Here is a 121896-nt window from a genome sequence, read left to right as displayed (position 1 = left end):
GGAACAATAGCTGGAGGATGAATATCTCAGTCAGCATATTCTTGCTGGAGGGAGTTCAAATGAGGGCCTGTAACAGGTTGAGACTTCTGTCAGCTGTATGGTCACATTGATGAGAACAGTGGCTCCCACAACGCTCCATCAAGGGCCTGACAGGCTCTTAAGGTGATTTCTGGTTGATTAGCATTACAGTAATCACAAGATGATTCCTGATATGGCAGTGATTGTTTCACCACACTTAATGACCTCGACAGAAGCAAGGCAAGTGAGCGAGATGAGGCTGGGCAGATGAGGAAACCTCTGACCGTGTTCAGCTCACGCAGGAACATTGAAGCACTGTCATAAAGCATTTTGTAGTCTGTCCCGCAGTCCACAACCTGCTGAATTATTGATCCTGGCTAATTTGCTCTTACTATTTTTATGTGCAGGGAGTGAATCTTTGAAGCTATTGAACATCACTGATGTTTCACCTAAGAAATTCTGCCTGTGCAAACAGGCATCTAGTGTGGCACTAGTGACAATGTTAATATGCTGAATTTCAGGAAGCAATGTTGACCATGTTCATCATCTGTGATAACATGCTGAGATTTGGTAATACACTAAACACACAAAACGCTGGTCGCAATGTCAAGAGGTTTGAAGGTATTTGGTTGGAAACCATGTACCGGACACACTGAAATTTTGACCTGATGATGGTGCTGGAATTATCACAAAGGGAAGGGGATCACAACAGTTACAAATAATCTTGAGGAGGATATGAATGTCTATCCAAATCGCATGGCAAAATGGAATAGCAAACACATATGCTAATCTCCTTGCTGATTTTTCTGTAGAAATGGTGGAATTCTGGTAAGCTGCACTTTGAAGACAGCCAGGAGCCAGTGGTTTCACATTTTCCATTCATGTGAAAGCAAAGGGGGGCTCGAGGGAGGATAGCGTGATGGTTGAATCTTACAGGGGCATTTGCTTGGAATTTCCCAGAAATCACATACAGAAAAAGAGGGAAGAAAGGCAGCAGAGGCTCGGGAGTAGGCATTGGTCGTGATGCACCACTGTATGTGTGAAGTGATCAAAAAAAAAAGGAAAGGTGAGGATCAGTAAGAGGAATTATAAGTGCTCCTCGCAACGCTTTCCGCAGTGAGCCTGAGGTTTTACATAGCTGTGCAATTTTTATACTTGTCAAAATTTTTACCGATGCATGACATGTAAATTGAACTGGCAATAAAACACAGTCACTGTGCAACTAAGGCAAACTGTGCAACTAAGGCAACCGAGGTCTGAAGTTACCCCAAAATATCTAAAAGTATTACAGAGATTAGATTTTGAATGAGTGTGCCATTGTGGGGGGTACTTATCTAACATTGCCAGTGGCAGTCAAAAAAAAAAAAATCAATGAGTTCAAAATAAGACTGCTGTTCCACCAAAACCTCTATGATTAGTCCCACATCACCAATAACTTCTGCAGACATTGTCCTTAGCCACCCTGACTCAGATAATCTGATTTAAATTCCAAAGTGACCCACAACCGAACACGCAGTCCTTGCGGAGACAGGAAGGAGATGAGTCCACTCTGGAAAATATTGTTATCTACAGTAAATCTATCACATATCAATTTCTCCTCCAATTCCTTGATAACATGCTGTCATACCAACTGAATAAATGTACTGTTAATCCAGCCATTCATAGCTGAGTGTTCTCTGGCTGATTTGTGGCTTTTTAAAGTAGGGTTCTGGGGCAAAGCAATGATTTGGCCTGAACTTGAGCTGTTTCAGTTACACCACATTGTGCAGGATTGAGGCAGGTGTGGTTTTCATCATGCATATGAGAGCTGACAAAAACTTTAAAGTAGAATTCAGTGGGAGGATTTCCGCTGGCAGAGAGGAGGCAGCAGTTCAAACAATGCAGAAAAAAAACACAACTCTATCGTCTACAAAAAAAAACACCTAAAAGGTAGATTACAAGTGTTTTTTCAGGGCATTATTTTGTGACAGGTAATTTATCCTTCCTGTGCCCACGTTCTCTCAACCTACCTCCTGTGATGTTTATTTTATACAATATACATCCCAGAGTGACTTCCAACATACCCAGAGAAGACACCTGAACTTTCATTCAATCCGTGTGTTTGAAAAGAGCTGTAGCAAAATAGTAAAAGTAAAAAAGCGTGAAATTTTCAGGTCACAAAAAGGTCAGCTTCACCCATTACTCAAAAACCTCTCTTTCATCTAATGGATTTCTTTTGATATGATTGCTGAAAATGGAGGCAACAAAGTACTTCAAGAAGGAAGCTCTTGATATCTGAGTCTCCGGTTCACACAACAAAACCACCCGATGTTTACATTTAGTTTTGCACAGCTGAGGTTTTTTATTCTATTAGAATCAAATGTAGCTACACTAAAATATCTTAGTGACATCACATGGTGTATTGTTGACCAGTTATCCACAACCAGACAAAAAGACTGGACGGTTAATACGAGGTAAAACATTTTAAACAGTGTTACAGTTAATGGATTCTTAGATGGATTTTCCCTTTAAACAAATCAAATATACTATTGAACACAGTAAAACACACTTGATTAATGGGAATTGATTGTTGACACTGCTCCATTTGTTATTGAAATATTCTTTGTTTGACAAATCCTCTCAGAAATCAGTTTTTCACACACTTGTGAAATCTAAATGCTGAACGCCGTATCTGATTTCAGGAGTTCCTTCTGCATTCACGCAGCCCCCCCCCCCCCTTCTTTTTCTTTTTTTTCTTTTTTCTAATTTTCAGTATAGAGAGCATATTAGCGTGATTAGCAGGTGGCCCCAAATGTTGATTAATGTGATTTGATACAGGGAGATAATTCTGCCTCATGCCTAATATTTAGCTGATCCAAAAGACAATGGGCATTAATTATCATTGTTACTAATGCTTCTGGCATGAAATGTTCTCATTACCTATTCCCATCTAATCTCACTTCAGGAGATGCAGAGTGAGAAAGAGAGACAGAGAGACAAAGAGAGAGGGAAACAGATTTAGCATGCAATAGATAGATAGATAGATAGATAGATAGATAGATAGATAGATAGATAGATAGATAGATAGATAGATAGATAGATAGATAGATAGATAGATAGATAGATAGATAGATAGATAGATAGATAGATAGATAGATAGATAGATAGATAGATAGATAGATAGATAGATAGATAGATAGATAGGTAGGTAGGTAGGTAGGTAGATAGAACATATGCTCCAAGTTTGACTGAGGTTCCTAGTTACTGTTGCCAAGCTCACTGCTTGGAGGTGGGGTTTAGAAAACTGTCAATTAACACAACCTGGGTATTTTGTTGCTGCTAAAGAGAACTTATGGTTAAATTAATTTAAATTTGAGGAAACATTTTCAACCTTTAATAAAAAATACATTTTGTTCTGTTGAAGTGAGATAACCGATCCTTGGACAGAGCTCAGAAACTGCCTCTCCTTGAAATGATAGAAGACCTGTGCAATGCCTCCCTATCCAGCATTCAATGGGAAAACAATAAACAAGCCTAAGGGGGAGACGGAGAGATTGATAGGCATACAGTTCTGATCACTCAACCAACAGAAGCTCACTTTACCGGTTCTGTGCTTTATGCACATTTGTGTTTATAAAATTGCAATCGATTGTTTCAATTACATGCGCGGCTGGACCATAACGTTGTCACAATTGATGTGCTACTCCGAGTCAACCGTTGTAAAAATCATTCAAGTTGTGAGTTGCGTAAAAAAACAAAACAAAAAAAAGCCTCTTTTCCAGACAATTTATTCCATCGTATTCCACTGCAGGTTGAAGTCATGCAGGCTATGAGTGAGAATGTGATGGCAAATATAAAGACGTTTCCAGACAACAAAGCTGTAGTCTTTGACCCGACCCTCATCTGTGTACACAAGTTTTGGGAAGTGACCATAAGAAATAGATCATGGATAGAGGCAGTTGAAATTAGGTTTCTCTGTCGGCGCAATGCTCTTTCCCCATGACAGCGTAAGAACTCCAGTGATCTGAAAGGACCTTGGAGTCAAACCACTATTTCTCCAAACTGAAATGAGCCACCTACTGTTATGAAGCTGGAGCATCTGGTAAAAAAAAACAAAAAAACTTTGTGGTTGACCGGCTCCTTTAAGGGCTTTAAGAGCAGAATCATGTCTCGTTGGAGAGACTTTATTTTCATAGAAAGCTCTTGATTCTGCTAAGAACATGAACAAACACTGAATCCTGAAGCTGAATCATCAGTTGTCGACTGAATAAGTCGAGGAGCTTACTTCACTGGTGATTAACAGCAGAACTGCTGGCTAATCCATACAGTATGCTACCTACTGGTTAAAAGCTTGGAAAAGAACACAAAAGCCTCTAAAACAAACATGATGTAATAATTCTGTTGCACGTAGGTGGTTGCTTTTGATATTCCCCAACAAACAGTTCAAAGCAGCATTGGATTGGGCTTACTTCCTGTAAAGTCTGAAACTAAGGTCAAGACCATCCAAAAGAGCTTTTTAAAATCACAGTGTGATTGTGGGGGTGCTATTAGATGTGCATGTGACCACCTTGGCATCTCTAGGAATGATGTCCATATTGGACAAACTTGCTGTGCACAATTTACATCCAACAACAACATTCAGTGTCAGTGCAGGATTTTGTGTGCTGTTTATGCCAAAGAATGGTTGCAACCATGATACTTTCCTATCTTAAGTGTTTTAGTTGCCGGGCCTTATTCAAATCATCATTTTCCGTTGATGGATAGTGTTGAAATAAGTGATTTAGAAATGTTGTTGAGATGGGGTTTGTTTTTGAGAGCGATGTGATTCCATTGATACAAATAACTGAATTATTGACAACAAATCTTTGAACTATAAACTAGAAGAAACCACATACACAAAGTGACTTATATTTTGTGCTTCTACTTGGTTGAAACTACTTAATTACAGAGAAAAGGCCATCTTGGCTTCACTGCTCTATTATTACTACAAGCCTGGCTGGGGTGAGCACCAAAAATATGGATGGGTGGCTTTCCTCGGCTGTGGATGATTTAGATCAAGTGTACTATGCATAATACATTTAGAGTCCCCTTGATGAGTGCATTCCCAAATGCTGTTATTGTCATGTTATTGCTCTCCACAGAGTGGCTGATGTGGTTTGGGTAAAGCAGTGCCATCCTTCCTGAAATTAAGGGTGAATAACATAGCTGGAAGAGACAAATGTTTAGTGTTGTCTCTCCCCACTGTGCTAAAATAAGTGCTGCTGCTTTTTGTGTGATTGCGCTGTTAAATGCAATCATTGCACCCGGCAAACAGACCACACAACATCATACAGTACAAAGAGACAAAGGCAAAGAGAAAACTATTTATACATTATTAAATCATATATTTTGTGGTTTATCAAGTAGCCCGCTGTTAATTACTGCTACTGCACCTGTGTTTGATTACTGTCCACAGTAGATGATTTCTGGGTTCACAGACATGTCAGCAGAGCCTGTCAAAATGGCTCCTCATAATTAATTACTCTGCACCTAAATGAAACAATGTAGTGCATGTGGAATGCAATATTTGCACCCAGCAACAAGAGTTTTGAAGGGCAACAAGGCTAAAAACGCCAATGTCAGTGAGTCCATCTCACTGTCCTCTTACCAAAACTACAGAATAGATCTGTTACCAATGAATCCAAAAACTATATTAATGAGCCTTTTCAGAGACCATCAACATGCCCTGGTAACTAAATGACAGAAGACGTAATTTGCCAAAACAACATTAACGCTGGGAAGTACCAGCGAAAGGCATAATGAACATTAATCACCATAGCAACAATAATAAACACATGATTGACGTTGTGCACTGGTCACAGTTTGGTTAGGTTTATTCACCAAAAATATTTGGTTAAGTTTTGGAAAAGATCATGGTTTGGTTTATATGATGTAAGTTACATTACATAAGATGTTATAGGTTAAATCTACTACGAATATTGAAACAACACAACTCTGACTTTTGATTTCGCACAGAACATGAACCATGTTCTCTTGGATGAGAGTCCTGTGGTTGATCCATTCAACTACCCCTGACCTTCCCCTACATGGACTGTCACTTTTTATACTCCGTCCTACCTATACAACTTTTTCCTTTGCTCCTGTCATAATTATTATAGCCACTGAAGGCCCCCATAATAAACATTGGTCATTTTAACCCTGTTAAACAATCAACCAGTCTTGTTGTTTTTGGGGCTGCTCTGTCTGTTGTCCACAGTTAAGAGCAAGAAATCTGGACAGATTGTCATGAACTTTCACAGTCCTTCACGGCAAGGGCTAAAGTGAGTAATTGCTTGCTTTACATGACATTTTCTTTTCATGGTCCACAGAGGATCAATCGCTGTGCAACCCCATTGGGCTAAAAATTAATCATCAGACCAAGGTTTTCAAATAAAGGTCAAATTTCTACTATTGCCATGTCCAAGTTTGAATGAAAACCTTTCACGGAAGATGGCTCATATTCTAATTGTCAGATTATCTTGAAATTTGCAACGCAAATAATTTCAGGACAAACATTAAATGTTTTGCCCCACTATTGGTAAAACACACAAGTGATAGAATGAAGTAATACAAAATCCAATCATACATAATATGACCTTGCTGTTTTTCTTGTCCAAATAAAATTGACCCAACTCCACCAAAATGCTTAAACTTCCTGTTAAGTTTGTAAATGTAGTTTAAGTTAATGTAATGGTGTGACAAATGATGTGCTTATAAAGTAAACAATCATGTTTGTTCCATCAGCTCTCAATTTGGTGTTTCAGTGATGAGATTGATGATTGAAACAGTTTGTGTTCATGCATCATGCCAACCATCAAAAAAATGCATTAATTAATCTTATTATAGCTTTTGAGTGTTTTCTGTATGTTTCTATTGTTTAAAAAAATAATAATTATAAAATACATTCTTCATTATTTAGGCTCTGCTGAGACATTTGAGATTGCACCTGTGATTAAGAGTAACAAATGAACTTCATTTAAAGGCCCCCATGGGCCACCTTAATGTTCAGCATACGGTGATGTATCCCTTGTTGTCTTGTTTCTTTACATAGTTATACTGAAAAAAATCTGAAACATCAGGTGCACCCCATGAGTAAAATAATATAAAACCCCCATTGTCAACTCATTTACCCTTTCCCGGAGCATACAACTCTTCTCTTTCACCCAAAGTTTCTCAATTTACTGAGGTAGCACTAAGGTGTTGATTGAAATTTCATTGACTGTACATAAATCCCTGGCCTCTAATCCCCATAATTCCATCATATCGTATTGTCATTAGCCACTCACTGGCTGGTAAATACAAATCCTTTCACTTTTCACTTTGTAGTCCATAGAAAATTGCTGTATCCTCTCCTCAGAAGCATTTCCATGGGGAGAGCCAAGCAGCACACAAGAAACAGGAGCAGTTGGGCTTGACAATGTAATACGGAGCTACAGTATACTGGAGATCACTTGGCAGTGGAAGGAATGGCCTTGTACAGGTCTGCCATCACTGACAGAGCACACACAGTAGCTAATTAGACCTTTGCAACCTCCCAGTGGTGAAACACTTAAATGCTGGTCTTTTAGTTGAAGCTCCCATCTTTAAGGCTGCTCCCTGGTGGAGCCTGAGCTTGGTAGTTTGTGGTTTATTTAACAAACTGGAAGATGCTTATTTATAGGTCTTTTACTCTGACAGTAGAGAAGTGGAAATATTGTATTTAATTAGGACAGTAAAATGTATGTTTGAGAGCGTGACAAATGTTTAAAAAAACCCACATCACTACATGGTGTACAGCCTTCTCGGTTGTCAATAGCAATAAACCGGTAGCTATGGCACTTCAAAGGATATTAAATGCAAAAGGAAAGAGCTATTGGACTTCATAAAACTACATGGACTACGTAGCAACTTAAATAATATTTATTCTCTTGTCAGGTCACGACCCCTTATTGATTATGCAAGTGAAAGAGGAGCACTCAGTTGCACAATTTCCCACAGGGCCTTCAAAGGATGTCACCATGAACAATACAGGTTAATTAATTCCCAAGAGACTTGTACTGGTTCATGACAACTATGTTTAGAGAGATTTTCTTAACAACAGAGCCATTAAAAAAAAAAAAAAAAAAAAAAAGCTGATGAGGGCCAGTTCTGCAGCAGGAGCATCAGTGGAAGCTCTTTCCTATACAAAGTAAAAAATTATCCTGAATGCCAAATCAGGTCATTCAGTAAAAGTTCTGTTGATATCAGTATTATTAATTTGTAACTGCTATTACTATGAGTCTACATAAGATGTTCAGTGAGTTATTCAACAGAGACTCAACAATTTTTAGCGGTCCTACTTTCTTTCTTCATCAAAGAAACTTAAGTCAAAATTTTCATCGCAAATATGCTGATTTACTCTTCATAAAGTCAACCTTATTCACAGAGCTAATCATTATTATTATTATAAAAAAAATACAAGTCAGAACTTTCATTTTAAATCTACTGATTTTATCCTTCTGTCTTAATAATGTTAAGACATTATTTTGTTATTTAAAAAAAAAAAAATCATTGCAGAACTCCCACAGGAAAACTGCTATTTCACTAGCTGGGACCCCGCCTCGGCCGAGGGCGAACCTTCATTGATTGGGGGAGATTAAGCAAGGGTGAGAGTTTCGCGGTTTGGGGAAGGCTTAGTCGAGGATCCACTGCGGCTCCCAGGCCTTGCAGATCCCTGAGATCTCCATGTGGGACGGAAGGATAAAGGCTATGAAACATGATAACAATAAGTGAAACGGTTTAACAAGAGGGAGGGAGGGTGGGATGCGGAAAACATGAACAGGCCGAGGTTTAGAGTGGGTGGATATTTATAGGAGTGTGGCTGGAAGTGGGGGAGTGGTTGAGGCGTGGTCCTGCTCCTGAAATTCAGCTAAAACTTTATCTCCAATTAAATTTGCACGGATATAGTTTTTTTTTCTGTTCACAGATTTAAGTCAGAAAGTTTACTGGAACTGATGAAGCTTATTCAACTCCTGTGTCTGTCTTCTGATTAGGAGTGTGCATGTCCATATTTATCATGCAGACACATCTTTAATTCGCTGCTCTTTCAACAGAGACTTTAGTTGTGGTTGGAAAAAACAAAGCGGTTCATTAGTGCCACCATCGTGTCACCAGTGTCTCCGGATGGCCAATCTTTGGTTCTTGCTCTTGTTCCTGGCAAGTAAAACTCAATTATGTCTCCACAGACTAGGATTAGTAAAAGCCATGAAAAGATAAACATAACTGTGTGGGAGAAATGTGTTTTTCTCCTGTCAATCATCTTGCAACTGCATAGATTTATATTTTAAACCCTTTTGGGAGTCCCAAAACCAAGGTTAGGAACTACTGCAATAGCCTGCAGGAAAGCAGACCTACAGATCATAAAACATTAATGAATGGCTTATCAATTAATGATTGTTCAAATATTTGCACATTATCCCATGACAGGTAAAGTGAATAACAGTGATTATCTCATTAAAATGGCACCTGTCACAGATTGGAATATATTAAACAGAATGTGAACAGTCAGTTCTTGAAGTCGATGTTTTGGAATCTGGAAAAAAAGGGGCAAGCATGAGGATCTGAGGTACTTTGACAAGGGCTAAATTGTAATGGCTGAATGGGTGGATCAGAACATCTCCAAAATGGTAGCTCTTGGATTGCAGTGGTTAGTACCTACCAAAAGTGGTCCTAAGAAAGACAACCGGTGAATGGGAAAAAGGGTCATGGGTGCCCAGGGCTCACTGATGTGTATTGGGGGCAAAGGAAGAGATACTGTGGCACACTCTGCTGAAATCCTTGATATTGACTATGATAGAAAGGTGTCAGAAAACACACAACTTCACAGTCTGATGCATATGGGGCTGCGTAGCCGAGGACTGGTCCGAGTAGCCATGGTGACCTCTGTCCATAGACAAAAGCACATACAGTGGGCAAATTAGCATCAGAACTGGACCATGGAGCAATGAAAGGTGAGCTTGTGGACTGATGAATTACATTTTCTTTTACATCATCTGGACAGCCAATTGTGTCTGTGTTGTTAGATGGCAGCAGGATGGACTAAGGAAAGAAGACAACCCAGCAGAGGTGGTGTGATACTCTGGTTAATGTTCTGCTGGGAAACCTTGGGTCCTGGCATTCATATTAATGTTACTTTGACATGCACCTCCTACCGAGACATTGTTGCAACCACGTACATCCCTTCATGGCAACTGTATTTACTGATGCCAGTGGTCTCTGTCAACAGGATACTGCATTCTGCCACACTGCTCAGGAATAGTTTGATGAATATGACTAAGAGGTCAAGGTGTTGACTTCGCCCTCAAATTCCCCAGATCTCAGTGCAATCGAGCATCTGTGGCATATGCTGGAAAAACAAGTCCAGTCCATGATGGTCCCACCTCATAACTTCCAGGACTTAAAGGATCTGCTGCTATTGGTACCTGATATTGAAGTCGAGACTTGAAATCCATGCCTCCACAGGTCAGAGCTGCTTCGGTGGCATCAAGAGGACGTATACACAAAATAAGTCAAGTGGTAATAATGTTCTGGCTGCTCAGTTATATACTGTAAAGCAGTGATAGTTTCTGCGTGTCCTTTACCAAAATCACTGCAGTTATGTAATAGATATAAATTGCATTTCAGCCCCTCCATTAAGCACAATCAACGTCAACCGTAACCTCACTGATATGTGAAAAACTATTTGACAAAAGCGCTTTTGATGTTTTCAGCTCCGCACAGATAACATCGCATGCAGTGATCCACCTGATATAGAGTGATTGAGACTGACTCCTGTAACTCAATATATGCAAATGTCAGCCAGGCAAGGTTCACTTGTAGCGATTATCCATGTACAAGATCTTTGATTAAGCCAGCACGGTGCAGTGTACATTGATTGAAAGAGCACATTTCGAAATGACCCCCGTCGCTCATTACAGTTTTTTTTTTTTTTTTTTTTTTCCTTAACCCACTCAGTGATTACTAGTAGGTGCACTTAATGTATACTGTCATAATCAGCCAGGCATTAAATAGATGTTTTATACCGCAACAAGAGCATGCTTTGTAATCATCAACTTTTAAATATCTAATACATTTTTATGAATGATGTCTTGGTGGTAAATGTGACACAAAGTGCCATATTTCTAGACCTATCATCAGAATCTCAAACTCACTACACCTTCATGATTTTATCATCGTGGTATCCCTGAGGTCTCTTTAATCCTCTTTGGAAAATTGGTGTCATATCACTTAAAATATTAATATAATCGGAAGGGAAGAGACAGCACATTTTTTTTTAAACTTTTTAAAATTTTTGTATATTAACCACCCTGGTCTGTAGATGATACAATTTTGAACTAATTTAGCTTTTTTTTGCAACATTTTTAATTGAACACAATATGGTGTCTTCAAGTTTCACAATGTGGGCTGCATAATAAAACTGTTTTAATGCTTACGTTTTTTTTTTTAAGTACAACAAAAAAATAAATGAATGAAAAATAAGATGTTACTTTCTGTTTGCTGATATGAATTTTTAGAAAAAAAAAGAAAAAAAAAGGGTATAGATTGTATGTTTTAGACCTTGATGTGTTGGTCAAAGCTCCTTGTGAAGCAATCACGCCTTAGCGTGTTTCTTGACTCAAGTGTGACAAGAGGAACCTGCCCAACATGAAACTGTGAATGACATGCTGCTGGTTGGTATGTGCTTCACTTCAAACTCATCTGCTGCTACAATGATGGACAGCACACACACACATTCATCTCCACAGGGAGAGATGTTGCAAGCATGGGCCATACAAGACATAAATGATCCAAGGTGTCCAAGGAATATGTTACAGTGGGTTCATTCATTCATGTTGTCAGAAATCTATCTGTGCTATTCTCTCTCTTCAAAAGAAAGACTTCAGCCCCCCTGCTGCCTTTCAGCTTCTGCAAGCATGCCACAGTTTTACCACACATTATTTTTAAATTCCTTATCATACATAACACAAAGTAAAATCCCTGACTCACATCAACAAATACCATGATGTGAGTTTATCTGAGAAGATTAATAAACATGTTTTCATAATTTAGGAAAGGTAGTACAACAGCAATGTAATCGCTCAAGACTCCAGCAGAGACATTAATGCAGGAGAGCATGTGCACTTTGTAACATAATTAAAAGTTGTCCAGGGGTAGGGGACTGCTCCAGGGTGCAATTACTCATAACTGCCAATGTGATAACATGAAAGTCTGCAGATCACTGTATTGTGCACAAATTCAAACACGTTTCAAATTGGTGAGACATTTTTTTTTTCACAGTTTGCCTGAGTCAGATTAGGATTTAGATTTGCACAGCGTGCACACACACACACACACGCACGCACGCACGCACGCACACACCCACCCACACACACACACACACACACACACACACACGCCTGTTTGACATGATTGCCAATGCCAAACTGTTACAATAAACAAGCAAACGGCAGTTGACATCAGATGCAGCAAATCTGATGGACTCTCTGGCCACATGAGAACATGCCGCACAGGAAACACTGTTCACTCTTGTCTCAAAATATGTGACAAGCCTATGTCTGTCACATGTGACATTAATGCTAAATCAATGAAAACTGCTGATTGTCAGAGCTTGCATGACCTCAAACTCCTGTACTTTCATGATACCTATTTTATGTAGCTGCAGATTTTTTAACAGGCCATTGATTTGGCAGACGCAAACGAAAACAAGGTGCAAATGCATTCCAAACCATTTATAATGCAGTTTTGAAGCCACTAAGCTTGTCTGGGTTGGATGCTGCATATAATTAATGTCTCATTGTTTGTGTTAGACAGGGTCATTGAGGTTAATTGAGTCTTACTTCAAAATTCTGGCTGGGAGCCACACGTGCAGTCTTTACTGTATATTCATTTTAATTAATATAAAAGGAGTAGGCAGCCAGCCTTGCCAAGCCTAATGATGGGCAAATGCTGTGTAAACAACAACAAAGGCTGGCCCTGTTCAGCTGCCTGCGAAATATTAACAGACATAGCGTCTAATCGTACAGAGGCTGTCACCGCTGCTCCCTTTCCGTTACTGATAGATAGGCTACTCGAGTGAACTGAGTATAGTGTGCAGATAACCTCCCAAACAAAGCCTTATGGGTATTCGCTGCTGGAGCATTTGCAACGCATGTCATGATACCAGGCTCTTACTCTGCCTCACTTTGAAGCACTCTCTTGAGATAGTAAACACACATTAAGGGTGCTATGCTGATGGCCTTTCTGTAGCTCTAAATTAAAAACCCCATAATTAGCCATATGTTTTTAAGCATATACTAAACTTCTAAAGCTGATACAGTGCAGTAAGATCAGCACAGTTACCAGTCCACCTCTCAGCAACAAAAATCAGTGATTATGGTGAAGCAGGAAAGTGTTACAGTCATACCCCACTCATGTCCAATACATTTTTACATTACAGCAAAGACCGGCATCAGCTGAAATGACCAGTCACTTGAATAATTTTGACCTTCGTTGAGTCAATTAATCTATTTTTAATGAAAATTTTAATAAAGGAAACAACTTTTTCTTTTGGAATTTAGTACCAATATTACCAGCTATAAATTCTAAAGAAATTAAAGTGTACTTTCACATTGCCATGTGTCAAATATGACTCAAAATCAGACTTAAATATCTTCAGAAAAAAAAAAAAAAAGAAAAGTGTAATTTAATCAACTGTTCTGCCCCAATGTGTACTTTAATGATGCTTGTAATGTTCTCTTTTTGACACTGTCATACACATGTTAATCAAACTTTATGGTTCACACATTGAGGTCATGGTTAATGGTGGTGTAGTATTGGACTGCATTATATTGAGAGATAGAAAGGACAAAAAATTAGAACCAACTCTCAATAGAATTCAGTACAACAACACTACCTTTAACTATGATCTCAGTAATAAACATCATTGAATTTAGACACATATGACAACATCTACAAAAACGGAACGTGACCGTTTTTGAAAAAGCAGACTTTATAGTAGAACTGTGTGACTGAGCTGAATACACTGTGCAGCTTGAGTCGATACAGTGATTGTGTTTAGTTTGAAGTGCCCTATGAGTACATTGCAATCAGGTAGACAGAAATATGGTGTAGAAATATTGCATAGTTTCTGAGAGCATGTAAATATCATGTTAAACAGCCGCATGCTGCTGTCGGGTGAAACACTGAAAAAAAAAAATCGAAGCAACCATTATTTACAAAACATGACTATGCAAATGATATGACCTCAGCATGGGACAAAACAACATCCTGATGCGAAACTGCATTCTGATGACAGCCTGAGTGTAGGTCAGGACCATTGATGCATACAGAGCACAGAGGGCCAAGTATAATCACAAGGGGTTCTGTGAAAAATTAATCAGTCCTTGATTGCACTCTATAGGTTCTCCAACAGAAGAGCTCAAGTATGATTTTAATTCCCAAGTTTGCCTCGTTGACCTTAAAGGCCTCCTTGAACATCAAGCACCATTCACGTCAAAACTGAGCAACTCTGGGTTATGTTGTTGGAAGAGAATTATTTTTTCTTCATTTTGATGCGACAGTCTCACATAATGACCACCTTTGTAACTATGACATTTATCATATTTTTACTGAAGGATCTATTCACCTAAATATAGAGGTGTTGATTTAAAGGTCATGGAGCTCTGAGTTTTTTTCTATACACATGTGTACAAACTGCTTTGCCGTTTTAAGTTGGCATTCAGTATTTATTGAAGATAGATGATGGGGATGATAAGGATGATAACACTAATAATTCAATTGATAAATCAGGTTGGTCAGGAATCTATTATTACTTTGTGCCTTTCTCATCTATAACCAGTGGCTGAATCCCGCTGGCAGTCATTTCCCATCTCACAGACTGTCTGGATGACTGATCAGGGTTGTGATTGTCTCCCCTCTCCCCAACACACCACCGCCACATACGTCAGCAGCAGCACATACATCTTGAGCAGTCTCTAACTCCAAGCCAGAGCATTCTAGAGCCCCAGTAAACGTTGCAATCAACGGCAGAATTGTGCCAATTCCTCATAACCTTGTCTGCACATGGCACATTGCCTTGAATCATAGGAGCGTGAGGCTGTGGCAAGTGTTCAGACTGTCAGCGGAGCAGCTATATTGCCCCAGAACAGTTGAGGAGGGTAAATCAACCTTTAATTATCTGGTTCTGCCCACAAAAGCTGTATGGGCATTGTAGACCTGATGTAATGGGGCTGCCACAAACCCTGTCATCATAGCAACACAAACATGCAGCAGTTCTACGACATTGCAGCCTCTTTCATGAGGCTGTTCTGAGCTGTGGCAGACAGCGGGTACTTTGAACTAAGCTTTTTGAAATGTTTTAATTCTACATAGATACAGGCCTTTACAAAAGGAAGAAGTAAACTACACAAGTGTACTTTCCGCACACAATGAAAACCTGAATATGGAATATTCATTCCCAAACATCAAGCTTTTATGCCTTCAAACGTATTTTTGATTTGTCATGATCATTTCTTCAAATATCAATAAAACTCCTTCATAGTTTGAAAAGTTGTGTGGTCTTTTGATGAAACAATCATCTATGCTTTTAACAAAGCAGAATCTTCACCTTGAAAATAGTGAATCCCATCAAAAAAACTTCTAAAAGGCATCTAATTTCTAACAATATTAGACTTAGAGATGAGTTCCCATTGACCATTGTTGAGGGGAGATGTTCGATCCTCTCCATTATATTCAGTCTGGTGGCAGAGTTCTTTATGTTTCTCCTGAGGAGAAAAGCAAAATCAATAGTGAAAATGTTTCACCATGATTCATTTGTAAGACTCAATCGAAGTAGCAGCATTTTTTCCAAATAATTATGAACAATCTAACATCTTGGATTGCACATGTTCTCCAGCCAATCACAGGCGTACGAGCAGAGCAGTGAAAGGCGCTGTAGAAATTGATTGTCTTTTCTCCTCTCTCAAAATCTTTTTAAAATAATTGTTACATAAATAAACAGAATGTGCTGATCAATGTAGTCACATAAGTACACCTCTTGTCAGTGTCTCCAGTTTTACAATGGAGACTCGATGTTTCTTGAGCCATTAGTTATGACCAACTTGTCAGACGAGGCATTGATCGTTGGCCGGTTGTAAATGCAACAGCAATCATTTCACAAAGAAAAAATGGAGCTGACTGTGCTGTTGTATGTGGATGTGTGACCTGCTTAAAAAGTGTCACCTTACGACTTTCAAATTTATGCTACTCAAAGTAGAGACTGCAGTTATTTTAACAGTGGTTGTTATATCAGACCTCAGAGTTCTTCAGTGTCACTTTTACACTTTCTTTCTTTTGCTTCAGTGGCCTTTAACAGCCACATCAGATATCATATAAGCAAGGAAACGTTACAACCCTGAACAAAATGTTTTTCTTTTGTTTTTGTTGTCATTATAAATCTCAAAGGCACATCTATTCAAACAAAGAGTATGAAACTGTTTGCCCAAGTGTGCAGGCGTCTTTGTGCAGACTCAGTGATGGGGCACTGCAGTTTTCTGAACTGTATTTTAATAAATGTTGTCATGCTGGAATGAAAGACAGCTTAAAATTGGAGGATCAGTGTGAATACATTTGAGTATAAAAATGTTGTATTTTTGCTTTGTACTTCATCAGTGGTAGAAAGTAACTAAGTACATTTACTTGAGAAGTGTATTGTACTTACAAAGATCTGAAGTTGCTTTACCTATAAGCATGGCTATAAATTGCTGGATTACTCTTCTGTTGTTACCAACTACTTTTCAAAGAAAACAATCATACTAATCTACTCAACTACACTGTATCTATCTGACATACATGCTATTTATGGATAAGCTTAAATAAATACAATGCACTGTATGTGCCGTTTATTAAACTATGTGTTTCCAACCTTCAGTAAAGTTCCTTTTAATTTACATGGGGAATTCAATGGGCTGTTATCAGGTCCAATGAAGAGACAAGCTGAACTTGATAAGTATATTTCGTAATTCTTGGAGTAATAGAGTATTTTTACATAGGTACTTTAGTTAGATAAAGGGTCAGACTACTTTTTTAACCACTACCCCCCGTGCAACGTGGGAGACACCAACACTGCTCTGGCCTTTCCTAATAATCCTCCTGGCTTTATTACCTTTTCACTAACTGTCAGCGTGTATTTCTAATATTTCTCATGATGGTAGGCATTGTAACATATGGCACTTCTTACATTGATGGGGTGACAAAACTGATGGCTGTATGAAGATTTAATACCAGCTGCTGTGAGAAACAGAAACGATCCAAATCCACTTTGCTTCAACAACTATTTTAAATTTAGGAAATTTACTGAGACACTCCATTTTATGTTTCACACTTCCTCTCTGTCACAGTAGGGCTCTCTGCTGCTCCTGGGCCTGACTCCCTCCAGTTATCAGCCCAGGTGATTGAGAGCACAGACCGCCATCTCTCTATAGAGGGCACCCACAGACCCAGAATGTCTTGTTTGCGAGAGCTGTGTACATTTTGTATTTGAAAGAGCAGCAAGTCAATGAATCTCGATAATGCGAGAGCCGGGCCACATAACTCACGTTGATAGTCCTTACATTGTGCCAAGAGGCGATAAATCTGCTCTGGGAGACATGAATATGCAGTGGCAGTCAGTCTGGCTTGTTCTTGCTTGCATGCCCCCTGATGCACAGTTTATTCATCTCCCCCATTCCAAACAGAAAAATAAAACCAATGAGCCGCGGCACTATCTCATCAACAGCATTGTATTAAGCACAAAAAAATGTGGTAGTGCATTTTTCAAAATATGTTTAATAACTGCAAATCTTTCATGTAAAAAAACAAAACAAAAAAAAAAAACACCCAATTTGTGGTTTTATCTTATTAGAATTTAAGATCTAAAAAAAAAAAAAAAAAAAAAAAAAATCGACTTTATGTCAAATGTGATTATATTTTCCCAGGAAATAAAACATTTATTCATCTATGTGTGTATATTTCTAGATCTAAAATATGATTAATGATCCAGGGAACATTAAAAAAAAAATCTAAATAAAATTGCATCTTCACCTGTCTACCGTTATCTTTCTAAACTTAATTCCAGTTGCCTGTTATAGACAAAATATATAATACAGTTACTGACATCTGCAGCACAATTCCACACATTGAAGTCGACTTTGCTTCCTCCAGTTGTGAGACAGCCATGAGTAACACTCTCTCTATGTGATTGTATATGTAACCTGCAGCTTATGTTTGACGGCTCTTTGTAAGGAATGAAAAATGGGCAGCCAGATAGACACCAAGCAGTTACAGGGGATTAATGTACTCTGACATAGACAGAATGTCCCAAATAGCAGCGATAAGAAGGCGGCTTTGTCAATGGCCCAACCCTCAGCTGACACTTATTTCCCTCATGCAAATAATTCATCCCATTTACAGTACTGAAGACAATTGGAGAGAGAGAGAGAGGGGGGGGGGGGGGGTCCTTCTTTTTTGCTCGAAGCAAAGGAATATAATGCAATTTCTATGTCGGTTCCAGAAAATAATGAAAACAGCATCCCTGACATTCCCAATAACACAATAAAACAAACTCCAAATCTCATGATAAAACTGTGAATAAATGAATTGCTCATAATGCAAGTGTATAGAACATTTGGAAAAGTAGAGAACCGGGTGGTTATTCGGATCCCTCTCACCTCCATAAAACACTTCTTGGACACAGTTGACAACTATGCGTAACGACGCGTGCCTCTAGTGGCACCGTGGAAGGAGGGTCGTCAGACGCACGCATATGCACAGCTCTCTGCACTACCTTTCCATCCAGCTCAACCTGGGAGATTTGTAAAATGAACACTGTGTAACAGAGATCCTTTGGAGCGGATTCGGACTTTCCTAAATAACCAGCCTCGTGGAATCACCACCGTGCGCAACTGGAGGAGCGTCGCGGAGCGCGTTTTTCTTCACTGGGTTCAGAGCTGTGATCAAAAGTGGAATGAAGGACTGGAGTGATTAAACTGCAATAAGCATTTCTGAATCTCTGAAGTGTGTTGTAATTCCACAGCACTGATCGTGTAACGTTTTTTCTTTGTTCGTCTCTCGGACGACAGAATTGTTCGAGGCGACCCAAAGTTCCGCAGGCGCAGTTCTCCTTTTCAACAGCGGTGCAGGAGTCCGGCTCGGCTGTTGCCGCGGTACTTGCCAGTAGACAGATAGCATCGTCGGCAGGAGGGGATACAAAGACTCCTGCAGGCTAATTGTAGCAGCCTGCGTTCGCAGGTGTTTCACTGATCCGCCTGTGAGGGACTGAGGGGCTTCATCCCGATTGAGTCGCTCTCAGACTTGTGAGAAACAGAAAAAAAGAAACCCTGGGAAAATGTTGCACCAAGTACAATGAGCGCAGATTTGTTGCAGACATCAAAATCCATATATGCTCCGTCGAATTCAGTTTTGATGAGCAATTCTAAATCGTCTTTGGAATTTTAAAAAGTGGATCCCGCGACTTTACAACCATGCGAAATACTTGGCAGTCTCCCCGGAATGCGATTTGGGAATACTGGACATCGCTGATTGTATGTCTCTTTTGGATTCAATACACTTACGGGATGCCTCATGTTATTCGAATAGGTAAGTTGTCCACATTTACATCTACACACACACACACACACGTTTGTATTGTAACCTTGAAAGTTGCTCCCTATTCAGCGCGAGTCTTCATCTGTGTTTTTACGGCGGCAGCACTTTTGTTGTGGGGTAATGGGCAGTCTCTTTCATTACCGTTCGTTTCAGTCGTGTCTGGTGTGAATTTTCGTTTTTATTTAAACCAGGGGTTTCCAGTGAGCAACAGGAGAATGGTGCATTATAGCACGCCATTACATAAAACTGAGGATGCCTTCTCCACTTAGAGACCATGCAATGGAATAATGTGGGTTAGTGTGACCTCTATGGACTCTGCTTTGTCTGTTTCATTTTCTACAGGCACTATGTTGAGTCACCAGCGAAATTCAGGCTCCTTGCCCTGCCTTCTGGGAGTAGTTTTTAAGCATAGTGTGTTAAATTAAAAAAAACAAAAAAAACAACAACAACACAGATTTGAAGCCAGAAAGCAGCTCCATCCAAAGTTTAAAAATGTTTTAATTTACACAAGGGGGATAAGTAAAGTTTTAATTTATCAGACAAGATAATCCCAGTTTACAAAAACAGCTCAGTTGGTCAGACTTTCCCTGTGCAGTTAGACCTTTGTTACTTTTGTATGTATGCTGTGAGAGAGCCAAAGAGAAGAAGCCAGTTTTGTGCTGCCTTTGTCTTTTTCTAATCACTCACAGAGGAACAATGTGGGAATTGTCATTTGGAGGCTGGCGAGGCGATGAAACATTTTGCACGGCCAAGAGACAGGATCAGAATGAAGATCAATACGTTTTTTTTGTCACGAGGCAAATCGTTTTTGACATTTGGCGGAGTGCCATGCAGGACAATTACTCAAAATGGCATTGGCCCACATTTACATACCACTACAACAGCCGGAGTAAAGGCAGAGAGTGAAAGCATCTTAATAGCATGGAGCTTTTTGTCTTCCCGATGTAAATGATGAGTGAAAGTGGGACGAATGTTACAAAATTGCATATTTCATATCCTGTACTCTAACAGCTGCAAATGGCCTGTCCAAATCAGTTGCTTCTTTGTATGACATATCTGCAAATCAACATCCCACTCTGAGTTTGTAATTCATAATTCCTGGCAAGGTATGTGGGTGGTCCCAGAAAATCTACATTCATTTGAATTAAACTTATTAGACTCTAACAAGATGAAGTGTGGCTACATTTTACTGCACAGTAACCTTGAGTGACCGCTGTTGACTTCCTCTGTATTTAATAAAAGCATATAATTTAAGCCAATAAAAACACAAAGCATAAATTGTAAAATGTATGGAATAATGTTTACTACTGAGCGTCATATGCAGCCATCAGGCAGGCCCAGCATGTATCAATGATTGACTGCTGCTCTCTGAAGAGCTATGACTTTTGACATCGCTGTATATAGGCTTCGGTGGTCTTAAAAACTGCATAAATTCTAAAGCTCGCTGTCGACTGATCTCAACTGAAATTGTTTGGTCAAAGGGCCATTTTTTCCCTTATAATGGTTTTTTTTTTTTTACTGTTGCAGCAACTCAAATAAAGACCTGAAATAGACTTGACAGGCTTTGTTTTTAAAAATGTCAAAGTGCTGAGACAAATTTACCCTGAAATGTGCTGCACTCGCACTGTTGCTTTTTATAGAATCTATCATTGCTCGCGGTTCAGGAGCAGTTTTTTTTTTTTTGTGTTCCCGAGATTGTATTTTGACAAGCCGAGATGAGGGACATGTAAGCGAAGGTTGCTGAATTTACCTCAACGCCAAAAGAACAAACAATTCAAAAGGCCCACGTCTTCATATGAAACTAAGTGTTTGCGTATAACGGCCATGTGTTTATTCATTTTATTTTGTCCACCTTTTTAAAAAAAATCTGCCTGTGTGACAATAACATAATACACATACTAATATTCGATGAAATAGCCTTTACATTATTTCATTGAGGGTGTGTAGGAAATATACAACGTGTGTAAATTATTGCAAACACACTGTAGTTTTCTGGTCGTACTCACAGTCTGCTGATTCGTTCAAGGGGTGAGTGCTTTTTGGAGTGGGTGTGTATTTGGACCTTCACCGTTTCGTGTTTTTTCGTATTTGGTGTGGAAGTCTGTGCCGGTGCTCTGTGTTACAGCCCCCCTGCTAAAACCAACAGAGGGCTCTCTTGTAGTCAGTGCATGGTGGCTAATGTCGCTCTTCAGCACTGGTTACCAACACAAGTGAACCAGTGAAATTCATCGAGGTGGGCGGTAGTATTTGCGCGGTGCTCTCTGTCTGTGCTGTGTCTGCGCTTGGTTAGGTGGCCTGCAGTTCTCCAAGTACACCATCTGGGTAATGGTGGGTATCCAAGGTAGAGTTGTTGCCATTGATTTTAGTGCTTTTACAGTGCATTGCTCTAAGTTGAGGCCAGATGGTGGCTCCGTCTCATTCAGCAGCTTCTATTTGTTGGAGGGAATAACAGACTACACCTCCTGTATTTGTCCTCTTACATGCTGTGCATCACTTTCGTCTCCCTCTGCCTGCCTTTCATAATTATTTTCTCTTTTCCTGACATGTTTTGCAACCTCTCATCTCAAAGGAACCATTTCTGTTGATATAATGTTTTTTTTTTTTTTTTTCATAAAATAGACAAAAGTGCTCAAGAATGTGATTTTTTTTTCTCTCTCAAGATGTCTGTATGTAATTTTTATTTTTGCCAATGTGGAAAAAAGACACACATTAAAGGAGTACACCAATGATTTCATGAAATATAATGGTTGCTTTTTCTGCTTTATTCTGTAACACCAGTGAGCGGCGTACTGTCTGCAATTTATTATTGCATTTTATACTTTATATATTATTGTAATTTATACATTGCTTTCTTCTCCACACGGGTTGCCCATGTTGGAGATTTGTTCAGATGAAAATATATTCATAGCATACCTGTATAATAATAAATGTATCATCAAAGCCTGAAGTAATGACAGATTATTATAGGTTGTTTAATTCATCTGTGTATTGATGAAACTAATTTATCATTTGTTGTCTCTTTTCTCTCTCAGTGAGGTTATTCACTGCCTGACAGGGATTTATTGAATACTCAATTACTTTATCTACCTAATACTTAAAGCACTTAATCAGTGCCAGTTAATCAATCTCCCTCATGATTTAATGTTGATTTCATTTCCTCAGCTACTCGCTTTGCCTGTACACACCTGGTCACATGCATTTTTCATTTAGCTTCCCTGAAAATTCTTCAGGCAGGCAGCACTTCAGATTTAATTATTGTGTGTAAAACAGAACCAACATTAAATGTAAGCTGACAAATGTTGGGCCCTTGAAGCTGTATGCTATTTGACCACTCACAAGTTCCAGTGGGATAAATCAGGTTTGTGGTCAGCGCTGTTGGTTGAAGCCTCCAAACACAAAGACACATCAGTGGCTTGTCCTCATCCCCCCACCAGCAGCGAAGAGAGACTGAGAAGTTTTCATGTGATTAACTCTTCTGGCGAGCAATAGAGAGTGCACTCTCCACTTGCATGCTCCCTGAGATCCTGCTCACCGGGGTTTGAGCAAATGTCTCATCTGAAAAGACTCAGAGATATTTCAAGAGACCGCAAAAAGCTGTAATGGTGCTTTGCAATTCTACTTTTAACAAAGTCAAATCCGAAGGGGCGCGTGTATTGAGAATTACCCAAAGGGAGGATGGTATGGTTGAGTGAGAAGAGTGGGAAGGGGAAGGCATTAAAAAAAGTGTTTGTTGATGGAAAAGAACAATGAGGAGACATCGCATCAAAAGTTCTATCAGATTAAGATGGCCATCAGTTGCTGAGTGGAAATGAATATTTCATTGTCATCTAAATTTAATGTCTCCCTAGACAGAAAGAGAGAGAGAGAGAGGAAGCAGGGAGAAGGCTGCTGGCGGAGGCTTGGGGCCGGGGAGTTGTTGTGGTGAATATGAACAAAGGCTTGTAGAGGTCACAGAAGAATTGGATACAGAGAGAAGCTTCTTTGATGTGTAATTCCATTATCTGTTAGTGAAAGCAGGGATTGAAATGGGAGGAATACAACGGTTGTTTTACCTGCGCTAACATACTCCCCTTCATCCACTTGCATAAACATGGCTGGATAAATGAACTGCAAAAGAAATAGCAGAGGCCTATTTTCTGCCTCTTCAACTCGCAAGCATCTGTATCTTAGCTCTTTCAGTCTCTCAGACACACACACACACACACACACACACACACACACACACACACACACACACACACACACACACACACACACACACACACACACACACACACACACACTGATACTGCATCCACAACGTTTTCTAAAACATATGTCTGGTCTCGCTGGGCCTCTTGTACACAATCCAATTCCATTCTCTCTGTCAACACACTCGTGGCTCATCATTAGCTTCAATCTCACTGATGAGAAACGGCAGATGTTCGTTTTGTTGAGCGGAGGACACGTCTCTGAATGTGCCATCTTCTCTACTCATCTGTGATCCTCTTTAGACGCAGAAGAAAGGAACATTCTATTTCCACAAACAACTACGTGCTCCGGGCGTGCCGTAATCTGTCTTTCCTGAAGCGCAGACCCTGCTCATAAATTAAGTCAGGAGACAGTCAACATGTATTAAACATACAATGTGAGTCCAAGTCGGGATATATTAAATAAAAAGTGTGTGTAAAATCCAAGACACGGCGCCGTAAATGCATCATGCTCCTAATGTGTCCGATAACTAACATTAACAAGACTCACCTGTGTCAAGGAAGTGCAGGTACTTAGCTCTATGTTCAGTCACACATAGTAATGATCATCCAATAATCCAAGCCACTAGGGGCTAATAGAGCGGATCTACCAACCAGTAAAATAATCCTGTGACACAGCAGGGCCCTATCGCGCCCCAACTAGCTTAGCCTAGCCGCTGCTCGCACACCAGATGGTGTTTTCATATCGTACTACAAAGTGGGGGCTCCACAGTGAAAGGTCTGCTGCAAGCATATGCTTTTGCCTATTGATATGAATAAAGTGGTGAGTTCCTTATGGCTATAGATTTCATCGTTTTCATTCAAAAAGTGAGGTAATCACTTTGCTGTTGTTAGATGTTATTTTGCAGACAATATTTCATTTTTTTAAAACTTTGCGGTTGAAACAGATGCTTTAAATGGTCAGTTTAGCCATATTACCCCCCCCAAAAAAACATCATATTTTTCTTCAGTACAATAATGCATGCTGATAGTTTTGGTTTTTACATGCTTGGGTTCTCAGGTATCCACTCTGCAATTTCTGCTTCCCTATGAATCCTTGTGAGTAGAATTTGGACAACAACAACAAAACATTCCACACTTTTCGCATTAAGGATAATCCACACAGCACACTGTCACAGTTTTAAAGTTTCAAGTACAATGTAGTTCAGATGTAATAGTAACATCTATGGATTATGCAGATTAACCATAACATTGCTTCAAGACACATTGCCAGTAAATGTTTCAACAATGTTGCTAAAGAACATCCTGAATCATTATGTGAGCAAATTGCTTCACTGCATTAGATATGAAAACGGGGTAAGATGATAAAGCTGAGAATTTACTGAACACAAACATCAGAACACAAAAAGAAAAGATTAAACTAGGGAATGATAAGGCAGAAGAATATCAATCTAATTGTAATGGTAGCAACTGAAAGCTAGCCTCTAGTTTTTTTGACTGAATTGTAGAGATGGCTTTATGCAACAATCAGAGAGAGCATTTTTTTGTTTTGCCTCATGGCCATGGACTCAATTAAAGACATCATGAAGAATCTTGAAATCAGTTCCAAAAAACAAACAGTACACGGGTCTCAAAGCAATGAAACCACATTAAGTGCCTGAGCAAAAATCAGTTAGGAAATAGCTTAAAACTGTATTTTTTTCCTGGTAATTTGGGTGAAACAACCCTTTAAACATCTTCACATATCTCAACGTAGAGCTGTCCATCAAAAACAACAACCTGATTGATTTGGTCCAATTTGCCTGAGCCCCCACCCGCGGGGTCCTGAGGGACTCAATGTCATTATAGCAGGACGGGTGCTTTTTGGATCTGACAGTAGTTTGAAATTCATGGCATGTCAATGTTGGCCATTTCCCTGTGAATGTTTCTGTACGAAGGCAATGAATCAAATTTCATGCTCTAGCCATTTGTCTTTATTATGTGCCCTTGTCCTTTCCATTTGACTCTCCCATCTCAGCTCTCCTTGGGGCTCTGCAGGAAAAGTCGAATAACATCAAAACAGTTTGAAAAGAAAGCTTGATCACAGGGCATATCACTTTCAGGGTCATGCTAGCAATATAACATAGTTAATTAGAATGATCTTGTTGGAGGTAATTTGGTGATTATTTTTTTACATTTCAGCATGGGGAGCAATTTGTCTTCACTTTTCCAGACACACTGTATATATATGCTGGCAAACCACACACACACACACACACACACACACACACACACACACACACACACACACACACACACACACACACACACACACACACACACACACACACACACACACACACACACACACACACATCATAAGTGCACAAAGTACTGCAGCAAAAAGAGACAGAGAGAAAGAGAGAAAGAACGAGGGTGGTTACATAGATGAAGCTAAGGGACTCTTATTTAGCTGGTTAATTAGCCTGAACCTTTTGATCCCAATTTTAAAACTCGCCACGTTGCAATGCTGGCTCCTTTTGTGTGTTGCCCCAAGCCAGATAAAATTCCCTGTGCCTTTCAAAAGCTATCGCATTCACCGAAGCAGTATTAGCTTGGCTTTCCCTCCATGCGTAAGCGACATCCTTATCTATTCCCATGCGCAATGTGTAAACTTGGTCACCCCTGACCCCTCAGTTACATACAGTTACGTACTTGCATTGCAGTAACAAGACCTTTTCTTCTCGCTGCTTTAAAGCAATCAGAATTTGACAGTGGAGGTATCAGCCGCAGTGCACAGGTTTAAATCCTATTTAACTCGGGCTAAGGACAATGAATGGAGGGTGACACTGTTTCATTCTGCCCTTTTAATCAAGCTCTCATTGTTGTAGGTGCACTGAAAATGTCAGGTCTTGGTTGTGTGATTCCCTCATATTGCTGTTCCATGACTGTAGGGAGATGTGTGTGCACGAATGCCTGTTTAGGAGGGGGAGGTAGTGAGAGAAGGAGGGGAAGTGTGAGTGTGTGCACGACAAGGGGATGTATAAGGGGAGCTGGCATAGAATCCCTGGAGCGTAGGGGTAGAGCAGGAGTTACTAATCAACTGTGAGAGAGCAGGCTAGAGAAGACTCACCCTCTATTCCCCCCCCCCCAGAGAGAAAGAGAAGGAACAGATAAGACAAACCTCTTCAGGCCAAAAACACTACAAATAAATGGCTATCACCAAAAATATCAAGGGGGAAACAGAGATCCTTTTCCTCCACATTCTGCCTCACATCTTTTTTTTGTATCATTCCTTTTCATGCCGGCAGTAACAAATGCAAGGACTACCGCAGGAAGTGCATAAGACTTGGGGGTTACCTCTCTAGCCCCTGTGCTCATCCCTCCACTGATGGATAGCCAGGAGGTGGGAAGCCAATGTCAATTTTGTTAACACAGCCAATACCCAGAAGATACCACTCAGCATTCGCGCAGGCGAGACAGTCTGGGATGGTCTGTCCTCCGCCTCAGCGAGTGTTTTACCAGTTGTGGTTCTTCTGTCCAGGTTGCCCCCGGAGAGCAGTGTGGTTAACCGCAAAATGTTCCCCCGTGACTCATCTGAAGACAGCTTGTCTGCATGTGACCACCTTCAGATATATGGAACAAGACAGAGATTATCATAGACAGGGATGGGAGGTAGAGGAGCAGAGACTGTAGGCGGTTAGAGGCTGGCAGTACATTTTAGTAAAGCCATTAGGGATGCTTGTATGAATTAGAGCCTTTAATGTAAAGCCAGAAAAGCTAGTGACTGGCTGTCCTGCATTTTTTTTATTCACCCTTTCAGATGGGGTTTGTGAAGTACAAATGGCTGTCATAGTAACCATTTAGTTGGTGAACTAGATTGATTAGTGGATATTATAGCTTGTGATTAAGCAGCAGGTTTTTTGTTCAAATCAATTCTCTATCACAGAGAGTTAATGAAGAATTAGGACTCTGATTGTTCCTAAATTATGTTTTCCAGTCTCAAGTGCTTCTGTTTCTAGCCTCAATCATTTTTACTTCCCTTAGTGTTCAGTCTTGAATGCTGTTGCTAGATTTTACATTGTCGCTGCACCTACTGTCAATTTTAATTCAGTTGAATTGGTTTAAACGGTTAATTGTTTTCTTATAATTTGGGAAATGCTCACAGGCCATTATTTTAATGTCTTTAACCATACATTTTAATATTTAGTGTCTTTTTTGTGCTCACAGTTTTACATGTAATGTTTCAATTACAGTTTCCCGACATTGAGAAATGAGATCTGCCACCACCTTTTTTTCTTTCCCTTCTTAGTATTCACTAAGAACATACAGCTCCTTAATGTCCCCTCTTTTTCAAACTCTTCACCTCAGAGTTACATTTTTACTTTTTCAGAAAAATAAAAAAAAGGAGTGAAAGCTGGCTAATTTCTGAACAAAAGCAGGGAAACTGAGCTATGCTCTAAATTGCATTTCACTAAGACTGAACATAATACAGTGAAATTTGCCTGCGCCAAAATATTCTGCAATCAGAAAGTATTATCTAATTTGATGAAAAGGATCAATTAAAGTGATGCTGCAATAATCATATGCAAATTTAATGAGGCATCTGCAGTGTATTAGGATGATTATTTTCATTGTGGAAGCAAACAATGCATGTCGTTTTCACCTGTGGTTGTAGTCTGAAATGCCATAAAACATTAGCTTTTGATATCATCTGGGATGTTTGAAACAAATTTACAGTTTCTGGTTACATTGTTTTTAACATTTAACAACTGCATCGGTAAACTGAAAAACCTCAGAGGTGCGTCCTTGTAACAAATGCTAAATGTAATTTCAGACCACAAGTGGCCAACACACCAAAATGTAAAACAGTCTTTCATGACTCAGAACAAGAAAAAGAATAACCGAGCTCTTTGCTGTGATTACATGTCTAGATTAACAAATCTATTGAAAACATTTAGAGGGTGGCACCATTTAGAAATGTCAATATTATGAATGTTTTGAAAGGTCTATCAGAAATGTCACACATTGTAGGGAAGTAGGAGTGATGGAGGTAAATAAGGACACGTATAGCTACATTTATCTGTCTTATATTCATACACTAAGTATTTCATGCTAATTTTAATTCCTGTCCAATTAGGACCACCCACAAATTCTCTTTTATTTTTGTTGAAAAAAACAAAATGCTCCTCCAGGCTTCTTGAGTTTACTTTCCATTTACACCAGTGAGCTTCGGTTACTTTCATTGTTAGTTGGATAAATTTTGAACTATCCGAACACCGACCACATTAAAAATAATTGGCATCATGCTGGCATCACAGAATTAATGCTCAGTTAATGCCCTGCTCGGCCTCTCTCTGCACTGTTCACATATGGATCGGTCTGCCAGAGTGGTAATTACTTCAAATGTGGTTAGGACCACTGATTCTGTATGGAGAACACAGGCTAACATACACGATATATGCAAAAAAGAAATCTCTTAATGAAGGAATTTAAAGGAAAGGACATGATTGCACGATGCATGATTGAATTGACAAATCAGTCAGAAGAATTTTTTTTAATTTTTTTATGTTGAATACAAATACCACACTGCTGCCACAATTTAGTTTCATAGGTCAGATGATACTATTCATATCATTAACCTTGTTAGTCAATAGACAACTGTTTTGTGCCAGCACAAAGATTTTGAAATGTCTCTTCCTTGTACCCAGCATGGAAGAAAATCTGAGATTTTACAAAAAGGCAATGGTACTTAAAAATGAGAGAAATTTCATCCTTTTTTTCCTTCCTCCATCAGCGGCTCTGGGACCATCAGCAGGCTTTGTGATCTGGATTCCAGTCTGTAATAGTCTAGCTTGAGCAAAGACAGTTCAGAGACCTCACATTCTTTGTCAATATTCTGCCTTCTGAGGACAGTACAAGATGACAGGATGAGCCTGGTGTGTCTGTGTGTGCTTTTCTGAGAGGAACCTATTAATATACGGAGCCTCTCAAGCCACAGTCAAACTTAAAACAGCGGACAGAAGAAGACATTACCTCCAATTATGTGCCTTGGTGAATTTGAGAAGTATAAGCGCTATCAGACTTCTGGCCTGTCAGACATTTTTCCATTTATTAATTCATTTTTGTTTCACATTATGGTGATAGAAAGGGAGCCCCCTATTCCCCTTTTCTTGTCTTCTTCCTCTATTCCCCATCTTCCTGTCCTTTTGAAAAGAAAGAACCATTAAAGTCGTGTTCTGTTAAAAGGGGAAAAGAAAAGCCTTTGTTTAAGTCCCATTCATTGCTCTTCCTCTTTTCTTACCAGACAGAAAATGTGACCCTGCTAACATATGCTCATTGTGTTAATCCCTTGCCAGCAGTAAAATGAGAACTCCCTTCTCTCACCTTTTTGACCCACACACCTTCTGCCTCCTCAACACACTGTATTACAAGACTTGCATTTCAATTTGCAAGCCCAATCACCAGGATCTTATGAGCTGCTGGTTGGAAAGCAATCCAACCCTATTCAATCTGTTCCCCTCATGTTTCCAATCCATTTATGATTATTTAAAGACATTAAATGGCTTGAACAAACGATTTGCAGAACCAGAGTTTTTTTTTTTCTTTCTTTTCTTTCATCTCTCTCTTTTTTAACACTTCACTTGATTGCACCCGCCAGCCACCTTTGCTTCCACCCAGTGCTTCCCTGGTCATCTGTGCCTCTTGATTTGAGAGTCGAAGGTTGGGGGTGGGAATAACAGCACATGGAAATGGGCCGGTGATTGCCTTCCTCCCGGTGTGGTGTTGGAGGGCTTGAGTGATGGCGCCCTTCAAGCCCCTCCTTGGTGGTTGATTAGCTCTGGAGCCCTGGAGCTCCGGAGTGACACACTGGCTCATCAGACCCTGCGCAGCCTGTTAGGGACCCCCTTGATTGCAAGGTGCTTCATAATTGTCCCACTCTGTGCTTTACTGTCCAGTGTGTTAACATCTCATCTTCATGTAGGCCGCATGATTCTTGACTTTTCCTGTTGCTTTTCAGAGTGTACACACTTGAAATGTTTCCACGTGAAAGAGATATGTCATAAAAAATGTATCTGAGTTACTAACAGATGACAACATGGTAATGCTCTTTGAGGCATTCACTGTGCAGATTAAAGTAGAGAACAAACGTGCCATCTCTCTGAGGCCTGATCTCTCAGTCACAACAACCAATGAACGGAAAATAAAAAGGTCCAACATCGATGCTGCTAAAAGGAAGGCTATGTCACAATAGTGCATATTAAATTGTATGGATGGAAGGTTGAATAGAATTGTCAGCTGCAGAAAAGTGGGCCAACACTTATGTCAAGCAGTGCTTCTTCTAGTTCCATGTCACTGTCTGCCAACACCAGCGACTGCAAATGGGCCTGGTGTAATGTCTTTTTTAGTAAGGCAATTGAAAAAGAATTGCCATCGTGGCATTTATAATCATTGAGTTGGTAGACATGATTGAAAGTTAAAGCAGTCAGAACAGAGAGCTCTGAGGGCTCTGACCCGGGTTATTGATTCATATAGCTTATGTGAGTGAACTGCCCGAGGTGTGGGACTCATCAAATCATAGACTGCATTCATTATTTTTATGTCCTGGCATTAGCCTCAGGTGACACTTGAATTTCTTAAAGTTGAGAATTATGCCTACTTCACTGGATTAAGTTGTAAATCCCTGGCCAGAATCAGTTTCAGGCAACTCTTTGGACCCTGCATTGCACAATTATGGGTTGGTACCTAAAATGTGTTTGTGTAATGTTTGAGGGTTCTAAATCACAAACTTGCTACTAGTGTGGATGAAAAATTTAAATGAGGGAATATTTACGGATACAAATTTATCATGAAAAATTAAATGTATATATATATATATATATATATATACATCTAAAAGCACTTGTCAGTTTTAAAGCAAACTAAGCTCCAAAATTGTGTAAAAACTCAAAAGCAAGTATGCAAATATGCAGGGCAGAGGGAAGAAGCTTACTCTTCGTTACACTTGTGGCTACAGAAGGGTTTGCCAGAGTGTAGAAGCAGAAATAGTTTGTTGCTGGGGTGGAGAGGATCCTTTATAATCCCACTAGCTCTGGTTCTGCAGAGTAGAAGGTGTAGATCCAATGGTGCGCTTCGCAAGGCTGAGCAAAACACTCTACACGGTCCTCGGCAGAGCAGTTTCCGCACAGTGATGCCCCCAGTTATGGTGCTTTCTACAGCACCATAGTGGAAGATCTTTAGGTCTCTGTTGTGGACCATTTCAGATTCGCAGTGTGTGGCGGCCCAGGCAGGGGCAGGAGGTGCAAACTTTCTCCAGAAGTGTGTGATTATTTGGGCTGTATGGTTCTTGTGCTACTTGCTCCTAAATTCCACTACCAGCTTCTTGATTTTAGTGGCATACAGTAAGAAGTATTAACGTGTTACTCATCTCTTTCAAACCTACCTAAAAAAAAAAAATTCTGATACTTTGTCAACTTGAAACTGGTATTGGAGTTTATCCTGGCCACAAATTCCTTGTATGTACTAATAATGCAGCAGGGGCAACGACACAATCTATAGATTTCACTGTGAACCTAGACCATCTGAGTTCTCATCAGGAAGCCCACAATCCAGGAATACAGTGAGGTTAGGTTAGGTTAGGTAGTTACTTTATTAATCCCCAAGGGGAAATTTTTCCCCCTGAGGTGTTTAGTCCCAGTACCATCAATGGCCTGTTGACTCATAGCCTATTTTCACTTCTGATCCAAAAGACTGGACTTGTCATTTGTTTCTTGGCTCCACATAACAGAGCAACTTTGCATTGCATGCATCAGACATTTCCGGGACTCCAGTCTTGCTCTTAGATGCCTCATCTTGCCGCTGGTGACAGGCCCAGCAGGACTTCTACGTCCGCATATAACTGTAACGTTTTTACACTCACCAGAGAGCCGGGATGACCTCCAGTCACTCAACCCAGCAGCTGCTTTTCACTCAACCAAGGGACATAAAATGACATGTTTCTGCTGTTTTGGCTCCTAGAAGCTATTGCCCATGTTTAAGACAAACAGCGGCTATGCGGTAAGACTTAAAATGTTTTTGTAGAATAACTGTCCCACTGTTTGTGATGTGTGCAATTGCATTTAAGTGCATGCCAGTTTGTATCTTATTGTCTACCAAAGATGTGGTGACTGTGGCCACAGGCTTATTCATGTCTGGACTTTTTAGCCACCAATAGGCTTTTTTACTGTTGTTAAGCTTTGAGTAAAATCAGTCACTAGCGTTGTTTAGCCTGTTTTCGTCCCTTTATATTCCTTATTTCCCTCATGCAAAAAGTACAACCACGGTCTTCAATGGCTCACTTCTACACTAACTTGTTCTTGCTCTTCTGCCTTTTTGTAATCTTCTATCTGCATTGGCACATTAGCTTTATTCACCCATTACAGTTTCAGTGATTTCACCTGCTGCACATTTACTCAACTTGGAGGATGACACGATTTTATTTTTCCTTGTACTGTTACCGCTCTTTAATGAAATAGCCTTGTATAGGATGATAGATGTTACAGTGGCGGGTGAGACTTGTATTGAAAAGTAAATCCACCATCATATTCAACACAAGCATTTATATAAGAAGCAGAGAGCTGTAAAAGATGAGTGGCTCATCATAACATAACACATTTGTTCAGTTAAAAAAATGAGTCAAGGTGTTTGCCATGCACCAAAGGCCTCAGAGAAAATATCAGCTTTGTCTAGGGTCCCCAAAGAGTACTTTAACTGGAGTAAAAATGACATGTTGGTTTATATCACCTCTACTTGGGCATCTGTCTTTCTAACTGTCTGAGTGTACAACAGAAAGATAATGAAGATACAGTAAGGGATTATATGGCATTTTTGCCCAAAGTGACTGTGGAAGCTGAACATATTCTATTTTTCTTGAAATAGTCTAATAATTTGGGTCATGACAATGATGCATCGGCATCAATTTACCAGTTTTCTTCTGATTTTGTTGCCCTTTTCAAAGCTTCCTTTTAACAATTAATTTGAACGTTTTGTGTGCTATTTAATTCACAGTAAAAGTATCAGAGCACACATTTTGTGAGTTCAGGGTTTCTGATGCTTCTGATGAAAACCTTTTGACAACTAAAACTTTGTAAGTCATGCTGCATAAACTCAGAATCGCTTATACAGCTTCTATTCTGGATTATTCACAGGGCATTGTGAGGATTACTCTACTCATAGAATCAGAAACATGTCAAGGTGTTTGGAGCATGGTGAAGAGGCGAAAGCTGACTTTAAGTGTGTTTACTATTACAGATAAATCAAATTAAGGGTAAACTTTAAGTCCCACACATTGTGATGTGTTGACCAAACCACTCCTATACTTTTGTCTTGGTATCATAGTGGAAGTTTTGTGTTTGCTCAAAAACTGCAGGAAGTGCCTGTTACATGCACCTTAATAAATTAGCTCACTGTGGGTGTTACTGTTTATACCGTTCTTCCGATAATTATCTATTTCATATGTACTGAAAACTGAAAGCAGTATGTGATTAATACTACAATTAGTTGCGACAGGAGGAATTTGCATTAGTATAAACGTAACTGCATCAGACCTCATTATAGCTCGGAGTGGTCAGATTAAAAATAGTGAGTCTGCTTCCTCTTGAAATGTTGCCTCCTTGTTGATGGGTATTAGTATACATTAGGTCTAGATATAACAGAAGGATCACAAAAACTGTATTTATGTCAAATAGTCTTCTTGAAATTGTAAAGTTTTTTGCTTTCAACGGGGTATACTTTCTTCTCAAATATAATCAAATCAAATCCAACAAGACTTCTAACCAATACGATCATGTAAGTTGTTTGTTCACCATCAAATATAATGCACAGAAGTGTTTCCTAAATTAGCCGCCCTGGTTAGGTTTAGGCACAAAAACTGTGGGATGTAATAAGCTGCTTGCATTGGGTTATTTTTTTGGGTGGGATAAAAGTCTCTAAAAATCCAAAATCAGTATAAACTGAAACTGATCAGCACGGTAAGAGGTGTTGCTGAGCTTGCAAGCATTGTTTGGCGCTTTTGATTAATTTGATCACTAAAATCGAATATCCAACCCTGATTCTTAAATGATGTATTTTCAACATGGCCAATAATTATGTGAGCTTTTTCATTTACTGACTGAAGAGGATGAAACATGACTCCTGAGTCAACGCTCAATGTATTCCTTCTTCATGGGCTGAATAATATGTAATAGCTCGCAAAGCTGCACACCTTCCCGGTAATGTGTCACTGCTGTAGACAGATACACACACCTCAGTTCAAAGTACAGCATGTCATTTTGTTGACAAGCTGTAGCTGGGTGCCAGTGAGCATGCTTGGGAATACGTATACTGTAATTCTGTATTCTTTCTCAGCAAAAGCTGTATCTTGACAGAGAGTCTGTCAGTGCTATGTGCTCAGATCACTTAACTGGAGCATCTAGATGTGACCGCAAATTTGAGGTCTAATAATAATAGAGCTGATGCAATGTTTAAAACAAAATGACTGCTTATGTATCCTGATTTTTAAAGAAGCAGGTGAGGGAAAGTGTTGGTGTTTTACGATTAATTAATAAAGATTAACAACACAATGCTTTAAACGGCTTGGTGTCTGAGATACTGTATGCTGGATTTCAGTTTAGAGGTAGACCCAGCAGTTTTCTTGTAAACAAACAGTTATGTACATGTTATTGTTCTTGAAAATGTATATTCACGTTTATATTAACTATAGCAGTCTTGATCATCTTCCCTGCTGTTTACTAGCACTTACCCACTTAGACATACAAGGTTAATTTACAATCACATTAGATTAGCTTTGCCTGGACAGTTTTGGTGTACTAAACCAGCAGTCGTTAAATTTTCTTTTATTCTTGTTTTATGTCTTCTAGTCCTTCTACTTCTTTTTTGGTTTAAACGCACTTTCGGATTATTTCCCCTTCAAGTCGGCACACTTATATTACTAGAAAATGACCAAATTGACTAATTGAAATATTGCTCTATAGCACCACTAGTGATCAAATCCTCCATGGGATATCTTTAATCAATTGTTCCAAAGACTTTCTGACGTGACATTTGTGTTTCTAAACAGTACTTGCCATGCCATTAGAACAAACACACAAAAAAAATGTGTTCTTTTTAAAATCACACAACGGTTCTAGGAAGCATGTGTTAGGTAATTGACTTGCTTATGGGTATTTTGCTGGTAGTTCTTGCGACTTCTTGAGGCTACATCGGTGACCTCCTGGTTGCAAACCCACTTGGCTGACCTCTTCTCCAGGCGTTAGGCCACATGCATGTTGAACAGCCAGCAGCACCTGATGGGGATGATGTGAATTCTGGCCTTGGCCCTTCCAATGCAAAAGATCAACGTTGATGCACATACGGTACTGCCCTACCTAGTGTTTCACCGAACATATTTAAATTTTGTAAACTCCCCAGAGCAACAAGGAATGTGGGAGTCAATACGTTTTGCTGTTGGCATTTGTGATTAACTTGTTCAGAGATGTGAGATAGTGTGTACTGAACATTTGTGCACACTTTAGATGAGGAAAATACGGAAGCCATTTGTTTTGTACACTGAATTTGGTTCAGGAGGAAAAAGTCATTGTTAACTTGTTGGAATTCAACATCTCTAAAAGGAGTCCAACTTCCCAACCCTTGCAGTCTCTTTCAGTTTAGAACCTCTTGATACCTGAGAGTAACTAAGTACACTAAGTACTGTCTTCTGATGTCGCAAAAAGCAGCTTGTTGTCATGTCACATTCAGATGTCCAAGTTATGAACAGCTCTGCCAAACTGTGATTTTCCCCTCTAAACTTCTCACATGGTTCCCTTTCAACAAATGTTCAAATGATCCAATAACTGAAAAAAAAAGCTAACCCTAAAACTAGAGAAAAATTCCAAAAAGTACTACTTCTACCACTGCAGCAATGTGTAGACAATACCACTTCAACATTTGTATCATTAAAGTGCAATTACATGTACTAGTTCACTCTATATATCTCCATCCAACACAATATTTTGTGAAATGACCTTCAATTAAATTTCTGCCAGAGTTATGTCAATGTATCTCCAAATATAATCAGCGCAAAGTTTGCTCAAATAAAAGTGGCACTGCTCCTCTCTCTGCTTTCTTCTTAATTAACAAAGGGGTATGCATTACATTCCCCCTCATATCACCTCATGGTTGTCATGCTCTTTGACAGTGTTTAATTGAAAAAGGGTGTCTGTAAATTTCTTACCAAGTTCATGATCAGCATTGATCACAGAGTGTGTTGATGTGAAGTGAAACTTGTCCAAAAATGACACTGTAAGCCCACTCTACATGAAGTGAAACCATGACGGTTACCCATCCCTTTGTTCGCTCCAGTACTCCCCCCCTCTCTTGCACACGCACACTCAGATAAGACATTTGTGATTTCCAGGCTATATTCTATCACATCAGGCAATGATGAGTATGAGACAAGTCATCCATTAAAATAACTTGATTGGTTATGTAGTGGCACATATCACAGCCCCATTTAATGCCATCACTAGACACACACTCTCACACACAAACACATAGCTACACCTCAGTGCAGCCTGGCCCAACCTCTTTCATAATTTTCTTGTCAAGCATAGCAGACAGCATAATGTGAGAGGGCAAGCACAGAGTAAACAGTGGACAGATTTTAGATGTATCACCATAATGGAGTAATTACCCGTCAGCGCAGGACTGCACAGGGCTGCTTACCAACACTCTGGATCAACAGAATCAAAAGGAATCTTCAAATAAGGTATTAAATTTTAATTACTAGCGTCTTTTGGCAGCTTAGTTCAAGTCAGTCTATTTTTTAACCTTGATGCTAATTCCCACTCCATCCTCAAAGCATCTTTTAAATGAATAGTTTTTAATGCACTGATTGATGGTAGGAGGATATTTGAATGCACTCGCTGACACTACAAGGATAAAAAATGAATTATTAACATAAATGGTTTTGACCAAGGGAATGTTTTGCCAAAGTGGTAAACCACAGAGACTGTGACACCTCTCGTCTTGTTTCAGTTTAATGAGTAGATAATGTCCTAAACAATAGTCAAACTTATCTGATAAAGAGTTAACATCAAATTTCAGCTTTAACATACCCCTTGCAAATTCTGATGCTGTAATCAAACAATACAATTAGGCCAAATCAATTGTCTAAGAAAGTGATTAAAAATAATCTTTTACCTTTTAAATAGTGGTTTTACTGTTCAGTTTAAATATATATTGCATTTTCTGTGTGAAGTAGCTCTTTTGCTCTTTCCCCCTTATGGTATTAACTTGTAGAATGATAACAGAAGTGTTTTTTGTTTCAAGTGAAGCACCTCATACCTCCTCTACGAAACATTTTGAAAACCCTGCAGTTGTGCACTCATACAGTTTTGATTTGTATTGGCCCATAATGTCTTTTCATTGCACATTCATTTCATTGTTGGTTATACTAACTACAATATAAATGAATGCTTTAATAGCTGTTCCTTTAATATCTCGAGCTATCAAACAATTCTGCAAATGAATGAGTTGGACTGCTTTCTGATAGTTTGGTGTAATTTTAGCATCAATGTGATGAAGTACTTTGATTTCATGTATTTGATTTACTGGATCAGAATAAGAGTGACATTCTGGATCATTTTATCTGTTGGTAATTTCTCAATAGATTCTTCAGAATATGTATTGTCCCCGTATATATACATTTAATTAATGTGATATCAAATTACATAGAATTTGACAGATTTGATCTATATCACCTAATCCTATAATTGGGATTATAATGCTGGAAGCCTATTCCAGAGCCACAGGCTCATATAGGCCAAGAAGCAAGTAGCAAAGCCGCTGTCAGGATTTTGGTCAAAATAGATCAGTATGATGGAAATGACAATACAGTGTCCAAGATGCCAACGATGAAGTTAACCCTGTGGGAGATTTTCCTCTCACTGTTTCACTAGGAAGCACACACTGGGCAGCATAAAATCACTCTGATGCTCACAGTTAGGGTTGGCTGCTATTCTAAAAAAGAAAAGAAAAAGAAAGAAAGAAAAAAAAGAGTTATACGATTTAATAGTATGTAAGAGAGAGAAAAGCAATGAATAAATAAGAGGTTATACAGTGGTGCAATTCAAATCAGCCTTGGATTCAATTTGTCGATGGAATGGTAATAGAAAGGCCAGAGAGAAGAGGCAGAGACTGGTATGTGATTTCCTCCACTCGCTTGCATCACACCATGCTAATTTGTGTTTCATGCTCTTCAAATGCAAGCAGGGAACGCAAACCCTACGAACGCAAGGCCTACAATTAGAGTTTTTTTTGTGTGTGTAAATACTTAAAATATTTATTTAGTGATTTTTGTCATAATTGCGAGAGCTGAGCAGCTGTTAAGGAGTCTTTTATTCAAACTACTTTTAGCCCAAGTGGCGGCTCACGTTTTCATAATGTCTGCGTGGCCTTGTGGATCTCTTCTAAGACCACAAAAAAGTGTGAGAACAAGAAAGGCACAGTGTAAATGGCCCTCCTAATGACTCTCAGCAGGACTACTCCTTGTATCTTTTATGAGCCAGGAAGAAAGGCGCGCATCATTATACAGTGACCATCTGAAATCCACCAGCAGCATGATGCTCAACAAAAGAATCCCCTCCTGGCAAATCGGGCGTAATGGGACACATTAGTGTATCGTTAGCCTGTTAGCATGCCTGGAGGTCAGACACTAGCTGCCAAATTCCTGCTGCTGTAGAAAAAGAAGAGCTGCTGCTAGATGTCTTTTCATTCATTTGTGAACAGATAAAACAGTAGGACAAACATGATCTTAAATATTTCTTCTGGATTTAGTCAAAATAGTGATTAATAAAAATGTTCACATCTATTTTTTATCAAGAATACATACTCAAATATTTATAAGTGTCTTTCTGTCAAAGTGCTGATTCCACAGAGTAGCAGCTTAGTTCCTCATACATAAATGTCGGCGATGGAAAATGTTAATAACATCTCCTGTATGCATTGGGAGCAAATACATTTGTTTATGTCTCACTTGAAATAGACTAAACATCAGTTTGAGTCTTTGGTAATAATGTCAGGTCATAATAAATGTACTGGAATCACATATCTTTTTTTTTTTTTTTTAATAAGGAACATTTTTAGCTGCATCTATTCTGGGATTCTCTCTCTCTCATGCACAGATATACTACAGGTGCGCTTAAAATGTCACCATCGAGCTTGAGCTATGAAATGAGTCCACAGAATATGAGAGGCTGTTGATGATTGCATTGCATCGATCAAAGCAAATCATTTATATTGAGTGCTCTCTAATGGAGAGTTCAGTTGCATTTATGTGTTTTGCATCCTCTTAAGTTCATAAGATCCCTGAAAGACTGATAGTACGTTTTAAAGCCACACAAGGGACATATGATGTAGTTTCTACAAAAACGAGGCAGATATTGATTGGAGGATGAAAGGAAACCACAGATGATGGCAGAGAAAATAAGTGATAGATGGTTGTGGTCAGGGAGAGCCTACTAAACGACAGAAAAAAGTGATGAGGGCTGTGACTGGCACTTACCTAATGCCATCTGTTACCCACTTTGCGGTGTTCTGTTGACGGGACTAAAACCCCTAATATCATCTAATTTGACTCACCTTCAAAATGATACACACCATCACTGGTTGATCCAATACATGCCTCTGGGAAAAAGGAATCTCGAATAGTAAAACAAATGGCCTTCTAGATACAGAGCAGAAGATGCTTCGATTTCCAAGACAAGATAAGTGAAATTTCAATGCATCACCGTGCAATCTCGTCAGGGGTGAAAGGTGGCAGAGTGGGGAATTGTAAGGCTATCAAGTGCAGGGGATAGTCAGCAAATAATGGGAAAGTCATCTGTGAAAGATGACTATCAATTAAAGGCACTTAAGGCACTAATGATCAGCAAAGGGTTCCTAATGAGGATATGTGAAGGTGGGATCACATCTTTGGGAGTCAAGTGCAGTGTTAAGATTCCAGCAGTATGCTTAAAGCCATGAATGCACACAGGCCCACTCATCACACTGTCAAGGTCATTAGATGCTGTAATCAACTTAGCTTGCATTGTTTTAAGGGGAAACAAAGTTCCTTCGCTTTAAAAGCAGCAATGGGAGACCATGTGCCGTGGTACAGCAGGTGATTACACTAATTAGTTCCTTCTGTCAGCTAGAAGGCATGCTAATCAGTGAAATCGCCCTGTACAGTGTTTGGTTGGAATGAAAATCTGCACACTCTGGGCCATTCTGTCATATGGTTGCTTATCCCTGTGCTTTAATAGTGAATTGGAGACTCAGAGCTCAGCCACTTCCCTTCACCATCTGCTGATTAAAGATAAAAGGTCAAATAATCTTTCATCTTTATGGTCATATACAATATTCATGGAATACTACCAACCAAAAAAAACCCACAAGAATATTATAAAGTCTGTATTACAAGGCCTGTAAGACAATATGACGTGCACTTTAAGAGGGAAGAAAGCACTGCAATTTTAATTTGCGATGCATTTAAGTGATACATTACTCATTATAACAGCTAGAAATATTTCACTGAACAATGTAGCTTTGTGCTGTGCGTCCTGCCTTTGTTGAAATGGTCAGGTCTAACGCACATCAGTAAATAACAAGTGAAAGAACAGCGGGGATTGAGCTTGCTTTGTCTTTAGGCTTTAGGAAGAAAATATTGTCTGGGCAGGAAAGAGCATGATACCACTGACACCACAGACTATACAACACCTCTGGGTATTTTATTATCTCCGTAGCAGCCTGCTCACTGATGACCCCCATTACCTACACTGGCATCAGGTCAGGCACGTATTGCGTCAAATAAAATGTACTTCCTGACAATCTCACACACAAGGCCACAGAAAAACATGGTAGAGGCTGGAAGAGGGTCCTCGACGACAATGGAACCATCTGTGCAGCTGTGGTTTGAGTCAATCATGAGCTGCACTCATACAAACTGTATTATCCCTCCCTGATGTCTTTGTGGAGCGAAATTATTTATTTATCCTTAATGGCATTGAAAGCTGTAACTATCCTGAACATGGCTTCACTCTGCTCTCCACTTTCTCATATGGTTATACTGCCTCAAAAGTCATTGATGAGATTCTTTTAAGAATTTCCAGCAATAAATATCTTGATCTTAATTGTTATGGAAAAGGATGCGCACATGATTTTGTATAGTAAACGATAAAAACAATACGTTTATAGATGCAATTGTGTGATCTTCTGAGGACCTGATGGCTAAGCTTACCCTCCACAAATAAAGTGATATATCCAAACAAAGACTAATTAAAAATGTGACGGTGCTTTCAGGCCACCCTGGTCAATTCCTCAAGCTATGCTTGTTGCTCTTTGGCAAGATGGCAATGTCAGTGAAGGTGTTATTAACAGATTATCTTTGACTAATAATGCACGAATGGCAAATAGTTTGCGGATGAATGGCAAGTAAGAGTTTTATTTGGTATCTGTAATGCCGGATTAATGCCTTTCAATGGTCCAAATGAGAGTTTAGATTTGATTTGAGGCGTATAACGAAACTAAATTAAACCCAAAAGTGAAAACATTGTTTTACAATGACCTCTTTTTACGTTTATGTGACCTTTAGTGGGCGTAGTAATTATGACTAGAGCAATGAAGAAATCCAGGGGTTAAAGAGTGACTAAGTCCGTGTAGGTTGGATGATCATACACTAGACTTGCTCCTAAGTGACTGCTGCTTGTGTCCCATGTGAAACCAAAAATTAACATCGACATATTTTAAGTTGCGTGAAGTATTTACCTTGTGTCATGTGCGTAACGTAACTTGCGAAACAAACACAGCCATTGTATCCAAACCATGATCTTTTCATAAACCTACACCGGTAATTTTAGTGCCTAAACCTAACCAAGCCGTGTCACAACATTAATCACGTGTTTATTATTGTTACCATGACGATCAAGGTCTGATCTCTAATGGAACTATCCAATAGCAAAATTACTTATTCTGTCATTCAGGTGTGAGGACGTATTAGTCCTATAGAAGGAGCTTTAAACACTAATTTTGGGATTCAATAGATCAAACTATTGTCTTGTTTTGGTATGAGGACTTGTTGACAAAGCCCCACCAATACTCTATTTCTGAGATTGAAACAGACTTTTGAAAATCATCAGGACATTTTACAGCTTAATATAAATGATAATAATAATAAAAAAACAAAAAAAAAATAAAGAATACACTTTTCAGTGTTCTGTTGTTGACAAACTTTAAAATGGTGTTATGGATAGTTATGGTGGATTTCTGGAATGCTTATTTACTTATTTCTCGTTGCTTATTGGCTGTTATCCATTCAGATACCAAAATATTTACAAAGCTAAAATAGGCTAGTATATATCCACCTGGTTGTATTACTGGTTAGACCCTCGTACAGAGAGCTATCTCATTCTCATTCTCTATTACTTTTTCATCTGATATATCCACAGGTGTAATTCTTTGTGATGCGTCTTATAATTTGTACATTAGTAAGAACCTTCGTCTAGATACTGGCCTGCTTTTTAAACAGTGTGTTAACAAAACCACTCGTGTTAATGAGTGCCAGCCCCTGTGAAAAAAACAGAAAGTGTGATTTTGTGGATGCCAAAACTATAATTTCTCAACAAGGAATATGATTTTAATAGGGGTATTTTTCACCCCATTTCACTTGGCAAACTAGAAGCGTGACTGAGTATGGCTGTGTCATTTGGCCATGTTGGTGTTTTGGAATAGGCTTTAAGCTTTCACATATCATGCAGGTTTGTTTTTTTTCACTCATTTCTTTGTTAAGGAAATGAGTATAACATATGCCGTATGCGAGTTATTATGTTTCTTTCATATTGAATTATTTGAAAATGGACGTCCATGATCCAGCAGCAGAAATGTTGTGCACAATGAAGTCATCCTCACCTGCCTTTTATCTTAATGCTAAAAAAATAAGACTCCTATTCTGCTGGGTTTGTTTCCCATTCATCATTATTCCACTGAAATAGATGAAGCATATCACACTATTTCCTGCTATGATAAAGTTAGGTACATAAACTGAGGTAAATGCACTGATTGATGAGGCAACAAATACAAAAAAAAATCCCTCTGTCAGGGATCTGAAACTAGCCGTAACATTTGCCCTCTAATGACCATACTGCCAAAACTCCAAAGCCAAAGCCATCCTAAACCAAATGGTTAGTGCAATAACCTCATTACCCACTGATTAGGAATAACTCAACAGAGTAATTAACCTATGGAGTCACAAAATGACATGAGCTGTGCTCAAAGGTCAGCCCCTAAGCGCTTAACTGCCAGTGTGTCAGTATTTTTAGTGCTAACCTCCACAGACATTTTATTGACCTAATTACCAGTTTGACCAAAAGAGTACAAAACTCAAAAGAGACACTTTAGTTATATGGTTTTCTCAGATGCCTTAAAATAATTGGAATTTTAGCTCACATTTAACAACAGCCAAAAGAAAAGCTGCTGTTTTCTATGTAGGTGAAGCAAACATTGGCTGAGACAACTTGGTGGAGTCAACATTATGGCTCCTACAGAGACTTCAAATGACTAACAGGGCTCCAGTGGTACCATAAAGCATTCAGCAAACGAAACCACAGTCGTGGCCCCTACACGAAGCTCTCGAGAGAAGTCCCTAGCACCCTCCCACACCTGCGAGGGAGAGGCCTTTCTGCAGTTGCCTCTCCTCTTCCTCCTCCCACTGGCAGCAGGGCAGGCGGTAATTAATTTCAACATTTTAACTGAGAGGCAAAACGCGAGTGTCCTGGGACTGAGGCGCATGCCACCAGCCTACATTCTGGATTCAAGGGATTAGGATAATTAGCCCCCGGAAGAGTGGGCAGACAGATGGAGAGAGGAGATGGTGGCACCTCGTGGTCGTGGAGGCTGATCCCTCCTGTTCCTTCCTCCAGCTTATGATTGCAGAGAAGCTGTAAACAATAGTTTTCTAACTGAGGAAGAACAATAATCCAAACAGATTTCTGGATACGTGTGCCTCAAATTAATATATATTTTTTTATACAGAGCACTTCGTTTTGGAAAGATTTCAAACTGGACTCCTCTGCAGTGAAAAACTGCTAACTTGTAAACATTCAGAGAAGAATGTGATGCGTGTGATTCTATGTGTAGCTGTTTATGGGCACAAATGTAAGCAAGCCCTGTTATTTCTTAAAATGGGGCCCACCTAATGTGTGTGATGGTTGGGCAGGGTGTTTTGACAGCAGCCATGCTCTTTGCTCTGCTCAGACTACAGGATCCCTCAGTCACTTAATGAAAAAGAGAGTGGACTTGTTGCAGGTCACTGATGCAGAAAACAGATTAACTCAGCTGGGCTGCCCAATATCATGTACAACAAAAGCATCACTTCAAGTGTTGGGCATGAGGAGAGAAAGCACAGGAGGGATGGAGAACAGGGCGGAACATTTATGCAGTATTATAGCATATACAGTACAAATATAAGATTATGTTTTTTTTTCCTGGAAATTAGATTCAAACATTCAAACATTAGATGTGTTTTTGATATTGTATATTATTTTTTAATGAAGACCGTGTTACTGTATTTATGTCTTTTGAATGTGGTTGCATTATAAGTTGTTTGTCTCATCCACAGTCCTGTTTTCATTTATCTATATGTCTGTATAGGCAACAGCTTGTGTTAAACTATCACTATATGGAGGCCCAGCTTAAATCATGTTAGGCTAGTGTTTTTAGACCGAGTCAAGTGTATTTAAATCCCACTACAACCGACAAGAGTTTCTCGAGGTTTGGGTAACGTTTTATACTGCCACGGAAGAAATCACTGTGACAACTGAAAATGAGGGTTTCTCGACATTTCTTCAGAAACCAACCAGGGAGAAAAATCAGTCAAACAGCCAAGAATTATCACTGTCACAGATGACGAGCCCATAAAGACAGTCTGAAAAATGCATTGGCAACTGCCAAGAGCCTGACAAGGAGAATGTGCCCGATGGACAATCTGCAAAACTATGGAATTAGCATTTTACGAGGATGCTCTTTGCCTTGTAATTATGTTATCTCAGGGATTTTTTTTTTCTCAACAGGACTCATGGCAAATGTTTCCTTTTCCAAAAAAAGTATTTTTCTCAAAAGCGGATGTTGGAAAAGGGAGGGTCATCTTACAGTCAAAATGGTATATTTGGACTATTCTTTGTATTCTTTGTTGTTGTATAATGAATAATGGAGGTTTAGGTGACACAGTCAAAAAAAAACAACAACAATCGTTTAGGTTATAAATAATATTTGCTCTGAATTATTAATTTGGACAGAACAGATTCATAAAACAATAAGACAATATTATGTTGGTATGGTCACAATGAAATGAGGTTTCCCCAAAGGGCACCTTACAATTCCCCACAGATGAGTCTTGATTCACTGGGCTAGAATTTACAAGCGGTTTCAACATGTCAGTGCAGCATCTTAAGAGCCTGTTTATGTTGCCATTTATTGATAAAATATTAAACTACAGTTGTTAGATATTTTTTTTGGACATTTAGGAACAGCACAAGAAGTTACAAATTCAACGTTGATAAATTAGAACACATTGCTTTTTTAAACATCCAGCAGACATGGACCAGTCTTTTTGAGATCCAGTGCTGGCTACTGAATGAAAAAACTGAATGTATACTGTACTCCACTTTGCTTATCAGCTCGTTACTGAGTAGTTTTATTTTGTAAACTTACTCATTGCTTAAAAACAGCTCAAGTGAAAGGGAAGCAAAACAGAAAAATGTTGGGTTTTAAAACCAAACAATGATCCAAAAGATCCTAAAATGCTTTGCAAAGCTCATTGGAACTGCAAAGTCTGTGATAATTTGACAGAGATCCTCATCACAAGCGACACCTTTCACATTACATAGTCATTTGATACATTGTTAATTTAAATGATGAATAGCTATTAGTGTAGCTTCATTATTAGTAAATTTAATCTTGTTATCAAACCTATTGAATGCTTAGACTTTTGTAAAAATGGCCGCTCCCTGTAAAAATGCAGTGGCTTCTTCACTTTTACAAAAAAATTATATACAGTGTATATAAGATATAAATGATAATGTTACACACACACACACACACACACACACACACACACACACACACACACACACACACACACACACACACACACACACACACACACACACACACACACACACACACACACACACAGAGCCCTTTTGTTTGCCTTCAAATTCCACTTTAGCATTCTACAACAGCATCTCTGACAATACTAATTTCACATGGGTCCCAACATGTGTATGCCTTAATGATTTCTACCATTGGCTGACAGTTTTGGCCAAGTCTTTCCTCTCCGAGTGTGTTTCCGTGCTTTTTGCTCCCCCTCCTCATGAAAAGCACACAGAAAAATAAGTGACAGTTAGCTCCCGAGACTTGCAGCGCAGTGGTGCACCATGTCTGACGCTGGTATCTGACAAAGCGCAGTAGGGGGCCTGCAATTGTGAATAGGCTGGAGTAGTGGGGGATGGGGGGGAAGCCAGCAGTACAGTGAAGGCTTTTGACAGGTGGACAGCAGGTATGACTAAAAAGGATATACTTGTACCTGTGTAGAGGGGTCTGCATCACTCCCAGTGTGTCTGATATTCTCCCCCCTGCCTCCCCCCCCCAAAAAAAAAAATATCAGTTTGGCTGTTTGTAAAACTGTGACATTCAGATGTGTGGACTGTGGTTAGTTCTTTCTTTGTTCATTTCATTTAAGGCAATAAATCCATCTATTCTGTTCGTTCCAGTGATGTGCTTTGTGGATTTCAACTTGTGCTTTTAAAATGTCAGAGAAAGGGTTTGTTGTTCAGCAGCAATTGTAGCGACCTGGTGCGGTAACTCTCTTCGGCTTACAACCGTTTCGGAAAAAGCAGTGAATGAATAACTGCCTTTGAGGTCACTTTATTGAAGTGTTTCCATTTTTTAGACTCATATAATTAGAGTTCACTTTTGAATTAACAGCCTCACATGAAATACTTCCTGCCCAAGCAGTCTTAATCGAGTTGACCTTCAGTTTTAGTTGGATTCCCAAGTGGGTAAGAGAGTAAGGTTTATTTAGTGTGGCAACATTCACAGAGCAAGTTCACAAAGTGCTTCAGAAGAGTAAAATAATAGAAAATTAGGACCATAAAACATTAGCAAGACCATAAAACAGTACACAAGCTACTTCAGTGTAAATTAGCACTTTATTGTTAATCTTGAGAATGTGTTTATTACAAAAAAACAAAACATTTCCAGTAAGGTTGTCCTTTAACGTAGATTCCTCTTCGATTTGTACTATAGCGAACATGTAATGAATATCTGCTCTCTTTACTCCTTAATAAGCGTGAAGTAAATGCTGACCCGAGCATTTTCCTGTCTTAAATTTGTTTTTGCATGAATGCTCTCAAAGGCAAATAAAACCTGCTGTTAGTGTCAAATTTCATACTGTAAGTTCACAGCGGATATTAAGGCTAGATGTGGGTCACCAGGAGGAGATAGGAGTGGATGCTGAGCAAGCTTAATTGCTTTGTACCTCTTAAGGTTTGAAGGAAAAGAAAGTAAAAGTGTCCTTGACGAATGCAGAAGATTAAAGTCAAATAAAGTCCTGGAACAACAAGCTTAGACTAGATTTTTTTTTATCAGAACATATGGCATTAACATGATAATTTAATAACCAGTGTGTCATATCTCACATATCATAAATCTCTCCAGATGAGCAACATCTAGAGCACATGCATCATTTTTATATGCAGCAGTCTAAACTTAGCTATTTTCATCTTTTGGGAAATGCATACAGACTGGTTCTTTGTCTTGACAACAGCACCTGGCAGAAACAACAACCCTGTAGATTTTGCACAGCAGACCATAGCTTGAAATACGAATAATTATGTCCAAATTACCTGGTAAGCAATCATTTAATTCTCCTTGTCACATTGAATAAGGATTAATTTGCAGGCAAATATTACACAATGAATTATTGAAGAACTCTTCTCCCAAGCCAAATTAATCTTGAGGATTGATGGTGTGGATGTAACCTGTGATCGGAGTAACATCTTTCATGAGTCATTGGTGGTGCACTACACATTCACAATGGCATTACCATTTGATGACTTGATTTCCACTGACTGTCTTCATTTGGATCTAGGTTATATAAACAAAAAGAGGATGTTGGTTCAGCAGTACACTGAATTATGATTGCACAGCTATTCGGCTTTTTAATTAAGTCTGTTAACGGATTATGACAGTGCCTGAAACATTACGCATCACATGTTATGACTCATGAAGCATTCCTTCCTGATTCCTCCAGACACCCAAAATGAGTTTATGTAGTGTCCTTTAAAAGTGGAGTGAGGCTCCCTTGATGTTTGGGCTCGGGATTTAGTGATGCACAACAGTTACGCAGCTGTACAACTTAATATCCTGGAGTCTGTCATTCGCCCTCAGAAAACTCTTAACAGAATATTATAGACAAGGTAGAGCGGGTCATATTTAAATTGCTTCAAACATCTTGGTGCTTCAGGCTGACTCTGCTTTGAATGACAAAATAGGTCCTTGACTTCAACCACTCACCAGCTTTAGAGTATCTCTGTTTTCACGTTTCAAGCGCTGTCGTTGGAGTGACTGTTGCTTCACTAGTGGCGTGTGAAAGTCTTTAAGGAAGCAAGTGTGTCACGGTTGTGTGCTAGTCTCTTCTCTTGCCACACCGATGGCTTCCTTTAGGTCAGGTGGTATGCTTGCTTTGGGCTCTTGATCTCACAAGCACCCTGGAGATTGGCCAGGTGGGTTTAGTAGTTGCCTCCTGGCATATGGCCTTTATTATACTGTGTTAGATTGGCAGAAGAAAACAATTGCACTTTTCTCACTCTGTGTTAGAGGCCACATGGCAGGGTCTCACTAAGTTTCAAGGGTGTCAGCAATATACCCAACAGCATTCACCAACCTCCCACAGTACAACCCCTGTCCCCTAGAAATTACATTTACTAACATTTTTTGCCAAATGTTTTCGAGGGTCCTTGCTTGCGGCATGACTGACATCCTGCGAATAGTTCAGTTACACAGTAAATCAAATCATAGTGAATGTAAAACATACATTTGTTTGAGGAAGGAAATGCATTTAACTTGTTTGTTTTTCACTTAAAGATAATTGCAATGTATTTTAGTGGAAAACACTCAATTTCAGGTCAATGCAATTTTTTTCAGTAATTATACTCATAGTATAAATACCGCTTTGACATAGAAATAAACACGTTACATTCAAGTCCTTGTCAGACTAGTTCACACACTGCTGATTAGGCCTGACATTGCCATGTAAATATGTATTTCACACATAGGTTTAGATCTTGGGTCTGGTAAGACATTCCAGCTCTGGCTGAATGCATACTGAGCATGCTCTATGGCCATACGCTACCTTGAATTGGAATAAAATAATTAAATCGAGCAGCTCTTCAACACTCTCTACTTGTTACCATACCAAATGGATCAAATTCTTATAGTAAAACAGGTCATTTTTCACAAGTTGTAATGTTTAAGACAATGAAGCCACCATAACAATAGCAGTGGAATAGGCTAGAGGAGTCTATGATAAAAGCACATGTCAACAGTGTTTTTGCAGTTACTTTCACTGGCAGAAAGGAAAGACAAAAGTTCCACACTGCAGGTTTAATCAAGACCGTAATCTTTCATAGCCTTCACACCAAGTCCCTTGAGTTCGTAGCCTAAGCCACAAAAACATTTAACCATTAACTTGTAGCAACAGACACTGTATGGCAAGAATGGGTATTTTGTTTATAAAAATAAAATAAAATCGTAATATGTTATTGGCAATTTTACTGATATGTTCAGTAAAATCATTTTGCAACACAGCAGGTATGCTAAATAATAATGCTTATTCAATATGCCAATAAAAACTTAATGCGGGCATTACGGTTTTTAGAATTTTTAATTTTTTTTATTTGTGTATATATGTATATTTTTAGGGGACAGGGCATGACTTTGATGAAGGGACAACTCTGGAATTTCCTGTTGCATCCGTTATTTGTGTTTTCTCTAGCACATGTGTGTATTGTACATTCACTTTAAAGCATTGATACCTTTTATTCCATCTAATCTGTCTAATCATTAAACATATCTCGGTTTAGCTTTCATTCATATTCATTAACATGCATTTTGTATGACCTGGACAAGCTGCAGCCATCTCAATTAGATAATGCAATAAAGGTTTAATATTTAACAGCCGCTGTAGTAAAGCTTAAGTGTGAGAAGGGGAAATATGGGATTAAAAACATGACCTTGATTTGACACCAAACCACCAGCATTGTGTTGGCTAAACAGAAATTGCAGCGTGCGCAGTTATTTTTGAAAGGTTTTATTAGTAAAAGCCTCATAAGAAAAGCTGTTTGCCTGGTGGTTTCGGTGGGTAATGAACTTGTCAGCTCTAAGGTTTTAAGAGTTTGGTGGCTTTGTCATTTTCTGTAATTATTCAATTCAGCACCTTGGTCACTCTTCTCCCTCTACTGATTTTTCAAGTCTCCACTTGCCTGCTTGTTTTGCACGAGAAACACATTTCACCTTTTCTCTGTGGACCCAAGGTATCGAATTGCCTCTCTTTCAAAATAAATAATCTGCTGCCATAATGCTCCTACTGTGTATTCCCACAAATGCTAAGCAGCCAAAATGCTGTTGTAGCGAGGGGATTTTCTGTTCTTTTTCAACAGCCCATCAATAGTATTAGGCCTGCCAGATAAAAGCATAGAGACTTGACTGCACAAGAAGGTGAGATTTGTATGAGGTATGGATTTGCCTCAGTCTTTTTTCACTTCATTTGAGCTTTCTTGCCTTTTTTCATTCAGTGGAAGAAAATGCCATCAGCTCAGGTAGCATATATTACCCTGCAATAGGTGGGATGAAGTTTTTATGATACTCTGTATGGCCTTGTAAGAGTTGCAAGAAAATTCATAGACAAAAAGGAGTAGAGCTGCTGATTATATAACTGCCTGACCAGGTAGTGACATTGCGCCTGAACAACGAAATGTCACTCATAGAGGGCTGACTATAAAACCTAATGTACATGGTAGCTTCTCTTTACAAGATTAACCAATCAACAATTCTTACTAATTGGGTAACTATGTACATTTAACAAATAATGTACTTTTTTCTCATTTTCTAATCTTAACCGATATTAGAAATGAAGGAGACCACAGACGTGACAAAAGATGTAACAAATTGTTTATGTCTCAGTCATAAGAACACAAACACAAGATGATTCATTAAAGAATCGGGACCACACACTTGCAGTTTACACTAACCATTATTTTAGGGAAGCAATACCACGGAATTCAGATCTAACAGAAACCCATGAGATCCAATCAATGAACTCGGCAAAATAATCATATAGTCAGACCATCATTGTCAGCTGAGAGGAATGCAGAACACTTTCCACGCCCAACAGTCACCATAATGGCTACCTAGCCAAAAAGGAGGAGTCTATTTTAAAACTGCAGCGACTGAGGTAACTACAACTATTGTGAAGCACCGAAGACCTTCACTTGTGCAAGATGTACACGTTCACACAAATTTGTATTATTCATTTTTAACCAAACAAATACTGAATCAGGAAAAGAACATGACATTTTGGATCGTTTTAAGTATTTCAAAACAAATGAATGGACTAAAAACCTCGGAACCTGTGACTCTTATTTGAAACATTATTTTCACCAATGCTGAAACTGCACACTTTTACAAAGTCTGGAACTTAATAATTGCAAATTAAATATCACATGGTGATTCATTTCTAATAATGTTATTCATTCAATGATTCCCATTGAAAATGGCCAAACTTGATCTTGCTTAACTAAAGTGGAAGTAATTTAAAATTGAACAAAAATTAAATGAGCAATGATAATATCTTAGTTTAGTTTATAGTTTATGGTGTTGTCACAGTTAATATATTCGTCTTACTGTCTGTGTTACAGCATATAGTTTAAAACTTGTGTGAAGTCTGAGTGTAAATCATCACTTCACTTCAGGCGGGTCAGCTTTTCCTCTGTGTTTTTCAGGTGAATGATCAGACATGATGTACAAACACAGCTCGTTGTGTAGGCGATTCACAAGGTGCACGCATGTTATGTGTTCTTTTAACAACAAGGTGTCAGATGATTGTCACTACTACACTCGGAGCTGCTTTAGTAGGATGCCATGTCCATGTCAGGGATCAAAGAAAGCAGTGAAGACAATTTATGCTGTGCAGTGTGTGTGACCATGACTCGGTGGGCGAGTGGGGAGGAAGTGATGTGAGAAAACAAGCTGTTGCGGGTCTCTGAAGATACTGCCAAGAAGACAGTGCTGTTGTTAGTGTGCCTTTTTAACTCTTTTTCAAGTCACCTTCACCTCTTTCTTAGATTAAAAAATTGGGGAAAATCCATTAAAAAAAAAAAAAGTTTGATAAGATATCATGACCTTGAACTTTGCTAATTTGGGGATTGTTTAAATATATGACACAAGGTTGTTTGAGCTGCTTGGGAACAAGGGTTTTCAATGGCGGTATTGTTGTGAGACGATAAACTGTGTTTAATTTTAGATAACTTCAGTGACCTTCAGACTAAAACACCAGTGACTTGAAGTGCAGCTGTATTGAAATAAACTGAATTATGTGCTGTAGAGACCTTGTTTGGTAGAAGACATTAAATCACAGTTTTCAGTACAGCAAGGACAAATACAGTTGACAGTCTGGTATTTTTGGTGTATTTAATACAGAAACACTAATAAAGAAAATAATGTATTTTCCTCAGGATTGCCTCAGGACTTTATCAGTGCCTGTGTAATGGGTTTGTTTAAAATGGCTTAATGGTGTTCTTGGTCTGTGTCCAAAGATAGTCGGAAAAGCAATGCAGGAATAATTTAGACATTTAACTTTAGGCCGTATATTTTTGTCAAGGGCACTGATCTCATTAGAATTATTCCCTTATGCCACTGACTGACGTTTCTTTCTGTGCTTTGGCTTTTTGACTCACAAGTGTTTGCTTTGATTTCGATTTCACTGCGATCGGTGGTGCGAGGGAACTTGGCACTATGAACAAAGATCAGTGATGAGACTCGTTGCACCTGTCAGAGCTGACCAGATCAGGTAATGAGGAAAGTCCCTCAGGATGTTAACGAAGCCATTAAGCACTCATGTGTGAAACTGCTAGGAAGCCGGCGTGTTAAATTGTAGCGGCCAAATTAAAATTCACTGCACATGGCACTGAAATGTAAATATCCTGCCTTTGCAAGGATGAGCTGGCCTCCTTCTCCGTGCTCTAATCGGCTTTGAAAAGACGGTGCAAAGTGCTTTGGAATAATGCTTGTGCTCTGTGATAAAACAGGCAGCTTTTATTATAAACCTACAATAGTCAAGCCATGTTTGAAAAAGAACTAAAATATAGGCTTTGTGTATTTTGTTCTCCACAATGAGAATAAATTACTTTTATTCGGGACATAACATGTACGCAACAGTTTTCTCACATATCTTTAGTCGTATCATTTCGTTTTGTCTTATCAGCCCCAAAACAGTGACGTCTGAAGGTTGTTGATTGATATGTTTATTTGACAAATGGGTTTTGAAATAGAAATCATAAAACAATTTAAAAAAAAAAAAAAAGAATACTCTTTGTATATCGCTGATTAAAATATAGACCTAACTGCAATCTGTTTCATGAAACTACATGACTGGCCATGGAGTGTGTTTACAAGAGAGGTTTCATGTCGGCTGTCAATCAGATCAGTGCAGTCAAACATGTTGATTTACATACAGTCATGAGGGGAATGTGCTTTGAAGCTGATCATTAAAGCTAGTTTTTTGGGGAGTTTTGTAGTCTTGGGATTTTTTTTAAATTATGGATTTCACGGCATGAGTTAAATATAAAAAGCCAACCTGTATCAATTTAAATTTAGATTCTGTAAATATCAAATTTCGCTCAGAAAGTATCAGTTAATGTGCCTTGGTTGACTGGTCCTTCACGTTCATTGCTCCTTGCTCTCTTGCTAATCCTCATGAGTACATGGCCCTCTATACCCGCCCTGAGGGGAATAATGTCCCTCCTTATGCCACCAGAAAAGTTGGAGAACGCGAATAAAAATGAGCGCCTCGGGCTTTAATTCAGATGTGCACAGATTGGTCTTGTTCCAGTGGACGTGAACGCTCTCGCAGACGCAGTGAAGTTAATTTCCATTTGAGTGCCTCCTGTCCCAGAAACTAGCCAGAGGTGTCCCAAATGATCTGACCTGCACCTCCCCCTCATTTGTCTACATTAACTTTGCATGTGTGGTCCATCCAGTAATAAGTGGGGCAGATTTATATTTAGCCGCACCTGCAATGACTTTGAAAAACAGGGTGACTCTTGTCTTCAGACCCTTGTCACCCTCTCAGCTCAAGGCCCTTGTTAATTTCTAATACATAAATCTTGAGCTTTGTCTTAAATTTTTTATTTTATTTGGATCCTTTACAAATATTGCCATTTTGCTGTTATTTGGATTGCAACCAAGCTGTGTGGAGTTTTTCTGTATTGCAGTTGAAAATACAATAAAGCCTGTCAGGAATGTTTATTGTCTTTTACAAAAGTAAGGCAAGAGATCATAAAAAAAGATACGTACGTCCTGTTTTCATTATGCCCCTGGCAAAAGACACGAATTTATGTGGGTGGCTGACGATAATAGCACTGTCAAAGAGTTTTATATGTAGCTGAACTCAAACTCTTGTTCTAATTATGTTAAACATTAAAGCAACTAAGTGGTTGTCAAAACTGCAAGGTAATAAGGTGGCCCAAATTAAACAATGCCTTTCCATTTTAGTATGGACTTTTGAAACAGCTTGCAGGGATGGAGCCTTGATATTAATTGCACCTTTTGTTGTAAAATCAATGTCAATTACATCGCGTGATTTTTTTTTTGTGTGACCCGGAGTAGTTATCTAACCTTCCACTTTGGAAAGTATACATCCAACTGCTGCGGTGCCTTAACCCTCAGGATGAGTCAATTGGTCTGCAACAGGTGTGTGACAGTAAAATTAAAAGGTCTCTCCAAAGGGCTACTAATGAAAATGAAGCCTTGGAGCCCCCAAGTGACCAGGCACAAAGAATATGACCATAAAACTCTACAGTGAAGCCTCGAGTTGGAAGGCTATTACACTCAGCCTTCGGTGCTGCTGTTTCACTGACACTCGTCACATTATATTGATTCTAACATAAAATATAACATGATGAAAGTAGTGCAGGAATAAAAAGTGAAAGTCTTTGTGCGGGGAGGAGTGTGACATGTTAAAGGGCGTACAGATTGGAAACATTTCTGGATTTAAAAGAATCTGAAGGACTTCGTTGGTGGACTACAGTCTTGAAAAGGGAACTTGAGTAATGGAGGTTGAAAAGGTCTCAATATGTCATGATTTATCAGGAAGGGCTTTACAATTCCACAAATTTAGCAATTATTAAATTATAATTATTTTATTCTCTGTTCCTATAATTGCCAGGAACTTAACTTAATCTATTGTACTGGGAAAGAGTGCTTGCCGGTATTTCACTGGTGCATTGTTGCATTGCACTGTCGGAAAAATGTATCCAGGTTCTACAAATAAAAAACACACAATGGCATCCCTCCTGTGCGAACGTATGGTGTCATTGAGATGAATGAAGAGCCTGCTGCTTTTTCCCCACACAGTGCTGTTGTCTATATGAACACAGTCCTACTCTGCTGCAGTAGTTGTTGAAATGCTCAGTGGAATCACTCTGTTTTGCTTTCCTGGCGGACAGAGCTCACTTGCGTACTGTAGGTCCCTTCTTTAAAGTAGTCAGACTGAGTAAAGGAATATAGCTGCTGTAAATGTATTTTGGTGAACAGCTGGTTTTTCTAGCTCAATCTTAAACAAGCAGCACTCCGCTCTCTTCCAAAGGCAAAATTTGACATCTTCTTTTCTGTACTTTGTAAATATTTGAAGGTATGTGGGTTACATAAAATGTAACTATACTGAAAAAAGTCGTTTGTTGAGCCTGAGTTAGGTGTAAAAATAGCTCACTTATGCTAGTCCCTGAAAATATATTATAATTAAACACATTAAATGCTGTATAATCACTAGCCTGTCACATTTATTTAATAATTACTCATTGTTGCCACACAATACATGGTATGTCATGCATAAGGGACTTATTTGACAGACATTTTTCCTTTCATAGCTAATGGAAAACACCCTATGTGATTAATCAGTGTAGTTATAAGTACGCCGTGGTTGAACGTTTCAGCACAAAGACCCGGCAGGTTTCTGCACTGTGTCACCTAGTGTTGGATTACCCTTTAAAAGTGAACAAGTACAAGGTCAATTTTAGTTTACTTTTTTACGTGTTTGTTTTGCAATATTCACACTTGCATGACTGCTACTGACATTTTTAGGTTATATCGAAAAAGCGAGAGAGGGTACATATAGCCAACGGCAAGATAAGTATGAGGCTCCAAAGCTGGTGTGTGTGAAGCAGCATCTCCGAGGCACAATATCATATTGCAGTGAGGTGAAAGAGATTACTTTAAGTAAAAGATAAGGCCCGATCATAATAGTATATCTAAGATGAAACCATTAGTTTTGTATTACATAGGAGTAGCAGCGATGTATTACTCTCTGACAAGACAAACCAGACACATCACAGTATGTGTACTGTATTTATAAGGAGGAGGCAGCCATTGCTAACTGGTGAGTAAACTTGTTTGGGCTTCATGCTCAAATTGCTTATTGACCGATGTTGCCAAGAATACAACAGGTAACGGTGTGCTGTATTTATCTTTATATAAGTCCACTCCCTAACCACAGACGCATCTTATTGTAACGGCACCTTCCAAAGCTGTTGTTGATGCACAGTGTGGAGGTTTTTTGTGTGCTTTTGGCCACCTCTGAATCCCAGTGACAAAGAGCCAAAGCACCAGGTCTGCATATTTTCTGCTACCATATGTGGACAAAGAAAGGTGGCTGCAGGTGGGGAGATGGATGGGGCAGGGATGGTGATGGACACAGGTAGCTTGGCACCGTTCAGAGCCCCCATCCACCTGGCATTAGTTCCCATTGTCTCATTCCCCTATTTTTCTGGCACAGACTTTGATTGAACTGGCGGCGAGGTGAGGATTTGGCGTGGGGAGGGTTTTACCTCCATGATAACAATAGGCCACAGACGGGGGAGGTGGCTGTTTGTATCATGCATTGTGGAGCGGGATTGTCTAATGGAGGTTCACTGTGCATTGTGCAGCATTTCTGGAAAGGGATTTGTGGTTTGTAAAAGGGCATCTGAGCCCCGCGGCTCAGTTTGGCTAATCAATTCTGCGTCCTCGCTGGGTTGTCCCACAATTGTCCTCATACAGTATGAGGCAGTTTTCTTTACTAAAGGATCTAATTGATACAGCCACATTCTTATAGCATGCAGGGACAAAGATATACCCATTACTTCTAGTATGGTTTGAAGGGAGAGAGAGAGAAAAAAAAAAAAAGGTATTTTCATTGCAAGCACGCCCCGACACCCCTAATCATGACCAGGGTGCCCTGTACGGTGCAGAGCACAGGCTCCCGCCCTGACAGATTATCCGGTGTGAATGTTTGGGAATGATAATGAGATCAAAACACCTCACTAAGCTGGGAAGAGAGGGTGAAGACTGGAGAGGGAGAGGGAGTAAGAGAAAGCCAGCAGGAGCGAGCAGAGGAGAAGGTGAGCGATAGCTGTGATAAATTGCAGAAGCAGAACCACTTGAGCATAAAATTAGATTTTACAAATGTGTTGTTACCTGACAGTCCTCTGACAGAGGAGATATCACAACAATATAGGGCTGCATGAGTACCACTAATCGTATCAAATAAATAAGAACGCTTCTCAGCTGTGATGGCGCTAGATGGAGATTCAATGTGGACAGTGAGTTACGGGGAGAAATAACATAATTAAAGAAGACCCTCCTCATTATGGACTCAAACATTAGAAACCCAAATTTAATCTATATGTTAATATATCACAATGTGTGGAAGCTGTAGACATTATTACATGTTTGTCTAAATGCTGTGACACTTAAACCATCGTCACTGAAATTATGAAGAAAAAAATTTAGGATTTAAGAAGTTGTCTCATGCCAGAGACATTTCTCTCCTTGACGTGCATTTCTGCTTCTTTTATCATGTTTGCAGTATGATAGAGGCTCAAACAGCCAGAGTAACATGAGGACACTTTTGCAGGACAACAATTGAAATTAGCATCATTTCTGCCCTTCCTGCTGCTATTAATTACTGATGAATGACTTTTTTTTACACCAAGAATCTCTTTGCTTTGAATCCTGCAATACAGTGAGACTGAGGACACAACGCTGCCGTCACTGGTTGGAATAAACCAGTTTTAGAAATATAACAAAACATGCACAGCCTGTCAAAGTAAGAAATATAAACAATCATTCTACATAATGGATTGTCAGGAGGCGTTTGAGGAAACAACTATTAGTTATTGATGGTTACAATAGTACGTTAAATACATCATTAAGACAACAATGAAGACAGAATGAATCCGTCTGAGTGACGAATAAAAGCTCTAATTCAAGTCGGCTTAGCAGAGAGACTGTGTGTGAGAGACGAGTCGAGCAAGCAAGCTTTATCTACAGTAAGCTGCGAGGAAACATAGTGTCTGTGTGTGAGCCCGTCGCTCTATGAATAAAGGTAATAGAGGGTTCTGTTCCCCAGGGTGATAAATCTATGGGGAAATGTGATATTAATACCTGATGTTTATAGCTTGATATTTCAAACAGATAAACATTGTTTTATCTATTATGGTGCAATGGTCTTTAAGCCAATAAATAATCATGTCTCATAAATATTGCAGACACTTGTCTTGTATGCAATTTTGCAACAGTTGATTTTTTTTTAATCTTTTTTTAAGCGGCTACAATTGTATTTGGAATGTTTTTATGCCCTCAGAGCTGATCAGTCACATTAAGTTACACAGTGGGAGGAAACTAAAGCCCTCCTTACAGATTTACATATATTTTTCAAATTTTCCTAACCAAGTTTAAAAGCTAAACCAAATGTTCATTCCCTTTATATGTTGAGGTTGTGAGGAATAATCAATATATATATAATTTAACAGAGACAACTATTACATGTTTTTATACTCAAATTTTTACAGGGGACTCTCAAATACTGAATAGTCAAGGAGTAAGCACTATCCTTTAAAAATATAGATCATCATTTCCATGGCCTTTTTGGTGCTGGCTGATTTCTGTGTAAACTCTATGAATAATAAACTTCTGACATCTCCTTACTGTCATCATGGTTCAAGTTGCTAATTTGGAGGGGCATTTGTCAAGGTTAACATACATATTCTGCTTTACTGTTAAAGGCAACCTAGTACAGTGGGGTTTTAATTGAGACTGTTGAAATCACGTAACATAATCAGTCACTGCTTTATATTAACTGTATTTTCCAAGTAGTTACACTTTAAAAAAAAAAAAATCTAAATACACTCAAATCAAATGAGATGATATAGTTTATGAAAATTTAAAAGAAATGGAAGAAGAAAATACTATTAAGATATTGTAATAAAAATAAATGTATATTGATTTTACATTGCCAGTAAACACTACTGATTATATAACTTATCCTAATGTTTAATATTGTGAAGAAAAGTTAGCAATATTGTGACCAGATCATGAATGTTCCACTATAATGGTATAACCACGATATCAGAGAAACAAATTCTTGTGTAACAAGTGTACTCCTCCTATGTTTTTACACATTGATATAACAGGTGTGTCATTCTTAAAGGAAAAAAAAAAAAAGTCAGTAAAAAGAAATCAGTTAGAATGTCGTATAATGTCATTATTGACCAGGATTGTTGTGGCTACAGTTATGGATCCAAATGAGCTTCCATTAAACCGAGCTGCAGGCATTTGCGCTGTCAGTGGACACAAATACTGAGTCAATATGTCTTTTTGGTGCAGTTTCAGTTTGACTTGTGCTCGGCTGTAATGGAAGCCAAACACGCACGCACGCACACACACACACACACACACACACACACACACACACACACACACACACACACACACACACACACACACACACACACACACACACACACACACACACACACACACACACACACACTTCCATGATTACACTTCATTAATCAGTCCTGACTTGTAGAATTTCGCTCTTAATATGTGTGCTAATATTAGCTTTTCATATAACCATCACTCCCCGTCACACTTACTACAGTTTTACATTAAACAGTATTGATCTTAATAATCTGAGTGTTTACACTTTGATTTAATATAAAAGTACATCCTCTAGATGGAAGAAGTTTTTTTGGCATCGTTCTTTACCACATTAACATAAAGTATATCATAGTAGACTGAGCGGCTGGAAAAGCATGTGTTTATTTTGGATGTATATTGTACCGAGACATAATTGGACATGCCCACTTCCTGTGTTTTCCTGTTTTCTTATCTCTTATGTTCAACAATAATTTATTGTGACTGTACGTCTTTAGCTCATGTACTCCTCTGTAAGGTAAGCCAGGCGTTCACCTCGACTCCACAACTGCTTATTTTGGTGAGCGCTACTGTTGCATTTGCAGAAACAACACAGAAACACTGTGAACAGGTCACTGATCCGCTGCCGGGCTAACACACAGACAGACATGTTCACGCTAACACCTACAGGCAATTTAGAGACTGAGATTCACCTGACCTGCATTGGACTGCGAGGAGCAACCAGAGCAGGGGGTGAGGGGGGGGGGGGAAGTGAGAAGAACCACAGCTAAGATCAAACCTGGAACCGTCTTGCTGTGAGGTGACTTTGTTAACTAATGAGCCAACATGCTGCCAGACACCATTAATTAACTAGAACGCTTAATTTCCTCTCATGATACTCATCATTGATTAAATGTAGCAGTTTTTTTTTTCTTCCTATGTGTGGTACATAATGCAACACTGGCTGAATGAACCACTGGTCTCAGCCTCACAGTATTGTATAACAGTTAGTCCCTAGTGTTGTGTTGTTACCCATAATTATGACAACATATTCTTCCCAAAATTGGCTGCATTTCTGAATGATCATGGCGGTTTGTGTGTGTGCGCGCTTCGCGCTGGTCATTGTTTGCTACTATCATTGTGAAACTGAGTGCTGTTACACATCCAGGGAGACAGGAAGCTATTCACAGTGAGACCACCAGTGAAGACAAAGTACAAAAGAGCAACACTCAGAAATGCAGTGGGCGAGCACATATGTATCCAAGAGCATAACGAGCCAGTTTCATTGTTTGGGGCTTCTTGCATTGGTTTGTCTGGCAGCAAGGAATTTGATTTACCAGGCACAATGTATCCTACAATAAAGGGCATCAATGAAAAAAATAAATAAAAAAGTATAGCGTGTACTCATTTTTCTACCAAGATATGTAAATATTTATATGTTTCCATAGTATATGCTGACCTGATTACATCCAGAGTGACAGTTTGTCTATATGATAAATTTAAATTCTATTCAAATATAGTAGAATTACCGAATTACTTTATATACTCGTTTATATTTTCAGGAGAAACTAATGTAGACTGTTGATTTGGGAGTTCAACTCAAACACGCCCAAGTAAAAACAATCTGATTTAGTTCCCCCCTAAAATAGATGGTTTGTAACCACATGTGAGGTCAGATTCTTGCCTGACTGAAAATAATAGAAAGGTCATTGATCTTTCTTCTCCTCTGCACAAATTCCATGCTGCACAAGGGTAATGATATCAAGATTTTTATCTCAGTAGTAAAAACAAATACCCAAAATGACCTTTCCCTGCCTCTAAATTGTGGTTACTGCATTTATTTTGAGCACATTTGTTGTTCAAAGTATAAGATCCTGGGGATATTTCAGTTGAAAATCTAAGCTTTCTGATTACTTGAGGAAATGGATTATAATCTCACAGACTTTGGTTTGGGTTGTTGAGTAATTGTTCTACAGACAGGGACAAACATGTTCTCATAAGCACTTTTGTTTACACTGCATTACTGATAAATATGACTACTAAACAACTAAATGACATTCGTAGTTGAAAAAAACAACAGACCAGTTGGGTTTGGAATGACTTCATATTTAACAAATTTGAGAAGATGTCACTGCCTACATTTATTGAACAAAAGAAATATAATTATAATAAAAAAAAGAAGCAAAATTGGATTAAAATCAATGCAGCTCAGATCGCAAAAAAACCCCAAAACATCCCTCATGAAAGTCAATCCAAGTGTAAGGTAGCAGAAACATGTTAACTTATCAGAACCATGTCACTTCCAAACAATGAATAACTTTAACGTAATGCAGTAAAAGTCAAACCAAATAGAAGCCCTTGCATCGTTCCATTGTGATGTTTCTTTGTTTTGGTAGACTGTCGTTCTCTCACTCGGATCTCACTTGTAAATCGGTAAATGCAGTCGATGATGAAAATAAGGATTTTCAGTGGCACCCGGATGATTCCAACCAAACTAACTAAGCTGGCTTGCAGGCAGTTTCCCACTACATGACAGCAGAGGATGGGTTTATGCTTGTGCATTTTCCCGTGTTGTTTGCGAGTACATAACATGTGAGGCTTTCATGCTACAACATTGATTTTTGCAAGGGCATGAACAGCTGAAATGTGAAACCTCTGATTCTGGCTCTGCGCAGCATGTCTCATGTCATTCCTTTAGGCCCCGCAGAACCCTCCACACCCACAGCTTCTGCTGAAGAATAACATTTAGCTTGATTTTCATTCGCACCACAAATTATGAAAGGTTTTCATTTGCATTCAGGCCAAATGTTTTAATGTATAATTTATTGGTTTTATTAATACAGTTTTAAGAACTTAAATGACATGCCATAGTCCTGTAACATAAATAAAGAGGAGGTGCGGTGCAAACAATCCAGGTAAAGATAGCATGCAAGCCTTCCAACGCTAAGCACAATCAACACCGAACAAACATATTCATGTGTGTGTGTGTGTGTGTGTGTGTGTGTGGGGGGGGGGGATATTTATGTATCGATGTTGGCACCAATTATGATACCATCCTTAATTTCAACATCAAACATAAACTTTATAAGAAACACGAGTCTATTCCAGTACTATAGATTTAGAATTTTAGTGAGACATTAGAGGAATCAACTTGGATACAGTGACAAATTATTAAATTGTGTAACCAAAGTTCGTCTGACAAGCTTTACTTTTTCTTTTTATTATATTATTACCGAGCCTCCTTTCTCTGTTAACATGCCGCTAAACTCGGGTGATATAGTTTAATTTACATTATGCAGCTTAAGTTCAAATCATCCTCTCCTCACATACATTACATCAGTCTGTGGCTTTTGAATGCAGCTGATCCACAGAGTCCTCAAAGGACAAATTATGGAAACAGCTGCAATTAGTGGCTGATTTATATATTGTGGTAGGACCTTAGAGGCTAATTAAAGGCCTTTGTATTCTTGTCTATTGGAAACATGCTAATTTGAAGCCTTTTGACTGAGATTCACAAGAACAAGTCTGAAACTCCTGCATCTCAATTTGCACACGTCCACTGCGATAACATTCGGTGTAGTTGTTCAAATGTGAACTTGTAAACATGCTCCACAATATTTCAATCTCTGCATCATTAAAGTAAATTCCGTAGGATGCTAAAAAGAACTGCCTTTCCCTTATTTGATGGAGCTACGGGAGGTCGTGTGCATTAAGCCCTGCTATTGTGCTTATTGCAGATTTTCTGAAAAGGGGAAAGCAAATTATCTGCAGGATTTTCCTCCCAAGGAGCAGGTTTCCCCTGTTTATTAAATTTGTTAGAGTGCTTCTGAGCAATGCACATTTTATCCTCTTAACAGTCAAATTACTATATACTCCAGCAATTACTTAATGTACTCTAATGAGATTTCTCCACAAAATGGAAGGATTCATTTATTTTAATGTGACGCATTCCACTGGGCCGGTTTATGCATCACGTCCCCTCACAATCCAAAGAGGCTTTGAGTCATAAATAGTAAGATGAGCTTGGCTTCCAGAGTTGCCACTTTGCCCACAGCAACAGAGGTATATGATTGTGTGATCCAAGCACTGTGGTCTATTCCGGAGCATCAGCAGGTCACTGGTGCTATTTCCAAGCTTAGCTCTCTGCACCCAGGTATTCTGTAGGATTAGTGAAATAATACCAGGCTTGGCAGAGCAAAGTCAAAACACTACTCGCACACCAAAAACACGAAAATTAAATAATATTAAAAAAAATAAATCATGTCATGCTTTTTAAGTAACATTGGCTGAATAAAAATAAAGCTTTTTGGAGTATTTCCTGTGTGCCTTTCACGATATGATAATGGTTAGCATATAAATCCATTAACCCATTAAGAGCTTGGCTAATGTATTCGGTGGGAAAGTGCACCAAGGTTTTAAAAATTATTTCAATAAAGAAGTACTTCAATCCTCCCACTGAGGGCAAGAAACATCAATATCCCTGGAAAATGTTCTAAAAGCTCATATTCTAAAACAGAATAAACTAACTTCCAAAACCATAAATAGGATTAATGGTGTAGTCCATCAATCGATAAATAATTGGCAATCACTCTAATCATTTTATACATTTATATCACTTATAAAAAACTGCTAAACACTGTAATAGTTTTAGTTTGTATGATGCTTTTCTCTTTATTATGTCATTGTAAACTATGTCTTTTGGATTTTGACATTTGCAAGTACAAAACAGGCAATTTAGAAATGTCCTTCTTGATCCATAAATATAACAAACCAACAAAGCACACAGTTTGAATGCAGATATATATGAAATTATGTTAAAATACAATGATAGCACAAGTGACAAAATAATTAGCCACTTTAAAATGCTAATCAAAAAGTATAATTGGAAGTTAGATTACAATTAATTATCAACTGGTAAAAAAAAAAGTCTTTAACATGCATTAACAGGAAGCAGAAATAACTTCTCCTATAGTGTAGTGTTTCAGTGTGATCTCAATGCATAAACAGCTTTTGAAAGGTTTTCTCTATCGCTCCAATGATTGCTATAAAAGTTAAACTTAAGTACAGACATGTGTAACTTTTGATGGCAGTGAACTTTTTTGTTTTCCTGAATTGACAGACGATGGCAGACACACTTTGCTTTGTTACTGAAATGGATAACATGATGAGTGTGGGGGTGGAGGAGTCAGTCGCTCTATAAGCTGATGTTCCTGCGGGCATCTTTTAAGAAGCTGTCTAAACTGTCTTCTTCAAGGCTGTAGCCGAGCCACAGAAGGACTTTGCTGTCTTGTATTTGACAGTACATGTAATGGTTGTTACTTCACCAATAGCACATACATTTTGGAACTCAAACTATTTTGGTGTTAAATGGAGCAAGCGTTGGCTTACAGGGGTGTTGATATAGATTATACATGTATCTCAACGAATGAGAGGGTGTGCATCACACATGTATTGACACTCCATAACTTTTTTTTACTTAGGTTTATATTTTTTTATATTTTGCATGTTTGTGCGCTAGTGAATATCTTTGTGTGTGTAACAAACCGAGTACAAGTGCACCTGCCTATTTAGATGCATATTGTCATCTATGCGCCCATAAAAAAAACTGGAAAATCCTGCGCCATTGACTTAAGACCAGGTTTTTGTTGGTTAATTAAGCAGTTTCTCTCCACTGCCTCAAGATAGCAATCCACCTTCAATGGTCCTGACTGCATCAAGAATTTTTGCTCTATAAAAAAAAGTGGGTGCTGGATGAGAAAATGACAACTGCGTCAGTCTAAAATTAGCATAGATTAACATGTTGCACCAGGCACTGCCTAGCCAGGCCAAGATTGTCCAGATTACATCATTATATCATCAGTTATTTATTTTTAGAAATCTCCCTATTTTATACAGATATTTTCAGAATTTTATAAGCACTCTCCATGACAAATAAAGTGTCCTATATACATAAAAAAATAATAATCTGTGGAGTCCCCCTAAAAGCGAACAACATAATTTAAAGATGTCTTGAATTGTGTAAGTTCTATTGTACTTGTTCTGTGAGTCCACCATTTCAAGAAACTGATGGGAAAAAAAAAAGTTCTCCACTGCAGGATGTAATGAAAGACTGATGGTCTGACACACACCATCCGTCATCTAAAGCAATACTCTACTTTGATGTTCATATAGATATGTTTTGCAAGTTTCGAAAAGTACAGGTCATGTAAAAATGAAAAAAAAAATAAAAAAAATACTTTCCTTTGAAATGTACGTGAAAGAAGAGTGCAGCAGTCCCGTTATCTGCTTCACCACTGTGATATTCAGGTAAAATAAAAGGATATCTTAATGGAGAGACAGGAGCCTGAGATATTCTGAGATATTCTGCTGCACTGATGGAGCAGACAGACAAGACCAAGCACTCATACACACTCCTTAAATCCATGACTCCTTAAATCCATTATAGCTATAGACTTCAAAGCTGATATTGCTTTTTTTTTTCAGCATTCCCTGAAAATGGAGAGGTTTGCTCCATGTTTGCTAAGCAAATTTAATACCTCGTGTAATGTGCACTGCTCCCTTCACTGCTAGCCCTAAGTGCAAATACCTCTCAATATTTTTCTTAATTTAGTCCAACTGAAAATTGTGTCTGTGTTTCTCCTCTTACTTGTGATTATGTTTGAGACAAATTGTCACGCCCTTACACGTCTTTCTCTTTTGTTTTTCAGGTGGGATTTTCGAACAAACAGACGGACCTGTTTCACTCGTTAGTGCCGAGGAGCTTGCCTTTAAATTTGCTGTCAATAATATTAACCGAAACAGGACTTTGTTGCCAAACACTACATTAACATATGACATACAGAGGATTAATATCTATGACAGCTTTGAGGCATCAAGAAAAGGTGAGTGACTTTTCTGTATTTATTCAAGGATTTTGATTACACTGTATAATGGCAAGAATTTGGTTGGTCAAATAAAAAACACAATATTTAGCTTAAAAATTAAAATCCTAGAGGTCTAGAAAATAATTTCAAATGTGAAAAGGTTTAATTTGCATACTTATCAAGCTCTTCTCTCTTCCTTCCAGCTTGTGACCAGCTGTCTTTAGGTGTGGTTGCAATATTTGGGCCCTCACACAGCTCATCGTCAAATGCTGTGCAGTCCATCTGCAATGCACTGGAAGTGCCGCACATCCAGGTGCGGTGGAAACATCACCCTATGGACAACAGAGACAGCTTTTATGCCAATTTGTACCCGGATTACTCATCATTGAGCTATGCTATCCTGGACCTGGTGCAGTTCCTCAAATGGAAAACAGCCACTGTTGTCTATGACGATAGCACAGGTGAACAGACGAGTATACCACTTACATGCAGTTACTGTACTCTCACAAACACAATAAAAAAAAAAAAACATATTAAGGAAAGCCACGCCGACATTTGTGCTGTTTCATGTCTCAACAGGTCTCATAAGATTACAGGAGCTGATAATGGCCCCTTCCAGGTACAACATCCGACTAAAGATCCGCCAGCTACCTCTCGACACCCAGGATACGAGGCCTCTTCTCAAAGAAATGAAGAGAAGTCGGGAGTTCCGCATCATCTTTGACTGCAGTCACCACATGGCTGCACAGGTTCTGAAACAGGTTAGTGACAGGCCTTTAGAGACGCTCTTGTCAGATCTTAGAATAGCCAAACAAATGAAAGCATGTGGTCCAAAATTTGGTGCTGCTGTCTCCGATACCAGTTAATTCTTATTAGATTTGCTACGATTGCAAATGTGAAGGCTTTGATTTGTTCTTGCCTGGGTGGGAGGAAAACAGCAGCAGAAGAGGTTTCACTAACAATCACATAGCAGTGAAATTTGGGGGTCATGAATTACACGGATTTCCAATTTTGTCATCTGCCGTCAACAAAACACCTTCAAAGTGAGAGAATTAGTGTCTAGCATGAGATTTAAAATCCAAATTTGGCCAATTGATAATCCTTCCTTTGTGCACGATATCATTTTATGAGTGTTTTTGTTTAGTTTTTTTTAGCAGAGACTATCATTGTGTTCTTCTTTGTTTGTTTGCCAGATAGATATTTACAAAGATAATAGAAAGCTGTGAATTCTTCTTGTGTATTTTTTTTTTTTTTATCTTTAAAATGAAAAACGTACGTACACGTTCTGATTCTGTTTGCAACTCTGTTAACTACCAAAGCAAGAACAAGATCCAACATGTGTTTTGATATAAAAGATCGTCAGTCAACAAAGAGCTGTCAGTGTGATGTACTGAGTAGAGAGTGTGTAGGTGGTCTGATGCTCTGTAGATGTCAGGAACAGACTGGTGGATCCCCCCTCTATTCAATTTGCTGTCAGTTTCCGTTAACATGTTTACCAAATGCATCATCTCTTCCAAAGTTATTTAAATAACTCAGTCCTCCCTCGTTATTAGGATCTGTGGTGACATATAGTCGCTCCTGGCCAGTCTGCACATCTCGCGCCAAGAAATCAGTGTCCTCTTGAGGCAAGAAGTGAGAGGAGGTTTTGAAGCAAACTTGCGACAGGCAGCTCTCCTCGAAGACTGTACCGACTACGGCTTTTATAAATAAATAGGAAAAAAGAAATGAACGTTGTGCACCATTCGTCAATGACTTATTTTCATGCACCATTGATCAATTAATATAGAGTCCCAAATGTGCTGCTCAGTTCTGTACAGTAAGAAAAGGTAGTAATTGAAATGCTGTTTTGTTCTGACACGCATTTTGCTTTGCTGTTCGAATAAATCAACTTGTTAGTGAGGATTTAATTTATTTAAAAAAAAAGAATACATTAGACAGGCAGTGCAATGGTTAGCATTGTTGCCCCATAGGGAAAAGGTTCGGGGTTCGAATCCGGGCCTGGGCCTTTCTGTGCAGAGTTTGCATGTTATCCCTGTGTCTGCATGGGTTCTCTCCGGGTACTCCGGTTTCCTCCCATCGTCTGAAAATATCAGGTTAATTGGTGGTTCTACAAATTGCCCCTAGGTGTGAATGAGAGCGTGAATGGTCTTTGTTTCCGTCTGTGTATAAGTGTTGGTCCTGTGATGGACTGGCGACCTGTCCAGGGTGTACCCTGCCTTTGTATTTTAAAAGAAGGACTATCTTTCTTTCATTGCCATGTGTTTTTCCTCAAATTTGACTGTGCAATTGGTGGGAACAGGGCAGATGGTGGTTTACAAGAAAAAAAAAAAAAAAAGGTTATAAAGAATAGAAAAGCTTACAGAATTAGGTTGTATCATGTAAATTCATATCGTCCAGCAGTGAAAAAGTTACATATATTAATGAAAACTCCTGCTTACGAAACAAAACATGAGACAAAGTTTGAATGCCATGTATTTTGTTTGATGTCTATACACACGGGAGTGAATTTGCCTCCACATAAGCATAACATCTTATTTACATAACCTTAGCTTTTTTTTCACGACAGATGGCACAATTAAATGGGAAGCACAGCTGCCATGGGAATGCGGTGCCTTTGAATGTAGATGGAGTGAAACAAGTGGCAGTGATGGAGTGTTCGTATATGAAGCAAAGATTACCAAGCTCTTTTTATTGAAGGTTCTCTTCTCGGCCGGGAAAGTGCCGCGAGCCATTCCAAACCATCTAAATGCATAGAAAGGCATCAAATACTGTTGCTACTCTGTAATTCTGTAGACCACATACGGTGCCCAAATCCTCGCAAGTGATAGCCGAATTTTGCCCACAAAATGAACAGTATGCTAGTCAATATGCTGATTAAAACGTGGCTATTTTTCCCCTTACTGATGAAAGTCCCTTTGTGCATCTCTTTAGTGCTGTTTGTTCTGACTATACAGTTGATTCTAAAATACCCTGACAAAATGACCATTTTATGTACACTGTCGCTATTCATTCACACCTTTTCTTCCCCATCTTCTGTGTCCTATCTCTCCAGGCCCAGACCATGGGGATGATGACAGAGTATTACCACTATATCTTCACCACTCTGGTAATGTACTATGCTTGTTAATGCAAATAGACTCTTGTTTGTTCTCATCTCCCCACTGCTTGAGTTTTTGATGAATAGTGGCTAATTGCCAATGGAGTTTGGATCCAGTCCATAACATCAATTTTGTTTGACAAGCCGAAGGCATAATGGAGTCTTCAGCTTGCTGTAGTAAACACTCTGCTTTATAGTAAAGTTAACAGAAGTAGAAGAGGTGGCGTAAAAAAAAGAAAAAAAAAAGATTAAGATTTAACAGTGAATGTAACTTCTGAGTTAGAAAAAATACATTTAAATTGCTCTCCTATATAATTATGAATAAACAAAAATGTTGGTGTTAGATCCAAACAAATGTGGTAAAATATCACCACAGTAACACAGACAAACAAATCGATCCAGGCAGCGGTAGCAACTGTTGTGTTCAGCAAGGTAAAATTATAGTTTTTGTCAAAGGAGTCTGGTGGCACAGAATGATATGATGGTGCACTTCCCGACCGGAAAGTGCTGTGTGATGGCAAGGTAAAGCAGCGGAATAATTCTAAATACAGTATACACTTAAACTGATATTGATTTTTTTTTTAGGTGTGCCTTTTGGTAGAATATGTGTTGTTGCTGACCCCATATTCAGCAGTACATTGCTTAGTTTCTGTGCCAGTACAGCTGCCTGCTTCTCCAAACTGGGCAAGCACTGTCCCTCATCTACTGCAAGTAATACACTTACTATTGAAAAGTACCTTATACAACTCCACTGCAAAATAAACCAGCTATTCCTGTTAAATACGTGATCTTAACCTTGTATCACTCAGTTCGATGACAGGGCTTTCAAACAGGCAGACTACAAACAGCTATTTGAATTCTTGATTTTAGACTATTACGGGTTTGAGTTGGTGAACACAAGTTAAATATGTCATATTTTCAGTCGATATTTAAAAACAAAATGATTTTACGTTCAACACAATCTTTATATTGTAACCTGGAAATGTAAGTGTTTATTTCTCGGCCTTAGTGTTTCCAGCTCTCACTCTGATAAAATGATCTCGGCTGACTAATACAAGCAGACCCAGCAGGGAGCCATTTCTGCTCTCCTGGCTATCTTGTGACAAACAGACTGAATGGGAATGAATACCAGCATGTTCTGTGCTGTTCCTTTCACTCTCTGTTATTGTCTCTCATGCACACACACTCACTGTCTCTCCGGATTTGCAAGTCTGTTGTGATAATGCGATATGACATAGAGGTCCAGGCATGATGTGTGTCATCTTCCATGCTCGACAGTGTGGCAATGACATTGTTCTGCCTGTGTCATGTGTGTGAGCTTTAATATCTATTTAATATCGAAAACTCCTTTTTATTGCAAGTGGACCGGTTTATGTGTTTAAGTGTAACTGTTTCCTACCGCAAGATATTTACTGGAGAATTAACTTAAAAGCTTTTATTTGCTGTGATTTTGTGCAACAACAATATTTTTTTCATATAAAGGCAGCATATCTTTATAGAATCAGAGTGTGGTATCTATCTAAAGCAGAAATATACTGTCATATTGACAGACACACCATTAAGAAGATTATACCTGGCGGCTTGATTTCATCCAAAATGATGAATACTTGCATGGTATACATGGCAATACAATTTCCTCTCGATGGAATCCACTGATGTCTGTGTTTTATCTTCTGAGGAGAGGGAAATGCCGGCTTATTAGAGCGTGAAAAGGCAACAGCGGTGTGGTATGGGGTAATAACTTTCTTGTCCTTTTGAAATGAGTCTGTCATAGCTCCCACCTTACCACCGCTATCTCTGAGAACCTAAGGCTGAGAACGTTGTTATGTTTGCCACCATCACAACACTTGTGTACGCACTCAAAGATATATGCAGTGTGCTCTCCGGGTGAACATTTCAGTGTAATTCTATTGTAGGATTATAGAGTGTGTGTTACATACAGTGTATGTAAACACGGCAGCAATGCAAAATGTGAACTTGTAATTGGAACAAGTTGCTTTTCTGACATCCCAAAATGCCTCAATAGAAATGAGGATGTCACAAAAGATGAATTGTATTATACAAACAGTTCTGTCCCAGTTAGTTTGTATTCTTAGCTTCAAAGCTAAGAAACCTGTAACCTGATCTACTTTACAGAGTGTTTCTGAATGTCATATAGAACAATAGTGATTTATTTTGATCTCTTTTTATAAAGGAAATTACTGTACTGCACTCTAGAGAGAAAGGGAAAAAAGAGAGAGAAATATTTCAGTGACTAGCAACGACCGTTCTTTCGTAAGTGTCTTCCACGCTCTTGTTCTCCCAGCACTAACCCCACAGGGTGCTAATGAAATATCTATGTTCATCCAAATGCCTTTTTCAAGCCCCCCAGCCCACTCTGACACGACATGTGTCAACATGTGACTTCACACTTCAGCTACAATGGCTGCCCCAGAAAATACAGCGGCTCAAATTGAATTGCTTTTTGCTCAGAAGTTGCCAAGGGAATGCAAGTGTTGAATTATTAATATAATCCAACATAATTGGTGTTTCTTTTTCCTGTTATGAATTTGTTCTGAGCAACAAACATTAGAAAATTGTAAAATTAAATAACAACACCTTTGGAGATTTTTTTCACATGACTGCGATTGACAAAAATACTGTACATCACAAGCTCAAAGCTGGTGCAGTATATTTCATTATTCCAAAGAAAAACATGAGCAATGTGTCAATTCTAAAAGGATTTTCAAGCAACAACTATGTAACCAGTGCCTTTTTTTTATTTCATTTATAAACCAGATTATGCTCCTGATGTGACATTGAAAACTACTGTATTTCTCCATCTGTTTTCTTTATTTGGCCTTAACATAGTTATCTCTTTAACCATCTGCTGCGTCATTCTCTTGTTATGTGAAGAGAACAAATCCAGAATACATACGTAAAACCAAGATTCTCGGTGCTATCAGACTCAATAAAAACCCATCCTTCTTGTGTCTCAAAAGGACCTGATGGCCATTGACCTGGAGCCGTATCGCTTCTGCGGTGTCAACATGACCGGCTTTCGCATCCTCAATGTGGATAATCCTCAGGTTGCATCCATTGTGGAGAAATGGTCAATGGAAAGGCAGTTACCACCTAAACCTGACTCCGGCCTGCTGGAGGGCATCATGACGGTATGTTTTATTACTCCTTGTAATATTCAAAGTCTGTCTTCAAAATATCAACAGAGAGCAAACACATTTATGTATCAGTCTGTCTTATCCATGTGGTATGGTTTTGGCCCTTGGTAGGAAATGGTCTTAACTGTAATAGGAACCCATAACAAAAGGCTTTAACTCAGCAAATATCACTACAGTAACCTGTTCATAAGGTACAGCAAAAGCTCACTGTCTCAGCCTGTGGCTCAAGCATAAACTAAATTGCAAATACTGTATAAAGTATGTTGACAGATTTCAGGGGTTCAGCTACTGTTAGATTAAATGTTATACAAGAAAGAGACATATTTTCATTTATTTTTGAAGTGATATGACTATTGGTACCATACATAAACAACTGCTGCCCTGGAATTGTGTGCACATCTATTTCCTCATGGTTCATAAGGGCAAAAATGTAAACCATCTCAGCAAACCATGTCGGTCTAGGAGGGATCTCAGAAAGGAAAACTCAACAAGCGTTAAACCACTGAAGTACAGTTTTTTACTCTCATTATGCAACCGAGAAGCTGACCACACGCTGAGCCAAAATCCCTGAACTTGAGTGACTGTAAAAGAGAAAAATGCCTTCTGGTTTGAAAAATTCCTGCCTCTGTTCTGACAGATATTGGTGAGAATATCATCAAGTTATGATGTATGCTCTCAGCAGTGCAGGCACTACAAGCATGAGTGATATAATGGTGAAGCAACCACTCAATTAAGCTGTTTTGCACCAGTTATCCTTTGAATGCACCAGTCCCCCTAAATTTAGTTTTCTGTCTAGGTGCGTCCCTTCATAGCCATTCTTGTTCAACTGCGGAGTTTCTAATAGGTCATGCACCATTGTCTCAGTTTGTTTCCAGGAAAATGATAGTGACTTTGGCTTTCCCAAATGGCCCACACAGTCCAGACATCAACTCAGTACAGCTCCTTTGGGGGAAGGCAGAGAAAAATGTTCACAGCATGAATGTGCTACCAAAAACTCCATAGAAACTGCATTTATTTTTACCGTGTTTATCTAGTCAGTAATGTAAACAAGACAAAACAACGTTATGTATTGAATTATTAGTTTAGAAACTCACAAACTGCTCATATGTTATTTATAATTTAATCCTCTCAAAGTTTGAATTTATTTATAATTTAAATTGTTGAAGATTTATGGTTCGGTCTTTGAAGACAGTCTAAAATTTTTAAAATTAAAGATTTATTGTTTCTATGCTGTATATATTTGATCTGAGAATGTAACATCTGCACTAAATGTGACTCAAAAATCGAAAATGTAAGTTACATATGTCAAAGGAATGATATGAGTAGACAGTGTTTACATATCAGTGTAAACACTGACCTAACTGTTTACTTCTTTTTACGGCCATCAGCTGAAATAATGTTCACCCCTTATTCCAGACAGATGCAGCTCTGACCTATGATGCAGTCCACATTGTATCCGTCTCATACCAGCACGCTCCACAGATGACGGTGAACTCACTACAGTGCCACCGCCACAAACCATGGAGATTCGGAGGGCGCTTCATGAGTTTCATCAAAGAGGTGATGGGGCACCTTTGGCCTACTGCTATTTCATTTAAGAGTTATTTATTTTGGAAGATACTGATCGAGTAGTGAACGAGACAAAAGGAGTGGAGTGAGGGCCATGTAGTCATTTAAAACTTAGATATTTACTCACCAAATCAATCATATCCACATACACAGTGAACCAATCCTTGATAGACACATCAAAGCAGTGTTGTTGTCAGCTTTATAAATTCCCTGTATTTGTAACCTATTTTTCAGAAAGCATGTACTGTAACCTTTTGAAAGCACAACTTGTGTAATCGACTCTTATTTCATCTAACATGAGAGTCTGACACTGCCTCAGAATACAAAAACAAGCCTGAGCAAAATGGCAGATTAAGCGTGAGCAGAGATGCTGCTATTTGTATCTTGATTCGTTCAAACAACAAAAACATTTGTATTTGTCTTGGGTGTGGTTTAGAAAATGTTAAAAATGGCATTTGTTTTTTTTCTCACATATAATCACTCCTATTACTGCAAAATTAAATCATTAACCTCCTGGGTCCTCATTGTTTTACATACATCTCTAACAAGGATCCCTAAAACGTAGGAACAAGGAGGAGCTAAACTCCAATCCTCAGCTGCTTTTCTTTAGCAAATTGAATGACAACTTCTCACCATCCTTGGCTTCCTCCAAAGCTTTCCTTTCTTTTCAGGCTGACCACCACTGCTGGTGTTTTACATGCCTCAGTGCAAAGCCTCCTGTCAGCATTTGTGACCAGCTTCACGCCTTCTTTTTTTGGATAGTTTGTGCCTATTGTCAAGTGGGTATCTCTCTTGAGCTTCACTGTGATGACAGCGAGAGAGAGTGTCTCTGTAGATCGCCGGATCCCTACTCACCCATTCTTAACATGACAGCCTGCTTCTCAATCATGATGCCACAATCCATCTATGCAACATCACCCTTACTGTCATGCTAAAGTGTGAAATGATACAACACTGAAGCACCAGGTCCAAAGTCAGAGTAGGCTGCCATTGTGGCTGAGCCAGCCTCTTTCAAATGTCATCAAAATAATAATGCCTTTGTCATATTGTGCCACTGCCGAGCCAGCACTTTGCCTCACATATATGACCTCTGACACGTACCATTAAACTAAGTATACAAAGTGGGAAGAGTAGATGTGGGTGCAACCTGTTATGTGGTCTATCCACTTGAATATGGAAAATGCAGGGTGAATCCCAAATACATGGCATCAGTGGCCAGTCCTCTTCTAGTCTTAAGTACCAGGATATGGGGAGCTAAGTACAGGATAATCGATGACTTGACTTTCAGCGTAGCTCAGTGCTAAACAGGGGCAGAATCAGGCCTCAAAAAGTAAATAAGTATAAACTTTGTTGTTTGGACTATTGTGTTGTTTTAAAAGAAAGTGTTAGTGCACAGGAGGTTTTAAATGGCAATAGCGTGTGTCTTCTCCAAGGGTTTCCTTCATCAGCAGACAGCATCCTTGAGAGAGCAAAGCCTGATCTTTCTTTATGACATGAGGCTCGTTTTCTCCACAGGTATTCACATACAGTGTATTGTCCAAATCCTCAGCTCACTTCAATGAATAGGAAGTGAAATACCAATTTTGTTCTGCTTGCAAAGATAGGTAGGGAAGGTGGATAGAAACCCCTGCTTAGGAGCAAAGATGACAGTATGTGTGCTCATGTGTTCAATACTTTCCTCTGTCCTGTGCATTGCACTCAAAGGGACCTGTCAGGATTGAAAACAGGTAGTTGTGCTTTCACACTGCAAGACCAGTGATGCGTTTGCCCACCATATGTTGTGTCTTCTGCTAAAGCAGTCTCTCTCATCCACACTGAGCTGACTCATGGCATTGTCACATAATGGGTTTAGTTCATGCATTGTCACTTAAGGCGACAGTGGCCTGTTGGATAACCTGGTGGATGGAGCTGGAGAAATCCATTGCTACAGAACAACTGTTATTACAACTTTGGGTTTGTGAAAAAATGTTGGCCCCTCTGAAAAAAAAACATTCCTACTCTTCTTTGAGTTTTAGAATTGTGCATTCATTTTCTAAACGTGTGATTTGGCAAACTGAAGGGTGAAGCACATCAAGGCCTCAGCTCTGCAATGTAACCACCCATTTATAACGATGTTTCAATGAAAATGTTAATACTGCATCATTAATGTGGGTGCTACGTTTTCATTGATTATCAGTGTGGATAGAAGCAAATGGTTTCACTTTGGTTGAGAAACTGCAAATTTCCCAGAAATGATTGTGTAAAGTGCACTGTAAAATCTTATGTCAGAATATTTTTCAACTACACATCACCAACTGGCACAAGAACCATGAATATTATTGTTTGTGTCAGATGTGGAAACAATTCTGCTTGTCTGCCAAATGTGCAAACTCTGTATTGCAAAGGTTTACATCATTACAATGCATAACAAACAATGTCTGGGTCTGTGGTAGTTAGGTTAAAAAAAAAAAAAAGTAGTTTTCTTAGCTGTAATGAAAAGATATACCTCCGGCTGGTGTATTGGAAATGTGTTGCGATCACGACTAAAATAAAGGAAAAACGACGCGGTTGTTCTTATACAAACATACTGCAGCGTTTGGTTAGAAAAACACTAACTCATGCCTGATTTACGCTTGCTTCAAGACAGGAGTGTGACATGTTTTGAAGGTCGAATTGGCCCTTCGGATGTGATATGGCTGAGGCATTTATGTCACTCTCTGAATTAGAGCTGTTTGAACATGCCACCCACCTCGATGGCAATAGGCCAGAGGGAATGAGGTATGAGAGGGTCTGAAAAAGGAGAGTACCACAAATTTCTCCTTGAAGCTTCGATCTTCTCACAACAAGTTCTGGCAAGTCACAGAGTAGACAGGCAGCTCGAGCCTCTAGGGTTGTCACAGTGTGGATTTTAAATATCAGAAAAGTGCTGCAGCTCAACACATGAGGATTGATCACTCTATTGTACCAAGACCTATTAAAGATCCAGTGCTTGTATCACAGACTGGGACTTAATGAAAGTGACACCGATAGCCTGTTAAGAATCAGTTTTTGCAGGCAAAAGAGTAAATAAATGAGATAAAATAAATCACAGCATTTTTTTTATTTTGTATTATTCCCCTGCAGTAAAAATGCAAACGATGAAACTAAAAGAGACGAGGACAATGACAATCAGTAAAGTTAGTGGCATCAGTTCTGAAAAATGGTGAGAAGTGTGAAAATAACAGGTATGAAGCACGGGCTGGCATGTGCCTGCTTGTGCACGTCTGTGAGGTGGTGGCTATCAGGGAATCGTAATAGGGGGCAGTTATATGTTTTTCTTCCTCATGGGGAATCAAGCAAAAGGAGATGGTTGTTAATTAACTCCATAGTCTGGAGGGAAAATGCGTTGGAGGCGTTGAGATGTAAAATGTAATTAAAAAAGGAAATTTAGCCTGTACGGTTTGTGTTTGTACATTGGGTCCGTTTGTGTGTGTGAGTGTGAATTTGCTCTCTGTAAAAGATAAAGTGTGTCGTGGTGTGTGTTTTCTTGACAGGACTTTTACATTTATCTGGGCATATTTGCTTCTTGCGGTTGTCAAAGTATTTTGGACTGTCCCAACATTTATTAACAGTACAATGGGTGTGATGAAATATTAGGTAAAACAATGTAATGCAATGTCAGGCAAGAGCACCACACCTATGATTTTAACACTCTTCAAAGTTAAATCAACAATTTTCATGAGGAACATTTAGGGATTGTTAGTTAAGGAAATATAATTTATATTAGGGTTATTGTATTGGTTATCATAGATTGTAGCTGTGTTTTGGCCACATTATAGGCTGGTAATGTTGATTTTTTTTTCCGTGAATATAGGTTTTAAATATATATTATCTTTCAGTCCCACTGGGATGGTTTGACGGGCAGACTTTCCTTCAACAAGACAACTGGTCTCCGTACAGACTTCGACCTGGACATCATCAGTCTGAAGGAGGAGGGACTTGAAAAGGTAACATTTTGTTAAAGACTGTGTTTGTTATGACTACATTCTTTGCAATGAAAGCACAACAGTAGTGTCTCATCACACGCAGCGTATGAAAATGTAGAATTTCTGTGATGACTGTACCGTAAAAAGAATTGAACGGATTACTGATGACAAAAATCCATTTCAGATTTTCCTCTTGATGTGAAACAGATAATGCAAATCTGAGTGTATCATTTACCTCCTAACAAGGAAGCAAATTGGCTGTTTCGACATAAGCATAAGTTAGTGGATCATAAAGCAAATTGGATTAGGGTACACATTAGGGTGTTAATTGCAGCCTCTCTAATGATAATTTGAGGTGATGCCCAAAATGCTATTTGGTGGTAATGAGCTGTATAAACATGTTTTACAAAAAAGGGGAAAAAAAACAAACTAAAAGGTTGGTAGAGTAGAACTTATTTTATTATACTGGAAGGCCTCTGGGCTACTACAGCTATTCTCTACTAAAGGGCTTTTATACATTATGAATACATCAAATAGGGATAAGTCCCATTATGACTTCCTCAAGTACTCCCTAAAGGCTCAAGACTATAAAATAGCGGGGGCTTTTCAGCTTGTAACCCTTCTGTTCAAGAGTTGGGCTCGTAACACTGCGGCTTTGAAATAATTCTTCTTCCTCTCCCTTTCACTGGCATCTTGTCCTGCATGTGGTCAATTAAGATGAAGCACAGTCATCTAGCTACAGTATTTGATGCCATATTAGCGCCTTCTTATTGTGCCTCTGACAAATCCTACGCTCGAGCGTGTTAGCCTCGATCCAGCACTGTGCTGTAGATTGCCGGATTTTTTTTTTTCTTTCTTGTATATCCGTGGAATCGGCTTTAACTGTTTGAGCCTGTTAAGATGTGGACTTTTTTTCTCAACTAATCCACTGTAATTGAATATTAGCCCAAGTTTGAGCGCATGCTGGAATTATGATCAGGTTCTCAGAGTGCCACTTCCACTCAATGCTGCCATGCTCAGGAGGGTGAAATAAATGTAATGCTCACCGTGTGGTTGCATGAGTAAATAACTTTTGAATCAAGTCCTCTGCTAATCATGTTTAATGAATTGAGCTAATTGTAATTGGGTACAATTAGAAAGAATTTTGCAAAGCGGAAAGCATTCAGATATTTTTAAATCTCTCTCCTGGAGTCCTCTTTGGTTGTGTGACAAGCTGTAACTAATGTGCTTTTCAAATTAGAGCATATGCCTCTCTCTGGATTAAGCAGAGAGGACATTAACAGACGTTTTTCATGCTTTTTTTTGGTGGGGGGTGTTGTATGTCTTTAAATGGATCCACCTCAAGCGCAAACCCCAGTGAATGTTAAAAGCTGTGTCTATAGTAAAAGAGAAAGTGGCAAGGGTGGGAGGAGGGTTTGGTGCAGGGCTCGACTTGCAAACAAAGATTGTTACAGACAGCCACAGGACTATTTGTGCTAATGATATGTTCCAGTGTCTCTACAATATGCAGAGGTTTGTGCCTGAGGGCTTCGTGCATGTAAAACTCCTTTTATTTGTTCAAGTCTCTTGGCTTATTTTACTGAGACTGCAGAGCTAAATTACTTTCACAATGCAATCCAACCGGCAAGCCCATGCTGTATCTTCATTCAAATTAACTGTAAACTTTTTTTGCAACACTTGCTATATTTTATTTTTCTGTTTCTGTCGCACTCATTGCTTAGCCATATGTTATATTTCCATATATCTCACAACCAGGGGGTGTTAGTTAGGGGTGTAGTGTTATAAGCCGAAGTACACCTGTAATGCATGGGCGCGCGACCGCACACAAGGGCGCATGAACGCTTGAACCTTATGGAGGCCAGTTTACATACAAAAGTCAGAAATGCTGCCTACATACTTAAATTGTTGTAATTGAATAAAGTCAACGAGAGACATTATGCTAATTTTAAAGGTTGTTCTGGATTACTCATCTAAAGTGCTATTGCCTGCACATATTTCAGCATTAAAGCCGTGTCACAAAATGAATGTTTTTTGTCCAATGAAAAGCTAGAGGGCTTTGACACAGATACAGGAAGTGATGCATTTGTGTTAATGCGTAATGTAGTAACTTTAATAGGGCAAACAGTAGTGGATCAAAACAAGGCTTCGAGATAAGTGGATCAATCAATACAACTTAATAGACAACTTTGTCATATTGTTTATACAATTCTTAAAATGATCCCAGTTTCTTTGCTTGGTTTTTTTTTTGAGATATACACTTAACTCTGCCTGCTTTCCAAAACGCCCTGGCCTGCTGATAAAAGGTGACTCAGCCAATCATCTAATGCAACTGGAGATGTGTTCAACCTGGCACTAATGTGGGAGATGGTTGGCGGGGGAGTCCGCTAAGGTCGTAGCCCGCCAACCGACACAGAACACTTAGCCACATACATTTCATCTTCCACAGGTGGGGAAGTGGAGTGTGTCGGGAGGTCTTAACATCACAGAAGTGCCGAAGCGAAAAGGGATGAACATCACTGATTCCCTGGCTAACCGCTCCCTCGTCATCACCACCATCCTGGTAGGTCACCCGTGTAGCCTGGAGTATAGGATGTCCTGCCCTTCACATCTCCCCATTTTTCCCTCTCAAATACATTCAAATCCAACCACCACAATATCATATTTTATTTAGTTCTTCTAGCAGTCACATTCATTTCACTCTAAAGCATCAGCCACGTTTTACTCTGAATATGTAAAAATATTAGGAAGAGGTGTTCTCAGTATCCATCTCTGTGATTGACACATAATGCACTGTATATTTGCCAAATCTAAACATAGCACAAACACACACAGAAATCCAAGATTAAACATTAGATACTGTAACTACACACAACATACGTGACAGCGTCAAGAATCCCTGGAGCAAAAATTTAAAAAAATAAACAAAATGAAGTCAGAGATACAATAAACTATTCCTGAGAATGCATAAATTACATGCTCTGATAGAAAGAACAAGTTGATCCACATTCATTTGTAGATCCCCAGTTGTATGTACTTAACACTATCAATGGCTGTTGGGGTCTTTGTGGAGCTATACAAGCTACAGTGATAAACACTGTTATTATACCCATATTAGACTACAACTTTGTTTCTGACCAAGTGTTTCAGCTGCACTTTAGATTTCCTCAAGTCTTTTGGATCATTTCTGTCTTAAAGCATATTTCCGACATGCTCCTTCATTTGCTATTTCTTTCTGGAATCATTAGTTTTAACATCATAAAACTGACTACTTTCAAATTGCTGAAGATAACTTTAATACCAATCTCCCCTCTTAGTGTAATGACATTGCATCAAACTGATTCCAGTGATGCATGAACAAGACGTCTGACAGCTTTATAGTGATAACTTCGTAGAAGAGATTAAGGCGCTTAATGTGTTTTTCCCCCTTACATTAATTGTTTGCACTCCATTGCCTGTAACGCCTCTGTGCAGACCAACCTTCCTCGTCTTTCTTTGATGCACGCCCGTGCTGCGACTGTGAGGCTAGAACTGGTATAAACATTCAGATTTGAGTCCAAACCTTGGGGAATAGCAAGAATTGGAAGGCTAGAAAGAGATGGAAATGACTTTCTCCCTGAACATGCAAACTTTTTGATCAATTTAATTGGACAACTCGAGCAAAGTTTGCAGCTAAGCACTTGCTCTCTAAATGCATTGTCATCAAGTATTCATAACTCATTATTTATTTAAGAAGTCATCCTAATCGTAATGTCCGAGTGTTTTCATATTTTGATAGTAAACAAAGATGTTCATCATTTACTCTGTGCTTTCCCGCGCATTCCTATTTAGTTGGAATTTATAGAATAAATTACAGCCTATTTTTCCATTCTTTACAGACAACTAGCCTCAGCTGACAACGTATCTGTGTCCACATGCCACCAGCACACAATGTTGTAATTTTGTTTTCCCCACCTACACCTTCACCATTTCTGCTCTTCCCGTTAAAAATTATTTCCTGAGGGAATGAAGAGTGTCATGACTGCCTATTTCCTCCTCTTTGACTGCATCTTTTTCCTTAGTGCCACACAAGCAACGGCTGAAAAAAAAAAAAAGGAAACACAAAGGAAGGGGTCACCTTCACAAGAGAATCAATTGCTCTGCTTCTGAGCTCAGTTTGTAAATTATACATCTGGCTATTGGAGGCAATAAATTGTATTACAGCTTTTGCATAAATGGATCAACATGTTTTGAAATGCACAGCGGGATATGCGAGTCTATCTGGCAGGGAAATGGTAACAGGCACTAAATAAAGGAAATCATTTATGAGCAATTCTGTGTTAGTCATTGTCACTGCAGGCATGAGCTCCGTTGCTCTCCCTCGGAGGTTGGTGACAATTGATGAAGGCAACATCGTGGGCATGTTCCATTTCACTGCTGCATTCTGTTCCTAATCAAGCTTTTATACTGTGCAAATTATGAGCAGCCAGGCAGGATATTACAGGCCAGTAAAGAGTGTCAGCTACCTGACCATAAAATGAACCGACCTGTGCACCAGCTATATAGGTCAATGCACGGCAGTGTGTGGGAGACAGTAGGTTTAGTTAGCTCAACACTGGAGGCACGCTGATAGTATAAACATTCCTTCTGTGTGCATTACCTTCAAAATGGAAAACACTAGCAACATCTTTTCAATATAAAATATATTTACTGACATTGCAGTCCTAATTTAGCGCAGGCCTCATTTCACTAATACTTCTAAGTTGGTAATACCTCAGCCTTTTTTCATATTTTAACACTCCCTGTATCCGCACACTGAACTTGAATCTGCTGTCGCTGCTTGTTAATGCAACAGCGACTCGTCAGCTCACATCACTTTGCTTCAATTAGGTGCATGTGCTGAAACAAATTGAAAAAGCTGACCTCACCATTGCTTTTCATTTGATTTTTTGGGTCTGTGCAGGAGGAGCCATATGTCATGCTTAAGAAGTCTGACAAGGCGCTGGTTGGGAACGACCGTTTCGAAGGATTCTGCATCGACTTGCTAAAAGAGCTGGCGAACATCCTGGGCTTCACGTACGAGATCCGCCTGGTGCCTGATGGGAAATACGGCTCTCAGGATGACAAGGGCCAGTGGAATGGCATGATTAGGGAACTTATAGAACATGTAAGTCTTACTTCATATTGTCTTATTTGCTGTCCTGTCAAGCGATATAGCTGAGAGAATGCCACTCTCACACAGTAAATGTGCAGCTGGAGCCTGAAGTCGGTTAACTTAGCTTAGAATATAGACTGTAAACGGCTAGCCTGGCTCTGACCAGTAGTAACGAAACACATCTACCACAGCATCTCCAAAGCCCACTAATTAAAATTAACAACTATTTATTGGCTGGGAGCAGTTGCCAGGCAACCAGCAAAGACTGCGGAAACTTCCAATAGCAGCAAACAAGTTCATTCTAAGGTGCTGGAAGAGGAATTTTGTTACCTTTGGATAAAGTAAGGGAAGTTGTTTCCCTTTGTTTTCGCTCTATATGCTCTATATTGGTAAACTAACCAACTGCTGGGTCCAGGTTCAAAATTCTAGATATTTTTGTCTTGGACTTCACAAGAAGACTTTCGAATGTCAAACTATTTCTTAAATATCTGCTGTAATTATGCATCTTCATACACTGTAAAAGTGTTTTGCATCATCACACAGACTTACAAAAGCATGCCACTGAACTGAACTGTAAGTTATGTCCTCCATGTGGACAGTGATATAGTTATGATTGAATACAAGTCAGGAAGAGCCTGCAAAGCTGTCAGTTACATTTATGGCACAATTATGTCAAGGTTGCCTAAAAGTTACAAGTCTGTTGATGCCATTCGGTGAGTCAAACCACTTCCATTAAACCAGATATTGAGCATGAGCATGTAATCCTGCATATAGTGCAGGATTCAGGGTAACACACCGGCACTCATCTTTCTGAGCGATAGTGGGCAATTGCAGCTGTCTGTGTCAAACTCAAAGCCTCAGCGGCCATGAAACAACCTCACATCGAAGTGATGGTGGCAATTCTCTGGTGGCATTTCATAAGTGTCCCTGTCAGTGTTCTCTCTTTGTCCTCAGCCCCTACAGGTCAGCGCTGTACTCAGCTGAAAACTTGTAATAGCTTAAGTGGCATTTAGTGCAGGGAATTGTATGGCAGGAGTCAATGGCTTGGTGCTGAAAGGGTTGGAAAAGGTGGGCTCCCACTGCAGCACTTTATTTCACCATCCAAGCCTTTTGCTAGATCCATGTTGATAACAATAACCTTTAGAGGAAAAAAAGGATTACCAAAGGCAGAGATTGCCGGCACAAAATCAAGATGCATGACTCCATCATTAAACTGCCCATGCAGTATTTGTTTTAGCCCTTTCTTTAGTTTAAAAGGGAGGAGCTGCAGGTGGCCACAAAGAGTCTGTTCATCAGCTTACAGACTAATAGAAAAAAGAATGTGTTGTTGTTGTTGTTTTTGTTGTTCGTGGCATACGGTTTACACGTGTTATAGCATCTGGTGACTGAGACCTTGGCACTGACTGTAAATATGAACATAAGCTGTTGAAAACAAACACACACACACACACACACACACACACACACACACACACACACACACACACACACACACACACACACACACACACACACACACACACACACACACACACACACACACACACAGGACATCCAATGTAGGTGCATTTTCTACTTTTGTGTACCTTTAGAGACAATTCGACAAGTTCTGAAGTAGCAGAATTAAATTCAACCATTTAAATATGAAGTTTTATATTGTTAATATATACTTCTGCCTTTTTCTGTCTATTGCCCTTGTAAATAGCAGCAGAGGATCTACACTGCTAGTTGTGGCTTTTACTGCTTCTTATCACATGACCAATGATACAAGACGACTTCTTTATGGATTTTGAGTCGGTTCTATTTTGTGGTCTGGTGCTTTCCTTACCCTGTTGGTAAGGATAATCTGATCAAGATCCAGCAGACCTGAAACATAAACTTCACGGCAATCTCAAGAGATCTGACCCTGAGATTATATGAGAGACCAGTATGGAAACCAATTTCTTCAGAAAAGAACACCAATTCCTCTTTGACAAGAAGTAAAACATATTGTACAGGAAGTAGCTATTTTCTTATATAAAGTATGTATCCCATACAACATATTTGTATTAAAGTCAATTGTATAAATGAAACCCATTTATTGTATACACCATGGGAGATAGAAAAGGTAAAGTGTACTGTTATATTTATCTTTTCAGTTTAAATTTATAATTACTTTCTATTGACCCCTTAAAAACCCGTTGCCCCCTCTTGTTATACTGACGAGAAATACAGATAGATAAGCTGTATACTGGTTTACTGGGGATCAGTGCCTTTACTTAAAGAGAGGTTAGAGAGTCAGATAAGGTCTGAGGGAGAAAATGGGGGAAACAGTTGGTTTTAGCTGATAAAGTGGTCCTGAAACAAAAGACATACATCTATGCTATACGCTCAAACACTGCACCTTCATAAATCATCACTGCATTACAGAATTACACAATGGTGTTTGACTGACATCTTTTTAAGAGAACAAGACTTGAGTTTATTAAAAATCATTCGTAAGCCTTCATTCATCTTTGTAGTTCACCGAGCTTTGCACACAGAGAAGATGTGACAGATATAGAGTAAAATTTGATGAGTTGTATATATGCGTTTGCCTTTTTATATGTTTTAGTATGAATATGATATAGTATTGTATATTAACTCCCCGTGCAAATGAACCTTCTGAATGACAAACTGCAGTGTTGCCAAGTGCAACGATTTAGCATTGTGTAACATGCAGCGCTTTATTTTCCCCTGTGTAGTCACAAAGCTCACTGCGATGCCAAAGGGCATTGTTTGTAAGGTGCTAAATGATGCAACAGGCCTTGTTAAACTTGATTTAGTCACAATAGATGATCACTTTAATCATGCTGTGATGCAAATGTTAATAGTGTCCTTAACACATCATTTGTTTCTGTCATGGCAATTAATCTTTGCTTCAACAGATACACTGGAAGGTTATAGCCAGCCCACTTCCTCTTTGTCTACGCAGACAGATAGTCAATTAGATTTATGTCTTAGAGAAGAAGTTACTCTGTTTACAGTTAGATAACACAGATTTTTCACATTTTTATGATCATTAAAATATTATTTGCTAGTTGCAGGCAGCATATGCTTACAAGTAGATGGCCAAATGTGAGTTGAATTTTGATCCGACACAGCAGGATGACCTGGTGTTGTGAGTGACTGACCCAAAGCTGCAAGGATGCAAGTTCAACTGCCACAGCAGCAACAACATATCTGTCCTGCCTGTCAAAGTGCCCTTGAGTAAATCACAGTTACAGTCCACAACATTCTGAACTTGCAGATTACACTGTGCACGCTTCATAATTAACCCCGTGTATATTTCGATAACAGACCACGTAATATAAGACGGTCCACACGTATCCATACTATTGTATGTTGTTTGCACATTCATTTCACACTGTGCATTTATTTTCCGCCGACAGTTTTGGAAAATGGATGTACACCTGGCTATTTGGGTGTTTTTATATTCCCTCAGCATCCCTAAAGCAAAAATTGCTATCTGTTATCTGCAGTTTCCATGGCATAGTTTAGCAAAGTGTTTCTGCAATTACAACATATTGTGCTGGGGCAAACTATGCACCTCTAGCTGCTCTAAATGTCTATAAACGGAACAAAAACTCTAAATGACAGCACTGCATAAAATCAGAATAACCAATCGTTTGCATTCAGAGACTATGTAACAGTGTGTGCAAATGTTCGTTAAAGGGTAAAAGCCTTGGTTGTGAGCAAGTTTCAATTACTGTATGTTTGGAGCTGGAGCGAATGCAGTATAGTCCTATCTGTATATATTTTACAAAAACAAAGACAAACTAACAATGCAGAGTATGTTGTATGTACACTGTACCATCAGTATTGTGGTTCATGTTAGTTGTAACTTCACGAATCCTCGAGGCAGTCTGTCAGGTGAGGAGGTCCGGAAGGAGAAAACCACTAAGCCCATCTGCAAACCCAGATAACACCGAGCCATGCGGCACATAGCAGGGCACTATCAGGTTATCTATCTCGTGCCCAGTTTGTGTGCCTAGGCAGAAAGCCGAACAAGGACATGCGGCATGTCTATTAGCCCCACCCTTGGGATGTCTGGAGTCACATGCTGGTTGATCTTACGGCTGAGTGGCAGGTTGGTTCAAAGCTGCGGTTGGCAGCGGAGAACCGAGGGAGCAGTAAGTGATGTACAAATTTGAATAGTTTAAAGGGGACAGCAGATGCACAGCAGGATGCATTGGTTTTCCCATCTTTCCATCTCTTCAGAAGCCGCTGTGTATTTACCCACCACGGTGTGGACCACAGGAGCACGTAAACCGCGGTGCTGCACGCAAAGTGGAAACATTTTCTTTCTGACCTTTGTTTACTGCTATGATGTAGTGATCACATGAGTCTGGGGGAAGAGCTGCCCCAGACGTAGAGAAAGTTTAATTCACATTGAGAATAGCCAGAGAGTCTTTGGAGGAGAATTTAGTGTAAAAAAAAACACACAGGCTTCAAGCTTCTAAAGAAAAACTAAATACAACATACAAAAGAATATGCAACAGAAGGCATCAGTTCACAAGATGGCATAGGCATGGGTGCATCATTTAGCTCATTTTCATTTCATTATACAAAGCTAGTGTGTGTGTGTGTATACAATTAGCAGATTTAATTCCTGTAGTGCTTGGTTTCGCATTAAATTCCATAACAAACGTGAAAACTCATTTAACTTGGTGAAAATGCTGTGCGGTGATCTGTTGCCTGAACGAGCCCTGTTCCTCTCCCACCGCTCAGTGTGTAGGAAGTAAAGAAAGCCTCCCTTTGTGAGTTGTGTCGTTTCTTGGAGGAAAGAGGTATCCGAGCGTGAACCAAGCAGCTGGTTTCATTAACCTCCTGTCCAGCCGTGGTGCATGGGAGCTGTGGGGGCCGCCGATACCTTCTGAATATGCAGTCAGACACATATAATGGGTGACTGCAACTTATCCCGTCATGCTCTATCGTGTGCATTGCATAATGCTGTATGGTGTCATATGTCATTCCAGTAGCACTATATAATGGCTTTAAAAAAGGGACCTCATATGATACCCTGGAACAATGTCTCTACTTTTTTAAAAGCCATCATTGAGGAAACATACTGCATCACTTTCACATCATGATTTTGGACGAGAATGCCACAGACATATAATATTGTATATATCCACACTTTTGATAAAAGACATATCTTATAGCCTTGTTGTAACCTCCTTATAAGTTATTCACTGTCATAGTTTTTTCATAGCTTAGTTATAATCGAACAGTACTAATAGTAAATTGATTTCAGTACCGATTTTTGTGGCTATTAATCCAAAGTTATTTTACAGACATTTTACTCAAAATTAGAAATTTTAACTTCATGCCTCTGTTTGGTTGTTAACAAAAGGATTTGGTGAGAGTCTGCGTTGCGTTGTAGATGACGTCACGGTAGGTTCACACAGTGTTGCTATAGTAATGCTGATGCATTGAGGGGGTTCTATCTGCCGTGGAAAACAAAAGTGAGTAGAGTCAAACCGAGTAGAGACAATACTGGCAGGGAATTTTGTACCAAATTTCACTGCAATACATTCTAATGTTTTGAGATATTTCAGTCTGGACCAAAGTGGTGGACCGGACGGACATTATTAGTATTACTCTAGCCACACAGTTAGCTTGATTAAAACCTTCCAATATGAAAATAGAAATCGAACAGTGTTACCATTCACTGTATGGTTTTTTTCCGCTACAGAGGGCAGACTTGGCAGTGTCTCCTCTCACCATCACCTACGTGCGTGAAAAGTTCATCGACTTCTCCAAGCCCTTCATGAGCATGGGTATCAGCATCTTGTATCGCAAACCCAACGCCACCAACAACGGCTTCTTCTCCTTCCTGAACCCCATGACTCCCGACATCTGGGTCTACATCCTCCTGGCCTACCTCGGTGTTAGCTGTGTCCTTTTTGTCATTGCCAGGTAAGTGCAGATGATACGTGCTATTTTGTCCTATCGAGTCTTTCATACCTTTCTCCATGAGGTCTTTCAGGATAGACACGGTAATCTACTCTGTTATCATTACAGTCTAGGGTTCGAGTAAACGAGCCAGTTTATCATACTGTGCTAGCTGGTGGGTAGTGATCCAAGGCAGTTATGTCTGCATGGGCTCTTCCACAACCCCGGCAGTGAGAGGAGGAATACAAAAAAAGCCTCCAGTTGAGTTGCAAAGTCCTATTCAGGGTGCAATTTCTGGTTTCCTGTGAGATGTCATTGAAACTAGCAATGCAGCTTAAAATGACCTTTTAAAAAGGAAGACATTTTGCTCAAGTAAAAAAGAATAACTTGATGTAATTATCATATTCATCAGCACAAAGACAAAAAAATATACACCTGATGTGAAATTGCATCAGAGGAGGCTATTTATAGTTGATCATCAGCATTTACATATTAATTAATGAAATTCCAGGCTGTAATAAGTTAGTCACAATTATTATCTATGGAGATTATGTGTTTGATTGGGTGAAAAGTATCTCACTTGTAATTCTTTTTTTTTTTATTTGGTCATGAATATAATGAATACCCTTTTAGTATCATTGTGTGTATTTCCTGCAGCTTCTCATGCAAAGTGGTGCTTGAGGAAGTTCTAGAAAAGCAGGCGTTGAAAGGATTTCTGGGCCTTGAGAGCAAACAGCTGCACTGCTCTATCCTCCAGCGTTGTTTTGAGACCAAACTAATTCTGGAGTGGCTTCGCATAAGTACAAAATCATCTTAAATTGCTGCATTAGTTGTTTCTTTTGTAAGCTGGCCTAGATAGCTGAAAGGCCATATTTCTAAAAGTGCATCATGTATAAAACAGAAGCGGAAAACAATGAGATGGCTACTTCAAGAACAAACAGCTAATTAAATGGTAAACAGAGGTATCAACATATCATCAACGAAATAAGGGCGAAAACTCTTTGGCTTGGGCTTTCAAAAGCTCTGCAGCTCCAATAATTAGTCTGCATTTCTCCAACTGAACTTCTATTATAGGTATAGATAAGAGATGTGTAGATTTTTACTGTAACACTTAAAACTAAGGTTTAAAGAGAGAATGTATATTTTGCATCCATAACTCAAACCCTGGAGATATGCATCAGAAAAAAATATGATTGGAGATCAAATTAAACAGCACAGAACACAAATTATTAAAACATTAGGTAATGTGTTAATGCGGATGAGCATTTATGGTCTGCTGTGTGTAATGAAGGTGGTTTCTCTCAGAAATCTACAATAAGGCATGGGGCCTTTTTATGGACTTTGAGATGTCTATCTATCCATGTACTGGCAAAACTAAGCATTTGTTTTCTATATTTTACAGTATATATATTTTAAATTATACCGTAGCAATGTAAACAATATATTTATTCACACTGTCCATATAATTTTATAAGATAGGGATTCATATTCCACTAATCTATTACATTGTGCTACTAAACATATTTACTGTAATAATGTCAAATTTATTTAAGGAATTTTACTGGGAATATTCAGTGTTTTTCTAATAGTCATTAAATCCCACAAAAAGACCAAAATGTGTCGATAAACTGATCAACCTATTTCTAGTGTAGCCAAAGCATGTGCTTTACAGCTCCACTGTTTTCTCAAAAAACTGAAAATACATTATTGAACATGCATACAGAACATACAGTAAATTGCTGCTGCAGACTTGTTTCTGCCATAATTCAGACTGAAATAAGTAGCGGAAAAATTACTGTTATTAGGCTGTGAAAATAAGTCATTTAATTATTGGCATAACTGTAACATCAGAAGACAGTACATGTTGGGTAGATATAAGTTCAAATTCAATATAATGTTTGTGACTGCAAACATGTTTTTGTGTTGTCTTTGCATGCTCAGGTGTTTTCAGATGTGTTAGCTGTGTTGTTGTCAGCATGCGGTCTGTAGCAAACTTATGGCTCTGCTTGACAGCACAGCCTTTTAAGAAATTAGCAGAGAAACCAGGAGTATTGAATCAGCGCTGTTACATTGCAAGTATAGAAACTGCACTCAAAATAATGGAGAAAGACATTCCTTTTTCTTCATTTGTTTTAAATCCTCTTCATGTATTTTCACTTTGCATGAAGTCTCTCCTATTTTCTGCGGCTCTTCACTATCACATATTATATGAACATGGCTTTCAATTTAACATTAAAGTAAAACAAAATGAGACTGAAGGAATTCATTAAGATGGTAGCGAGTACCACATTTGTACAACAGCTGTTCAAGGCCTCTCTGATGTCTGCAAATGTTATTACGGGCAGATGAGTCAGGAATTTTAATAGAAACACTTTCATGATAGACACACAAGTGAGTATATTCGACAGTCTTCATTTTAAGCAACAACATTTAGACAAGTCACACATTGGGCAAAAACAGTCTCAGTGCTCATCAGTTCAGATGTCTGGTTGTTTATTTAAGTTGAGAAATACGTGAATGAAGGCGGGAAAACTGTTTCATGATTAACCATCAGTCTTGTTCAGTGTCTGATTAAAATATAATACTGACAGGAAGTATCTCTGCACCATGTAATTGCATTAAAGTCTATCATTACTTTGTATTTTTTATTAAATGTAAATCAATTACAGTCAATCTTTCTCACTCTATTCTTTCAAAATAAAAACATTTAAATATGGACATGAGGATTCACTATAGTAGGTTCCAGTGGACCATTTTAGTTTCTACATTAGTTATATTTTTTCAGTTTCTTTTGACACCCCACTATCAAGTTAATCACTGAAGTCCAAAGCATACAATTATTCAAAGCTGAGCACCAGAATAAAGACCTAGAAACATTTTTTCACATAATATAAATATGTTTTAAAAGGGGTAAATGGTGACATTTGCCATGTTTTATCTCAGTGAATGCCTCTGAAAATGACTTGTGCAATAAAAGCATGCAGCAATAAAAGCAGATGTCAAATTAGATGGCAGAGATATGGAAAGATGCATGCTTTATGGTTTCATGCGACTTTAAGAGGAGTCTTCATGCCTCACATTTTCAAATATGACATTTTATACCCTCTGAAAAAAATTATATTTCTGTGCCTCATTGGTCGACTTTAACTACAAAGCATGCTGGAAAAAGTCAAGGGGATATTCAAGTGGAAGGCTTAAAAAACAGGACCAGTTTAAAATGTTTTGATTTGACATTTGATAACATTGACGGTAATTTTACACTCGTAAAACTACTTTATATGAACTAAATTTTAAATTCATGGCCACGTTGTTCCCACGATGTTACTACAGACAACGTTACATTATTAAAGCCGCACAGGTTAATGTTTTTGTGTGAACTCTCAATCAAAGAGTTCTGCGTTATGTGAAAGCTGTTGCTCATTGTAATGAATGCACAAACACACACACACACACACACACACACACACACACACACACACACACACACACACACACACACACACACACACACACACACACACACAAATACAAATTAACCAACTCTGCAGTTCCACTAAAGTCGATACTATTTTGGTATATTTCAACTTGGTGTTTTTGCTTCAGGGTTCACAGTTTTAATGCTTTGGGTTACTCTTCCTGTTTTTCAGTCTCATGTGCAGCAGCAGGCAGCTGTTTTTTTGTATTAATAAAGGCTTTAATGAACCAACTTTACGTTTACTGCCATGCAGAAAGGCAAATAAATAATCAACATTCATAATGTGGACAGAGAGCCCAAGCTAAATTATTGCTAAAGTCACCCTGTCCAGTTACCAGTGTCAACTTTATAAGGTCATCTGTCAACTTGGTGTTTACAGCTTGTTCTGTTGCCCCAAATGCCCCCCCCCCCAAAAAAAAAAAAAAATCAATTAATGTGTCTTTAAGTACTACATGTAGAGCTGCTGTCGTAATGCTGTCAGCAATACTTTTGTTAATCCAAATCAAAGCTGGAGCTCTAAAATAGCACCAACTCTCAGAATAACTCAAGCGAATACAATTCAGAAAAGAACGATGTTCAAGAAGGGTAAAGATGATTGATTCTTTCCTGAGATCCATTAACCGGTAACGATTTTAAAACAGCTTTCCAACTTCCTCTCTCAATCCCAGGTTCAGCCCATACGAGTGGTACGACGCCCATCCCTGCAATCCCGGATCAGATGTGGTAGAAAACAACTTCACCCTCCTCAACAGCTTCTGGTTCGGAGTCGGCTCCTTAATGCAACAAGGTATGGCGGCACGCACATCCTCTTCCCTGTCAAAAACAATAACATCACCCCCACCGCCGCCTCCTTTCCTCTTCCCGTCGCTAGCTCCCACTTCCTGCCTCTTTAACTGACAAGCTCCATGATTTCCATTCTGTGACTGTTTCATGAGACATTTACCTGTCAGGAACAACTGCACAGCTCAGTCTTACATGACAAAGGAAGGCTGTTGTCACATACCTGCTGTTTAAAAAGGGAAGAGTAGGTGCCAGGCACTTGTCAAGAGATTGGCGGGTAAGGATGAAAAACATTGTTGCATTTATTTCCTCTTAACACAGTGACTGGCCCTGCTCAAAAGCTTCCTGTGCATTGGGACGAAAAGGTTAAGTTGAGGAACATGTCTGACAAATACCAGCTGTCAGCCGTGCTAGAACGGGCTGCCGTGACGTTTTCAGCGCTGCATGACTTGAACTGAGAGTGATCCGGTGCAGAGAATCCATATGTCTAACAAGTCGCCCACCAGCTAATGTCTCTGATATCATTTGATGCCGAATTATGTTGAAAGCAGGTGTGACATATATATTGTGTCAGGAGAAAAAAACAAAAAAAGAAGCACTTTTCCTTTCCGTACAAGAACCCAGCATGTTTCATTAAAGCTCGTACTGCGGATGTAATCCTTTTGACTGAAAAACCAAAGAGAAATAAATGGGTTTCACTTGCTAGGTGTCCCATAAAGGAATACGTAAGCTAATGAAGGCCCAGAAATAACGTAATGAAGTCAACTCTGGAGAAAAAGATCCAAGTAAAAAAATGTTTAACCTCAATGTAACAAGACAAATCAAGGAGGCTTAGACTGTGACTCGGCAGTGGATCTTTGCCCGTAAGGATAGAAAACACATTCAGCAATTCATTAAGCACAGAAACTCGGCAGCACTCTTGTGAAACTGCATAGCAGCTCTGCCAATTTGCCAGTGCAGGCGGGGAACTATGAGTGCAGCACCAGCGTACTGGAGGGGAGAGGAGAGAGATAATCAAAACAAAATGAGCTAGTTAGTAGCCTATATTATTAAACTAAACAGGAGAGAATTTTTTCCATTATAATTCGAACCGCGGCACACAGTGTTGTCTGTAAAAGCCAGAGCTCCCATGTTTCTTTTATTTGCTGTAGCTTAGTGAAGCTGTTGCTGCTGCTGCTAATCAGCTCTTATTCATAGGTCCCTGAAAATGGAAGGTAATATGAGGTTGGTGTGTGTTTTGTTTGTTCTCTAGCAGGCTTATCTTGAATATAAATATGAACACAGAATGCATATTTTTATTTTGCATAACTAGGCTATTTATACATGATCTTTGAATTAAGGATTGTCAAAAATACCTTGACAGTGAACATATTTTGTATGTAAAGTTTAAAGCTCGCACACACACACTGGCTTTCCATGACACTATATTTGTGCTACTGTGCCTTGTAACACATGCTGCACGGTGGTATCTGCGGCGAGGTATAGTTTGTTTGTGTCACATAAACACACATCCCTTGCTTGTCTGACAAACACTGACAGCAGCTGAGACGGAAGCCATTTCCTTGACATGTCTAAAAAAAATGGACGTGTTTGAGGAGATCCTAAATTTTTTTTTTTTTTTTTTTAAATCTACCAGCTTTTCTGTGGGAGGAAGGTGTCAAGGACAACACAAAGAACATAAAGTATGAGGAGGTGCAAAAGCAAACACGTTGTGTACTTCAGATGCATTCCTTGGGGTCTCAGTAGGCTTTTGCTCACAACAAACATATGTCTGATCATTTCTCGTAAATTGGTTTCCCATATAAAATAACTTTTGAAAGTATGTTTAATTTATGAGTTGCTTTATTCCCAGTTCTCTCATTCTCCGTGACATCATTCCTTCATTTATTAAAGTACATTTCTCCTCTATAATATAGTATTTTGTAAATAATATTACCAAGACCAAATTAGTGTCTATTTTTTTTTTTATTTTGTTTTGTTTTGTTTTTTTGTTCTTTACACAAAAACTAACCTGTTGTGGATTTGTGTCTTTGGTTAAGAAACAGGATTTTCTTTTTCTTTCTATTTTTATCAGATTCAGATTAAGATTTACTTGCAATGAAATAAACATTTCCTTTAATAAGTGTCATTGTTTTAAAGCAATTAACAATTATTAAAGGCCTCCAGCTCTGAAAGGGAGCCTTTGTGCGGTGACTTCACAGAAGAGAATGCTAAGTGCAGGTAATCATTCTCATGGGAAAGCCCAGTTCTGTCATGTTGAGGTGAGGCATTGCTTGTGGGGAGAAACACTCCAGAAAACCGGGGCATTGTATTTAGCACAATGCACTACTGAATCCACTGAGAAAAGCTTCTTTTTTCCCCCAGGATGACAATTTAAAAGGCCTCATTTAATGCAAAACAGTCTGTTCATTTATTCGAAGGAGAAACGCAGTGTCAGAGTGACTTCCTTATGATCTCCTCTCAAGAAATATATTCGGAGGTGTTTGTAGTGGCTGTAGACAGACAGTATGTACACCGTTAACTCCATTATTGTATGTAGTATTCAGAAATGTTACAACTATAGTAACACACATATAGTTTCAACTTCAGACAACCTAAATCTTTTTGTGTTTTTGTGTGTGCTGGTTAACTAAGGCTATTTATACAATACAGAGAAACTGTTTAAAGCCTCGAAGCGCCATGTTCACCTTGATATATAAATCATAATACTGCAGGAGAAAAAATAATCGAACAGTTGTAAAAAATGCAAGAGTACAGTTTTCGCTGAATTCAATGAAAATAACTTTGAAAATTCAAGTTTACAATTTAATATTACCAGATGAGCTGTCTACTTTTGAGGCATCATACATTTTACAGATATACTGTACGAAAGAATCTCACTGATATTTCGCAATTTGTAAAGTATTGCAAATGGAACAATTTTAGCAATCAATATCATCTCAAGAATCTAACGTTAGCTTGGCCAAAAAAAACAAGCTGAACTCCCTATGAACTGAAAAAAGCCCCCTTACTACAGCGCACTAACAATCACTTGGTAAAATATGGCTTTTCTTATAAAAATACAAAAGTAGCCTAATATCTACACAACATTACAATTTCTTCTACTGACTAAAAGTGAGGTTTTTAAATAAGGTTCCGACTGCAAGAAAACAAATATAAAGTGTTGATGGTTGACGTCTTATTCCAAAGTGTACTTTTTGTTCCTGTACGAGTTTACAGATGTATATACCAAGATACGACACAATGAATGTTTATTATATCTATTATACCATATATCTATGGCTGTTTGTTGTGTTAGCATGTGGAGCAAAAATGAACTACTTCATGACCATTTTGCATATCCATTGTCTTTCTGAGAGAGTTAGATAAAAACACTGGTACTACTCTCCTACCCATGCCTGAAAGAGAGCTGGCTCAGGCGCTTGGCTTTGTATAAAGACCAGTAGCAGGGGGAAACAGCTGGAGTGACTCAGTGAACTAGATGTGATTGAAAGGCGAAATCCTCCATTATGGCACAAAAATAAGCAATAATATGTATAATATTCATAATCTTAGGATATGTTCGGACTGCATGCAAATCTGTTTTTGTTTTTTTTCTCAAATCAGACCTTTAAGACAGACTGTCCACACTGTTTTTTTGAAAGTGAACAGATTGGACTTTGTATGTCCAGACATTACCAACATATCTGCATGGGTTGCTATGGTAACAAAGTACACACAGCTACGGTGGTGAAGCAGCTTTTCAACACAGAAGCTGCCGCCATGGAAGTGGCAGCAGACAGTTTTGGCTTCTCTCCGTGGACTGTTGTTATCATCCACCACTGACACTTTCTGATAGTGCTGTTAGTGGTAGCATTGATTATTTTTTTAACAGTGAATTGCGAATAAGTTACTGTAGTGTAGACAATCATCAGAGTATATATATATATATATATGAATATTAAAAAAAAAAAAAATGTCCATAACAAGTCCCCTTTAAAGAACCTTCTGCAGGTCTTTCGGACATCAGTTTTTGCCTTTCCTGTTTTGTATTTTATCTTCTGTGACGTTTTTGATTGCACGTGAATTCCTGATCCCGATCAGAAAATAAAACATGTCTATTTTCGTCACAGCAAAATCCCACAACAATATTTGCTCTTGAATAGGGGAGCAAATCTTGAGGTCGATTTGATGTTTGGGTTACTAATGGTGTCAGTATTTCTTTTTCCCTGACAGAAAATATATATTCCCTTGGTTTACAAGAAATGAGCCATTCCTCAAAGAAGTGTATGGTATATTGACACCATTTTATTTCCCCGGCACAATATGACTGATCTTCTTTTTTTGTATTTATTAGAGTTTTCTGATGCAGCGCCATATACTGTTCCCTGCTGACGACAGCGCTTTATAGTGTGGAATTCAATTGAGTTACCCATTGCTTCACTTCATTTTGAGTGCAACCAGAGAATGCATCTGGATCTCCCTGTCTGAAGTCACACTGAATTAAGGGATGCTACTGTCTTCCCTTGTTTTAACCATGTAGAGGGTTTGTCAAACCACAAAGGACAAATCCAATCAAATTTAGTAGAACAGGTTAAAGAGCTGACCACTCTGCCCCCCTCCTGTGGGTTTGTTACTCTTCAGAATTGCCCTCATAAATCTTCGCAGTAAAGCAACAGAGTGCACAAAGCACAAGGGTATTTAAAGGTTGTCAGAGATGAGATATAAAGTAACTTTAACACCAGTCAGTGAGCCATTGTTAACATAGTATTACTCAGCAGAGGACCACTCAAAGTCAAGGCTGATGCAGGTGTACTGTCAGTCTGGCTAGGTATAGCCTGATTTTTCTTTATCCATTTCTATAAACGCTGTGATTTCTTAACTAAATATATTATTGTGCATCAAGCAGACCTGATGAGATATGAAATGACATGGTCAGAGAATGGTGCGGGAATTACATCAAAAATGTCTTTCCTCAAGATTTAATCTCCCGTATTGTTTTTTGGAGATCAACTTTTTGGGCAGGTGGTTGGCCAAAATTCATTTCATACAAAAGATTCAGTAACAGACTATGGTGGTCAACCACAAATGCCATTAACCCCCCATGAGATATATCTAAATTGGTTACTGAATGCTGGCAGCGCTTGAGCAGTAGAAAGCTCTTAAGTGTGATTACAACAGTGAACAGTTGCCGGATTGCAGAAAATGAACCAGCCGTTTTGAGAGAACAATTGAATCGTACAGAAACGCTATGTTCTGTGTTGCAGATACAATATGTGCAAATACCAAACTTAGAACTAGAAATATTGATAGACGTTTCAAGGATAGTTATTATACTCCATAATTAAAGGCTTTTAATGTGTAAGACTTTTATGTAAGCATATGTTGTGATAAATGCAAGCTAGACTTTAAGGCAACATGAAATGGCTAAATAGCTTGATATAGTACACTGTGAAAGATACTATTTAAAATCTCAAGGCTTACATGAACTATATATTATATCTTGTGAAAAAACCTGAGAAAATTTACACTTTTACTGGTCTGATCTACCATTGCTGAATTCTTAGCTTAACGTTTGGCTCACCTGCCAAGCTGGCTTCCATTTCTGTTTCCTCACTGACAGTACCTTGATCAACACAAGCAGAACTGCCAAAAACATTTGCAGGCTAATTTACAAAATGCAAGCGATCATCTCACTGCATTTGTTTAATTCAGTTACAGTATTGGCATGTATAATTGTATCTCATTAATTACTTATACTCTTTCACTGTGTTGCACACAGGCTCAGAACTGATGCCCAAAGCTCTGTCGACCAGGATAATCGGCGGGATCTGGTGGTTCTTCACGCTCATCATCATATCGTCCTATACAGCAAACTTAGCAGCTTTTCTCACTGTGGAGAGAATGGACTCGCCTGTGGACTCGGCTGATGACATTGCCAAGCAGACCAAGATTGAGTATGGTGTGGTCAAAGATGGGGCAACCATGTCTTTCTTCAAGGTGAAGTACAAACAATACAGTTATGACTGAGTAATACAAGATAAATGAATTACTAATAATTCCTGGATGTATTAATCAGATTGTCACTGAAATGAAATCACTATATATATATATATATATATACACACACACACACACGCATATGTATATATATAAATATACATATATGTGTAAATATATAATTCCAATTAGATCTTACTTTCCACAACAAAGGCAAATTATTTAGCCTCTCCACTTCTCCACTATTTGATGTGTTCCTGTTGATTTCTTTTTATTTCGACATGTCAGCGTTTGCCTGCAGGGTCTTTGACTTTATTATTAGGAGCTTTGCTTTAGATGCTGCTCCTTCTGCTGTGGTGCTGAATAACACATGTAACAAAGTTAGTTTCTCAGGGTAAGAAAATGAAAACACTGCACATTTTGAAGACAATCTATAAGTTTATGACAGTCAATCACAAAAAAAAAAAAAGGATTCTTCCAGGTCATCAGTCTGTCTGTCCGCCCTGGTTCCTATGACTCCCAATTTTTCTAGTTGAGTTCATAAATACTGTATTCTTAGTTGTTGCTGAATAGTGTGTGTGTTCTGCATACCACGGCTCTGATTATGTATGAGATTTTTTTTTTTTTTTTCTGAAACTCTACCCTATCATGTTTTTGGAAAAAAAATATTAAGGTACTAATCATGATACTTTACAGTTGACAATTTTTTACAGAAATGTCCTGTAATGATAAATACAGCTTTTCAAGGGAAAATAAATCAACCATCAGTTCTTCTGGATGTAAATGAATGTTATTTTAGATCGTTATCTGCATTTTGATAAATCGTGGTTATGATCATCACGTCATAAATATAAGGAGACACAGGTGGCTAATTACCCAAGTTCAAGTGCCCTCTGCTCCTTCTTGCTCTAACAGAAAGGCTTAATGATGTTAACTCAATGAGGCAGAGAAGGATGATAAATACTGGCAAGACCAGGGAGTAGATAAAGGCTGTGCAGATGTATGTAGCCAGATGCATTTGGTCCTGAATTTATGGCACAAAAACATATTCAACTGACTGTGGTTCTGTTTGAATGTAGTCAAAATGTGCAGCAAGTTGTCACTTAAGAAGAGTCTACTCTAATAATTACCCATCACATGACAGATGGATAGTTGTGGGCCAGATGCATTTCTATGACAAAGAGACAAGTGTTGACGAGTTGATATTTTGATTGGGGATCGAGGCAAAATCCAAAAAGGTTTCAGTCCCAAGTTATTACTGATTTCTTCCACCGCCTTCACAAGATTTCCTTCTTTCATACTTATGCATCCAATACAATATAACTAACCTCTAATAAATACAATAAGCGGGTCATCAGAGAGAAAATGTTTTAGTAATGGCTGAGCAGGTATAATTAAAGTAAAGCAATGCTGTTGTTCATTAAAATAATTAGTGTGGACATTTAAATGGAACTTTCTAATTGAAGTTTGTTTGAACCTAGTTTTTATTTGGATACAATATAAACTGGCAGCGGGACATTCATTGAGTCAATGTCAATTATGTTGTGTGGTGGATCAATGTTTTTAGTTGATCCAACGTAAAGATTTTTGGTGTGGACAATCTAAATACTGTACAAGTTGATAGTCATGTTGAAACTAGCAACTGCATGAGAAAACTTGATAAGCCATTGTTGTCCAGACAGTTATCACATTACCTGAAAGCCTTTGTATGAGAAGCTGTTTGTTATATTGAATCGAGAGAATTGACAGGCACACTTAAGTGACTGCTTCCAAGTAAAGTGGTATGCCAGTTGTAAGCAATTCTGGACTCAGAGAGATGGGATCTAAAGTGAAAGTCTTTCTCATGAGTCATTTATAAATTACACATGCTGGGAAAAAAAAAATGCCTCAACTGTTCTCAGTTGGCAACTTGGCAACATTTGCCACACATCTTAATTGGTATGTTCATATTACTCTGATGTTAGTTTTAATATCAGACTATCATATCTCACTTTCAAGTCGCCAGGACTCTGCTTCTACTGGAGTTAAGAATAATAGAGGGCTTTTTATAATAGCATCTTTCACAATTCGAAATGGCTTATAGTCTTTAGACAGTAATTATCTAGGATTAGACATGGCATAAATGTGACCTCACAGAAAATTGCATGAAATACCACACAGCCTGATGCACGACTAATGGCGAGGCATTCTATTATTACTGCCTCGGTAGCACTTATGAGAATAGATGTGTGCAAAGCTTCAATTTACTGCCCTTTAATCCTGTGACAATGGAGATCTGTAGGAGTAATCATTGAAATCTATTTGGTCACTAGCAAAAGAAACCATATTCTTAAATGCCGTAAATTAACAAATACCACCAGTGTATTCGCTGACATTTTTTATTCAAGCTCCTAAAAAAAAAGAAGCATAGGTGCAAAGTTATTCTGCCATTCTTCAGGGCTACAGAGGGAACCGTGAGATTTCATGCTCAGCATTATTTCCAGCTTCAACACCTTGGGCTATAACATTTAAGTTATTTTGCTCAAGTTCAACCTTTTTATTGTGGTAAAAGCTCTGTATACTTTTCAACTACTTTTTCTTTGCCTCTAGCGACGGAGATTGTTTAAATGAGGTTCCAAGGTGTGGCTTTTTTTTTTTAACGGGCTCTTTCCATCCTTTACAGAAATCTAGGGTTTCTACTTTTGAGAAGATGTGGGCCTTTATGAGCAGCAGGCCAAGAACATCACTGGTGAAGTCTATTGAGGATGGGATTCAGAGGGTGCTGAGGTCAGACTATGCCCTCATTACGGAGTCGACCACCATTGATTACATCACAAGGAGGAACTGTAACCTGACACAAGTGGGAGGGCTGATCGACAGCAAAGGCTATGGCATCGGCACTCCCCTCGGTAAGACTCCTGGATGGCTAGATAATACATCTGAGACTATCAATCAATGAAGAAATTTAGGCACTTTCATAAGTTATGTGTTTCTTTTTGAAGGATGAGGGTGAGGTTTTGCTTTTTAGATGCAGCAGCAGCATAAAACGTGCTTTTCTTCAGCTACTAGTCAGACAGTATGACACAATGTGTTTATGAACCTTATTATCACAGAGTCCAGCTGGCGTTTCTTCCAAAGTAAAATAGGCCTTATGTTGCTTCCAGGCTCCCCGTACAGGGACAAAATCACCATAGCAATCCTAAGCATCTTGGAGGATGGGCGCCTACACATGCTGAAGGAGAAGTGGTGGAGTGGGAGCAGCTGCTTAGATGAAGAGCGTCGCGAGACAGGCCCCATGGGTATCCAAAACCTGGGTGGTATATTCATTGTGCTGGCATCTGGCCTAGTGCTGTCTGTTTTTGTGGCAATTGCTGAATTCATCTACAAGTTGAGGAAGACTGCGGAACGCGAGCAGGTATATATCCCCATAAATTAGTTTTTTTCTTAATTGAATGTTTACACTGTGGTTTGAATGGATGAGAGATTAATGTACAATTCATTTAATTACACTCCAATAGGATTTCAGTTTATTTCACCCTGATTTCAGCAAAGAAGTTTGTAACCATGCCCATTTTGTTATGATACTTATTCCACGTAGCCTCTAAACCAAAGCTGTGCTCTATTCATGGCTTTTAGTTCAAACATGTTATAAAAGGATTTGCATGCCTTTGGCTAATCCCCAGGAGTACTTGGCCATAACACCACAACATTTACTTATTTTAACACTCATAATTGCAAATTGGAGCATAGAGAATTAATCCATTATTAGTCATTGGGGATGTCAGAATAGCATGAACCCTTGACTGTTGTAAATCACTAATTTGGTCATGCTAAGTGAGTAGTTGCATCTATGCTCATGCACCATACTTCACTCTTTCTGGCACAGCAGCAACAATGAACTGTGTGCAGGCTACATGTGGTGGTGGTGTAGTTTGACATTGCTGACAGCCATGGATGCACATGCACACACACATATGCACACACCAGCATTAATATAACGGGAATATTCTAATCCATTTGTGCTCTTTAGACTGTCGACACTCTCTGCTGTCAATTTTTTTTTTTTTAAAGCTAAGGCATTTACCCCCCGTCCCTTTCCCCCTCTTCTCCTTCTTACTCCCCTCCCCGCATCCTCCCTTTTTGCCCAGAGGTCTTTGTGCAGTGCCATGGTGGACGAGATCAGACTGTCGTTCACCTGCGAGAGACGGGTGAAACACAAGCCTCAGCCTCCAGTCATGGTGAAGACGGATGCAGTGATCAACATGCACGCCTACAACGACCGACGACTCCCGGGAAAGGACAACATGAGCTGCAGCACTGGGATGACGCCTGTGTTCCCATGACAATGTGTTCCCCACAGGGCAAGAGCATCCTGGGCAACGTTTCAGGGATGGTGCCAGAGACTAGAGACAATGGCATAGACGGGATCACCAGATACACCATTAACCACAGTGACATGGGGACACTAACAAAACATGGGCAACTCAAAATGGCAGCATCAGCCACACAGGTATGACAATATTCACCACTGTAATCCAAACCACAAGAGGTAAAAAAAATATATATTGGGGGAGGTTTTGGGGGAGAAAAATTTCCATTCTTGAGGAAGGAAACAGGATACCCAAATAATCAGTTTCAAGTCTGATGTTTACGTGCGCAACAGAAAAACCCAAGAAAATACTCGACGTTCAAGGATTCCTCAAACATTGAAAAGACTGAAAATTTTATTGGAAAAAATGACCTAAAGCAACAGAATTCTTCAAGAATTTTGGAGAATGGCAATAAATGACAGCTACACAATACAACAAGGACAAGGAATAATGGCTTTCATAGAAGATCAGTTTTGCCACACATGAAAATTATGATACCACGTTCTAAACCTTTATCCTGCTCCTGAATGGCCTTTGACAGCAGAAAATAATGTTACCTCAGACATGTTGGGCTGGAATGGTAGTGTTTGAGTCAAAAGCTGGAGGAACACTAGTTTAGTACCTGCAGTATTGTTATTGGTGGAAACCCATAGCAAGATGTGAAACAGTAAATTTAAGTTTTAACTATATTGTTACACACAAGCGATCACTGATGCAAAGTGGACTGTGGGGATATCTATATTAAAAATAAGAGATTTCATTATGGACAGTTGGATCATGCTGATGTGGGATCAAATCTATTTGGGCAAAAATAAGTTTTATGTCAAATGATTTTGATTTTGAATTTTAATCAGTTGACTTTTTCATTGCCAAAGATCAGACCATTTAACAGAACTATACACAGAACATTTTGGGCCAAAACTGTCGACTTGTTAGAGCACTAATTTTATGGTCAATGCAAAGTAAATTGGAATGATTCATATGGAACTCTTAAGGGATCTTACTTTAATATTTGTATTCCAACCATGCAGGGTAATACTGCAGTTAAAAGGTATCCAAGTAAATATATATTTAGCACAGTCGTGGCAGAGTATTCGCTGGTTTTGCAAACCACCTCTCCTCAAAATATTGTTATCAACACTGTAATGTAAAACAATCATTGCATAAGAAAAATATCAGCCTGATCAAATGTCTTTTCTAAAACAAACTTTGGTGATGCATAATTCGCAAAAGGATAATCATAGAAATATTGAGCATTTATATGAACCAACTTCAACAGTTTGTGCTCACCTTTGATGAAACGGTAGCATGTCTAAAACCTAAATGTATTGACAGAGGTGGAAGGCATTAGATCAGGCATTAGTAGTAGAAGTAGTAGTGAAAGAACTGTAAGTCACAGAGACAAAAGGTAAGAGACTGTGACCTTAAAACTAAAGTGCTTTTTTTTTTCTTTTTTTTAATTGAGTGCTTTTAATCATGACCTATTCATGTAACTATGTGCTGGTCTTTGTCCATGTGTGGCCACAGGACCACTGAATGTCCCAAGTACTCCTGAACACAGTTTTCAACACTTAATTTTCCGGGTGTGATCTACAGGCTTTTTGGGCAGCAATATGGTTGTTTTGCATTATAACACAGAGCAGGGTTTTGGTTTTAAATGAGACAAAAAGTATTTTAAAGGTCATCTCTGACAAGAAAATCCCAAGTTTTTTTCTTCCGTTTCATTACCTCATGTGTACTGAGCAAATCTATAATTATCGTGTGAGAACATGCTGAAAGACAATGTGGTAAATAGACAGAAGACAGTTTCTAATTTTGTGTGATCATGTTAACTTTAATGCCTATATGGAGTAACTGTATATCTTCAGCAAGTGTCATGCCGAAGGAAGATTTGAGGAGTCTGAGCTGCTGTCACCTGGGAGCTGAACGAACAGCAAACCTCCGTGAGGTTTACGTTGTCGATACGCAAAGACAAAAAAAAAAAAAAAAAAAAAAACGTAACCATCTATGATTCAAGGAAACTCCAATCTGTAAAATTTAGCATTGGTTTGGTAGAGATTCACTGTATAATTGTTTATCGATTCCCTTCTGCAGAGTAGAGTATGTAGATAAGATCAGCAGGAGAAAATGTATTTTGCTAAATTTATACTGTTATAAATGAATTCTGTTCACAGTCAAATATGTTCTAGATGCTATTTATTTCATTAGAGAGGTCACTTTAACCTACTTCCCCACTTTACCCAAAGTCCACAGCCCCAAACCTTGTTTATTTATTCAATGAAAATGCATTATAATATGGTATATTGGATTACTATCATCCAGATGGGAAAATGTATGTAAATCTTCTTTTATGATGGCTAATATATTTCTACAACGTGAACATGAAATGGAAATGCTCCTCCAGAATTTAGGGGACACTCTTTAGAATAGGTTTATCTTATCTAAGTGGACCTATACTCTTCATGAAATCCCGATTACAACCTGGTTTAAAGTATGGCTGCGGCTGACGCGTGGTTATACAATTATTACCGTTACCCTCATGTGTACTGTAGCTTTTCATACAAGTGATTCAAAGACTCAAGATTGCTTGTATTTCACTTCTGTAATATGTGAAAAGAATTGAAAATTTTATCATAATCAAAATTAGTTGGAATTACAACAGGGTTTCTGATTGGGCTGATTCAGTCTGTTTGGTTACTAAATATATACATCTTTTTTTTAAATTAATGTGAATAATAATGTCATTTTACACAAAATTGTATGAAATGTGAGAGAAGAGTAATGCAAAATGTAAGCTACATAACCTGTGTTCCATTAGCAGTGTGTGATATGAGTTTTGATTTTCCAGCAGCCATGACGGTATGCCTTTTTATGTATACCTTTCTTTTGAGTTGCAAAGCTTCTATCATTTTGGCAGAAAACCTCTCAAACAATACGATAAAAATGTTGGTGCCAACCAGGGTTTTCTTTGTGGACATGCAGAATTTCTATGAATATAGTTTTTGTAAGGTTTTGTAAAAAAAAAAGGAAAAAAAAAGATTTTGTTTTCCTAGTAACTGTATGTGTTAAGAAAACATTAGAATAACCGACATCTGAGTAAAACATGGGGAGAATCAACAAAGTACTATAGAAAAGCTATTGAATTATTTTCTTTTTAACACACTGTGAATAATTCAATTGTACAGTTTGCTGTATGGGTTATATGACGTTTTAAATAAAAATACAAAATATTTATATCTGTTGATGTACTGATTGATTGATGCTGACTTATGAAACGTACCACCTTATTTGGACAGCACATTGTTATTATTGAATAATTTGAAAAGTGATGTCAATATCAACGTGTCCAATGTTGCAGTTATACTCAACATGGCATGTTTGGGCTCATTTAAGTCTCACAAATAAGGTGCTATTAGCAAAGCTGTGGTCCTGGTCACTTGGTGCTAAGCAGCTAATGACTGCTAAAGTATTACGATTTAGAAAGTTTCATTAAGGACTGTAAAACAGTCAATTATAAAAGATTTGATTTTATCTTAGATTATAGTAGCCCCTGTAGATGACTATGCATGATGCTAATTGAAGACCGAGGAACATCAAGCGTACAACAATTCATAAAGCATTAAAAGGAAAAATCCTGGAAAAGCTAATTGCTAATTAAAAAACTGAAATATTGATAGGTCCTGATCACAAAGTGTGTTCTGCTGGCCTTCTTATCATGTATCAAATAGGAAAATGATTGCATTGTATAGATGTTTCCATGCATATACTGTATACCACTACATTACTATCAAAACAACCACATTATATTATTATTTCATCAAAAAGGGTTGCCTTGAGTTTTCATCTGTCTTTTAAGTAATAAATCTCAGAAAATGTGGCTGAAGTTGGGTGAATAAATCATTCTAAATATTATGATGGTTTCCCTTAGCCACCATTTAAAGTTCCTCTCCTGGCATTGAATAAACCCCTGAAAATATGTATGCATGGGAATATGAATATGCAAATAGCCTCTGCCTCCATCTCCGCCAAAGGACAGCCCCAATCTTCAACTTAACGGGATTGGTTCCTTAGGTGTGTGACATATGAAACCCTGGCTTTTGTCATGTTTTATAGACTCACTGCAGTGCCAACGGAAATGCTCAGCCATGGCATTGACTGCTAATTTAGTCAATTGTACATGCTCTAGCATATTAAAAAAACAGCACATGGAAATTTTAAAAAGGTTAAAAACTTGATTTTCATTAGAGGGTGTGGTCAAGGATTTGTACTTGTAGAATTAAGTACTTTCAGCCAGCATTTTGCGATTGAAAATCAAACTAAAGGGGAACATAATGGCATAACATAAAGCAATGATCTTCGCCACATGTTCTCCATATTAAACGCCATTTTCACTGACAATATATTTTGCAAAAAATATTATTTCAGAGGAACAAAGCAAAAGAGATTATGCCATATTGAGAGACAGATTAGACAGAGGATGAGACAACTGTTACATATAGATAGGATACAGGTCTGTGTGCTGAAAACAAGACATGCTTGAACCTTTGAAGACTGAACATGTGAAGATCTTGCAGTTGCTCATGGTAATGGGTCGCTTTTTAATATTAAACCATTCCTCTGGGATGCACATCAGCCCAACAATAAATAAGAAAAAAGCAAAGTTACACTGAGGCAACGACTTTTATGCAAAATCAAACACTGCATTACACTTTAACGCAAGAAGCTGCTGCTTGGTAAGGCTGCTCATCTCATGAAAACACAGAGTATTACAAAACGAGAGAAGAAGGAATAAACATGTGTGCTTCAAATGGTGTTCATGCATGAATGAGTATGTGTCTTGTCGCCAATCGACTGTGATAGAGAGAGATTAACCTTGCTGGCGTTGGGGTGGCAGATGTGCGTGTTAAAAAAGCAAGGGAAACCCCAGGCCACGGCAGTGAGGAGCAGCGGGCGCATAATGAGCGATGGGCAGGGGCCTTGCGCCTAATGGGAAGATTTATTATCTCTCACTATCAATTAATCCCTTTGGACAGACCAGGGCCAGCAGGAGCACATCAGGAGTATGTAAAAGAGAGAGAGGAAGAACGGGGGAGGATGGGAGCCAGCCAGATGAAGAGAGAGAGCGATGTGAAAGGACATCAGAGGTGGAGAGAGCAGGAGCAGTGGGGCGAAATGAAAAAAGATTGGGTGAGAATAGGAAAAAGCCAAGGAGAATGAGGGAATGATTTGAAGACAGTAGAGTAGCCGCAAAGATTTGAGAGAGAGTGAAGGGAGAACGATGGGCTACTGACAAAGTAAAGAAAGAACACATAATGAGTGAAACTACACCAGATAAAGAGAACCCAAGTCATCTATGAAAAACTCAGGGAACATAAAACAGAATCTGGATGACTGATACAACATGCTACAGCACATGCTTTTATAGATTAGCCAGACGTTTGGTTTGTGCAATATTGTAGATAACAATCTTTGGAAGTAGGTCAACAAATATAGTAGACTATTTTAAGAATGAGACTTTTTGAATGAAGTACATAGTAACAAAATGGATTTCATGAAATGCAATGAAATAATTGTTTCATTTACAGACAGCTATATGTGGTGGCGATCAATTGTGTTAGAGAGGCTTTTAAGAAATGCCATATTTTTCTTTCTTTAATGATGGAAAGTTATGTTTGATTTAATGTTAATGGGCTGACGCTCAATGTAGAACCATAAACTATTTATCTGGAGTGATTTTACATAACGTTCCTCATGTTGTGAATAGTAGATGCAATGAATGACATTAGGACTTTGGAGTACCTACGCAGATCTAATGTCACGCCTACAGATTTGTTCTCACATATTTCACGTGTACTATAAGTGAAATGCTGCATGGAGAGAGTACAACATAAAGCTGACCTCAAGTGTTTTTGCCATTATGGAAACTGCCTCGGTCTGTTGCTCATGCACGATCTTGCCAGTATTCTCACTCTGATGGCACATATCCAGACCTGTGCTCTTTTTGATGACCTTGACAAGGCCGTCATTGGGTGATGTTCTGCTTGACACCCCCGGGCGATGTGCTGGAGCCCCACGGCTGTGCATCATCAACCCATTTGGGGGTGAATGACTGCCCAACCCGTGCCATGCCCATGTCTATGGACCCACTGGGTGAGAGACCGAGTGAAACTGGAGCTGCACCAGAGGATTGGCTTGATAGAAGGGCCAGTGTGTGCTGAACCTTATTATAGGCCATGTCATCATCCCAGAAAACTGAATTCCCTCCAGGAAGTATTAGATTTGTAGCTGTAAAGCATGCAGCTAAATAAAAATTGTTCTGGAGGAATTGGAATATATATCTCTTTAGAATAACAGAACAGGCGGTATTACAAACAGGGCATGGAAAGTAAGTTTACAATTATACTTCTTATAATTTTTATTCTTCCTCCCATCATCCAAAAACATGCACCTCAGGTCAGGTTACCTGGCGCCGCGCTAGTGGCAGCCTGCTGCAGCATCTCCCCCCTGAGAGCCCCCCTGCTGTAGTGAAGAAATTTCCCCTCGGGGATTAATAAAGTGTATAAAATTAAAAAAAAAATTAAAAAAAATTAAAAATGAAACCCTGTGTTTGACACGGAGTAAGATCAACATTATTTCAGCGGTGGCTGTTCGAAGTATTTACATTCTCCAAGTACTTAGTTAAATTGTTAGTGGCGCAGACTGCTCTTCCTGTGTTAGACTCATATTTATCTTTACACACAGTCAAGGGAGAAACAGAAATCTATGCAGTACATAAACCACCAAGTTAACTGTGTAACTTTAGTTCAGTATTAACCTCACTGTTGACACTTATTATCCCACATCAGAGCTGTATTGGGTTACAGGCCAAAAATGACAATTCTTACTCGTATTGCTTCATAAAAGCATTTTGTGAGCACAATATGAAGTGGCTATTACTGCTATGTTGCAATGTGTCTGCAACAAAAGTTTGTGCTGTAAGTAATCGTTATCGACACAACAACAGTCTTTTTGTAAATTTTTGTCGGTGGATCATTTTTTTAAATTTTTGCAAGGGAGTAATGAAACAAGAAAGAGTAGACACAGTGAGCTGTTAGATGAAGAGCTGAAGTCGACAGACTGCACACCTCCAACGCCTCATTAGGGAAGGGTCATGATTTTCAGATTTTCAAGTCACCAAAAAATATTGACTTGGTTTATTTCCTTTGTTTTTTTTTACTGGTGACTGGTTGCAAAGCATTAGTACTGCCAGAAGATGGCAGTAATACACCTAAAAGCTGTTTGGTAACCACCATTAAATAACAAAAGGAGAAGAAAAAGAACACGTTTCTACCTGACTCCAGTAAAATGTATGCTGTGAGATTAGATGCTATGGTATAAACAGTAAAATGAAAATATTACCACAGCCGTCAAAAAAGTTTGGAATGAAACTCGGTTAGCGAAAACTCGGTCAGGTAAGCCTTGCATATCATAACTATACCACATCTATGCACAGTCAGTTAAGAGCAAAGCACTGAGCAGATGGTCCATCTAGAGATCAACAATCAATGAACAGCTTTTTCACCAGAGGGACAAAATTTGATTTAGATGTGCAGAGAAAACAACGGCCCTCATCTCTAAGATGAAGGTAAAGACATACTTTGCATCAAATCTCATAAATGCTTCAGTTTTTGAGGTTAGATGGAATTTGTTGAGCCTTAGTGAGTTTACCATGTAAATGAGTCACTCTCTTTCTGTGTGCATGTGTACTTGGGGTGCTGGGTTGGGGCGGGGGGGTCTTCGAATAATAGTCAAAAAGTTCCCTGCGATTTTTTTTTTTACATTTTTGTTTGAAATGTCCAGCTCTTGTCCTCAAGAAAATGTGTATTCTAAAATGTTTTATCTCAAAACAGAAAACGTTTTGAGATATGCACATGCCAGGAAATGTTCCAACTTGGCTCACAAGCCAAAAAAGAAAAAACCCGTATTGATCAGATATATTTAAACAATAAAGTCAAACTTTGAGATTGTGTTGACATACATTGACAATATAGTTACACTTTCTCTTGTGGGCATTGTGCCATTGCAAAATTACAAAACTAATAGCTCTATAGCACTGTCCATCCCAGTAACATTAAAAATGACGAACAATTAATGAGTGTGTAATTACAGTACACTGTAATGCTCTAATGAAGTGGTACCACAGTGGGAATACTCATGCATATTCTACCTTCTATAATGAGCTTGGCATTACATTTGTTGTATTTGTACAGGGAGACACCATATGGCAGAGTGTCATAATGAGAGAAAACCATTGTTTAGTCCAGACCCCATCTCTTTCATTGCAAATCACTGACACCACCAGTATCAGAGCTTTATCTTTACACCATCATGTTGAATTATCCATTTGAGTTTAGGGGAAATAGCTTGATAGAGATATTGCCCATGAAATGCCTTACTGACTTGCTCTTTCTCTTCTCTGTCTTTGACCCTGATAATGACTGGAATAGAGGCTTTTCATGAATATAAATATAGTGCTGGATGAAAGGCAATTTCCTCCAGTGTATTTTAAATAACACTCTTGAACATTTAATGTAGAGTAGTATTTTTCAAGAACGTACTGTGCTTTTGCGGTTTAACAATGCTTTGTGCACATAGTGGCAACTCCACGGCTTCATATATGTAAATCACTCACTTCTCCAGAGAGCAGGTCACATGTTAATGAAGCCTAAACATACTGTAAAGCCTATGACACTATTAAGCTAAATGTGAGACTGCACATGATGCAGTTATTACAGACTAAGCTCAAAAAGTATCCTGTGCTATAGAGGTACAGTAAGATCGAGGAATGCATTAAATATCCATATCACGCATAAATGTCAGGGAAACGTATACAATCACAGAAGTGGGTGTAAATTTACATTTACACTAAGAAGTATTGAATTGATTCTTGTAGTTTGAGTATTATATAACTGACTCTTTGTTTGACTGTGAAGAATATATTTTAATGGAGGGCATGACATTTGATAAAAGCAATTCTACAGAAAGTTTTAAGCAACAAAACATTTATAGCATTAAAAAAGAAAGTTTCATTCTCTAGAAGGAACCTTAGGCTCCAAAAGTATTCATAACCTAAAACTATGGAGTTAATTTGCTGCCAAAACCTAACAAACAAACAAAAAACACCCTCCACAATAGCAGGTGGCACTGTGAGTCAATTTAAACATGTCACAAAACAAAATGCATCAGTTTATTAATCATGTTTTGTATTCTTACACCACATTGTGTTTGTTGGTGAATTGTTGCCATATTGTAGAACATGTTAATTTTGTTAGGAAATTAGCTCCGTATATAGCACTCATCAGTTTTGCTCAACTGTCACCAAAAAACACCACCAAAAAAAAAAGACAGATTTTGTAAAAAGGGGCCGATTTGAAGTGATTTTTCCGCACATCCAGAGATTTTTGTTTTGTCCTACAAGAAGACGAACAACTACCCATCAGCCCAAACAATGGATCCCAAACCAAAGAAGGACCTCTGAGATGAAACGTTAGCTGCATGAATGTTTCACTGAAGTTAGAAAAATTCTGGATGTTTTCCAGTCTTCAAAGACTGGGAGTCCTTTGAAAGGCTCTAGTCTCTCATTGAGTCCCCACATAGAAAAATTCAGTCTGTTCTTGATGAAAAAGAGAAAGCTTTGCATCACTGTCACTGATGAAAAGACCTTAAAAGCAGGCTTCCTCCATTTGCAGAGCTGTTAAGTACATTTCCTGCAGAAAGCATGAGTTAAATTACCTGTAGGAGACAAACCAAATCTACATCTGTAGGATTAAACAGCAGCTGCTATTGCTTTTCTTGGGTGCAGGTGGCACATGTCAATTTGTATAGCAATGACTGTAAACTCAGCCCTGTGGTTAATCTACAGCCTGCTAAAGGGGAGCCCATTTGTGACCGAGACAGAGGTATAAGCCCTTATCTCGAGAGTTGATTTAAATTTACCTCAGCAGCTGGACTCATCTTGGCTTGGTGCACTTAATAAAATGGCCAGTAAGATTTGTTGTGTAAGGCAGGTCTTTCTCATCATTAAACTCCATACCGCTTTGCTTGCTTCTACCTGAGGAGGTTCTGTCAGTGGTTTTTTTACTAGGCTGCCTGCAGCCTACAGCAAGCCTGTTTGATGTTAACCTGGGACCAGACTCCAGTCAGCTCCATAAGGGGATGAAGTTCACCAGCACATGATTTGCTATTCTCTCGCAAACCCCATCCCCAGATTCCCATCCGTCAACTTGGGAAGCTGCAAGTGCATGCAGCAATATTCTTTCATGTAAACTTCCATAACATTTCCTACAATGTAGCACATTGGACAAGCACAAAGGGAACATTTACCATTAGTGGTTTGTGCTGACTGCTCTGCACACCCTTACAGGTTAAGCGCTAAAAGAACGTTTTCAGAATTGGCTAGCAGCCGCCTCTCTGGCTTGGCATATTCACTATAATGACTTGATCATGATGATAAGTAAAATTTCTTCTACTACATGAGTGGGAGACCAATTATGTTCTGAGAGGAAGTAATTATGCCAAAAGCTAAATTCAAGTCATTTTCAAAAGCCTCCTCAATAAAACATGAAAAATCCTTAGTGATGGAAGTCAGACAGTCTCTACTCTCTTTCATGTGTCTCCTCTATAAGAGGAACGTTATATGTCCTGTCCACAGGGAAGGCATTCGATGGTGTCCGACTGGTTGGGGGAAAGTTTATGGTCTGTGAAGGTCAATTTGAGCAACCTGCAGAAGGAAAAACCGCCATGGCCCCTTCCTCCCTCTATCGCTTTCAAATAGGTCGTTGAATATACCAAAAAAAAGAAAGAAAAGAAAACACTATCACCACGGTAACAGAACTCCTGTCAAACAGTTGCAAACTAGTTCGTGTTTTTCGAGGCAGTGGCATGGATTTGTGTCTGTAAACTGCTCATTAATATTAAATAGGGAAGTGACAGTTGGAGGAACTTGGCATACGTTCTTGGCACCTCAAGCGGAATTGCAAGTGAAGGCTGGGTGCTTTGTTTAACCCAATATGTGGTGGTTAAATGACAGAACAGCTGCTTCCTACCTCTAAGACCAAGATGCTGCTTGGCTCTGTCAAGATAATGTTTTCTGACTACAAAATTTGAACATTTAATGTGAATCTTACAGCAAAGTCATTCCTGTTAAATTTTTGTTGTATATTGACTATTGTAATACAGCTCTTACTGAACAGGTTTAGATACATCTGAGCTGTCTTTCAAAGGGGGCAATTACAGCATGTGTCATCTTGAATTTTCAACAAATTGTGGCCATTTAAATGAGAATTAAGGTAATTTATTTACTGTTCATTCATGTATTCCTAATTAGGTTAGGTTAGGTTAGGTTAGGTAGTTACTTTATTAATCCCCAAGGGTAAATAAAACTATATTCTGATTCATATCCAACCCTTTTGGATCTGTAACAGACTTTGGCTGGGTTTCCCTTGATTCAAACAGTTAACTCACATCTCCTTATGCCACAAACTAAATATGTAGTCACAAACAAAGCCACACACTGTAGCCATAAAAGGTATGATTAACACCTGCGTCAAGCTTCCAGTATTTATGGCAGACTTCCGTTGCGCTAAACTAGTTTTAATATCCACACAAAGCTACAAAAATGTTCATGTGTGGCCACTGAAAATAACAATTTATGTCCCCCATTGTGCTCTATTTTTGTGGCTGTGTGTTGCTTGTGTTTATGAGTAAGGCTAAATGTAAAGTCATATTTAATTACTGAGCATTATTGCTCAATGAGGCTTTGTTAATGCAACCCTGTGTCGCAGATATACACGATAAAGCAACAGCACCTGTAGCCGAGCATAAACAGAATAGTGGGTAACCTTTTTGGTGATGTGGAATAACTGAGTAATTCAATCTATGAGTGCATTCACATCAGTGAATGTGGATATATGTATCTACAATTTTCCAGTTAGAAATTATATATAAAAACTAAATTCTGTGTCAGACGTAATGTGTCTGGAATGGGACCTGTAAAACAGCTTACCAGAATATCTCCAAGCACTCAAGTCATACTTTGTAATAAAAAAGCCTCCAGTTTAGAGAAAAGATTGGGGACCCCCTCACCGCATTCCAATTCTTTTCTTTTCACTTGTGCGACTAGAAGACCGTTAGGAAATGTTGTTTGGCAAGAAGCGAGTGGCACAGGCTTCGCTGGCGGTTTGTGCCATTGCATATGGGAAGTCCTTCAAAGTCAGCCATCATGCCGCAGGCAGCATTCTAATGAGGTCATCAATAACCTGCAACAGCTGCTCCGAGAGAGAGACCTCATCTGTTGAGCTCGAGCCACCAGTGACTCTGCTGTAACTGAACAAACTGCTCCAAAATAATGAGAGGTATTCTATGGAACATACAGCAGTACTTTACTATAAGCCATTAATTGGTGGAACCGCCGTAGATTTTACAAAGTGGCAGATGTGAAAGTGAATAAGTAGCTGGAAGGAAATCACTCAGGGTCTGTCACTTAGTCCACTGTGATATTTTTGCAAGAGTGATCCTTTCAAAACAAAGCACCAGCGAACATGTAACCCCCTACAAAAGGATGCAGTCCCACTTTGCGCCAATTCAATTAATTCTACCCTCACTGTTTTACACCACAGATCCATAAACATAAATATTCATAAACCTTTCCACAGTACATATCATTCTGTTACATTTGAAGAAATACAATCACCAGTAGCTAAAGTATTGTGCAATAAATAAATGTGCTAGTGCCCTCACATTTCAGATCGAGGTTTTAGAAATGGGGTCCTAAAGCAAAGACGTGCGTCAGGATGTTCAACATCCTATTAGCAGCACCACAGACAAGGTTTTTTACTGACGGATGGGGACAGACAGACCAGCAGAGGTATGAGAAACCGCCAAATCACAACCTTTGCCATGAATTATGAAGGGGAAGATAATAGTCTACTAGACTAGAAGAACTGGTTGGTTTCTGGTGTCTTGTTGCTACCTTGGAAAGGCCAAAGTGACCTTTAGGTTGTGATATTGGCAGCACAATTTAGATGAATGACTTCTGATCCTCAATTTCATACCCTGAACCATATCAGTGTCAAGCTTTATCCTGTCTCCACATGCAGTATCGTAATGGTTTTCATCATCATTGCATGGTTGAACCCTTCTTCAACCCCGCCTTTCTCTAACTCACTGGAAACACCATGAGCTCATCTATTTGTGTGACATTTGCAGCATGGCACATGAACCTAAAGACTCCCCATGCCTCTGTAGCTGTCAGATGAACCTAAGCAAAGACAGGAAGATCTCTCTATTGTGGATTTAGCCCACTGGTCATTTCTGCTTGGGTAAAGAAAGACACAAAACAGGTGCAACTTTGTTTTCCAGCAACAACATGTCTGCCAGCCTATTTAGAAAGCCTTTCTAGGGAATACTGTTCAGGTTTTATGAATATCTGGGTTGGACTTACTTTCAGAGTACACCCAGCGCAATTCATATACTTGGCAGAAATACATGTGCTGAGACAATGTCATATTTCTAATAAGTGTAAGTCTGCACTTGTGCCTGTGAGCCATAAAATGTGCAGTTAACCCTGTACTTCCCAATCCAGTTAGCCTAAGCATAGCTTCATAATATTACATTCTTCGGTTTATAAATATGTCACAATATGGGAAAGAAAGTACTGAATCCAAGCAGCAACACAATTAAAAATACCATTGAAATTGGGAAAATTGTATGACGATCAAGTCACGCCTCGAAACAGAAAATCTGGATTACAGCTACATGACAGAATTTAATCTTCTTTATAGGTCAAATGGTGGCAAAATCATGATTAGGTGGACAAAAGGTGTAACTTGGTAGATAAACAGTGTAAAAAAATAATGGCAATTGTGTTGTTTAAGTGGCTTAAAAATGTGCCTTACAACTCAAGAAATGCAATTTCAAGGCATATGAACAGCTTCTTGGACAAAAAAGTTCCATCAATACAGAAGCAGGTCTTCACTTCTATCTGCCATCTATTATAAAGCTGTCAGTGCAACACGTGGCAGGGAATGCAGTGCTCTTAAATAAAAAAGAGATTCTATTTGCCATGACTAATGTTAGTTCCTATCACACCCACTGAAAACTCCCACCATGTTTCTAACCGTGCTCTAGGTGTTCCACAAACCTCTCGCCACAAAAATGCTAAATATAGTCACAATAAACACAATAAATGTTGGACTATGGGCTAAATGGTTGACAAATATACGAGGTCTTACGTGGGCCTTTAAATGGAGCTAGTTGTTAAAGCAATTATCTGTGTAGTGGTAATTATGTTTCTGGAGTAAATAGTAAATAGATTTATTAAAAAAGCTAATGTACTGCTAATCTAGTATGCATTAGCTGGCCTTCACGAGCCCATTTTACTAATGTTACTTTTAAGATTAGCCTCAGCAAGACTTATCCTTGAATGGTGAGTAGGCCTCTGTGTGACATTGGGCAACATGAATTAAATTTCTGATAAGCCTCCTTTTTTCTCTGTAGTTCTGCCAAGATGGTTCACACGCAGAGGAAAGTAGGGAGGTGGTGGAAGGATTAAGAAGAGGTTATATATCTGGGGCCCCCTTGCAGTGGGGCACAGTAAGGTTGGCAATATAGGTTCAGAGGATGTTGCTGGAACACGGCCACATAGTCACAGATTAGATCTAGAGGCCCCAATCTGATTATAACAAAAGGCTCCAGCTGACAACAGCCTTTCCACAATATCAATATCAATATAAATTCAAAATGGGGTAAATGTGGTGTTCTCTTAAAGAACCTGCATGCAACACCTACATCTGCTGCTAATGTTATTGTGCAGTTAACAATATCCATTTCTTCTGAGCTATTAGACACTCCTACCCTCCAATTTTGTCATTTTTATTATGATCTTCTTCAATAAATGCAGCTCATCTGTCACTTAATCACCTTAATTATGTAATTATTTACCTAATGAAATCGACTTTGCCATGCCAGCTCTCTGTAAAGTGATCCACTGCTCTTATTGATGGGACTGCTTTCTCAAAATTGCTGGTGTTCCCCCATGATTGTCCTAACTGATTATTTTCACCATCCTGTCGCTTCTCCTTCATGTAGTCCGAACATTCCTACGTGTCTGCATGTGTCAGAGATGAGGTCAAAAGAAATGGTCTTCCTGCAAGACTTGAGGCATCATAAAGTGACAAGTGAATCCCTGTTTTGAGAATAAAACAGGAGTTAGTTAGGAGTTAAGCAGGAGAGGAGAACGTATACCTAATTAAGACACTGAATGCATTTAAGTAGTAAAAAAGTGAGGGTAACATTCAGTTTGACCTCTCCTTGTCCTCTCTGTAACTTCAGCAATAGTTAACATCATAATGCTGCTATTTATGGCACCTGTTAAATAAGGCAATATCTCAGGATCGATTTTGCTGCCGCTTGCACTCCCCCTTTGGCACTCTCTTCCAACACACGTTGGATTTGATATCTCAAGCTCTATTGATTTTTCTATAAGCAAAAATAGTCTGCACAGAAGCATAAACAAAAAAAATGGGTTGTGTCCACATGCTTTTTTTAAAAAATCAATATTTACATGTTTTTGTTTAGTTTGTGTGGGACATTGCAACTTTGTAGACTCAAGTCTTAATAGATATTGAAACCGTATTGTGAATTAAAAAGAAAAAAATTCTATCACAGTATATCAATTTGCAAAAAAACATGTACAATCTACTTGTCACATGGCAACCTTACCTGCTGAAGGTATGACACTGAAAGAAGTGTCAGTTCCCTGCCTGCAAGATAGCTTCTATGCTATACATCTTCTTGATGATGGCATGAGGGAAAAATATGATTTTGGAGGGATGCAGCTGATAGAATAGTGAGATGATATACAGGGAGATTGACGCCCCGAGACAAATGGAAATATGCAGTATGCAACAAATGCAGAAAGGTAAAGGTAAGGCAGTATTTGGAAAGGTCTTGTGGGACGAAAAGAGAGAGAGAGAGAGAGAGAGAGAGAGAGAGAGAGAGAGAGAGAGAGAGACCATAACAGTCAAATGGCAGATTGCGATCTAGCTTCCTGAGTTGGGGAGAAAGTGACAGAGACTAATGGATTTTTGTGTCTGGTGTGATTAAGAGGCTGTACTAAACCTGAGATAATGTGCTGATATCTACTGGGAGCTGCTTGACGCTGGCTGATCATAATCAGTTGACCCAAGACAGTCGAGAAGCTGCTCACCTCTCTGCAGCTCTCATCTGACCCCACATGTCCGGTCTGGTTATGTCTGCAGAGGACACCCATCTTCTCTACAATCTCCCACTATTAAAATAATACAGTGCTGATTTGGATAACAGGTTGTTTTTTATTGATCAACATGGAATGCATAAGAATGTAGTTCAGCGTTATGCGTGATGTGTGGTGCAAGTAAAGGAAATACCTTCTTTTTTTTTTTATATACTTGGTGAGAAACGGACAAACAAAAGTTTAAGTTTCATGGAGTAAGCACATGCTGTGGTGCATTAAACATAGCTGAAGTTCTTTACGGCTGGTCCTTGGGCTTCACTATGCCGTTGCGCATTTTAATTTTAATCTTAATCAATGTTCCGTGCTCTAATGAGAACACTGGTTTTTACACGCTTGTTGACCTGCCACATCAGGATGCACTAAATGTGATCAGAGTCTTATTAGCCTTGGGAAGGTAAGCACTAGCCTTAGCTCCTTACAG

General features: G+C 38.8%; 1 protein-coding gene across 1 annotated transcript; it reads left to right on the top strand.

The window, feature by feature from the left end:
* The first annotated feature begins 18820 nt into the window (after nt 1–18820).
* Nucleotides 18821–105228, top strand: grik3 (glutamate ionotropic receptor kainate type subunit 3). The gene is made up of 16 exons (XM_069703836.1): nt 18821–19665; nt 67610–67783; nt 67969–68226; nt 68345–68526; nt 70818–70871; nt 73844–74014; nt 75437–75580; nt 79447–79554; nt 81980–82093; nt 84473–84676; nt 90381–90604; nt 94724–94842; nt 100597–100814; nt 103477–103702; nt 103958–104208; nt 104942–105228. The coding sequence occupies exons 1-16, from the start codon at nt 19551–19553 to the stop codon at nt 105134–105136; spliced, it is 2757 nt and encodes a 918-aa protein (XP_069559937.1). The 5' UTR covers nt 18821–19550; the 3' UTR covers nt 105137–105228.
* The last annotated feature ends 16668 nt before the right edge of the window (nt 105229–121896 follow it).

The sequence above is a fragment of the Brachyistius frenatus genome, unplaced genomic scaffold (genome assembly GCF_029030835.1).
Source record: "Brachyistius frenatus isolate BFR_SWC_R1_liver_20210118 unplaced genomic scaffold, ASM2903083v1 Contig_48, whole genome shotgun sequence".
NCBI classification, from domain to species: domain Eukaryota; kingdom Metazoa; phylum Chordata; class Actinopteri; family Embiotocidae; genus Brachyistius; species Brachyistius frenatus.
The sequence above is the reverse complement of the archived record's forward strand: the minus strand, read 5'-3'. Positions and strand labels throughout refer to the sequence as shown.

Bases quoted from the DNA above. Each gene is read 5' to 3' on its own strand.
- grik3 (XM_069703836.1), top strand. From the start codon at position 19,551: ATGCGAAATACTTGGCAGTCTCCCCGGAATGCGATTTGGGAATACTGG. The intron at 67,784-67,968 runs GTGAGTGACTTT...TCTTCCTTCCAG, and splicing joins CTTTGAGGCATCAAGAAAAG to CTTGTGACCAGCTGTCTTTA. The intron at 94,843-100,596 runs GTATGGCGGCAC...TGTTGCACACAG, and splicing joins CGGCTCCTTAATGCAACAAG to GCTCAGAACTGATGCCCAAA.